The sequence below is a fragment of the Saccopteryx bilineata genome, chromosome 1 (assembly GCF_036850765.1).
Source record: "Saccopteryx bilineata isolate mSacBil1 chromosome 1, mSacBil1_pri_phased_curated, whole genome shotgun sequence".
Lineage (NCBI taxonomy): Eukaryota > Metazoa > Chordata > Mammalia > Chiroptera > Emballonuridae > Saccopteryx > Saccopteryx bilineata.
In genome coordinates, this window is record NC_089490.1 from 150,123,187 (window position 1) to 150,267,365 (window position 144,179).

Below are 144,179 nucleotides of genomic sequence, written 5' to 3' on the forward strand. Positions count from 1 at the left end.
CTGCTTTCATGCCTTCATTCCAGTTGTTCTCTAACTCGCTGATTCGATCCTCTGCTTTATCTATCCTGTTTTTAATTCCTTCCATTGTGGTCTTTATTTCTGATATTGTATTTGTCATCTCCGACTGATTCATTTTTATACTTGCTATTTCTTTATTTAGGTGTTCATAGTGACCATCCATTGTTGTTCTAAGATCCCTAAGCATCCTTACAATCATTATTTTGAACTCCGCATCTGGAAGTTTGATTATTTCCGTATCACTCAGTTCATTTCCTGAAGGTTTCATTTGGATTGTACTTTTTTTTCTTCTCATTGGCTGTATTTTGTTTGTAGAGTTGGTTGAGTCTAGGCTTGGTGTTGTCTGCCTCCAGTTTTCAGTTGTGTTATTTCTAGGTCTTCTTGGGTTGGTATCAGCTATTATTTGTAATCCACTTTTGGATTTGGGCAGCTTTGAAGTCTTGATTTGTTTGTTTTCTTAACAGGTGATAGTCTTGTTAACTGATCTCAGCAGGGGGCTTCCTTGAAACTGTATCCAGGAATGCTGTGGGTGTAACCTGAGACTCTGAAGGTCTCTTCCACCAACTAATCTCACTGGGGGCAGGGTTTTTTCTCAGCTTCAGTAGGGGGAGGTGTATCTCAGATCTCCATGGAGACTTGAGTTACTGCCCCTTCTCCCCACTTCTTGTTTTCAGCTGTGTCTTGTTGTGCTGATTGGAGCTGGATAGATGTCCAGAGATCTCTGATCTGGAAGCACTTCAGCTCTGTTTTGTGAAAGGTTCAGTCCCTCCCCCAGCTATGGCCACCTCCAGCACGAATGAGTCAGCTTTTTTATTTCATTTCCTGCATTCCTTCGCCCCTCACAGTCTGTCCCTTTCCCTGTCCTTTCCACTTGGGAGATAAGCTAGTCTTTTCAACCCACCTTGCTCCCTGGTCGCCAGGTAAGTGGCTGTGAGCAGTAGTTTCTGTTCTTTTTCCTCTGTGAAATCTTCTCTGGGCTCTCAGCCTCACCACCACCACCCCCCTGTTCCTGTAAGCAGAGGAGATTCAGGCACTCCTTACCAGGATTATTGTGGCTTCCTGTTTGCTCCTTGGTTTTTGAGAGCTGTTCTTGCAGTTCAGAGTTGGTTTTTCATGCTGATTTTTCCTAAATTGATTTGTATTCCAGTTTGGTGGTGAGAGCTGGGCGTCTGTGCGTCTGCCTACTCCGCTGCCATCTTGGAGCTCCGCCAAATTTATCATTTTTTGAATGCATCCTTAGAGAACTTTTAAATGTAAGGGCTGTAATATCTCTAAGGCTGTGATTTTCAACATTTTTCATCTCATAGCACATGTAAATTAATTACTAAAACTCTGCAGCACACTAAAAAATGCATTTTTTGCTGATCTGACAAAAAAAAAAGTGTCATTTTGACTCATTCACACCACCCCAGTATTGTATATTAGCTTTTGTCACTTTTTAATTTGACCGTCTAAGGCAGTGGTTCCCCAACCCCCGGGCCACGGACTGATACAGGTCTGTGATCCATTTGGTACCGATCCACATAGAAAGAATAAATAACTTACATTATTTCCGTTTATTTATATTTAAGTCTGAACGATGTTTTATTTTTTAAAAATGTCCAGATTCCCTCTGTTACATCCATCTAAGACTCACTCTTGATGCTTGTCTCAGCCACGTGATACATTTAACCGTACCACCCTAAAGGCCGATCCGTGAAAATATTTTCTGACATTAAACTGGTCCATGGCCCAAAAAAGGTTGGGGACCACTGATCTAAGGAGAAAGACGTTAGTGCGCCTGACCAAGTATCAGGTATGTCATGTTTTAAAGATTCTTGGGACATGCCTGTGTGCCTTTTGCTGCACACCAGGGTGCTGGGGCACATCTGTAGAAAATCACTAACTTAAGGTAATCAATTCCTATATGAACCAATATAACAAAACCACTATTTAATGTTACTATTTTTGTTTTTATGTCATATCAAATAATTCTTTGCCAAGAATTATTACCAAGATCATATTTTCCCCTATGTCCTTTCCTTCCCTTTTTCATAATATTTTATTTATTTTTAAACGAGTTTTAGAGAGAGAGAAGGGAGTGAGATTTGCAATTCCACTTATTCATGCTGTTGTGGGTTGATTTTTGTATGTGCCTTGATGGGGGATTGAACCCTCAACCTAGGCAGTCAGGATCACACTTTACCAATTGAACTACTCAGGCAGGGCCTGTATTTTTTTTTCTATTGATTTGAGAGCAAGAGAGAGAGAAGCATCAATTCATAATTCCACTTAGTTGTTCCATTTAGTTGTGCACTCATTGATTGCTTCTTGTATATACCCTGACCAGGAATGGAAACCGCGACTTTGGTGTGCCAGGACAAAGTTCTATCTACTGAGACACCTAACCAGGGCTTGTCTTCTTTTTGTTTTTATGTTTTTATTTATTGATTTAAATTTATTGTGTTTACATAGATTCAAGTGTCCCACCGAATACATCCCCCCACCTCCATGTTACCCTCAACATCCCCATTGTCCCTCTCCTTCCAATGCCCTTCCCCCTTCCCTCCAGGATTTGCTTTTCTGCTCTCTCTAACACTGTGCTTTGTATATATAATTTCACCAATCTCTTTCCCTTCTCTGATCTCATCTTTTCATCCCCTTTCCCTCTGTTCACTTTCTCTCTGGTCACTTTCATCCCTCCTCTGCCTCTATTCTGTTCCTCAGTTCACATTGTTCCTTGGATTCCTCAAATGAGTGAGGTCGTATGATATTTTTCTTTCTCTGCCTGGCTTATTTCACTTAACATAAGAGTTTCCAGGCCCATCCATGTTCTCACAAAAGGTAAGATTTCCTTCTTCCTCATGGCCGCGTAGTATTCCATTGTGTATATGTACCACAGCTTTTTAATCCACTCGTCCACTGAAGGACACTTGGGCTGTTTCCAGATCTTGTCTACTGTAAACAATACTGCTATAAGCATGGAGGTGCATTTCTTCTTCTGAATCAGTGATTTGGTGTTTTTAGGATATATTCCTAAAAGTGGGATGGCTGTGTCAAAGGCAGTTCGATTTTTAATTTTTTGAGGAATCACCATACTGTTTTCCACAGTGGCTGCACTAGTTGCATTCCCACCAGCATTGCAGGAGGGTTCCCTTTTCTCCACATCCTCGCCAGCACTTATTCTGTGTTGTTTTGTTGATGAGCACCATTCTGACTGGGGTGAGGTGGTAGTATCTCATTGTGGTTTTAATTTGCATTTCTCTGATGATTAGTAATGTTGAACACTTTTTCATCTGCCTATTGGCCATCTGTATGTCCTCTTTGGAGATGTGCCTATTCATTTCTTTTGCCCATTTTTGAATTGGATTGTTTATCTTCCTGGTGTTGAGTTTTACAAGTTCTTTATAAATTTTGGTTATTAACTCCTTATCAGATGTACTGTTGAATATGTTCTCCCATTGTGTGGTTTGTCTTTTTACTTTGTTCATATCGTCTTTAGCTGTGCAAAAGCTTTTTAGTTTGATATGGTCCCATTTGTTTATCCTGTCCTTTACTTCACTTGCCGGTGGAAATAAATTGGCAAATATATCGCTACTAGAGATGTCGGAGAGCTTACTGCCTATGTTTTCTTCTAAGATGCTTATGGTTTCACGACTTACAGTTAAGGCTTTTATCCATTTTGAGTTTATTTTGTGAATGGTGTAAATTGGTGGTCTAGTTTCATTTTTTTGCTGGTAGCTCTCCAATTTTCCCAACACCATTTGTTAAAGAGACTGTCTTTACTCCATTGTATTTTCTTACCTCTTTTGTCAAATATCAATTGCCCATAAAGGTGTGGGTTTATTTCTGGGTTCTCTGTTCTGTTCCATTGATCCATATGCCTGTTCTTTTTTTATTATTATTCATTTTTAGAGAGGAGAGAGAGAGGGAGAGAGAGAGATAGAGGGGGAGCTGAAAGCATCAACTCCCATATGTGCCTTGACCAGGTAAGCCCAGGGTTTCAAACCGGCGACCTCTGTATTTCCAGGTCAATGCTTTATCCACTGGGCCACCACAGGTCAGGCATCCATATGCCTGTTCTTATGCCAGTATCAAACTGTTTTGAGTACAATGGCCTTGTAGTAAAACTTGATATCAGGAAGTGTGATACTTCCCACTTTATTCTTCCTTTTCAAGATTGCTGAGGCTATTCGTGTTCTTTTTTGGTTCAATATAAATTTTTGGAATATGTGTTCTATATCTTTGAAGTATGTCATTGGTATTTTAATTGGTATTGCATTGAATTTATAGATTGCTTTGGGTAATATAGACATTTTAATGATGTTTATATTCTTCCTAACTATGAGCACGGTATATGCTTCCACTTGTTTGTATCTTCTTTGATTTCTTTTATCAATGTTTTATAATATTCCAAGTACAAGTCTTTAGTCTCCTTGGTTAAATTTACTCCTAGGTACTTTATTTTTTTGGTTGTAATAGTGAAGGGGATTGTTTCCTTAATTTCTCTTTCTGACTGTTCATTGCTGGTGTATAAAACTGCCTCTGATTTCTGAGTATTAATTTTATATCCTGCCACTTTGCTGAATTCATTTATAAGGTCCAGTGGTTTTTTGACTGAGACTTTAGGGTTTTCTATATACAATATCATATCATCTGCAAATAATGATAGTTTTACTTCTTTTCCAACTTCAATGCCTTTTATTTCTTCTTGTCTGACTGCTGTGGCTAGGACTTCCAGGACCATATTAAATAAGAGTGGTGAAAGGGGGCACCCCTGCCTTGTTCCTGATCTTAAGGGTATTGCTTTTAATTTTTGCCCATTGAGTATGATGTTGGCTGTGGGTTTCTCATAGATGGCTTTTATAATGTTGAGGTATGTTCCCTGTATTCTCACTTTGCTGAGAGTTTTGATCATGAACGGGTGCTGGATTTTATCAAATGCTTTTTCTGCATCTATTGAAATTATCATGTGATTTTTCTCCTTCCTTTTGTTTATGTGATGAATCACATTGATTGATTTGCAAATATTGTACCAGCCTTGCCTCCCCAGAATAAATCCCACTTGATCATGGTGTATGATTTTTTCCATATATTGTTGGATCTGGTCTGCTAATATTTTGTTGAGGATTTTAGCATCTATATTCATCAGGGATATTGGTCTATAATTTTCTTTCTTTGTGTTGTCTTTGCCTGGTTTTGGAATCAGAATTATGTCTGCCTCATAAAAGGAGCTTGGAAGTCTTCCTTCCTCTTGAATTTTTTGAAATAGCTTGAGAAGGAGAGCAGTTAGTTCTTCTTTGAATATTTGGTAGAATTCAGTTGTGAAGCCATCAGGCCCTGGACTTTTCTTTTTTGGGAGGTTTTTTTTTTGTTTTGTTTTGTTTTTTGTATTTTTCTGAAGCTGGAAATGGGGAGACAGTCAGACAGACTACCGCATGCGCCCGACCAGGATCCACCCGGCATGCCCACCAGGGGCGACACTCTGCCCACCAGGGGCGATGCCCTGCCCCTCCGGGGCGTCACTCTGCCGCGACCAGAGCCACTCTAGCGCCTGGGGCAGAGGCCAAGGAGCCATCTCCAGTGCCCAGGCCATCTTTGCTCCAATGGAGCCTTGGCTGCGGGAGGGGAAGAGAGAGACAGAGAGGAAGGAGAGGGGGAAGGATGGAGAAGCAAATGGGCGCTTCTCCTATGTGCCCTGGCCGGGAATCGAACCCGGGTCCCCTGCACGGCAGGCTGACGCTCTACCGCTGAGCCAACCGGCCAGGGCCGGAAGTTTTTTGATAACTGTTTCGATCTCATTTGTTGTAATTGGTCTGTTTAGGTTTTCTGATTCTTCCAGATTGATTTTTGGAAGATTGTATGTTTCAAGGAATTTGTCCATTTCATCTAGGTTGTCTAGTTTTCTGGCATACAGTTCTTCATAGTATTTTCTTTCTTTCTTTATTTATTTATTTACTTTTTTTTTTTAGAGTTTATTTATTCATTTTTATTAGAAAGAGAGGAAAGAGATAGAACAGGGGGAGGAGCAGGAAGCATCAACTCCCATATGTGCCTTGACCAGGCAAGCACAGGGTTTCGAACCGGCGACCTCAGCATTCCAGGTCGACGCTTTATCCACTGTGCCACCACAGGTCAGGCCCATAGTATTTTCTTACAATATTTTGTATTTCTGTTGTGCAGGTAGTTATTTCTCCACTCTCATTTCTAATTTTATTTATTTGAGTCCTCTCTTTTTTTTTCATGGTGAGTCTAGTTAAAGGTTCATTGATCTTGTTTACTTTTTCAAAGAACCAGTTCCTGGTTTTATTGATCCTCTGTATTGTTTCCTTAGCCTCTATGTCATTTATTTCTGCTCTGATCTTTATTATTTCCTTCCTTCTACTACATTTGGGCTTTACTTGCTGTTCTTTTTCTAGTTCTTTTAGATGCAGTGTTAAGCTGTTTATTTGAGCTTTTTCTAGTTTCTTAAAGTGTGCCTGTAGTGCTATGAACTTCCCTCTCAGTACTGCTTTTGCTGTGTCCCATAGATTTTGAGTTGATGTATGCTCATTGTCATTTGTTTCTGGGAATTTTTTTATTTCTACTTTGATCTCATTCTTAATCCATTCATTATTTAACACCCTGCTATTTAGTTTCCATGTGTTTGAGAGTTTTTGAGCTTTTCTGTTGTAGTTCATTTCTAGATTCATACCATTGTGATCAGAGAAAGTGTTTGATGATTTCAATCTTTTTAAATTTGTTGAGACCACTTTTGTGCCCTAACATGTGGTCTATCCTAGAGAATGTACCATGAGCACTTGAAAAGAATATATATTCTGCTGCTTTAGGGTGAAAGGTTCTGAAGATATCTATTAAATTGAGTTGATTTAGTGTGTCCTTTAAGTCTGTTGTTTCTTTCTTAATTTTCTTTCTTGAGGATCTATCTAGTGTTGTTAGTGGGGTATTGAAATCCCCTACTATTATAGTATTGCTGTTGATCTCACCCTTTAAATCCATCAAAGTCTGCTTTATATAGTTAGGTGCTCTCATATTAGGTGTGTAGATATTTATAACGGTTATATCTTCCTGTTGGACTACTCCCTTTATCATTATGTAGTGACCTTCTTTATCTCTTACTATAGTCTTTGTGTTAAAGTCCATTTTGTCTGATATAAGTATTGCTACTCCAGCTTTTTTTTCATTTCCATTTGCTTTAATTGTTTTTTTCCATACTTTTACCTTCAATCTATGTGCATCTTTTGTTTTAAGTTGTGTCTCCTCTAGACAGTATATATATGGGTCCTATATTCTTTTTTTTTTCTTTTTTTTTTTTTTTCATTTTTCTGAAGCTGGAAACAGGGAGAGACAGTCAGACAGACTCCCGCATGTGCCCGACCGGGATCCACCCGGCACGCCCACCATGGGGCAACGCTCTGCCCACCAGGGGGCGATGCTCTGCTCATCCTGGGCGTCGCCATGTTGCGACCAGAGCCACTCTAGCGCCTGAGGAAGAGGCCACAGAGCTATCCCCAGCACCCGGGCCATCTTTGCTCCAATGGAGCCTTGGCTGCGGGAGGGGAAGAGAGAGACAGAGAGGAAAGCACGGAGGAGGGGTGGAGAAGCAAATGGGCGCTTCTCCTGTGTGCCCTGGCCAGGAATCGAACCTGGGTCCTCCGCACGCTAGGCCGACGCTCTACCGCTGAGCCAACCGGCCAGGGCTGGGTCCTATTTTCTTATCCACGCAGCTACCCTATGTCTTTTGATAAGATCATTTAATCCATTTATATTTAAAGTTATTATTGATATGTAATTGTTTATTGCCATTTTATTCTTTAAAACTGTATTCCTCTTTTGCTATATTCTTTTTCTCCTTTGATCTGTTTACAACAGGCCCCTTAGCATTTCTTGCAGCCTTGGTTTGGTTGTAGTGAATCCTTTGATTTTTTTTTTTTTTTTTTTGTCTAGAAAGCTTTTTATTTCTCCTTCAATTTTAAATGATAGCCTTGCTGGATAAAGCAGTCTTGGTTGTAGGGTCTTGTTCTGCATTACTTGAATATTTCTTGCCATTCCCTTCTGGCCTCGAGTATTTCTGTTGAGAAGTCGGAAGTCATCCTCATGGGGAATCCTTTGTAGGTGATAGTCTTTTTTTCTCTAGCAGCTTTTAATATTTTCTCTTTATCACTTAGCTTTGGTATTTTAATTATGATGTGTGTTGGTTTTCATTTCTTTGGGTTTCTCTTTAATGGAGTTCTCTGTGCTTCTTGAACTTGTGAGATATTTTCCTGACTTAATTGAGGGAAGTTTTCAGCTATGATATGTTTGAACAAAGTCTCTAACCCTTGTTCTTTCTCTTCTTCAGGAACACCTATGATGCGGATGTTATTTCTCTTCATGTTGTCACAGAGCTCTCTTAGAGTTTCCTTAGACTTTTTGAGTCTCTTTTTTTTTTTCTGCTCTGCTTCCATGCCTTTATTTATCGTGTCCTCTAACTCGCTGATTCAATTCTCAGCTTCATTCATCCTGATTTTAATTCCTTCCATTGTGTTCTTCATTTCTGATATTGTATTTGTCATTTCTGACTGATTCTTTTTTATTATTTCAATGTTCGTTTTTATATCTGCTATCTCTTTATTTAGGTGTTCGTAATGATCATCTATTGTTGTTCTAATATCTTTCAGCATCTTAATAATCGTTATTTTAAACTCTGCATCTGGTAATTTGGTTATATCTGACTCATTCAGCTCCTTTTCTGGGGATTTTTCTTGATTCATTTGTGTTGCATTTCTCTTCTTTCTCATTTTCACTATGTAAAGGAAAGTTTTGGCCACTGTAGTCCACTGGGTGTGGCCTCTGTGTTCCGTAGGTGTGGTTTCTCTGCAGGCCTGCTACCCCCTCTGCTGTTGCTGCCTAGGGCGTTCAGGTATGGGCATTGCCGGTGCCTGCCAACTGGGGCTGTTGCTGTGATTTACACCTCTCCTTCATGGGAGTGGCTGTGATCACATGCTCGGGTGTACAAGCCTCGTTGTCCTTGGCCTTCACCCTACCCCTGTGGGTGGCATTATGCTCGGCCCTGAGGGCAGGGGTGAGCACCTTTGCTCAGCTGCAGGTCTCTGCCTGATTGTGGGCTTTTGCCCCGCCCATGCAGGAGGAGCCCACTTGTGGGACTGCTGCAAGCCTTGGCTCCACAGGCCAAGCCGGACTGTTCCCATGCTCAGTAGCAGAACTCTGTCTGTTCTGGGCTTTTGGCTCCAACCCCATGGGAGGAGCTGTCTCCCAAGTCAGGCAACAAGCCTGGGTTCCGCTGGCGGGGGAGGGCTTTGCTCCTGTGCCCTTGCTGAAGGGCAGGTCTCTGCCCCTTCCCCTGCAGGCTGAATTACAGGTGGCCCGCAGCTGGGCTTGACCATTTTTGCACATCCCCTCCTCCCCAGCCAGGGAAGACTGAGCTCACACCTGGGCCTCAGTGGTGGCCAGCTGGCTTTTGCCCTTGCCGACAGAACCATGCTTCCATGTCCCGCCTCCGCCCACCCTCGGTCGAGCCCTCAGCCGTGTGGGTGGGGGTGACGCAGCTCAGACCCTAAGACTCACTACTGTAGTCCGGAAAGCTCCCCCCTTCTAAGTGACTCTGCTCCGAGTGCTGCGGGAGACCTTGTTTGGCTGGTGTCCTGCTTCCCTTTGCTGGTATTGCTGTTTCCAGGGGAAACATTCATTTCAGATTTGGAAAGTGACTCTTCCCAGGGGTTAGGGTGGCTGTCTCTCAAAATGTTTCTCCCTGTGCCTCCTAGATTACACTCTCTTCCCGCTACTCCAGTACTCTACTCTCTCCCCATCCACAGGAGCCCCAGGTGAGTGGTTGTGAGAGAGGTTTCCTGTGCGGTCCCTTTAAGAAGAATCCTGGGTCTAAGAAATTAGTCTCTCACAAACAGTATCCTGTCTTGTTTTCAGCTAAATAATGTCCATACGCCTCTTCTAGGCTCTGGGGCTGCAGGGTGGGGCTTTGCTCCTGGGACTCAGGACCCTCCCCTCTCTGCTAAACTCACTTCCCACCACGCGAGTCTCTCCCGGCTGCCGTTCGCTCCTAGGAGCTGGGCAGCCATTTCCACGTTTCCGGTTTTCCTTCCAGTCTCAGTGTGTCTTCTTCAGTGTTCCTGGGTTGAAGAGTCCTCTTAGTTTAGTCCAAAGTTGGTTTTTCCTGATGATGGTTCTTAAAATTAGTTTGTAATCCACTTTGGTTCTGGGAGGTGGAAGTTGGTACATCTGCCTACTCCATCGCCCTCTTGTCTCCCTCCCGGAAAATGTAGTTTTAACCACATATAGCTAAAAATTGAAATCATTGAGAGATTATGCTCAAGTAACAGGAAACACCCAGAATGTGCCTGAAATGCAGAAAGTACTGATTCTCACATGGAAGGACTGGTTTAGCAAAGTCACTGCACAGTGTGGTGGAAGAACTGTTATGTAGATCTTTTGCACTGCACCATTGTAGTGGTCATAGTGGGATGGGAATCACATAGTCAGCAATGGTATTAACAGGACAAGACACTTACTAGTCAAATTAGACCTAATACAAATACAATATAAAGAAGAGCGGCTGGCATACCCTTCAGAAAACAGTCTCAACCATGAGAGTCTACATTTGTTGCCTGGTGGATACATATAGGCTTGCAGGTAAATCCAACCTATGGACCTATGCTGGATATGTTTCTTTTAGGGAGAGGAGGGGAGGCATAGAGACAGACTCCCCTAACCTCTCAATTGGGATCCACCTGGCAAGTCCCATACTGCTTTATATATTTAGGTGCTCCTATATTAGGTGCATAAATATTTTCAAAGGTTATATCTTCCTTTTGGATTGCTCCCTTTATCATTATATAGTGACTTTCTTTATCCCCTACTATAGCCTTTGTTTTAAAGACTATTTTGTCAGATATAAGTATTGCTATCCCAGCTTTTTTTTCATTTATGTTTTCATAAAATATTTTTTTACATCCCTTCACTTTCAACCTATGTGTATCTTTTGTTCTGAGGTGGGTCTCTTGCAGTAGCATATATATGGATCCTTTTTTATTTATCCATGCAGCTACTGTATGTCTTTTGATTGGAACATTTAATCCATTTACATTTAAGGTTATTATTCTATGCACTTTTTCTTTGTGACAGAGACAGAGGGAGACAGAGAGAGGGAAAGATAAGAACAGATAGACCAGAAGGGAGATGAGAAGCATCAATTCTTCATTTCAGCACCTTAGTTTCTCATTGATTGCTTTCTCATATGTTCCTTGACAAGGGGGCTACAGCAGACTGAGTGCCCCCTTGCTTAAACCAGCGACCTTGGGCTCAATCTGGTGAGCCTTGCTCAGACCAGATGAGCCTGTGCTCAATCTGGCTACCTTGGGGTTTCAAACCTGGGTCCTCTGCATCCCAGTCTGACACTCTATCTACTGTTCCACTGCCTGATAGGCAATATGTACTTATTTATTTTCATTTTATTCTTTAAACCTACAATCCTCTTTTTGCTAACATTTTTTCCTTTGCACTTTTTACAGCAGGCCCCTTAACATTTCTTGCAGTACTGGTTTTGTTGTACCGAATTCCTTGAGTTGTTTTTTTTTTTTTTTTTTTTTTTTTTTTTTTTGTCCTGGAAGCTTTTTATTTCTCCTTCAATTTTAAATGATAGCCTTGCTGGATAAAGTAGTCTTTGTTGTAGGTTCTTGTTTTGCATTACTTTGAATATTTCTTGCCAATCCCTCCTGGTTTTCAGTGCTTCTGTTGAGAAGTCAGATGCCATCCTTATGAGGGCTCCTCTGTAGGTAGTGAACTGCCTTTCTCTTACCGAGAAAGTATTTAGTATTCTTTCTTTATCTTTTAAGTTTGGCATTTTAATTATGATGTGTCTTGGTGTAGGCCTCCTTGGGTTTCTCTTTAATGGGACTCTCTGTGCTTCTTGAACTTGTATGACTTTTTCCTTCATCATTTTTGGGAAATTTTCAGCTATGATTTCTTCAAACAGGTTCTCTATCCCTTGTTTATTCTCCATCAGGAACGTCTATGATGCGGATGTTTTTTCTCTTTATGTTGTCAAAGTTATCTTAGAGTTTTCTCAGTCTTTTTGAGCCCCTTTTTGTTTTGTTGCTCTGCTTCTGTGCTTGTATTTATCTTGACTTCTAAATCGCTGATTCAATTTCTGCTTCATCCAGCCAGCTGTTGTTTCCTTCTAGTGTAGTCTTAATTTCTGATATTGTATTTGTCATTTCTGATTGGTTCTTTTTTATTATTTCAATGTCCTTTTTGATGCTTGCTATCTCTTTATTTAGGTTCATTATTACTATCCATTGTTGCTCTAAGATCCTTGAGCACTCTAAAAATTATTTTAAACTCTGCATCTGGTAGTTTGTTATTTTCCATTGCATTTAGTTCTTTTTGTGGGGATTTCTCTTGTTGATTCATTTGGGTCATGTTTCTTTGTCTTTCCATTTTGTCAGTGTATTAGGTAGTGCTGTCCAACTTTAAACTTTTTGTGGTGTCTATATGAGGAAGATGGGCTTGGTTCTACTGACCTCCAAATCACCTGATTTTCTTGCTCTAGGAATGCTTCTTGAGGGTATTATTTTCCCTCCTGTTGTACATGAGTATTTAATGCAGTTGGTCCTTTTGTGGATATGTTTATCCCTTCAGTCTGGCTGACTCTAAGGGTCAATCTTGATCATATTACACAGTGTACAATGTCTGTCCTGTTGGGTATATTAATTTTCCAGTGTCTGGTGCCTGCTAGACTCCTCTTTGGGTGTGCTGCTTGTGTAGCTAGCTGAGTCTAGGGTTGGTGCTGTCTGCCACCCACTACCGGTTGTGTTGGTTCTAGATGTTCTTGGGTTGGCATCAGGCATTGTTTGTAACATGCTATGGGCTACCTGTCTGCAGCTACTCCTCTTTTCACTGTTTCAGTGTTTTCTGTGCTTTGGTAGTGTGGGAGGTGCCAACCTGTGTATAAGGATCATCTTTCTCCTGCTTAGAGATGACAGCAGCTTTGTAAAAGACCCAAGCTCTGTAAGACTTGCCTCCACTTTTCAGCTGCTCCACCCCCTCTTGCAGCTGCCTGGTCTTCCAACAGAGTCCTCTGTAGAAAGACTGTAGTGTGGGCTCAGACTGGCCTTACCTAACCAACCTCTCTACAGTTTGTAAGCTTGTTGTGTTAGGGCAGCTGAGGTTGGGAATACAACTCCCCCTTACTTCAGGGGTCCCTTGGTCAGGAGTTCAGTACAAAGAATGTGGCCTCTATTCCAGAGCCTAACCATGCAGCCATTGCTGGATACTCAAATTTTATTTCTCCCCAAGGTAAGCAGTAGGTTCAGATCAAGTGAGGCTGACAGTCCTCTGCAGAAGTTCTTACAGCTAGTGAGAAAGACCATAGTCTCAGGGAAGAAGGCTGAGAGAGTCCTCTCCAGGGGCTGACTGTGCCCCCCAAGAAGGTGGCTAAGATCCTTGACCAGACCCAACAATAGACTCACAGGGACCCACACTTTAAATGTCCATGCTCCAAGCCTTTCTCCTTTCACCCTGTGGAATCTAGCCCAGCAGGGCAGGATATCCAGCTCTCAAGCTGGCTGTGAAGCTCCACCCTATCCAATGCACATCAGCTACTTGGTTGGTGCTGATCACAGAGAATGGAACTTGCTTCAGCTGGGCCAGGTGTGAGGAGCCCTTCCTTAGGACACCACTCTAGTAAGGGTTGTTAGGTCCTGAACCAATGCTCTCTGCAGCTGGTCATTGGATATGCCAGCCCTGGACCTCCCGGGAAGGAACCCTGCACAGACCAGTGAGAGACCCTACCTGTGACTGACCCTCTGCAAACTTCTTGGAGCTACAAAGCAATCCAGAGTTTGTGGCTGCCTCAGCTGGGCCCAGGTGCACATGCAAATACCAAGCTACATGCCTAGGCTGGCTTTTATCCACATTGGCTCTGGGGGAAGGTCACTTAAAAGGCCAAGGTTCCCTGAGTCCCACCTCTGTCTGTTGGCTACTTGTTGGGTTTGGCAACTGAAAAAACCTCTAGTAGAGTCTAGAGCCTGCGGCAATTCTGGAATTAGGAAGGGTGGTGAGTGTGGCTCCACCCCTCAGCCCCAGGTGTCAGTCTGTCAGATGTTTTTCACAGACTTCAGTAGGATGTGGCCCCAGGGGTCCACGGGTGTGGCCTCTGAAACTACTAGGTGTAGTCTGCCCGCAGTCTGGACAGTTTCTGCTGAGTCTCCTGTGGGGTGAAAGCATCAGTCTTAGACTTGGGAGTGTGTGGGGAAAGCTCTGGCCTCAATACCAGAAAAATGAGTCACTGATAGTGTCCCCTGATTCTTGGCTTCTCAGCATGATTCAGTCTCCATGCCTGGGGCAGGAGAGACTCCTGAGGGCAGAGCAGTTGCTTTCCCCCAGGCTAATGCCACTGCTCCACCCAAGAAAGATGGCAACTGCAATATTGGAGAATGACTCAGCAGAGGGTTTCCAGTGGCTGTCCCCCACAGTGTCTCTCTCTGGGCCTCCAACTTTACACTCTCCTCATGCAACTCTAGTCCTCTTAGCTCTCCCCCACTGGAGTCCTGGGTAAGTGGCTGTGAATTAGATTTTCTGTGCTGGTCCTTTAAGACAGAGCCTGCATCTCTGAGAGCTCTGTCTCTCATAGACAGAAACCCCAACTCTTTTCACCACCAAATGCTGTCTGGGAGCCTCTTCTAGACTCTGAGGCTATAAGCTGGGGATCCTGACCTGGGGCTGAGGACCCACACCTCTCAGGCCACCCTACCTGCAATGCGAATCCCTCCAGACCCTCAGCCACCACTCACTCCTAGGAGCAGGGCAGCCCTTTCTGCAACTCCACTCTTTCTATCAGTCTCTGTGTGGCTTCTTCTGTGATACTTAGTTATAGATTCCTCCTCATTTAGTCCAAAGTTGGTTACTCAAGATGATGGTTCTTAAATTAAGTTGTAATCCAATTTGGTCCGGGGAGGCGGTAGTTGGAACATCTGCTTATTCCATCGCCATTTTGGACTCTCCCTGTTTCTTCTTTTTTAAGCTATGTGTTTCAGTAGTGGCATTTTTTGGGGTGGTTACCATTAGGTTATTAAAAGAAAAATTATCATATTTATTAGAGTTTGTTATCTCATGAGTGCTTCTGCACTCCATCCTCCTTTGCTACTGCTGATCTTTGTCCTCTCCCCTTTTATGTTATTGTTGTCACAGATTATCTTTATTTTTATTATAGTCTTGTTGGAGCTTTTACTTGTACTTTTGTTTTATTCTTTGTATCTGGTCAGATAACCCCCTTTAGTATTTCCTGTAGTAGGGGAGCAATGTGGGACTTGGGAAGCTGGGGGAGACACAGCCTAGTTCTTTCTCAATACCACTCAAAGTGCAATCCTGGGTAGGGTAGGGGCTGCGTGCTGCAAGCCAGGGCCCTAGCACTCAAGCTTTGGGAGCAGGGTGAGTGGGGCACAGATCACAGATCAAGCGTGTCTCCATGCCACGCACTGGACAAACTTTGTGAGCTGCTGGGACAGATGAGCACAGAACAATCTCCATGGGCTATTTGTGCATGGATCTTGGGAGCGCGATGCAGGCTATGTGTGCACCTAGCGCCTGCCAGTGAGCTGCAGGGACAGATGAGCACGGAACAATCTCCATGGGCTATTTGTGCATGGATCTTGGGAGCGCGATGCAGGCTATGTGTGCACCTAGCGCCTGCCATCACAAACGGAGCCCAGTGATTCAGGCAGACACCAGGAACTGTCTATGTTCCTGCTCTTGGTTGCATGCCCACCTTTTCAGCTCGTTCCCCTCTGCCCTTCAGTATCTCCACTTCTGGCTCCAAAACAAAACCCATACTTAAACTGCCCCCCTCCTTCAGATCACTGAGGAAAGAGAAAAACTCAGTCCTCCAGCTTTTGTCCTTAGGGAGTAGATACTATCTTCTGCCTGCCTTATCACCCAATCAAAACTTTGTCTATCTGGTATGTGGATATTTCAGGTACACCTGGGCACCTTCTGTTTATAGTTGTTGAAGTTGTTTACATTTCAAGGAGAGAGATCCAGAGTATCTCTCACGCTGCCATTTTGAGGTCACTTCAGAATTCATTTCTTTACATCTCTCTTTTACTATAGGTGTGATTTTGTTGATCTTTGGCAAAAGGGTACTAAAAAAAATGAAGTTTTAAATATTATGAGTGAATAAAAAAGTAATCCTGTCAAAAGTTATAATTATAAAAAAAATTAAAAATAAAATTTGCATGAGAAAAAACATACCTGAATAATCACACTGGGATATTTTACTATAGCCTCAAGAAATAAAGAAACGCAATCATAGTCTTAGCATGAGTGCTTGGGAAATAGTTAATATATATTTTTTAAAGTATAGAAGCATTGCCTGACCAGGTAGTGGCACAGTGGACAGAGCATTATCTGGCATGCTGAGAACCCAGGTTTGAAACCCCGAGATTGTCAGCTTGAGAGTGGGCTCATCCAGCTTAAGCACGGGTCACTGGTTTGAGTGCTGGATCATAGACATGACCCCATGGTCACTGGATTGATTCCAAAGGTTGCTGGCTTGAACAAGGGGTCTCTGGCTTGGCTGGAGCCCCTCGGTCAAGGCATGCATGAGAAGCAATCAATAAACAGCTAAAGTGCTGCAACTAAGAGCTGATGCTTCTCATCTCTCTCCCATTCTGTCGCTTTGTCTTGCTTAAAAAAAAAAGTGTAGACGCATTAGAGCAGTGGTCCCCAACCCCCAGGCCGCGGACTGGTACCAGTCCGTGGGCCATTTGGTAACGGTCCACAGAGAAAGAATAAATAACTTACATTATTTCCATTTTATTTATATTTAAGTCTGAACGATGTTTTATTTTTTTAAAATGACCAGATTGCCTCTGTTACATCCGTCTAAGACTCACTCTTGACGCTTGTCTAGGTCACGTGATACATTTATCTGTCCCACACTAAAGGCCGGTCCGTGAAAATATTTTCTGACATTAAACCGGTCCGTGGCCCAAAAAAGGTTGGGGACCACCGCATTAGAGGAAAAATGCAGTTTTAACCACATACAACTAAAAATTGAAATCATTGAGAGATTATGCTCAAGTAACAGGAAACACCCAGAATGTGCCTGAAATGCAGAAAGTACTGATTCTCACATGGAAGGACTGGTTTAGCAAAGTCACTGCACAGTGTGGTGGAAGAACTGTTATGTAGATCTTTTGCACTGCACCATTGTAGTGGTCATATTGGGATGGGAATCACATAGTCAGCAATGGTATTAACAGGACAAGACACTTACTAGTCAAATTAGACCTAATACAAATACAATGTAAAGAAGAGCGGCTGGCATACCCTTCAGAAAACAGTCTCAACCATGAGAGTCTACATTTGTTGCCTGGTGGATATATATGGGCTTGCAGGAAAATCCAACCTATGGACCTATGCTGGATTTTTTTTCTTTATTAAGGGAGAGGAGGGGAGGCATAGAGACAGACTTCCCTATGCACCTCTCAATTGGGATCCATCTGGCAAGCCCCATACTAGGCCATGCTGCCCATCTGGGGCACTGCTCCATTGCTCAGCAACAGGGTGCCACTTTTAGCACCTGAGGTGAAGGCCTCGGAGCCATACTCAGTGTCTGGATCCAACTCACTCAAACCAATCCAGCCATGGCTGTGGGAGGGGAGGGTAAAAAAGAAGGGGGAGAGGGTGGATAAGCAGATGGTCGCTTCTCCTATGTGCCCTGACCAGTAATTGAATCCAGGACATCCACATGCCAGGCCAACACTCTACCACTGAGTCAACAGGTCAGAGCCCTATGCTGGATCTTGATTGTTGAATTCTAAACAACTGTAAAGCTTATATCTGAGATGAATGGGAGTCATAGTGTTGGTTATGAGGATATGTTTGGCTGGCAGGGCAAAGATTGAAGAAAGCAACCTAAAAGGAAGTGTACCCAAAAGCTCTACGCTTCTGTTTCCTTTTACACAAGTGGCTTCAAAACCAGTCTAATCCTATTTTGCTATTGCAGTCATTTCATGTAATTAGGCCTTGGTGATTTCTAACATGGATCCATAAAGGCAACAGACTGTAAAAAAGTAGTTCACAACATTATTCATGTTGCTATAACAGTCAGGAAGGGTCATCTCCAACTCTAGATTTTATTGCCTTATCACAGGTCTCTCTTCTTAATGCAAACTGCATCGTCTAAATCCCAGCGAAAAACAATGACGAACAGCGAAGGATAATAGATTAAAAAAAAAATTCACATGGGATTATTTAAGACCTTGGCATACTTACAAATATATGGTAAATATTTATGAACTAAAATAATATTGAATGTTCAACTGTAATTGAAAAAAACCATTTATTTATTTTTTAACATTTTATTTTTTTAAGACTTTATTCATTTTAGAGAGAGACAGAGACAAAGAGAAAAGGGGGGGGGGAAGAGCAGGAAACATCAACTTCCATATGTGCCTTGACCAAGCAAGACCAGGGTTTCGAACCAGCGATCTCACCATTCCAGGTCAGTGTATTATCTAGTGCGCCACCACAGGTCAGGTAAAAAATCATATTTATTGACAAGATAATGGCGTAAGGCTCTTCAAGCCAATGAAAAGGGTTTTCTGATAACAATATATGGGTAAGGAATATTCATTCAATAGGTACTTGCTCCAGGCCAGTAGAAAAAGAAATGAACAAATATCAAAGTATTATTTTTCAATGTTCCTATCTTTACAGAACAATTAACAAAATTACATAAAATTTAAACCTACTTGCATATTAGTAAAACATTTCAACTCACCCACAGATACAGAAACACAAAATGTTTATTAACTGACTAAAAGGAAAAAAAATACCTTTAAGCTCTTGCTTAAAGAGTACCTACAGATTTATATTACCTCAGTGTTTACTTGGGGAAGTAGAAACCCATACTACAGAGAATCACTTTAAGAATGAGCCAGTGATAATGACCATGTGTTTAATGTTTAAAGCATTTCTCTTTTTAAATTTTTTCTTAAGTGAGAAGCGGGGAGGCAGAGAGACAGGCTCTTTGCATGTATCCTGATGGCATCTGGCAAGCCCCCTACTGGGCAATGCTGTACCCATCTTGGGCTGTTGCTTCACTGTTCAGCAACAAGCTATTTTAGCACCTGAAGCAAGGGCATGGAGCCATCCGCAGTGCCTGGGGCCACCTTGCTCCAACCGAGCCATTGCTGTAGGAGGAGAAGAGAGATGGGGGAGGGGGGGGGAGAAGCAGATGGTCGCTTTTCTTGTGTGCCCTGACTGGGGATCAAACCCGGGACTTCCACACACCAGGCCGACACTCTACCACTGAGCCAAACAGGCAGGGCTAAAGCGCTTCTTTCATGTTGTGAATTTTTAGGAGTATATGAATTAATTTACACCAGGCTTACATATACTAGTTATGATAATATGGTTTCTTTCCAGTGCAGTTTTCAAGCTATGCTGAAAGTGTTAAAATGGAAAAGTTCGTCTTCATTTTCAGTTACACGGTATCTATTCAGTGTCCACTCTCACATGGTATTGCAGGGATGTGAAGTAAAATGAAGTTTTTCCTACACTGTTTACATTCAACAGAATTCTCTTGAGTTTTTTTCATGGCTTTTCAAGAAAATGGGATGGCTGAAGGCTTTTCCACATTCTTTACATTTATATGATTTCTCTGCACTGTGCATTCTTACATGTCTGTGAAAGGTTCTTACACATTCCTTATATTCGTAATTTTCTTTTCTTTCCTTTTTTTGTGACAAAGACAAAGAGAGAGACAGAGAGAGGGACAGATATGGACAGACAGACAGGAAGGGAGAGAGATGAGAAGCATCAGTTCTTCATTGCGGCTCCTTAGTCTCTTTAGTTGTTCATTGATTGCTTTTTCACATGTATCTTGACTGGGGGCTGCAGGAGAGCGAGTGATCCTTTGCTCAAGCCAGTGACCTTTGGGCTCAAGCCAGCGATCATGGGGTCATGTCTATGATCCCATGGTCAAGCCAGCGACCCTGCGCTCAAACTGGTGAGCCCACGCTCAAGCCAGCAGCCTTGGAGTTTCAACCTGGGTTCTCCGGATCCCAGTCCGATGCTCTATCCACTGCATCCCCCCCTGGTCAGGCTGTAGATTTTAAGTGTGAGTTCTTTCATGACTTTGTAAAGAACAGGAATGACTAAAGGCTTTTCTACAATCTTTACAATGATAGGGCTTTTATTCAGTGTGAATTCTTTCATTCTTTCTAATAAATTGGAAAATATGAATGTTTTCTAGCATTCTTTGCATTTATACAGTTATAGGGGACCTCTCCAGTCTGGATTATCAGACATGACAGCATAGCTGAAAGACAAATGATGGCTCTTCCACATCTTTATGTCAGCAGGGTTTCTCTCTGCAATGTGTTTGCACGTGTTTCTGAAAACTGCTTGAGAAACTGAAGCCTTTATCACATTTTGCACATTTGTAGGGTTTTTCTCCACTGTGTGTTCTTTCACATATTTGAGAGTACGTCGGACAACTAAAGGCTTTGCCACATTGCCTACATTGATATGGTATCTCTTCACTATGAGTTTTTTTCATGAAATTGAAAGCAAGTGGGACAACTAAAGGCTTTCTCACAGTGTTTACATTCATAGGGTTTCTCCCCAGTATGAGTTCTTTCATGACTCCTAAGGGAAATGGGATAATAGAAAGTTTTACCACATTTCTTACATTCATGGGGCTTCTTTCCATTATGATTTCTTTGATGTTTTTGAAGATATCTGAGAGAAGTGAAGGCTTTCCCACACTCCTTACACTCATAGGGCTTTTCTCCACTGTGTATCATTTCATGACTTAGAAAGTTTCTTAGATACCTGATTTCTTTCCCACACTCCTTACATTTAAAAGGTCCATCATTAGTGTGCTTTATCATGTGTCTTTGAAATGTGGTGAGAGAACTCAAGGCTTTCCCACACTTCTTACATTCATAGGGTTTCTCCTGAGCATGGGTTCTCTTTCCAGGATGAATACTTTCATGTTTTCCAAGGGAGCTGGAAGAACAGAAGCTCTTACCACATTCCTTACATTCATAGGATTTATCTCCTTTATGCATTCTCCGATGTCTATATAAGTTACTTAAGTAAGTGAAGGCTTTACCGCATTTTGTACATTCAAAGGGCCGTCCTCCACTGTGTGCCCTTTCATGTATTCGACTATACCGGCGATTGTGAAAAGCTTTCCCACACTCCTTACATTTGTAAGGCTTTTCTTCATGTTCCTGACGCTGGTACAGTTGAAGTCCAGTAGAAGATCTCACATGGCTGTTAAAAGATAAAGGATGCACGAAGACTTGGCTACACAGGCTGGATTGAGGCAGTTTTATATCAGCAGGAGCCTCCTTCTTTTCACTATGATTTGGAATCTGGCTGACGGTTTCTCCACACTGACTATCTAACTTCCTTTCACAGAGTGTCTCTGCCACAGGACTGCTGTAAAAATCAGAAGCATATTATTAATACTTTATTAATAATTTTATATTCATTAATAGTATAACAATGACATTTTTACGACTTTTCAAGAAAAGTGTAGGGTTTCTGCACATTCTGATTGTCTGAATGTGGATATACTAAAAGCTATGAAAAACGGCTCGATCATAGATATTATGAAAACAGTAATATTCATTAATGGTGTTTCTGTATACTGTTTCCAAGTATACTTATTTTTATACACTAAATATCTAGGTCATATTAGAGAAAGATACATTGATAAAAGTATTCTAAGAATGAATTAATCGGAAGCTGGGCTGATTAGATTGGTTTGCCTGTTTTTAAAATTTGATGACATAATAAGTTTCTCTTGTGGGACACTGCTTTCTCGTGTAGGTGGCTCACCTAAGATTCATCCCATGATTTTCATACTGATCTTCACTGTCATGCTCTTCCCATTTTTCTTCTAAAACATATGCTAGAAAAAAGCAATATAAACTATTAAAGAATATAGGAAATGGTTAATTTTAGGTCCATGATAAGCTGTGATCATACTTAGTTTAATTATCAATGTATTATTCCTTTTCCACATTTTACTTCTTAAATCAGCATTGATGAGCAAGCAACACTATAATTTTCTCATCAACTAAATAACTAAGAAATTGTCATCCCTACCTATTGAGGCCAGGTTCCTGAAGGTTTCCTGCATCACATCTCTGTAGAGTTTCTTCTGGATTGGATCCAGGAAAGCCCACTCTTCCATGGTGAACTTCACATTAACATCCTCCAAGGCCACTGAGTCCTAAAACATCCCACATATGTATAGGACGATGGGTGAGACAGAGAGCACTGGGGGTCTATACATAATGCATAAGAAGTTCACATATGACACGTGGCCCCCAACATTTATTCTATGACTTGGTTGTCAGACTTGTTTATTGGCCACACTTACTTCCTCATGAGCACACGAAATTTGCTACATTTTTTATTGTGATCACTTTAAATCTTTAGTGCTCTTTAATGGCAGGGTACAGAGCACTCTGGAGAAATTCTATACAAATCTTTTTTTTGTTTGGTTTTCTTTTTGTTTATTCAGTAAGAGGAGGTGAGGTACAGACAGACTCCCACATGTGCTCCAAGAGGGATTCAGCCAGTAAGCCCACTAGGGGGGTAAGGCTCTGCCCATCTGGGGCATTGCTCCATTGCTCAGCAACCGAGCTCTTCTTAGTGCCTAAGGTGGAGGCCATGGTGCCATCCTCAGTGCCCAGGGACAACTCACTCCAACTAAGCCATGGCTGAAGGAGGGGAAGAGAGAGAGACAGAGAGAGAGAAGCGAGACGGGGAGGAGTAGAGAAGCAGATGGGCACCTCTCCTGTGTTCCCTGACTGGGAATCAAACCTGGGACATCTACACATGGGCCAATGCTCTCCCACTGAGCCAGCTAGCCAGGGCCTATTTTAAACACATTAATTCCTTGTAAGAAAACTCATCTCCTTTAATACTACCATATGATGCAGCACGTCATGAAGCACACTGTCACATCCGCATAAAGTTTTAAGGAATATGAATATGAATAAAAAGACCTGGAAGCTTTTTCTTCTAGTTTTATAACCAAGCACAAGAGTCCTGGAGGTCTATGGAAATTCAACTTGTAACAAAATGCAGCTGGCTGTATTGTCCTGAAGTACTCCAGACAATTGGAAGTATACAGATTCAGCTGGCTGAGAATATTATTTTGGAGGAGTACAAATTATAATTTTTTATATAATATTCATTACTGACTCAGTTTGACCTTCTTTTGCCTAATTTCTTGGAGCTAGGAAGTTATCAGTTAGAACTCAGGCATGAGGAAGGCAGGATAACTTGGACCTCTACAAAATTTCTAGACTCATGAGCCTCAGGGTTACTTCATACCAATTTTTAGGACACATACACACATATACTGAAATGACAGGAGCACCAAATGGTCTTTTCAGCAGAACTGTAACAGTGTAACCTGGGCCTTGTCCTTGAGGAACAGATTAAGACTTGGCATTTATAAGGGCCTTCAATGTAACTGGAATACAAATTTTAAGTGGAAGTATATACACTGTTCATGATGTTCATGGGTAGGAAGAATTAGAGCCCTAGCTGGATAGTTTGGTTGGTTACAGTATTGTCCCGAAGCACAGAGGTTGCTGGTTCAATCCCTGGTCAGGGCACATACAGGAACAGATATTACTGACTCTCTCTCCCTTCCTCTCTAAAATCAATAAAATAAACATTAAAAAAAAGGATTAGTATCATTAAAATGTCCATACCTGCCTGGCCTGTGGTGGCATAGTATATAAAGCTTTGACCCAGAACACTGAGGTTGCCGGCCCTGAGAGCCATTCCCATGATCCCTGTGCTTGCCATTTTGAGCCCAAAGGCCACTTGCTGAGCAAGGGAATACTGGCATGGCCCCAGTAACTCATGGCATGCATGAGAAGCTCAACATACAACTAAAGTAAAAGCCACTACGAGTTGACACTTCTCCCCCCATCTTTCCTGTCCCTTCCTGTCTCTCACTCAAAAAAAGTATGCAATTTAAAACTTAAAAAAAAATAAATAAATGTCCATACTACCCAAAGCTATCTATAGATACAATGCAGTTCCTATCAAGATACCAGGGGTTATTTCACAGAACTAGAACAAATATTCCAAAAATTTATATGAAACCACAAAAGACCCCAAATAGCCGCAGCCATCTTGGGAAAGAAAAGCCAAGTTGGAAGAATCACACTACCTGATATCAAACTGTACTACAAGGCCATAGTAATCAAAACATATGGTATTAGTATAAAAACAGACATATAGATTGATGGAACAGATAGAAAACCCAGAAATAAACCCATGCCTTTATGACAAAGGAGGCAAGAACATACAATGGAGAGAAGATAATTTATTCAATAAATGATGTTGGGAAAATTAGACAGCCCATGCATAATAATAAAACTAGACCACCTTCTTACACCATACACAAAAATACATTCAAAATGGATTAAAGACTTAAATGTCAGGCTTGAAGCCATAAAAATCCTAGAAGAAAACATAGGCAGGCCCTGGCTGGCTGGCTCAGTGGATGGAGCATCGGCCCAGCATGTGGACATCCGTGGTTTGATCCTCAGTCTGGGCACACATGAGAAGTGACCATCTGCTTCTCTTCCCCTTTCTCGTCCCTTCTGTCTCTCTTCCCCTCTTGTAGCCAGAGGATCCATTGGTCTGAGCATGGCCCCAGGTGCTGAGGATAGCTCGGCTGATTTGAGCATTGGTCCCAGATGGGTTTGCTGGGTGGATCCCAGTCAGGGCATACGCAGGAGTCTGTCTCTCTATCTTCCCTCCTCTCACTTAAAAAAATTAGGCAGTAAAATCTAGATATTTCTCATAGCAACATTTTTCCTGATATATCTCCTCAGGAAAGGGAAACAAAAGAAAAAAAAGATAAACAAATGGAACTACATCAAACTAGAAAGTCTCCTCACAGCAAAGGAAACCATCAAAGAAAATGAAAAACAACCCTCTGAATGGGAGAACATACTTGTCAATGATACATCTGATAAGGGGTTAATGCCCAAAATTTACAAAGAATTTAAACAACTCAATGTCAAAAAAACAATCCAATTAAAAAATGAGCCTTAAAAGATACTTCTCCAAAGAGGGCATACAGATGGTTGATACATATATGAAAAGATGTTCAATGTCATTAATCGTCATAAAAATTCAAATTAAAACCACAATAAAATATCACCTCACACTTTTCAGAATGGTTGTCATCAATAAACCCACAAATGACAAGTGTCAGTGTGGAGTTTTTCCTCAAAAAATTAAAAGTGGAATTGCCTTATGACCCAACAATTCTATTTCCGGGAATATATCCAAAAAAACCCAAAACAATAATTCAAAAGAATATATGCACTTCTATGTTCATTGTGCCACTATTTAAGATATGGAAGAAGTTCAAGCGCCCATCTGTAGATGAGCAGATCAAAAAGCTGTGGTACATCTACCCAATGGAATACTATTCAGCTGTAAAAGAGGAAATCTTACCTTCTGCAACAGCATGGATGGACCTGGACAGTATTATGCTAAGTGAAATAAGACCAGGCAGAGAAAGACAAATTCCATATGATTTCACTTACATGTGGAATCTAATGAACAAAACAAACTAACAAAGAAAATAGATACAGACTCAGAAAACAGATTGATGGCTGTTAGAGGGGAGCTGGGGTTGGGGGCTGGGCGAAAAGGGAAGGGGTTAAGCACAAAATAAATAAACTCATAGACACAGACAACCGTGTGGTGATCACAAGAGGGAAAGTGAGGTGACAGGAGGTAGAAGAGGGTAAAGGGGGATAAATGGTGATGAAAGGAGACTTGACTTGGGTGGTGAGCACACAGTACAACAGACAGATGATGTGTTAATAGAACTGGACTCTTGAAACCTATATAATTTTATTAATCAATGTCATCATAAATTAAAAAAAATTATTTAACTTAAAAAAATAAAAGTTCAATGGTGGATTTTCTCCAAAAACTAAAATGATATTCTCGTTCTCTACTTTCAGCAGCAAGTGATGTCATTGTGGCGGCTCTCCTCCCAACTCCTCTCATTTCTGAGCTCTCATGTGAGTTAGAGCAGCATGACAGGCACAGGAGTTAGGAAGTCCTCATCAGCATAACATCCCCTAAATGCTGGTCCCAGAAAGAGATCAATAACCCACTGATGTCTATGTGTAGAAAACAGAGGAAAGGTTCCCACTCAACAATTCTGATGCAAAAAAGCACAATTATAGAGCAGCACCAAAATAGAAAAACCTCTGTGTCCTAGGTCCAGGGAGTAAGATAAATTGCTTGGGTCAGCCCTAATTAATCTTTCTATAGAGGATCTATAGTGCTTGTTCATAACAAAATGCTACTACCTAGCATGTAGATACGAGTGAACATTAGCAGACCCAGAATTGCTTATCCTTAAATGCTTGCTCACAAAGTTCATTTTTTGCTGGTATCTGGGTAGTAGGATTTGGGGAATGACACCAGCAACTTAACATATAGAAAAGCCTCAGTTTGCAGTTTGCTTAAAGCACTTATGCAAACAATATGATAAATAGTAAACTTCTGTTTTCCTTTTAGATGCTATAATTTTGTTACATGTTCAGCAGCCCATGCCTATGTGATCAGCCCTCAAAATACTCTGGGAACTGAGTCTCTACTGAGCTTCCCTGGTAGACAATAATTCATACATGTATTCAGAGCTTCTTCCTTGGAGAACTGAGCCCATCCTATGTCATTACACTCAGAGAAACATTTAGAAGCTTGCTCTTGGTTTCCTCCAAATCAAATTTTATTCAATACTAAGTTAAGACTAAGACAGCCTGACCAGGCGGTGGCGCAGTGGATAGAGCGTTGGACTGGGATGCGGGGGGCCCAGGTTCAAGACCCCGAGGTAGCCAGCTTGAGCACGGGCTCATCTGGTTTGAGCAAAAGCTCACCAACTTGAACCCAAGGTCGCTGGCTTGAGCAAGGGGTTACTCGGTCTGCTGAAGGCCCACAGTCAAGGCACATATGAGAAAGCAATCAATGAACAACTAAGGTGTCACAACAAAAAACTGATGGTTGATGCTTTTCATCTCTCTCTGTTCCTGTCTGTCTGTCCCTATCTATCCCTCTCTTTGACTCTCTCTCTGTCTCTGTAAAAAAAAAAGAAAAAAAAGGCTAAGACAGGATATTTAATGAACCTCACAGGAAAATGAAAATGCTTTTATTGGGCAATGTCAAAGTAGAATAAAATAAGATGGCACGTATTCTTAGAAGGAATTCAGTGTCACCCAGATGCCACCTCTCCCAAATATCTGTATTAACTCTCATAAATCCCCCAAACAGACTCTTTCAGAGTCAACAAAAGCTATTTCTTCAAATCTAATAGGAGAAACAAATGTCCACAGGTGAACAAAGTCTTCTACACACCAAGGCAGCGGCCGACCTAACATACATCAAGTATTAAACTTGAAGCTGTAGGATTCCAGGTAGTATAGGATCAGCAGAGAGAAAACAAACAGACCAAGGGGGAAAAGAGTGTCTTCCATGAGTGTGCATTTAAGATGATCAAGAGCAATCCTTTAAGTTGGTCAAGGAGAACAGATATGGTAGAGCAGTGGCAAATATCATGAACACTTTAATACATGGGGCAGGTACAAACTGTCATCTTATTGGAAAAATGCGTTGTATTCTCCTCTATCCCATAGACCAGTGGTCCCCAACCGGTACCGGTCCGTGGGCCATTTGGTACTGGTCCACAGAGAAAGAATAAATAACTTACATTATTTCTGTTTTATTTGTATTTAAGTCTGAACGATATTTTATTTTTAAAAAATGACCAGATTCCCTCTGTTACATCCGTCTAAGACTCACTCTTGACGCTTGTCTTGGTCACGTGATACATTTATCCGTTCCACCCTAAAGGCTGGTCCGTGAAAATATTTTCTGACATTAAACTGGTCCACGGCTCAAAAAAGGTTGGGGACCACTGCCATAGACAATAGCCAATTCATTGTAGATTTCAAAGTGAAAGATAAAACGAAGCCACTTTCAAGAGTAAATGATTTATTGACACACAAATAGGGAGAATATTCTAAGAAAAAATAAGTGATCAAGCTGGAGACTGATAAATTTAAATATATTAAATAGGTAGTAAAAAAAAGGAGAAGAAAAATATCTGTACTACATACAATATAAAAGGGTTAGTTTTCAGAGTAAAAACAAATAGACACATAATTTAAAAACAGAAAAGAAGCGAAACATAATTAACAAGATGAAAGTTCACATAAGAAAAATGCCCACTACTTTGGTATTAAGGTAATAAAAAAATAAAATGTTCAATAGATTCCATGTCACAGTGATAAGAACAAAAATTAATCAATTTGATAAGCCCATGTTGAAAATTATAGTGAACAAATCAATACATCATGCATAATAGGGAAAGTATCAAGGGATACAGTCCACTGCTGTTGCCTGTAGATGTGAACTTGATCACTGTCTACATTCCAGCAACCTTTTTTTAAATGTTTGTCTTATCGATTTTTAGAGAGAAGTAGAAAGAACAAGATCTGGTGTAAAATGATATTTAATTATAATATTGTACACCTGAAACTTCTATGTTATTAACAAATGTTAGCTCAATTTTAAAAAGTGCTATAAAATGATTTTTTAAAAATATGGAGGACTTACCAATAGAAAAATACAGCAAAGATGAGCATGGGATCACAGACACGACCCCACAGTCACTGGCTTGAGCCCAAGGTTGCTGGCTCAGCTGGAGCCCCCTAGTCAAGGCACATATGAGAAAGCAATCAATGAACAACTAAAGTGCCACAACAAAAAATCAATGCTTCTCATCTCTCTCTCTTCCTGTCAGTCCCTGTCTGTCTGTCTGTCTGTCTCTGAAAAAGAAAATGAAAGCAAAGAGTATTGCATAATATGCAGCATTACCTATTCTAGAACTGTTATTATCTCTTGCAGAGGCAGGTGGATACCCATCCAAAATTTGGTTTAGCTGTCTACACTAATGACAACACACACACACACACACACACACACACACACACACACACACACACCTACCTAGAAGATATGAAAGGGTTTATGACTTCCATAATGAAGGTGCCCAGGGAGGGCAGGGCAGGCCTTCAGAGAGCAAGGGGAGGAGCCTGGCCTGGGTTTTGTATTGAGGTTAGGGGGTAGGCTGGGGTGAGAGTTCAATACAGGGCAGGGCTTCCTATGATCTAAATCACTTGCCAGAGCTGAAGGAAGAGCAGGAGGCTTTCCTATCGGTGTGTACAGATGTGAGCATAAGGGGATGGGATGGATCAAGGGTTAAAGCTCTCAGCAGTCCAACATCAAAAAAGGAGTCAGAGATTCTGGTCTCTGGTCTGTGTGAGAGAAGCTTAGAAGCCAACTTCCAGACCTCAGAAGAAACAAAGCGAAGACACTTAAAAGCAACAACTCTTCTATCAGACAACTAGGTTACTGGGTGTCCCAGATTAGAAAGGTGAAAAAGCAGTCATTGCAAAATATGCCCAGAATATATGTAGAGACAAATGTTTCCTGGACTTATATTGAGGTTAACCGAGGCAAAAGATCTCCAGAACTCTTTTACCACAAAGGGACAACTCATAGAGAACCATCCAGAAGTGTTGCACACGTGAAGGTGGTGCCAGTTGGTGGTTGGTGCTGAGATAACTGCTTGATGTGTGATCAGTTATGATGATTCTTGGGTGCGTTCCATTACACTGGGGAACAATTTTCTTTTCATTTTCTGTTGCATGAGGTTTTAGAACTGTTTCTATATATTTCTGCATTGCTGATTCCAATCCTGAAATCTGTTTTTTGGTTACTGCTTTAGTTTTTATGCAATTTTAATTTATTTTTGTTACAATTAATGGCATGCATTGGTTTTTAAATTGGGAATTAAAGGGCAACGACTCTTGGATTGAACATAACCACAGGCAATTAATGTTTTACAAACAACACTTTGACATAATTGTAGTTGTTTTTAAATGTAAAAAATTATTATCTGATAAAAAACACCCTCTTGTTTTGTTTTAAGATTGAATCATGGCTTCTTTGAGTAGGCGTAGATGTAAGAATAGTCCTGACACTTTCTGTTATATATGTGGCTGTTAACACACTTCAACGTCAAAGGTGCAGTATTTCATCATTTGTGACACGTGCATATATTGCCTATTTTCAGCGGTTCCAACTGGTTATTCAACTCATCTGTGAGATTATAATGCCATAACAATTGTCCTTGACTTTCTGAAGTATGAGGAGCATAACTGGATCATTTGTGTGGATCTTAAAATGGTAAATTTCCTGCTAGGACAACAGAGAGGTTTCATGAAGTATCCTTGCTTTCTGTATTTGTGGGACAGCCGAGCTCGGGAGAAACACTGGACAGAGAAGGAGTGGCTGAAATGTGAAGCTCTGGAAGTAGGGATGCAAAATATTGTGAATGAACCTGTAGTTAATCGAGAAAGGATCATTTTCCCCCCCACTTCACATCAAACTTGGCTTAATGAAGCAGTTTGTTCAGGCTTTAAATAGAGAAAGTGAATGCTTTCAACATATTATTTCTGCTTTTCCTGCCTTGTCTTTCGAGAAGATAAAAGCAAGTGTGTGTATTCAGTGGACCTCAAATTCGAACCCGCATACGTGATGAAGAATTTGCCAGGAAGATAAATAAGGAGGAGAAAGCAGCATGGCAGTCTTTTGTGGCAGTTACAAAGAACTTCCTTGGCAACAAAAATCAGAAAACTATGAACTTCTGGTTCAAAGGATGCAGTTGGCTTTCTGAGACATTAGATGTAACATGAGCATTAAGATTCTCTTCCTGAACAGTCATCTTGATAAGTTTCCTGAAAATCTTGGAGCTGTTAGTGATGAGCAGGGAGAGCGCTTTTATCAAGATCTGAAGATAATTGAAGAGTGTTATCAGGGGTGATGGGACAGTAATATGATGGCAGACTACTGCTGGAGCATCAAACGAGATTGTCCTCAACAAGTACACAAACGCAAATTTTGCCTGAATAGAATTTAAGTAAGTTTTGTGCAAATTTTATGATTAAAATAAGTGTTTTAATATGTTCTGTTTTGAAACTGTAGACAAATTCTGATGCAATCAAATCTTTTAGTGTATTAGTGTATTTACTGCATTATATAAATTATTATATTTTCACAGAGATGATGCCCAAGAAGACATTCTACTTCATTATGTTAAACTCAATGTTGAAAATTTTACAATAAGATGAAAACCTAAAATCTTGAATTGCAAAAAAACTGTAGCTTACAGAGAAAAACTAATGTCAGATTTGGGATCAGCACACTTGAATTAGGTAAGAACAAGTGTTTTTGTGGATGCAACAAAAATTTTGTTCCCCAGTGTTATCAGAGCCATTCCAACTAAGGCATGAAAAGCAGCTTCTCTGCTTGAGCTCCATCATATACAAATGAGGTGATCTTGGCTCTAAAGTCTTTGAACTCCCATTTGCTTTTTCATTCAAAATGCTAAGAAACTTCTCAGAGAGCCTAGGGCTTAGAAACTGGGAGACCTCTTCCAGCTCCATGGCATCTCACAGGGGAATGAAGAACATGAAGAAAGCCCCTCCCTGCAGTGAGGCTACTCCAGAGGAAACAGGTTTAGCTCCATCCTGTCTCAAGGGGATCTCGGTAGCTGTCCTGACCTACTAGGATGTTGTTTACAGATCTCAAGGCAAAATGAATTGCTGGATAGGTGGTCCCATGCTCAGGGCTATTTACTTTCAGGACAGCTTTGCACATGGAGGTAGTTGCAGCTCTAATGACATATACTGTGGGGCCTAGGGCAGGTTTCTATGTCAGAAACCTGGGGGGGGGCTGTGAAGGGGGTTAAGGGGGCCAAATATATGGTGATGAAAGATGGTTTGGCTTAGGCTGGTGGGCACACATGCAATATACAGATCATGTACTATAAAAATGTACCATTGAAACCTATATGATTTTATTAACCAATGTCATCCTAATAAGTTTTTAAAAAAAGAAAGAAAAGAAAAAGAAGTCTATGGACACTTTAAAGCCATCATAGGTAACTCCAGGAAGCATGAGAGGAGGTCCCTGAAGCCCCATAATGAAGAATTCTCTGAGGTCACCAACAAAAGTCCCAGTTGTGTGGCAACTGGAAGAGAGTCTTTGGCTTTTGAAATAAGGGTTCCCATTCAAGGTGGGCTAATTTGCAAGTAATTGCATAAATAAGTTCAAGCAAAATCTGGAAACAATTTGGAACAACAGAAGAATCAAGAAGATTTCCTGCGTGCTGATGGGAACAAAAGCTATTTCTTCATGTCAGGGATGGAGGGAGTCTCAAATAATCGAATACTTTACAAAGTATTTAACAAAGTTGACAGGGCCTCTCATATACATCCATCCACTTTTATTTTTTAGAAAGAGGAGGGGAGGCAGACAGACACCTGCATGTGCCCTGACGGGAATTCACCTGGCAAGCCCACTAGGGGGCAATGCTCTGCCTATCTGGGGTCCTCGCTCTGTTGCAACTGGAGCCATTTTTTAGCACCTGAGGCAGAGGCCATGGAACAATACTCAGCTCTGGGGACCAACTCGCTCTAATCAAGCCATGGTTGCAGGAGGGGAGGAGAGGGAAGGAGAGGGAGGGAGAGAGAAAGAGAGAGAGAGAGGAGAGAGAAAAGTGAGAAGGGGAAGGGTGTAGAAGTAGATGGGTGCTTCTCTTGTGTGCCCTGACCAGGAATCAAACCCAGGACATCCACATGCCAGGCTGATGCTCTGCCACTGAGCCAGGGCCCCCCACATTTTAAAAATAAAAAAATGGGGGTTTTTTGTTTACTGATTTTAGAGAGAGGAGGAGGGAGGGAGGGAGAGAGGAGGAGGGAGGGAGGGAAAGAGAGGGAGAGAGAGAGAGAGAGAGACAGAAGGAGATAGAGAAAGAGAGATAGAGAAAGAGAAAAAGAAATTGATTTCTTGTTCACTATTTATGCATTCACTGGTTGATTTTTGTATGTGCCTTCACTGGAAATCAAACTGGCAAGTTTGGCTTATCTAGATCAGTGTTTTTCAACCAGTGTGCTGCGACACACTAGTGTGCCGTGAGACATGGTCAGGTGTGCTATGGGGAAATTAAACATGGGTCCCCAAACTACGGCCTGTGTGCGCGGTGGCTATTTATCTGGCCCACTGCCAGCCGCCTCCATCCGAACATAAACATTCCCCTCACAGTCCCTCCAGCTATCAGCAACAGGAAGAGTGGAGGCACAGGGAACGCTCACTGACCAATCATCTTCTAGGATTCATCCCGACCACTAGCGATGAACCAATAGTAGGCCGCCTCTCATCCACACTCAGGAAGGTCCCCACTCGGGCTGCCACGCACTTGTCATTGTGTGGCTGCAGCGAGCAGTTGAAGCTGCTACTCCTCCCCATGGTTCCCATTTCTAATCCTGGTCAGGACTGGAGGTAAATGTTGCCACCACTAGATGAAGCCTCAGCCTCAGCTGGTTATGTCTATCCTGATAGTGTATAAAGATATTAGACCTTTTCCTTTTTAAAAGAGGCCCCCCCGCAGAAGGTGATATACAATGTATCACAATGTTATCTATATTGTATATGGCCTCCTGAAGGGTCATCTTCTTAAATCTCAAATCTCTATATACACCATCAAAACAGATAGAACCAAGGCCCCTGCACCCAGCTGACCATGGGATTTGAATCCACAACCTCAGGGAGAACTCTGGTATTTATCAGAATCCTTACCTAGAAAGCAAACTTCTCAATCTGACAGTAGAGATGCTCTGAGGAATTATGATGTTACACAAGTACCCAACGTTTACTAAAATTGATTTTGTCCAATCTCTATATAGAGAGAGTATTTGCCAAATTGATTTGAACACACAACCTTGATTAAAGCTCCAGTATCTATTAGCGGGACTGTATATATGAGGGGATACATGGGACTGTATATATGAGGGGTTACATGGGACTGTATTTATGAGGTTACATGGGACTGTATATGAGGGGATGTTATGTGGGACTGTATTTATAAGGGGATGCTACGTGGGACTGTATATATGAGGGATGTTACATGGGACTGTATATATGAGGGGGTTATCCTTTTTTATTTAACTTTTTTTTTTTTCCGTATTTTTCCGAAGCTGGAAACGGGGAGAGACAGTCAGACAGACTCCTGCATGCGCCCGACCGGGATCCACCCGGCACGCCCACCAGGGGCGATGCTCTGCCCACCAGGGGGCGATGCTTTGCCCCTCCGGGGCATCGCTCTGCCGCAACCAGAGCCGCTCTAGCACCTGGTGCAGAGGCCAAGGAGCCATCCCCAGCGCCTGGGCCATCTTTGCTCCAATGGAGCCTTGGCTGCAGGAGGGGAAGAGAGAGACAGAGAGGAAGGAGGGGGGGTGGAGAAGCAGATGGGCGCTTCTGTGTGCCCTGGCCGGGAATCGAACCCTGGTCCCCCACACGCCAGGCGGACGCTCTACCGCTGAGCCAACCAGCCAGGGCCTTTATTTAACTTTTTAAAAAAATAAATGTAATTTATTTAAAGGACCTCTGCCAGGCATATTTCACTCTTGTGACAGTTTGGGATCTCAGCAAGACGAGCAAGTGACAGTGATGGAGAAGTTTTTGAGAAGGGAAAATGCAAATGCCAAACAGGGCCCTGAACAAAATTCTGACCCAGATGAAGGCCCTAGTATGAGTGGTCAACAAAAGAAAAAAAGACAAGATGGTGAGCTCGAGGCAATACAGCGAAAGCTATCTTTCATTTGGATTTACTTTCACCAGGGATGAGACAGCACCGATTCCGCTGTGCTTGGTGTGTGGTGAGAAGCTTAATAGTGCCATGGTGCCAAGAAAGCTTAAACGCCATCTCCAAATGAAACACCCTTTCGTTCAAAACAAGCCGATGGACTATTTTGTACGTTTACATATAAACAATGAGAAACGTTCAACTTTTTTTTTATTTATTTATTTTTATTCATTTTTTAGAGAGGAGAGAGAGAGGGAGAGAGAAGACAGAGAGGGAGAGAGAGGAGAGACAGAGAGAGAGAGAGAAGGGGGAGGAGCAGGAAGCATCAACTCCCATATGTGCCTTGACCAGGCAAGCCCAGGGTTTCGAGCCGGCAACCTCAGCATTTCCAGGTTGACACTTTATCCACTGCGCCACCACAGGTCAGGCCACAGGCAACTTTTTTGAGAAAAACCACAAAGGTAAACGAGAGAGCCCTCAAAGCTAGCTACCTTGTTGCTGAACTCGTAGCTAAATCAAAAAAGTCCCACACTGTGGCAGAAACATTAATACTGCCAGCTTGTAAAGCCATTATAAATGAGATGCTTGGCCCTACCATGGCCAAAGAGATAGCTAAAGTGCCTCTCTCAGATAACACAATTGCCAGACGTATTGATGACATGTCTGCGGACATTGAAACTGTTGTTTTGGAAAAGGTGCGCATCAGTAAGAAATTTGCCTTGCAACTTGATGAGTCGACGAATATTAGTGGACATTGTCAGCTCTTGGCCAACGTGTGTTTTGTGGATGGAGAAGCCACTAGAGAAAACTTCCTATTTTGCAAAGCACTGCCAGAAAAATCAACAAGAGAGGAAATATTTCGGGTCACGTCGGAATATCTTGATAAAGGTGGGCTTACATGGGAAAACTGCACAGGTGTCTGCACTGATGGAGCTGCAGCCATGGTCGGGCGCATCAAAGGCTTTGTAAGTAGGGCCAAAGAAAGAAACCCAGATGTTATTGTTACGCACTGTTTTTTTTGCACCGTGAGGCCCTCGTTGCAAAGACCTTACCAGCAGATCTAGCTCCTGTATTGGATGATGTTGTGAGCATAGTGAACTTTGTGAAGACGCAACCTTTGAGATGTCACTTATTTGCATCTTTGTGTAAAGAAATGGGAGTGGAACATAAAATCTTATTGCTCCACATGGAGGTCCAGTAGCTGTCACGCGGCAAAGTGCTGGCCCATGTGTATGAGTTGCGAGAGGAACTTAAAGTATTTCTGACAAACGAGAGGTCCAACTACTCAAAGCTGCTTGCAAGTGATGAGTGGTGTGCAAAGCTGGCATACCTGGCTGTATATTTCATTATCTGAATGAACTGAACACACAGATGCAAGGCCGAAATGAAAACCTGCTTACAAGCACTGATAAAATGAACGGATTCTGTTTAAAGGTGCAGCTCTGGCAACAACATGCACAGCGTGGCAACCTTGAGATGTTCCCGCTCACCGAGAAGCAGCATGATGGCAACACTGCTGCAATGTGCGAGGTGACTGGCAGACATTTGAAAACTCTTGAGAAGATGTTGTCATTTTATTTCTCTTCAGCCTCCACAGAATGCCTTGACTGGGTTAGGGACCCATATAGCTCAGTATCGTTGCTGGAAAGGACATGACTTTAAAGGAGCAAGAGGAACTCACTGAACTGAAACAAGATCGTGGTTTAAAGCTAAAGTTTGCTGATCTTCCTTTGGACAGTTTTTGGTTATCTGTTGCGAAGGAGTTCCCATTCTGGCCAATAAAGCTATTTTGACATTGCTCCCGTTTTCAACCACATATCTATGTGAGCTGAGCTTCTCAAGCTTGACTGCGATAGAAACTAAAAACAGAGAGACTGAGAACTGTTGAGGAAGAACTTCATGTGTGTCTTTCTACCATTCCTGCCAGGATATCCCTTTTGTGTTCATCAAAACAGGCCCAGGTTTCACACTAAGTGAGTATAAATATATTTAGAAACTATATTATCTATATTATTAACTATACGTATAATATGTACTATGTTACAAGAGTGTCATTTTGGTAGGTGGTGTGCCCCAGGATTTTGTAAATGTAAAAACTGTGCCGCGGCTCAAAAAAGGTTGAAAATCACTGATCTAGACGATGCTTTAACCTGTTAGGTTCAAACCCAGGGCTCTTTATCAAAACCTCAGTTACCCTGTTTCCCTGAAAATAAGACCTAGTGCAATTTTTTTCAAGCTTAGAAATATAAGGCCTCCACTGGAAATAAGACCTAGAGCATCTTTTTTTTTTTTTTTTTTTGTACTTTTCTGAAGCTGGAAATGGGGAGAGACAGTCAGACAGACTCCCACATGCGCCCGACCGGGATCCACCCGGCACACCCACCAGGGGCGACGCTCTGCCCACCAGGGGGCGATGCTCTGCCCATCCGGGGCATTGCTCTGCCGCGACCAGAGCCACTCTAGCACCTGGGGCAGAGGCCAAGGAGCCATCCCCAGCGCCCGGGCCATCTTTGCTCCAATGGAGCCTCGGCTGCGGGAGGGGAAGAGAGAGACAGAGAGGAAGGAGGAGGGGGTGGAGAAGCAAATGGGCACTTCTCCTATGTGCCCTAGCCGGGAATCGAACCCGGTTCCCCCGCACGCCAGGCCGATGCTCTACCACTGAGCCAACTGGCCAGGGCGACCTAGCGCATCTTTAGGAGCAAAAATTAATATACTAATATTTTGGGGGAAACATGGTAGCCCAGAGAAACAAGAAGTAATTTGGCTCCAGGGTAGTTCCTGTAGCTCTCCTCCCATCAATTATCTAAACAGTGTTGCTTAGTGATCAGCCATTGCCCTGCTCCCAGTCAAGGCAACCCCTGCCCCGTTCCTTGTCAATGCTAAGCTCCTTGCTCCCCATCAAGGCTAGCCACCTGGCTAACACGGTGCACTAACCCTATAAAGGCTTGAATCCCCAAACACTCAGCCTGAAACCACTAGGGTCTCAGCTCCTCTGGGTTTTTTTTTTAATCTTATTTTTATTAATTTTAATGCAGTGACATTGATAAATCAGGGTACATATGTTCCGAGAAAACATCTCCAGATTATTTTGACATTTGATTATGCTGCATTCCCCTCACCCAAAGTCAAATTGTCTTCTATCACCTTCTATCTGTTTTTCTTTGTACCCCTCCCCTCCCCCTCCCCCTCCCTCTCCTTCTCAGCTCGTCTGTTTGTTTGTTCTTTCTTAACCGTAGCTTGTTTCTAGTTTTATCTTCTCTTTTTTTGATTAATTTTAATGAGGTGACATTGATAAATCAGGGAACATATGTTCAGAGAAAACAGCTCTAGGTTATTTTGCCATTTGCTTATGCTGCATTACCATCACCCAAAGTCCAACTGTCTTTCATCACCTTCTAACTGGTTTTCTTTGTGCCCCTCCCCTCCCCCATCACCTTCCATCTCCTCCCCCCCATCCCGTAACCCCCACACTCTTGTCCATGTCTCTGAGTCTCATTTTTATGTCCCACCTATGTATGGAATCATATACTTCTTAGTTTTTTCTGATTTACTTATTTCGCTCAGTATAATGTTATCAAGGTCCAGCCATGTTGTTGTAAATGATCTGATGTCATCATTTCTTATGGCTGAGTAGTAGTCCATAGTATATATGTACCAAAGCTTTTTAATCCACTCGTCCCCTGATGGACACTTAGGCTGTTTCCAGATCTTCGCTATTGTGAACAATGCCGCTATAAACATGGGGGTGCATTTCTTCTTTTCATACACTGCTATGGTGTTCTTAGGTATATTCCTAATAGTGGGATAGCTGGGTCAAAAGGAAGTTCGATTTTTAATTTTTTGAAGAATCTCCACACTGTTTTCCACAGTGGCTGCACTAGTCTGCATTCTCACCAGCAGTGCAGGAGAGTTTCCTTTTGTCCAAATCCTCGCCAGCACTTATTCTGTGTTGTTTTGTTGATGAGCGCCATTCTGACTGGTGTGAGGTGATATCTCATTGTGGTTTTAATTTGCATTTCTCTAATGATTAGTGATGTTGAGCATTTTTTCATATGCCTATTGACCATCTGTATGTCCTCTTTGGAGAAATGTCTATTCATTTCTTTTGCCCATTTTTGGATTGGATTGTCTGTCTTCCTGGTATTAAGTTTTACAAGTTCTTTATAAATTTTGGTTATTAACCCCTTATCAGATGCATTGTCAAATATATTCTCCCATTGAGTAGTTTGGCTTTTTATTCTGTTCTTATTGTCTTTAGCTGTGCAGAAGCTTTTTTGTTTGATATAGTCCCATTTAAGTCTTTTATCCATTTTGAGTTGATTTTTGTGAATGGTGTTAAGTTGGTGGTCTAGTTTCATTTTTTTGCAGGCAACTTTCCAATTTTCCCAACACCATTTGTTGAAGAGGCTGTCTTTACTCCAAAGTATGCTATTACCTCCTTTGTCAAATATCAGTTGTCCATAAAGGTGTGGGTTTATATCTGGGTTCTGAGTTCTGTTCCATTGATCTATATGCCTGTTCTTTTGCCAGTACCAGGCTGTTTAGAGTACAATGGCCTTATAGTATAACTTGATATCCAGAAGTGTGATACCTCCCACTCTTTCTTCCTTTTCATGATTGCTGAGGTTATCCGTGTTCTCTTTTGGTTCCATATAAATTTTTGGAATATTTGTTCTATATCTTTGAAGTAAGTCATTGGTATTTTAATCGGTATTGCATTGAATTTATAAATTGCTTTGGGTAATATAGACATTTTAATGATGTTTATTCTTCCTAACCATGAGCACGGTATATGCTTCCACTTGTTTGTATCTTCCTTGATTTCTTTTATCAATGTTTTATAATTTTCCGAGTACAAGTCTTTAATCTCCCTGGTTAAAATTATTCCTAGGTACTTTATTTTTTTTTGTTGCAATGGTAAAGGGGATTGATTCCTTAATTTCTCTTTCTGACAGTTCATTGTTAGTGTATAAAAATGCCTCTGATTTCTGAGTATTAATTTTATATCCTGCCACCCTGCTGAATTCATTTATCAGGTCTAGAAGTTTTTTGACTGCAACTTTAGGGTTTTCTATATACAATATCATCTGCAAATAATGATAGTTTTACTTTTTCTTTTCCAACTTGAATGCCTTTTATTTCTTTTTCTTGTCTGATTGCTGTGGCTAGGACTTCCAGAACTATGTTGAATAAGAGTGGTGAAAGGTGGCACTCCTGCTTTGTTCCTGATCTTAAGGAGATTGCTTTTAATTTTTGCCCATTGAGTATGATGTTGGCTGTGGGTTTGTCATAGATGGCCTTTATCATGTTGACGTATGTTCCCTGTATTACCACTTGGCTGAGAGTTTTGATCATGAATGGGTGCTGGATTTTATCAAATGTTTTTTCTGCATCTATTGAAATTATCATGTGGTTTTTCTCCTTCCTTTTGTTTATGTGATGAATCACATTGATTGATTTGCGAATATTGTACCAGCCTTGCCTACCAAGAATAAGTCCCACTTGATCATGCTGTATGATTTTTTTCATATATTGCTGGATCCGGTTTGCTAATATTTTGTTGAGGATTTTAGCATCTAAATTCAACAGGGATATTGGCCTATAATTTTCTTTCTTTGTGTTGTCTTTGCCTGGTTTTGGAATCAGAAAAATGCTTGCCTCATAAAAGGAAGTCTTCCTTCCTCTTGAATTTTTTGAAATGGCTTGAGAAGGATAGGAGTTAGTTTTTCTTTGAATATTTGGTAGAATTCACTTGTGAAGCCATCAGGCCCAGGGCTTTTCTTTTTTGGGTGCTTTTTGAAAACTGTTTCAATCTCATTTGATGTAATCGGTCTGTTTAGGTTTTCTGATTCTTCCAGATTAATTTTTGGAAGATTATATGTTTCAAGGAATTTGTCCATTTCATCTAGGCTGTCTAGTTTTTTGGCGTACAGTTCTTCATAGTATTTTCTTACATTATTTTGTATTTCTGTTGTCAGTTGTTATTTCTCCACTATTGTTTCTAATTTAATTTATTTGAGTCCTCTCTCTTTTTTTTTCTTGGTGAGTCTGTTTACAGGTTCATCAAACTTGTTTACCTTTTCAAGAACCAGCTCCTGGTTTCATTGATCCTCTGTATTGTTTCTTTAGCCTCTATGTCATTTATTTCTGCTCTGATCTTTACTATTTCCTTCCTTCTACTACCTCTGGGCTTTACTTGGTGTTCTTTTTCTAGTTCTTTTAGATGTAGGGTCAAGTTGTTTACTTGAGCTTTTTCTAGCTTCTTGAGGTATGCCTGTAATGCTATGAACTTCCCTCTCAGACTGCTTTTACTGTGTCCCATAAATTTTGAGTTCGTGTATACTCATTATCGTTCGTTTCTAGGAATTTTTTAATTTCTTCTTTGATCTCATTGTTTACCCATTCGTTATTTAATAACGTGCTATTTAGTTTCAAAGTGTTTGAGTATTTTTGAGTTTTTCTGTTGTTGAGATTTCTAGTTTTATGCCATTGTGGTCAGAGAAAGTGCTCGATATGATTGCAATCTTCTTAAATTTGTTGAGACCCCTTTTGTGCCCTAACATGTGGTCTATTCTAGAGAATGTACCATGAGCATTTGAAAAGAATGTATATTCTGCTGCTTTAGGGTGAAAGGTTCTGAAGATATCTATTAAACCCAGTTGATCTAGTGTGTCCTTTAAGTCTGCTGTTTCTTTGTTAATTTTTTTTTCTTGAGGATCTATCTAGTGATGCTAGTGGGGTATTGAAATCCCCTACTATTATAGTATTGCTGTTGTTCTCGCCCTTTAGATCCATCAAAGTCTGCTTTATATATTTAGGTGCTCCTATATTAGGTGCGTAGGTATTTATAATGGTTATATCTTCCTGTTGGATTGCTCCCTTTATCATTATGTAGAGACCTTCTTTATATCTTACTATAGTCTTTGTTTTAAAGTCCATTTTGTCTGATATAAGTATTACTACCCCAGGTTCTTTTTTCATTTCCATTTGCATGAAAAAATTTTTTCCATTCATTTATCTTCAGTCTATGTGCATCTTTTGTTTTAAGGCGTGTAGACAGCATATGTATGGGTCCTGTTTCTTATCCACGCAGCTACCCTCTGTCTTTTGATCAGATCATTTAATCCACTTACATTTAAGGTTATTATTGATAAGTAATTGTTTATTGCCATTTTATTCTTTAAAACTGTATTCCTCTTTTGCTATATTCTTTTTCTCCTTTGATCTGTTTACAACAGGCCCCTTAGCATTTCTTGCAGCCTTGGTTTGGTTGTAGTGAATTCCTTGATTTTTTTTTTATTTGGTCTGGAAAGCTTTTTATTTTCCCTTCAATTTTAAATGATAGCCTTGCTGGATAAAGCAGTCTTGGTTGTAGGGTCTTGTTCTGCCTTACTTTGAATATTTCTTGCCATCCCCTTCTGGCCTCCAGTGTTTCTGTTGAGAAGTCAGAAGTCATCCTTATGGGGAATCCTTTGTAGGTGATAGTCTTTTTTTCTCTAGCAGCTTTTAATATTTTCTCTTTATCACTTAGCTTTGGTATTTTAATTATGATGTGTGTTGGTTTTCATTTCTTTGGGTTTCTCTTTAATGGAGTTCTCTGTGCTTCTTGAACTTGTGAGATATTTTCCTGACTTAATTGAGGGAAGTTTTCAGCTATGATATGTTTGAACAAAGTCTCTAACCCTTGTTCTTTCTCTTCTTCAGGAACACCTATGATGCGGATGTTATTTCTCTTCATGTTGTCACAGAGCTCTCTTAGAGTTTCCTTAGACTTTTTGAGTCTCTTTTCTTTTTTCTGCTCTGCTTCCATGCCTTTATTTATCGTGTCCTCTAACTCGCTGATTCAATTCTCAGCTTCATTCATCCTGATTTTAATTCCTTCCATTGTGTTCTTCATTTCTGATATTGTATTTGTCATTTCTGACTGATTCTTTTTTATTATTTCAATGTTCGTTTTTATATCTGCTATCTCTTTATTTAGGTGTTCGTAATGATCATCTATTGTTGTTCTAATATCTTTCAGCATCTTAATAATCGTTATTTTAAACTCTGCATCTGGTAATTTGGTTATATCTGATTCATTCAGCTCCTTTTCTGGGGATTTCTCTTGATTCATTTGTGTTGCATTTCTCTGCCTTCTCATCTTTTCCGTGTAAAAGAAGGTCTTGGCCAGTGGAGTCCACTGGGTGTGGCCTCTGTACCTTAGGTATGGTCTGTCTGCAGGCCCACCACCCCCTCTGCTGTTGCTGCCTAGGGCGTTTGGGTATGGGCGTTGCCGGTGCCTGCCCACTGGGGCTGTTGCTGTGGTTTCCACCTTTCCTTCACGGAGTGGCTGTGATCACGTGCTCGGGTGTACAAGCCTTGGTGGCCTTGGCCTTCGCCCAGCCCCCATGGGTGGCATTATGCTCAGCCCTGAGGTCAGTGGCAGCACCTTTGCTCAGCTGCAGGTCTCCACCTGTTTCCGGGCTTCTGTCTCGCCCTTGCAGGAGGAGCCCACTCGTGGGAGGGTTGTAAGCCTTGGCTCCACAGGCCAGGTGGGACTGCATGCCCACGCTCAGTAGTGGGACTCCACCTGTTCTGGGTTTTGGCTTCACCCCCGCAGGAGGAGCTGGCTCCCAAGTCAGGCCACAAGCCTAGGTTTTGCGGGTGGGGCAAGGCTGTGCTCCTTCGCCCTTGCTCAAGGGCTGGTCTGCACCCCTTCCAGGGTTCCCACCCTTCTCCCGCAGGCTGGATTGCAGACGGCCGGCAGCTGGGCTTGACCACTTTTGTACGCCCCCTTCTCCTCAGCCGGGCAAGACTGAGCTCACAACTGGGCCCAGTGGTGGCCAGCCCGCTTCCACCCTTGCCGACAGAACTGCGCTTCCGCGTCCCGCCGCCGCCCGCCCTCGGGCGAGCCCTCAGCCATGTGGGTGCAGGCGCTGCAGCTCAGACCCTAACACTCACTACTCTCTTTCTGCTACTCCGGTCCTCCACTCTCTTCCCATTCCCCGGCGCCCCAGGTGAGTGGTTGTGAGAGAGGTGTTCTGTGCAGTCCCTTTTAAGAAGAATCCTGGGTCTGTTAAATCAGTCTCTTCTCACAAACAGTATCCTGACTTGTTTCCAGCTAAATGCTGTCCATACGCCTCTTCTAGGCTCTGGGGCTGCAGGCTGGAGCTTAGTTCCTGGGGCTCAGAACCCTCCTCTCTCTGCTAAACTCACTTCCCGCCACGCAAGTCTCTCCCGGCTGCTGTTCGCTCCGGAGAGCTGGGCAGCCCTCTCTGCGTTTCCACTTTTCCTACCAGTCTCGGTGTGGCTTCTTCAGTTTTCCTGGATTGAAGAGTCCTCTTAGTTTAGTATAAAGTTGGTTTTTCCAGATGATAGTTCTTAAAATTAGTTTGTAATCCACTTTGGTTCTGGGAGGTGGGAGTTGGTACATCCACCTACTCCATCGCCATCTTGTCTCAGCTCGTCTGTTTTTTACAGAACTTATCAGGCCTTGTGCATCTCTCCTTTGGTGCCATAACATAATCAACTGAGCTACTGAACTACCTGGCCAGGGCTGCTTCTACCCACCTTTTATTTTAATGTTTTATTTTTAGTGATTTTATAGAGAGAAATAAAGAGACAGGGACACTGATCTGTTCCTGTATGTCCCAACCAGGGATTGAACTGGCAATCTCTATGCTTTGAGCCGATGCTCTAAACCAGGGGTCTCCAAACTTTTTACACAGGGGGCCAGTTCACTGTCCCTCAGACCACTGGAGGGCTGCCAAATACAGTGGTCTTCTCACTGACCACCAATGAAAGAGGTGCCCCTTCCAGAAGTGCAGTGGGGGCTGGATAAATGGCCTCAGGGGGCCGCAGTTTGGGGACGCCTGCTCTAAACCAACTGAGCTATCCAACAGGGCTCCATTCACTTTTGCTAGCTCCTTTTTTCAATATTTGCATGTCCTGTGTGTCCTCAGAGGAGGATGTATTAAATGTTATGTATCTGTGTTCCTGGAGAAACCAAGATACAGTTAAGATCTTGCCTGCAGTGATTGTGTGGGAAGGCAAAACTGTTGACCCATGAGAAAAACCAGTAATGGTCTATAATCTCACCCTTCAGAGGTGAAGGCTAAGTGCAGCTGAGAGGCTGTTAAAATAGGCAATGAATAGAGTCATTAATTTCCATAATGTTGGGGACTGGGAATAGAGGTCTGTTTGGTGGGATCACAGCCTCTGTGGCTGTAGTAATCCACATTCACGTGTCATCCATTCTATTCTGGTTTAAGAACAAGCTGTTCAGAGGAGAAGCACTGGGGATAATCTACCCGTCACTAAGTAGGCTTTGGGTACATTTCTCATTCCTTCACATACTTGTGTCATTTACATTGGCTATATACCAACTAATTTATTTGTGGGGCTAGGCCTACGGGGCCCCATTTTGTCAAGCCAATTGGTATGCAAAAAATACTTCATTGAATTTTTTTTTAATTTTATTTTTAGATTTTATTGATTGATTTTTAGGAAGAGGAAAGAGAGAGATAGGGAGAAACAGACAGACAGAGAGTAAGGTGGGAAAAGCAGGAAATATCAACTCGTAGTAGTTGCTCATAGTAGTTCCTTCCTGTATGTGCTTTGATAGAACAAGCCCAGGTTTTCCATCCAGCGACCTCAGTGTTCCAGGTCAACACTTTATCCACTGCACCACCACAGGTGAGGTATAAACTGCGTGTTTTTAAATACAGCAACACTAACAGGAGGCTCAAGAAATGATCAGGAGATCAAAGATGGCATCAGAGTAGGTGGATGTTACGCTCACTTTCTCCCAGGACCAAACTTGAATTACAACTGAAACATAGAGCAACCAACCTGAATAACCAACTGAAGACTAGCTGATGAGAAGTCTTATAACTGCCTAACCAGCCTGGCCAGGCAGTGGTGCACTGGATAAAGCATCAGTGCAGTGGGGACTCTGAGGACTCAGATTTGAAACACCAAGGTTGCCAGCTTGAGCATGAGCTCATCAGCTTGAGTGTGGAATCATAGACATGACCCCATGGTCAATGGCTTGAAGCCCAAGATTGCTGGCTTGAGCAAGGGGTTAATGACTCAGCTGGAGCACCCAGCCATCAAGGCATGTATGAGAATCAGTCAGTGAACAACTAAAGTATCACAACTAGGAGTTGTTTCTTTTCATCCCTCTCCCTTCCACCCTCTTCCTGTCTTGCAAAAAAAAAAATTCAATTATATTAGCAGTTTAAATTTCAATATTCTCTAGAGATGTTGTAAAGCCAGTAGCTGCGGCCGCCATCACAGCCACCTGGTTTTTTCAGGTTTGCATTTAATTCAGGCAGATGGTAATGAAACTGTGGAGCCGAGAACTGGTGGGCCATTACCTTTATTCCTAGCTAGCACTCAGCAAGCGAGTCAACACAAACACACAGGGCTCCAAAACCCACTCATTCAGTGTGCACAAAGCTACTGACACATCCGAGTTTTCCTAGAATCAAAGGCCCCCACCAGTCTTATCCTCTCTGGTTCCCCATCTCCCTTCTCCTCTCTGCACAAACTGGCTTCTCCTTCAGCACCCGGCCATCTTGATTGCCTGCCTCCTCCGCGTGGCCTTTCTCCCCTGCTACAACATGTTCTCTCCCCTCTCTACACCAATGTGGTCTCTCTCCCAAAATGGTCTCCTAGCTCCTCCTTTTAAAACTTTTTGGCGTGAAAGTCCTCCCCCAGCACACATTAGCATGACCAAGCCCCTTCCCAAGCATGAAAGCAATCAGCTATATCACGTGAGAACATCATCGCATGAGAAGTGGCCATTTTTAACAATAAGAGTGAGCAAAACCAGAAAATACAGATTTTATAACTCATTTGCTGAACAGTTCATACAAAAACTGATCTAAAAATAAAAAATATGCCTGAGAATGTAAATGCATTCATCTCACATCTTGAGTTTCTCTTGCTTAAAAGGAAACAACTACACTCTATTTGCTTTCCCTATTTTCTTGTTTTCTTTCACCATGTATCTCTCAATCTACTGACATTTTCACAACCTACGTGCTCAGGGAAACTAGAGACAAAGGGCTGCACTAGACTCAGTTGATTAAGGGTCCAAAGGAAAGAAACACAGTATTGGAATCAGCTCAGATGAGCAGCCTGCTCCCCACAGGACAGAAGGAAAGATACTTTCAAAAGGTTCCAAATCTAGGCTCTCCAGGTTGAGACTGAACCCCTGGGGTGGGCTGGTCCCTGGGGAAGGAGGGAGGGACACCTGAGCAGCCTCAGGAATGAACTCTGGGAGCTCCCACCACCCTCCTGTCACCAGGAGGAAACACTCCCCCCTTTCAAGCTTCATCTCACAGTGAGGAAACCGTCAGCTGGATTCAATGTGAAGTTCGACCCAAATGAACTCCCAAATTCATGGACCCAACCCAGGACACAGACTCCTGACTTTCACAGACTTTTGCAATGTGCACAAATTACACTTTTGAGTGCAGATACTGTCAATGCAAAACTCCACCCTAGAAACAGGCCCAGGGAACCACAACTAAAACTTCAGAAGGGGTGTCTCCCCTTCCCCATGTGCACCTGCATCCCCAGCTTTCCAGAGCTGGAGCTTTTCAGTTTAAAGGCAATTTAAATAGTGGGTATGAGCAGGGAGGACACCTGCAGGAGGCGGCCCCCAGGAAGAATCCAGTGGGCCCTCAACCACTATTGGTGGTTTGGCTTCCCTTTGAACCACTATTGATATTTTGAATGACAGAAAGCCAGTGTTTGAACAGTCTGCAAAGTCACTTAAATCCAGTATTTATGTGTAAAGGAGGGAATAAAATTGTAAGAAACTTCAACAAGAAAATCCACAAGTATCAACTTCAAAAAGTAAAAATACAAGTTAATTATTGTTTCCATGGCAAGATTTTGTTTTGTAAACTATTAATCATACTTCAACACCTCTGGTATAAGATCTGAAAAGCTATCTGACTCACCAAAAATAAAAGAATAGACTTTTAATATTCCTACCCACACTGGGAGGAAAAAGAAAAACAAGAGTTTAATACATGCAATGTAACCGTGGAATTTTAATTTTTCTGGAAGTCACCTCTCTCTTGCATCTTTGGAAATATTTTATACTGTGCTTCAAGTTGTAGTGACTAAATAAATTTTTATTCACACAAACCTTGGGACTAAAATAAAATGAATAAATGTTTAAAGGTCACAAACTCAGGGAGAAGCAGTGCTGATCCAGAACACCCAGGAAAGTTACCCAAGAGGAACCTCCACCCAGAGGATTTCCCATATAGGATGTCTGTGCCCAGGGAGGACCCTAGAAGGAGAGGCACAAAGAGTTTATGCAAAGGACCTACTGTTCTCTCATGTAAATTATCCACAGACACAAAACAAACCTTTTAAAAACAGCCATCCATTGACTATGGGAAAATAATAAACAACTAAAATATTGAATGTGTTTTATTAAAAAAGGAGATTAAGAGGCCCATAATGGATTCACTTGTGCTAAATTATATCATCAAAGCCAAATCTCAATACAGTCATGAGCCACATAACCTATGTTCAACAAGAGACCACATATGGTGGTCCTGGAAGATTATAATGAATTTAAAAAATTCCTATTACCCAGTGCACTCACACCCGTGACAACATCGCATGTTTATGGTGATGCTGGTGTGAACAAGCTCATTGTGCTGCCAGTCCTATGAAAGTACAACACATACAATTATACTTGATGATAAATGGCTATGTTACTAGTTTATGTTTTTATTATACTATATTTTTAATCTTTACTATTTAAAAAAATTTTTTATCAAGCGAGAGGCAGGGAGGCAGAGAGACAGACTCCTGCATGCGCCCAACCTGGATCCACCTGGCAAGCCCCTTCTGAGGCTGATGCTCTGCCCATCCAGAACCATGCTTATAACCGAGCTACTGTTAGCACCTGAGGTGAGGCCATGCAGCCACCCTCAGCACCTGGAGCCAACTTGTTCATTCCAGCCATGGCTGTGAGAGGGCACGAGAGAAAGAGAGAGGGAGGGATGAAGGAAGAGAGAGAGAGAGAGAGAGAGAGAGAAGAGGAGGGGGAGGCGTGGAGAAGCAGATGGTTGCTTCTCCTGTGTACCCTGACTGGAATTGAACCCATGCTCTACTGCTGAGACAACCAGCCAGGACCATTTCTTATCTTTAGAGTGTACTCTTTCTACTTATTAAAAAAAGTCTGCTATAAGGGTATGCTGTTTTATGCAGGCAGCAGCCTCAAAGATCTGGTATTTACTGTCTTTTGATTGCATCAATTTCTCCTGTGCTTGATTTAATCTGTTATTTTATAAATGTAGTGGCCTAAGTGTACAATGTTATGAAATCTACAGTAGTGCACAGTAACATCCCAGACCCTCGCATTCACTCTCCACTCACTGACGCGTGCACAGCAACCTCGAGTGGCAAGCTCCATTCACCGTACCCGATATAGCTGTACTGTTGTTTAAATCTTGTATGCCCTATTTTTACTGTACTTCTATGTTTAGATTCACAGGTACTTACTACCATTACATTACAAATGCCTACAGTATTCAGTACAGTAACATGTTGTACAGGTTTGTAATAGGCTATACATATAAACTAGGTGTGCAGGCAGGCTATACCATGCAGGTCTGTGTCAGAAGTCTAAACAGCAAAATTGCCTAAGGAGGTAGTATTCTCTGTGATAGGGGCCTAGTGTTGTGTATGGCAGTGGTTCCCCAACCCCGGAGCCACGGACTAGTACCGGTCTGCAGAGAAAGAATAAATAACTTACATTATTTCTGTTTTATTTATATTTAAGTCTGAACAATGTTTTATTTTTAAAAAATGACCAGATTCCCTCTGTTACATCCGTCTAAGACTCTTGACTCTTGTCTCGTAAGTTCAACAATTATATTTAAAAATACCAGTTTTTACGCCGGTCGCATAATTTTATTTTGTGCATTAATCCGTCCCACCCTAAAGGCCGATCTGTGAAAATATTTTCTGACATTAAACTGGTCCGTGTCCCAAAAAAGGTTGGGGACCACTGGTGTATGGGACCTCAGTATTGTGTATAGAGAGTTGGACATAAAGAGGAACTTTAAACTTGCTTTTGGTAGCTGCTTAGAGTAGAAAATCCCCAATAGTCTGTACAAGGAAGTTAAGCATTAAACGGAGCTTGCCTGTGGCAGTAACTTTGAATGAAAAATTCTTACAAGCCCAACTAGTTAGATATCTTGATTTAAATCTTGCCTACAGAAGCAGGATAGTTTTATGCTTTAGCCTTGCAGCAATTACAGGAAGAACTGTAATCAGCTTTAGAACAAATAATGCTTTCTAACGGAAATGTCAAGAATGTTGTGTATACCTGCTGTAATAGCTATGACTTTGTGGTTTATCCCCTTAAATCAGGGGTCGGGAACCTTTTTGGCTGAGAGAGCCATAACCGCCACATATTTTAAAATGTAATTCCATGAGAGCCATACAAAGGCTGATGTACGTTTGGTATTATCCAATAAAAATTTGGTGTTGTCCCAGAGGACAGCTGTGATTGGCTCCAGCCCACCCGCATGAACATGAGTGGTAGGAAATGAATGGATTGTAATACATGAGAATGTTTTATATTTTTAACATTTTTTTATTATTAAAGATTTGTCTGCGAGCCAGATGCAACCATCAAAAGCCACATCTAGCTCGGGAGCCATAGGTTCCCGACCCCTGCCTTAAATACTGCTCTCTCCTTAGGCTTGGGGCTGTTAGCTGTTTTTCAGCTAGCAGTCGCCCCCTGGCTAATAAACGCTCTTTAAATTTCTAACCAATTTGGGCTCCAGTCAATAATTACTTGCGTTCGGTCCATAACATTCCCCAGCTTAAGGGGTGCTTAACAGTACTAAACTGCACTTTTAACCTCTCTCAGGTATAAATTTTTAAACCAACTAGTTTGGAATTTCCTGATCAACACTAATCTGCCTAATAAGGCTCCTGCTGTTCCTTTCCCAAGGAAAAGTGACCTTGCCTGAAACAATCTTTTCTTTTGCTAATAATCTTGATCCCACTACATTTTTTGTCTATAAATTTCCATTTTGTGCAGCTCCTCTGAGATTCTATTTACTAGATAGGATGCTGCCGGATTCATGAATGGAGAATAAAGCCAATCAGATCTTCAGATTTATTCAGTCGAGTTTATTTAAAAAAAACCCACAAAATAGTTTGAAATGCACCACACACACACACACACACACTAATTGATTATGATGTTGTGACTCAGAGAAGGGAAGATGGCGTTTGAGATTCGGTGGGAGGGGGGCGGGGAGACTGGAAATGCAGGCATCTGTAGCAGAGCTAGGCCTGGGAGACAGGTAGTGGATTTGCGACCCTGCTCCCCAAACATGGAAGACTCAGAAGAAAACGGGTTCCCTCTGGTTAGAAAGAAGGGATAGGGGACCCTAGAGACCACAGCCCCTCCCACGCAAACCCGGCAGCGTCGAGATTGTCCCCAATAACCCTCCCCGTGGTCACCGTACCACCTGGGGAAACGCGGAAATGCGGGTGCAGAGCTGCCCAGAAACGCTCTGGCGAAGTCGCCCGAAGTCATCGCTCGCAGTGACAGAGTGAACACTCGGGGTCAGGGTTGGCGGCCCAGGCCCCACACTGCGAGCCCGAGGGGACTGAGTTTGAGCGGAGCCCCCAGAGCGCAGACGCCAGGCCGGATGGTGGGGAGACCCGGCCGCCTTGGCGGCGGCGGGTGAGGGACACACCAGCCTCTCCTCCCGCCTCCTGGCCCGGCCCCGCACTCACCATGTCCAGGTTTCCCGGGTCTGCCGGAGTCCTGCCTACGACTCCCCGAACCAGTGCAGCTCGCAGCTCGACTGATAGTGCCTGAGCAACGTGGTGTTTTAAGGGCAACGGAACGTGATCCCCAGCGCAACCGGAGCGAGAAGGACATCCGGACAGTAGCCGAACGGAGCCCCACCCACCTGCACCCACAGCTCCTGAGACAACAGACAGTCCGCAAGACATCGCCCCCTAGTGCCTGAGTTAGGACGCTTGATTCCGAAGCAGCCAGAAATCCCTGTCCAGGGACATATGCATGGAAGCGTCTTGCCGAAAGTCCATCAGGAAACTATGATCCTTCCTTGCAAAAACAGATACCAAAAGGGCACCTCACCAGCCTTGGCCGGGTAGCTCAGTTGGTTAGAGCGTCCTTGATACACCAAGGTTGCAGTTTTCATTCCCGGTCACAGACAAGAATCAACCGAAGAGTGCATAAGTAAGTGGAACAACAAATTGATTTTTCTCTCCCCTTCCTCTCTCTAAAATTAAAAGAAAAAAAAAAGATATGTGACATAGTAGCAAGACTCGAGTGTGTATACATCTTTTCTAAGAGTGTAATAGCCTGTGGAGGTTCAGAATGAGCCACCTCAAGTTGTGCCTCAATGGTATGCAGATTATTTTGTGCTAAAGGCAATTTTACCAGCAGGCTTAATAGAAACTTCTGCCCCTCCCTTTGACTTGAATTCGGGGGCTTGGCCATAATAAAAGATTTTCAGTGATAACTGTTATATCTGGACAGCGAGGAAACAAACGTTTTGACACACAATTAAGTAGCCAAATTAAAGTCTTTATTTCAAAGCCAGCGACCGACCGCAGGTGGACTATCGGTAGTCACCTAAATCATGCAGCCCCTAACGAACTCAGGGGTTTGCTTTAAAGGCAGAAAAAGAAGCGAAGGGAGAGGTGAGCACCTAGACAAAGCAGTTTTACAGAAGCAAAACAGGCTTTCGGTTATTGCTGGAACAATCTAGGGAGAGAGTGCTCAGCAAAGCATTTTACAAAAAGCAAAAGAATGTGCTCGGTTATCTTGGCCTTTTACAGAGGTTGTTAAGGCAGCATCCTGAGGGCTTTTCCAGGATCCACAGACATCAGGAAACATTTATGGCCTTTACAGAACTAACATAATGGCTTGACACAATTCTTTTCATTTACTCATTTGCAAAGCTTGCAAAATTTGTTCTATGGTCAGGGTATGGTTATTTCAATAACCTCTTTTGGTCTACCTATATGGCAGGGCTAACTTCTATTGTTTTTGCTTTTTTTTTTAGCGAGAGAGACAGGAAGGGGGAGAGATGAGAAGCATCAATTCATAGTTGTGGAACCTTAGATGTTCATTGCTTTCTCATTTGTGTCTTTACTGCATGGCTCTAGCCGAGCCAGTGACTCCTTGCTCAAGCCAGTGACCTTAGGCTCAAGCCAGTGACTATGGGGTCATGTCTATGACCCCATGCTCAAGCTGGTGAGCCAACTCTCAAGCCCACAACCTCAGGATTTCTACCCTGAGTACTCAGCATCCCAGGTTGATGCCCTATCTGTTGCAGGAAACAAAGGAGGACAAAGACGCCCAGATAAGTGCTGGAGGAAGATGGGTTTATTTTAGCTGGTGGAGCAGCCCGACCCCAAAAAGGCAACAAAACATGAGCTCCCTGAAGTTAGTTTTTCTGAGTCTTACATACCTTTGCAGTGTTTGCTTTCACGTGAAATGTGCCTGATTTTTTTTACCTCTTTGTGTGTAGACCTATGTGACTTTCGAGTCTCCCGGAGGGGTGGGGGTATGAGGGAAGGTTTGGACTGTCTGTCCTTGACTATTCACATATCTCATTTTCCTTGCTGGTGCTGCAAGTTCATTTCAGGGAGCTGATAAAGGGGCTACAGCTGTGGTTTGTTACTTTGCAAACTTACTCAGTCAGCCCTTCCTCCCTTATATCCACTGCACCACCACCTGGTAAGGCAACATTTGCTCTTCTTATTATTCTGCAATAACCCATTTGAAGCCCCCAAGGTGCATGATCTCTTTGTTAGCTGAGGGTGTCTTATATACCTCAGTTCCCCTTTCTATCTCTGAACATCTCTGGCATGTGGGGTCTCTGGCTTTCTCATGTATAGTATGTGGAGTTTCCATGTGTGTGTATATACTAAACTTGGTTATTTTCTCTTGCTAACCTGTCTAATGCCTATTTAACTATTAGACCACACAGAAGAACCTTGAAAGCGGAGGAAAGTTTCTGCAGTTGACACTGCAGAAACTTATAGTGCAGTTGGCACTATAACTTAATGACATCCCAGGTTGACCTACCTATCTAATTGTATAATCCCTAATTTGCTTCTTTCCAGCTGGGTATATGGTTTTATATTAGCTTAGGGAGGGGGCTAAAAAAAATTCCTATCAGGCTCTAAATCTTCTGCTTCTATTTTTGCCAAATATCTGACCAAAAAATTATTAATTAAATTCTTTCAAATATCTTCTCATGTTTTAGCTGGGACAAAGTGTTTTCTTGTTTGTTTGTTTTTTAATTATTTTTTATTAAGTGCGAGGCAGGAGGCAGAGAGACAAACTCCTGCATGTGCCCTGACTGGAATCCACCCTGCAAGCCCCCAACTGAGCAATGGTCTGCCCTTCTGGGGCTGCTGCTCCACTGCTAAGCAAACGAGCTATTTTAGTGCCTGAGGTGAGGCCATGAAGCCATCCTCAGCACCTGGGGCTAACTTTGCTTGAACCATTTGAGCCATGTCTGCAGGAGGGGAAGAGAGAGAAGGGTGGTGGGTGGAGAAGCAGATGGTTGCTGCTTCTGTGTGCCCTGACCGGGAATCGAACCTGGGACTTACACATGCCAGGCTGACATTCTACCGCTGAGCCAACCAGCCAGGAACAAACAATGTATTTCTTTTTCTTTTCTTTTCTTTTTTTCCCCCATCTGGTGGTATTAAACAATCCCATGGACCCAAGAGGATGTCTGGTAAGATAGCCAAAAGAAAGAACTGACAGCCATCATGTCCCAGTTCCCTACTGAGACACAATGTCTACCAAAATATAACCCAGTAAAAGAGATGCAATCAAAGTTGACATACTATTTTTTAAATTATTTATTTATTTATTTATTTATTTATTTATTTTTAGAGAGAGGAGAAAGAGAGAGAAAGGGAAGAGAAAGCATCAACTCATAGTTGCCTGTTATATGTGCCTTGACTGGGCAAGCACAGGGTTTTGAACCTCAGCATTCCAGGTCAACACTTTACTGGGCCACGACAGGTCAGGCTTGGCATAACTTTTTTAACATAAGTCTTGTTTAAACATTCCAATTTTCAGAATCTTATCAATCCTTACCTTTCCACATTCTTTTAATATAACTGTAGCTTGAGTCAGGGCTTCACCTATGGGTTTTGGTACCAGTTTTGAAATTCCCATATTAAGGAGTTCTGGAAATTTTTCTATCTCCTGACCATTTTACCTACCTTTAGGTAAAAAAGCTCTGAGTCTTCAGCGAGAGATATCAAGCCAAGGCACCCAACTGTTATCAATCTTCAACTTGTTTTAACTGGCCTGAATGCTGCCCCAAGTTACTGCTGGTTATGTTTCTCATTGTAATCACTCCCTTCCAGTCTTTTAGATTTGTCCACATTTTTAGGGGTAGGTAGATTCAGCAGACTTGTTTGGGGCACTTTAATGCTGGGAGACTAACAGGGGGTCAAATTGGCCCATTCAGCCTCTGGTAGCACTGTACTAAAACTTTTGTTTAAACCTGTCAATGTCTGTTTTATTTTGCCCATTTCTTTTTCTTTCTAATTGGCACATTCCTCATAATAGCCAATGAAACTTTAGATTATAATTTTTCTCAGAGTTGGTAGCAATTTGGTAGGACCCTAGCTATACATGGAGTTTAGCCCACATTTCTGTCTGGCCATAATTTGGAGCCCCCAACCTAACAGTTACCAGGCCAAATTCTTAGGATGTAAGATTTTATGTTGCCACTCCTTTTCTTTTTTAAAAAAGGATTTGTTGATTTTAGAGAAAAGAGAGAGAGAGAATGGGGTGGGAGAAGCGGGAAGCATCAACTCATAGTAGTTGCTTCCTGTATGTGCCTTGACCAGGCAAGCCCAGGGTTCCAAACCGGTGACCTCAGCATTCCAGGTCGATGCTCCATCCACTGCGCCACCACAGGTCAGGCTCCTTTTCTTTCATTTACCTGTTTTTGTTTTCTTTTGTTTCTTTGAAGTTTTATTACAAATTTGCATGTCATCCTTACACAGGGGCTATGCTAATCTTCTCTATATTGTTCCAATTTTAGTGTACAGGTATGTGCTGCCGATGTGAGACACACACACACACACACACACAATTTTTGTAACGAATAATCTGGGGTCCATGTGTTTGGTGTTTGACCCCTGAATACAAGCTTCACCCCTCCCTTTCCCCCGTCCTTCTTACCCGTCAGGCTGCTGAGAGCCTGGGTGCTCCTGCTCTGTGAGCTGCTGCTTGCTGGGGAGCCCCTCCCCTGGGCCGTATTATTGACATCACAGAGCCTGGGTTCTACATACAAAGGACCCTGGGTTCATAGACAATTCCTGTCCTTTGGGAGCAGAAGTTTTGGAATGGAGCCCTCCTTACAGTGATCCTGGGTTGATGTCTAGGGTGGAACCTATCCATGTGTTTACAGTGAAGATGAAATTGAGGCTGGGTTTGCCAAACTTTAGTGGGAGTCTCGGGGCTATGAGGATGACTATGCTATTATTGCCCATAAGATAGTCACTCCTTAAAAGCAGTTATATAAGAGAACAAGAAATGAACAAGCTCGTAGACAAGACCTGGGTAATGTCCAAGCCCCAATTATTTTGTTCCAAATACACACTGTAATACAATTTTTATGGCATGGAGTACTTCTCTCTGAAGTATATACAATCTTGAGTATCTTACAGCACATTTAAAAGAGGGTAAACCAAACATTGCCTTCATATCTAATTTTCATTCTGGAACACAAACCTCTTTTCATTAAAAAAAAAAATTAGAGACAGAGGAAGGGAGAGAAACACCAATTTTTTATTATACTTATTTATACATTCATTAATTGATTCTTGCATGTACCCTGACCAGGGATCAAACCCACAACCTTGGTGTATCAGGATGATGCTCTAACCAACTGAGCTGCCTGGCCAGGACCTGTAATCTTTTTTTTTTTTTTTTTTAAGTAAGAGAGTGAGATTGAGAGAGAGAGAAAGAGAGGCAGACAGACAGACCAGAAGGGAGATGATGAGAAGCATCAACTCATAGTTGTGGCACCTTAGTTGTTCATTGATTGCTTTCTCATACATGCCTTGACTGGGGGGCTCCAGCCAAGCCAATGACCCCTTTCTCAGGCCGGCGACCTTGGGCTCAAGCCAGCAACCTTGGGTTCTAAGCCAGTGACCTTTGGGCTCAAGCCAGTGATCATGGGGTCATGTCTATGATCCCACGTTCAAGTTGGTGACTCCATGCTCAAGCCAGATGAGCCCACACTCAAGCCAGATGAGCCTGTGCTCAAGCCTGTGACCTCAGGGTTTTGAACATGGGTTCTCAGCATCCCAGGCAGATGCTCTATCCACTGTGCCATTGCCCAGTCAGGAAAAGCTCTTCTTAATTAAAATTGACATACAATATTACATTATTTTTAGATGTGTAATGTGGTGAGATTTCACATTTATACACCTTACAAAGTGATCACCACAAAAAGTCCACTATCCATCTGTCAAAGTTATTGGGTTATTATTGACTGTATTCCCTACACTTGAAATCACTCCCAAACTTCCCAAGGAAAAAAATGAAGAGACTTCAGAGGAAAATGAAAAATAAGGAGTTTACACACATTCGATGTAATACTGGAATATTTTGGTGGGGTTTTTTTCTGAAATTTATCTCATGCGTCTTTGCAAATACTATTTGATTAAATACATTCTACATGTAATGAAAAATGGAGACCATAAAAATAGTAAAGTCTTTTTAAGCTGACAAACGCAGGGAAGAGGCTGTGGTAGCAGGAGAGAACACCCAGGAAAGTGTCCAGAGAGGAACCTCCACCCAAAGGACTCCCCACAGGGTGTCTGGGCCCAAGGAAGGTCCTGGGGAAGAGGAACAGGGATCTCATACAGCGTTTCCAGGCCGTTATCCTCAGCTTTCCTCTCATGTAAAACAACTACACGCGAAAAATCTTTAAAATGAGCCATTCGTTGAATGTAGAAAAAGGATAAACATTCAAAATACATCTGTTAGAAAGGCACGCTGGAAGAGTAACAGCTGATGCTTTGAATTGGGGACCAAAAGGTGGCATTTGAGAATGAGGGCAGAAGTATGAAAATCTATGACTTTATTGCCAGTCTCAGGAAGAGTTAGGCTGGAGGGCCAGGGTCGTGGATTTGAGTCCCCGCTCCCTAAACATTTCAAAAATTTCAGGGCCTGGGCACCAAACAGCACAGCTTCTCCTATGCAGGACCCCGAAGACGGCGTCACAGTTATCCCCGAGGGTCTTCCCCGTGGCCACGGAACATTCTGGGGGGCCGCGGGGCTGCGGGCGCAGAGCTGCTCAAAGAGGTCCGGGCCGAAGTCACCGCGCAGTGACGTGCAGGACGCCCGGGGTCCCCGCTGCCAGCTCCGCCCCCACGCGGACAGCCGGAGGGGACTGAGATCCAGCATAACCCTCGCCACACTCGGGTCCGCAGACTCAAACCGAGGGCCGGATGTCTCCACCGTTCGTTGCGACCAGTTCCTAGTCCAGTTTAAGGATACACAGCCACGCACACTCACCATTTCCAGGCTGGGGACCCACGCATTTCCCCTATGGCTCTCGGAGCCAGTACCGGGTCGCGCTAGCATGAGACACCACACCTGTTTAAGCACAGAGGTGACGAGATCGCCAGCGCAACCAGGAGGGTCCACGCGGTTTGCTGAAGTAGCCCCACCCACCTGTTATCACGCGCGCTTGATTGGACAGTTCTGACTCCCTTATTCCTGAGTAACAAGGGAATAGCTCCTAACTCAGCTATCTTTCCTGCCTGAGGAGGATCCTCCACTAAGGTGACCAACTTTTATACAATGAAAAGGACAAAAATAAATTGAAAAAATAATCATAAATAAAAGAAACATTTTATTCATTGCAACAATAATACACTAAGATAAATGCATAAGAAAAACATTTGTAATATTTTATATTGTAATTATGCTTACATGCCTATTAATTTGTAATAATAATTGTAAGAAAAAAGTAATCATTTAGTAAAACTAAATATTAAACAAAACCACTAATTTGGAGTGATATTCGGGTGTATTTATCATTTCCTAATTTAAAAAGTCTGTTTTATGCAACTATTTAATCAAAATGTGTTATTAATAGATACAGTTTGAAGTTAGATTTCCACTTTAAAACTCGAATTTCGGGAAAATACTTGTAAATAAATAAAATTATACATATTTGGAAATTATTAAATAGATAATGAATTAATAAAACGTGAATTATGCTTACCCGTCTATGATTGAATATTCACTGAGAAAGAAATAATCGTGAGTTTACAACGTTGTATGTGCCGTGTTGTGTTTCAGTAAGAAGTACACAAAGCCATTTGCGCGCTTGGTATATCGTGCACTCTCTCAAGCTCTCCCGTGTGGAGCACATGCATCTCATAATCGTGTCTCGCCACACTGTACTGATCCTTGATGAATCGTCATGTCAAATACAAATACGTCACATCACACACAATGGATTGACTCTGCATCAATCGAATACGGACATTTACAGATTAGTATTCCAATATCAGAAAAGAGGACATGTAGGAGGACACTTTTTGAGGGAGGGGGAACTTACAAAAGAAGCACCATCACCTTAGCCTCCACAAAGCCAACCTTTGTGCTGGGGGGCCAAGAGCTCTCCAACCGATGGAGTCATGGCTGCAGGAGGGGGGTAGAGAGAGAGAGAAGGCAGGGCGGAGTGGGGAGGAAAAGCAGATGGTCGCCTCTGGGTGCTCTGACCTGAATTGAACCTAGGATAGTCACAGGCTGGTTTGATGCTCTACCACTGAGCCAGCCAGCGGGGCCTATATATTTTTTTGATACAAATACCTTATCAGTTCTAATAGGTTTTTAGTGGATTCCTTAGATTTTTCTATACATAAGTTATATTATCTGTAAGAGATAGTTTTATATTTTCCTATCTAATGTGGTTTCATTTTCTTTCTTTTACTGCATAATTGTTCTGGCTAAAACTTGTAAAATTGTCGATATCCTTTTCTATGAGGGTCAGAGCCTCAGTGAGTGAGGATTGTCATTATTAATCACTTGTATTTTCACATGAAATATATCTTCCCAGTTTTTCCAAGAACTGCTTGGGTATGGAAATGAATAGAGGGTGGCAATACAGAATTTCTGATTTTTTTTTTATAAACAATGATTCCCCCAAAAGATGAAGATATAACCATGACCTATCTTCATTTTTGTCACATTACAAATTTTATGTATATAACATGTGGCGCAGCTGTGTTAGGCTTGCTCACGGGGTTACCAGGTATAAGCACTTTGCCTGATTAGTGCTTGAGCACATGGCTTTGCCACGTGTGTATGGCCTATACAAGGCTATGGGTGTTTGCCCTCAGGGGGTTTGTGAATGGCAGATTGCCTGCCCGCCACTGTGAGGGGTTATTTTGCTGTTTGCCTGAACAGTGGTTTTCCCTGCCTGTGTGCTTGTCCATGTGCTTGTCTGCCGTTGTGAGACTTTATTAAACAGAATGGCCCAATGCTTTCTAGCTCTGCAGTTTTTTTACCATCTGCCCGAATCCAATGTGAACCTGCGTGGCCTTGGCCACCAGCATTACATATGTGGTTATGAGTTTGGACATAGTTATCCGGAACTTGAGACTTCCTATTGATTTTGGCCACAGATATCTGTGGTGTCCTTTTCTGTGTTTTACAATGTAATTTAAGAGAGTTTTTATTTATCTTTAAACATTAAAATGTTACAGTATCTGTCATTTTCATTTTGCTGCTGTACACACCGAGTGACACAACATATACCCCATTACACCGTGGAGTCCTCTCAGTTGGATAAAGTTACATTAATCTGCACCATTACAGCCCATCCCTGGTTTACTTTATGTGTAGGGTGATATCGGTGTGAGTTTATTGTGATTCCTCAGTGGATGTGTGTCAATCCTCCCAGCTCACATTGGTGAAGACTCCACTGCAGATGACTGCAGCCTAGAGCACATGGCACCCTGTCAACTCAGCTCCCACTATGAGGCCTTTCTTCCCTGGGAGATCAGGACTTGGAAGTTTGGAACTTTACCCTCAGCTACCTGTTGCTAAGGATAAGTAAATTCTTTGTGAGTGTGACTGACCATTAGGTTCATGACTGTTGCAGTCGCTGCACATGGAACTGAGCTGCTATCTTAGGAGTGGTGTGGTGACAATACTTGGGCACAGATCGCTGCTGTTCCAGCTCATGAGGTGGCTAATATAAGCCATTCTTGAGGAAACAGAGGACACAATCTAGAGGACCTCTGGCTGCTGTCTCTTCTCCAGTGAGTACTAAGCTCCATAAATGGAACTGTCACTCAGAGAGAGGCTTCCCATTGTCTTCAAGACAGCCCCAGGGGGAGTGGTGGGATTCAAATAATTAAACAACCAGTTCTCTGCCCTAATGACTATTTTAAGTAAAAAAAAAAATACTGAAAGGTAGTTTATTTCATGCATTTAATACTTAAATAAGAATAATAAAAGAGGTACACAAAACTAGATTGTTATGAGTTTTAAAATATTAATGAAAAAATATTAAATAATATCTGATAAAAAATAAAACTGTTAAGATATTTCCATATTGCTTCTTGATTGGCATCTTCACCTGCAATTTTTTTCACCTGTGGATGGACAGCCCCACCACTCCCCCTGGGGCTGTCTTGAAGACAATGGGAAGCCTCTCTCTGAGTGACAGTTCCATTTATGGAGCTTAGTACTCACTGGAGAAGAGACAGCAGCCAGAGGTCCTCTAGATTGTGTCCTCTGTTTCCTCAAGAATGGCTTATATTAACATTATTACAGGTGCTTAGAATACACTGTTGCGCAGATGAACGGTAAAAAAAGAGTAAGGAATGTAAATTTGTGATTTCCACATTGGGCGGCTGTCCAGGTGCCCACCTTAGCGAGAACCCTGATTACAAGTGCCATGTTAACAACTGGTTCACCAAACTCAACAGAAAATTAAGTATTGGTTCTGCCATCCTGCAGGTCACTGGCAAGAGGACACTAAAAAAACCCTATGATTTAAGGTTTTAGTATTAAAAGTGAATGAAAATTAGTGTCACAACAAGAACTCTAACAATAAAAAAGTAAAACAAAATATGCCTGAGGAAAAATTAAAACCTCTAATTATAATGAGATATAATGAGATATTTTACCATATCCTCTCAGGAAATGAAAAACATAGTACTTATGAGCACATGGCTTATAAAAACAGTTAATATTTTTATGACAAACTTACAGAAGTGTTCATTTAACATAAGTGCTCATAGTTTTAATCACACACAGTCAAACATAAGTGAAAACATGCTGAGGGATTCCATTCCGCTGCAAGTAACAGCCTCCTCCAGTCTCCCTGACAGGAGGAGGCTGCTTATTCTCACATGGAAGGACCGGTCAAAGCAGCCCATGCACATGGAGCAGAGGAACACGTCCTGTGTCCTTCTGTTTGATGGCACCATTGTAGATGTCATAGTGAATCGTGAAAGCAAACTCACTAGCACTGCTGACAGCACAAGGTGTTTTCTACACAAATTAGACCTTATACAGATATAATCTAGAGTTGAGGAGAGTCAGATATAAAAGCCTGAAAGTCTGAATCAGTTTCTTGATGGACACAAGAGGGCTTATAGAAAATTCCACACTCTGATGAATCTCTGAGGTGCATCTTGTGAAAACATTAGTTGAAAGCTACACCTCTCAGAAAATGGCTATTAGCTGGTGAAGGTTTTGATGATAGTATTGATAGACAAATCAAAGAATCCAAAAATATAGGCTGGAAGATGGTGTCCTTGAAGCTCCTATGTATCTATCTGTCCAAACGGTGGCTCCACAATCTGACTAATGCCATTGTCATTTTTCCCTTCCAAATCTAATGCATGTGAGGCTACTGACAAGCTCTCACATGACATCATAAAGGAGATGGATTCTGGAAAATCTAGCTCCTAACATTACCCACAAGGGGAACATCTCCAACTCTAGATTTTTTTGCCCTATTAAAGGTCTCTCTTCTTTAATTAAAGTCAATTCACCAAATACCAGTCAGAAGGAAAAAAAGCAAAGTCACAGTGTAAAAATAATATTCACATGAAACTACATTCTTTCATAAAATTGCCACACAAATTTATTCTAAATATTTGTATAAAAATGGAAAAGTTTCTTATGTCCATCAACCCCCAAAAGGAGCTTTGTCAGAGGAAAAGGTAGAATATATATAATAACCTAGGAATAAAAGGATTGCCACAAGGCCACTAAGAAAATCAAACTACCGAACTTTTTTTTAAATGGCCCCTTAACACAGAACAATGAAACACTGTAAAAAAAATTAACCTAACTTTATGTAAGAAATATAATTCAAATACCTGTGGATCTAACAGGCTTCAAAATGGAGGACAATATTAAACATTTTAAGGGAAAAGCATTATTAATATTATGCACTATTATTGAAAGACAACTCTCAGAATTATCTCACCTGAATATTCATTTCTGAAAGTAATTAGTAGAAATACAAGGTCCAATAATGCACTTTAAGAAAGAGGTTTAAAAAACACAACATATTTACAACGTCAAGAACTTTTTCATGTTGAAAATTTTTCTGGTACTTTATAAGTAATCTTCTATCAAGCTTTCTCATGTTACATGTTTCTTTCTCTTCCATGGGAATTTTCACTTGGAAGGATGAGGGCCAATTCAAGTCTTTTCCATGCTGTTTATATTCAACAGGTTTTATCCAGTGAGCCCGATCATGTGTTTGAAAGGAACTGGGATAACTGAAGCCTTTTCCACATGCTATACTTCTATATGGTTTCTCTGCAATGTGCATTGTCAGGTGTCTTCGCAAGTTGGTGTGATAACTGAAGGCCTTTCCACATTCTTTACATTTATAGGGTTTCTCTCCAGTATGAGTTCTTTCATGTATCTGAAGATAACTGAGATACCTGAATGCTTTACTACATATTTTACACACATAGGGTTTCTCTCCATTGTGAATTCTTTCATGTGTTTGAAGATAACTAGGACATCTAAATGTTTTACAACATATTTTACATTCATAGGGTTTCTCTGTAGTGTGAGTTCTTTCATGTATTTGAAGATAACTGGGATACCTAAATGATTTACTACATATTTGACATTCATAAGGTTTCTCTGCTATGTGAGTTCTTTCATGTCTTTGGAGATCACTGAGACACTTGAATGCTTTACTACATATTTTACATTCATAGGGTTTCTCTCCAGTGTGACTTCTTTCATGTGTTTGAAGACTTTGATAACATCTGAAGGCTTTTCCACACTCCTTACATCCATATGGTTTCTCTCCAATATGGTTTCTCTCCAGTATGAGTTCTTTTATGTTTTTGAAGATAACTGAGATAACTAAATGCTTTACTACATTGTTACATTCATAGGGTTTCTCTGCAGTGTGAGTTCTTTCATGTATTTGAAGATAACTGGGATACCTGAATGCTTTATTACATATTTTACATTCATAGGGTTTTTCTACAATGTGAATTCTTTCATGTTTTTGAAGATACCTGAGACAACTAAATGCTTTAGTACATTTTTTACATTCATAGGGTTTCTGTCCAGTGTGATTTCTTTCATGTGTTTGAAAACTTTGATAATATCTGAAGGCTTTCCTACATTCCTTACATTCATAAAATTTCTGTCCACTGTGAGTTATTTCATACATTGGAAGAGAACTAAAAATACTGAAGGCTTTCCCACATTGTTTACACTCAACAGGGCTTCCCTCCAGTGTGTGATCTTTCATGTAATTGAAGTGAACTTGAACAACTGAAGACTCTTCCACATTCCTTATATTTATAAGGAGAATCTTGAGTGTGTGTTATCATGTGTTTTTGAATGTTTCTGAGGCATATAAAGACTTTCCCACATTCCTTACATGTATAGGTTTTCTCTTCATTGTGATTTCTTTCATGTTGCTCAAAGTACTGTAGATAGCTAATGGCTCTCCCACATATCTTACATTTATATGGCTTCTCTCTGTATTTCAGATACTCATATTGTCCAGTGTGATATCTAATGAGTCTATCAGGGGATGAACAAGACACAAAGAATTTCCCACATGGACTGTGCTCAGAAGGTTTTACTTCAGTAGTTTTCTTCTTTGGATTAAAATTTGAAATAAGGTTGAAGTTTTCTTCACATTGACTATTCTTACTTTCACAGACCTTCTCTCCCATATGACTTCTACAAAAAACAAGAAGCACGCTGTTAATGATTTATTAAGAATTTTATATTCATTATATTTATTATGATTTATAGAAAAAAGTATGGGTTTTATGTCTTGTTTAAATTGTCTGAAATTAAATGTACTAAATGCTTTCCAAGACTTCATCTCTGCAAACAAACAAATTGCAAACATTGAACATGTATGTTACATTTAAGAAAGCTTTTTTAGTAAAAGTTTTCTAATATATTTTAAGGATGGTTTATTTGTTTTGTTTGCTTCTTTAAAAAATTTTATATAAGTGAGAATTCTCACATGAGACACTGCTTTCTATTGTGCAAGTCACCTTCGTTTTCTCCCCTGGTTTTTGTACTGAACTTCAATGACAGGATTTTCCCATTTTTTCCCTAAAATTCAGAACCAGAAAAATGATCACAAAGCATTAGAATTATAAAAAAAATTATTAGCTTCTAGATCTATGATGAGTTGTGATCATGCCTGGTTTATGCACCAGCATCCTCCCTTTCCACATTACACATCACAGAACAATGTTGATGAGCAAGAAACACTTGTTCTTTACTTGACAACTGAAGGAATGTCCTCATCCTCACCTACTGATGCCAGGTTCCTGAGGGTTTCCCACATCACTTCTTTGTAGAGTTTCTTCTGTGCAGGATCCAGTAAGGCCCACTCCTCCAGACTGAAGTTCACAGCCACATCCTCAAAGGCCACTGAGTTCTAAAACGTCCCAATAGGCATACAGTAGGATGAGTGAGAATGATAGAATTGGACATCTAGACTCTACTTACAGGAAGATTACATATGATTCTCTTGTCTCCAAACATCTCATCTATGACTTGATCATCAAAAACGTATTCTCTGTTCACACTTACTTTCTCATAAATTTAACACCATCATTAACACATGGAAATTACACAGTTTTGTTGTGATCACTTTACATCTTATTCCTCTCCAATGTCAGGGTCCTGAGCATGTAGGAAAGTAACTAAAATGCTATACAGATGAAACATATACTATCATTTTAAGAGCATTGATTCCTTGTGAAAAAAATTTTTTTCATTTTCTTTCTTATTACCCACCATTTATATTCTTCCAGGAGGCATAGGGTAAAATGTGTATAAATTTTTAAAGAATAAGATATAGTGAAAAACTGGGAGCTTTTCCTCCTCATTCTGTCATCAAACATGAGAGTCGAGGAGGCCTGCAGAAATCAAACTTTCAGTAAAACCAGCTGACCATGTCCTCCAGGCCTTTACCAGTAATCAGGTGCAGCTAGCTCAATGTGAATATGCTTGAGGGGAAATACTGCGTGTCACTTGTGTTTTATTTATCACAGACTCAATTCTTCCTTTCTCTCTCTGTCCAACTTAACGAGATGGGTCAGTTATTTAGAACTTACAGCTCAGACACAAGAAAGAAGGCATGACAAGTTGGACTGTACTCATGTGCTCAGAGCTGCTTCCAGCAAAATTTTAGAACCCACAGTGAGATAATGGACCAGGAGAAATCTTTATGATTAAACTTCAACAGGGAACCCTGGGCTTCACTGCCCTTGAGGAACAAGTTAAGAGCTGCAGATTGCAACAGAGTAAAGTCCACATGGATTGTTGGTGAGTTTGCCCATAATTATAAAACACATAAAGGATTCACTAGTTCTTTCCTCCAAAAGAACACATAATTTCCATTTCCCAATTTCAGCTGGAAGAATTTAGCAACAAGTCACTCTAGAGCAGGCGTAGTCAACCTTTTTATACCTACCACCCACTTTTGTATCTCTGTTAGTAGTAAAATTTTCTAACCACCCACCAGTTCCACAGTAATGGTGATTTATAAAGTAGGGAAGTAACTTTACTTTATAAAATTTATAAAGCAGAGTTACAGCAAGTTAAAGCATATAATAATAATTACTTACCAAGTACTTTATGTTGGATTTTTGCTAAGTTAGGCAGAATAAATCTTTATAAAACAACTTACTATAGTTAAATCTATCTTTTTATTTATACTTTGGTTGCTCTGCTACCACCCACCATGAAAGCTGGAATGCCCACTAGTGGGCGGTAGGGACCAGGTTGACTACCACTGGGTTAGAGTATTGTCCCAATAGGCCAAGGTTGCTGGTTCAATCTCCAGTCAGGACACATCAGAATCAACCAATGAATGCATAAATAAGCGGAAGATAAAACTGATGTTTCTCTCTCTCTCTCTCCCTCTTCCTCTCTCTAAAATCAATAATAAAAAGAAACAAACTCCATGTTATGTTATCTGCAGCAATAGAAGTGTCTTCCTTCTATTGATGTAATTGTTTCCCTTTCCTTTCTCATAAATACCTCTTGCCGTTACCTCCTAAGTGGAACATTATTTGGGCTTCCACCTGAATCAGTGCTTCCCACAAAGCTATTCTACTGATCTTAAATAAATGCTTGTTCCTCTCACTTTGAAAAATGTTGCTTTCCCCCCCGCCCCACCTCTAGGTTAGCACTTACAGGCTCAAAAAAACCCTGGCTTGAGTCGCTGACCATAGGCCTCTCATTCACACTGTAGTTGCTTTGGACCACCATTGATTTTATTTATTTATTTATTTATTTATTTATTTATTTATTTATTTATGTGAGAGGAGGGGAGGTAGTGAGGCAGACTCCTGCATGCACACTGACAGGGATCCACCTGGCAACCCCATCTGGGGCTGATACTCAAGTACTTTTAGCACCTGAGGTTGACACGCTGGGACCAACTGAGCTATCCTCAGTGCCTGGCCAAGGCTTGAACCAATCAAGCCACTGGCTGCAGGAAATGGGAGAGAAAGGACAGAGGGAAGGGAGTGGAGAAGCAGATGGTCGCTTCTCCTGTGTGTTCTGACTGGGAATTGAACCCGGGATGTTGATATTCCAGGCCCATGCTTTATCCACTGAGCCACAGGCCAGGGCCCACCATTGATATTTTAAATGACACAAACACAGAGTTTGAACAACCCACCAAAATCACTTAAATTCAGTATTTATGTAGAAAGGAAGGAAGAAATTTGTAAAGGTCTTTTACTAGTTCAACTAGAAAATCTTAAGTATCTATTAAAAAAAGATGTCAGTTAATTATATTTCCATGGAAAGAAAATGATTTGTAAATAGTCATAATTGAACAATTCTCTGCAAGGCTAAGCCCTGGAATTGTAAAGCACCCAAAAGGAAAACAAACCTGTGAATCTTAATACACATGCTCAGGAAGAGTGAACAAATTCTATGAAAATAGAATCTAATGCTGGAATATATATATGTAGATTTGGTGACAGAGAAAGGGACAGATAGGGACAGACAGATGGGAAGGGAGAGAGATGAGAAGCATCAATTCTTTGTTTCATCTCCTTAGTTCAAGGGTCGGGAAACTTTTTGGCTGAGAGAGCCATGAATGCCACATATTTTAAAATGTAATTCTGTGAGAGCCATACAACGACCCATGTACATTACGCATTATCCAATAAAAATCTGGTGTTGTCCCAGAGGACAGCTGTGATTGGCTCCAGCCACCCGCAACCATGAACATGAGCAGTAGGAAATGAATTGATTGTAATACATGAGAATGTTTTATATTTTTAACCTTATTATTTTTTTTATTAAAGATTTGTCTGCGAGCCAGATGCAGCCATCCATCAAAAAGAGCCACATCTGACTTGCAAGCCATAGGTTCCCGACCCCTGCCTTAGTTGTTCATTGATTGCTTTCTCATATGTGCCTTGATGAGGAGGGGGAGGGGTTATAGCAGAGCGAATGGCCCCTTGCTCAAGCCAGTGACCTTGGGCTTCAAGCCAGAGACCTTTGGGCTCAAGCCAGCAACCATGGCATTATATCTGTGATCCCACACTCAAGCTGGTGAGCCTGCACTCAAGCAGAATGAGCCCCCGTTCAAGCCAGCGACCTCAGGGTTTTGAACCTGGGTCCTCTGCATCCCCGTCCACACTCTATCCACTGCACCACTGCCTGGTCTGACTGGAATATGTACATATTTAAATTCACGTCTTTTCTCTGACCTGTGGTGGTGCAGTGGATAAACTGTGGACCTGGAACACTGACTTGCCCTCACAAGGCACATACGATAAACATCTACGAGTTGATGCTTCCCAGCTCCTTTCCCCTGCCTTTTTCTCTCTCTCCTCTCTCTAAAATCAATCAATTAAAAAAAAAAATCTTAAAAGACATTCACGTCTCTCATGCTTGTTTGGACCTACAATATTTTATACTGTTTCAAGCTGTTGATTAAATCAATAAATGTTTTTGAGGTGACAAATCCAGAGTGGGGGCAGTGCTGACAGGACACATCACCCAGGAAAGTCTCTGAAGATGAACCTCTCTACTCAAAGGACTTCCTATAGGATGTCTGTGCCACTTTTTTATTTTATTTTTATTTTTTGTATTTTTCTGAAGCTGGAAACGGGGAGAGACAGTCAGACAGACTCCCGCATGCGCCCAACCGGGATCCACCTGGCACGCCCACCAGGGGCGAAGCTCTGCCCACCAGGAGGCGATGCTCTGCCCCTCCGGGGCGTCGCTCTGCCGCGACCAGAGCCACTCTAGCGCCTGGGGCAGAGGCCAAGGAGCCATCCCCAGCGCCCGGGCCATCTTTGCTCCAATGGAACCTTGCCTGCGGGGGAGGGGGGGGGGAGATACAGAAAGGAAGTGGGGGGTGGAGAAGCAAATGGGTGCTTCTCCTATGTGCCCTGGCCGGGAATCGAACCCGGGTCCCCCACACGCCAGGCCGAAGCTCTACCGCTGAGCCAACCGGCCAGGGCCTGTGCCACATATTTTAAAATGTAATTCCGTGAGAGCCATACAGGGAAGAACCTGGGGGAGAGGAACAGGATTTCATACAACGTCCTCAAGGTGGTTCTTGTAGGCTTTCTTCTCATGCCAAATATCTACAAATATAAGTCTTTTAATAAGATCATTTGCAAAGCTCTGAGGGGAAAGAATGACAATTAAAATGTCATAGGACAAATAGTTGATGATAATGCTGTGATTCGGCGGAGGAAAGTTGGCTTAGGGAATGCCTGGATGAAACTAGAAATTCAGGGACTTGTTGCCCCCCCCCCCCCCGAAAGACTGGGGTAGGAATAGGGTCATGGATTTCAGATCCTGCTTCCCAAACATTTGGAAAACTCAGGAGAAACGAGGTCGGAGACAGAAAGGACTGAGGACCTCACACACCACAGCTGCTCCCACGCATCAGCCCCAGAGCCTAGTCACTACTGTCCTCTTATGACCCTCCCGGTGGTCACCGCACCACCTGGGGAGACGGGGTTGCGGGCGCAGAGCTGCCCAGAGAAGATTCGGGGCCGAAGTTGCCGCGCAGTGACCGGACAGGACTCCCCGGATCCCGGCTGCCGGCCAGCCGCCGGAGGGGACCGAGGACCAAGCGGTGCCCGGGGCAGAGGCGGAGTCCGGTGGCGGACTCCGGACTTGACCGCGGGGAGGCCGGGGTTCCGCCACAGCGGATTCCAACCAGCCCCTTTTCCCTCAGAGTAGCACACTCACCATTTCTAGGTTTCCTGGGCCTCCCTGAATCCTTCCTACGATCCCCACGGCTAGTGTAGATCAAAACGCGACAAAGGCTGTGACAGAGCCACCAGAGACCATCTAACGCAAGCGACACCAAACCCAGAACACTGCGGATGGAGTAGAAACGCTCAGGCCTGGGCAGAACAGAACCCTACCCACCTGCCTCAGCGGCGCCCATGATTGGGCAGTTCCTAAGGCCACGCCCCTTTGTGCCTAGTGACAGTTTGCGGGAGGAACGTGGTTTCTCTGGAAGTGCTTTCGCCTGTGTGCAGAACCAGACCTAGCATAGATTTTTTTCAAGTTTTGGGGCTGTGTTGTTTTTCCCCAGCGCTTTGTGAAGGCGAGGGCACAAGTGTGCACAGGTAGTCGTGACTCAGTTTCCAGATGCAGCAAGTAGGTACAGACCAGAGGTGGCCCAGGCCAGGCCACGCTGGATTAAAACGGCCTTATTTTTCCAGGGAACAAGGGCTTGGTGTAAGGCTGAGTCCATTCATGGAACTCTGACCCTTGTTTATAAATGCAGACACTGAAACATGACTTCATCATCTCTAATTGAGTCTGGATCTATTTTCGTCTTCGATCCCTGCAAGCCTGGAACTTTCTACCCATCCCTCCCCAACCCCTCTCATTTCATCCTTAAGAGAAAGAATCCCAGAGCTCTTTTGGCTCTGGTGGGAAGTTTGAACCCCAAGCCCAGCCTGGGTGCAAGGACTCTTCTCAGTGTAACCACAGGGTGTGAGATGTGTTCGGTACATTCTTAGGTGTACATTTCACACCATAAGGAAATTTAATTTAGACCAGTTTTTGCCTATGTACCTAGAGAACAGTGAAATGCAAATGATTGTGATATTTCTAAGATAATTAATTTTATTTTTAATATTATTTTAAGTAATATAAGTAAAATATTATTTTTAATAATATAAGAAAAAGGATCCTGGCCGGGTTGGTTACAGATGGTTTTCCATAGTGGCTGCATCATTTTATATTGCACCACCTGTGTATGAGGTGCGAGTCTCTCTACATGTCCCTGACAATGTTTTTTACTATCTCACTTTTAGTGAGAGAGAGAGGGACAGACAGGGATAGACAGACAGAGAGGGAGAGAGACAAGAATCATCAACTTGTTGTTATGGCACTTAAGTTGTTCATGGATTGCTTTCCTCATATGTGCCTTGATGGGGTGGGTGGTGGTGAGAGGGCAGACAGCCAAACCAGTGACCCCTTGCTCAAGCCAACAATCTTAGGCTCAAGCCAGCCACCATGGGGTCATGTCTATGAACGCATGCTCAAGCTGGTGACCTGTTCTCAAGACCTCTGGGTTTCAAACCTGGGTTCTCAGCATCCCAGGCCAACGTTCTATCCACTGTACCACCAGACCAGGCACTTTGGGGTTTTGCTTGATGACTTCGTTTCACTTTAGCATTTTGTAGATGAGCAGTTTTCATGTGCAATCTTGATCATTTGTCTATCTTCCTTGGGGAAAGTTGTATTTAATCCTTTGTCATTTTTAAATTGAATTTTTTTACTTTCTATAATTAACTTATAAGAGGTCTTTAGATATTTTGATACAAGTTTCTTATCAGATTTATTTTCAAAATTCTTTCATTCTGTGGATTGTGTTTTCACTCTCTTTATTAATTTACTTGTAATTGTGGTGATGTACACATACCATGAAATTTCTATTTTCAACATTTTGTAAGTATGTCATTCAGTAGGGAGAAAAACATTGACATTGCAAAACCAATCTTCAGGACTACTTTTATCTTGCAGAAATGAAGCTCTGTCCCATTAGATACAACTCCTCATTCTCCTCTCACTGGAGCTCCTGGAAACAACCATTCTACTTTTTGTCTCTATGGATCTGACAACATTGCCCTAAAACCTCGCATGAGAAAGGACAAGAATTTAACACCCCACAGTTTTTACGAATCATGAATCTGGGCACAGCTTAGCTGGGTATGCCTAGTTAACTTAAGGTGTCTCACAAACTGAGGTTGTGGTCTCAACTGAGCCTCTGCTGGGGGTAATTAGCTTCCACACTCACACATGGGTGTTGTCAGGATTCAGTCTGGACTGTGAGACCTTGGTTTCTGTCAGTGGCTGGTCACACCCTCAGCTCTGTCCTGCGGGGCATCTACATGGAGCACAAAACACTAGTGCCTTCTCTCCCAATTCCAGAGGGGATAGAGACAGAGACAGACAGACAGACAGACAAAGAGACAGAGAGAGAGAAACACCAATTTGTTGTTCCATTTATTCATGCCATCATGGGTTGATTCTTGTATGTGCTCTGACCAGGGATCAAACCTGCAACCTTGGCATGTCAGGACGACACTCCAACCAACTGAGCTACTGGGCCAGGGCTAACATCTGAGTTTCCTTCATTTCAACCCCTTAAAGGTGCAGACCTTAAAATATGACTTAGAGGAGTGTGTTTTCCCCCAGAGCAGAGAGCTGAAACCCAGGCCTTTTTAAGTGATATTCCCTGCTCCATCCCACCCCTTCTTGTGAACTTTTACATCAGACACATGTGACAACACATGTTCACAAGAATAAAAAGAGATCCAAATGAAATAAAGCAAAAGGCTCTTAGTATAAGGAACTTTATTTAGCTTCTCCCTCCATCTTGAACTCTAAGTGACCCCAGAACTTACTTTTTCTAAAACACACTACCCGCCCCCCACCCCCGGCCTTGGAGATAGTTTTGCAAGGTTGCAGATGTGTCTGGGGTCCTTGAGCCCCAGAATATTTCTCCCTAAAATTGATCCTATAGATAAACATTGTAACAAGTCAGTAAGATTTAATGAGCTTGTTAGCAAGATTAATAGGTTTGTTTTTTCTTTTTTTTTAATTTTTTTTTATTCATTATAGAGAGGAGAGAGAAAGGGAGAGAGAAAAATAGAGAGGGAGAGAGAGAGGAGAGAGAGACAGAGAGAGAAGGTGAGGAGAAGCTGGAAGCATCAACTCCCATATGTGCCTTGACCAGGCAAGCCCAGGGTTTCGAACCAAATAGGTTTGTTTTATTGCTTTGTTTTACTGCTTTTGTACCATGCTTCGCTAAGACCCCCCTCCTTCCTCTACCCCAATTAGTATGTGATTTTGTCTTGAAAAGCTAGCCCTGAACTGTGTGAGGGGCGGTGAGTTCTATGGAATGCTAGTTCCCTTGCTGGTCACCAGCATTTTGTAATAAAGACTCCTTAATTGATTACTTAATTATGTGGCAAACATCTGTTTTTTGCTGTTCCAATATAACACAAACTTAGCTCCGCTCAAAAGCGGAACGCTGGTTACACTCCCAGGAAGCTGTGGGGAGGGCTGTGTTGGCTAGCTATGTGCAGTTATGAAGAGGACATGGGCAAGGAGGGTGTGTAGTCACCAGCCTAGAGGGTACTTGAGTGGGTCTGATTGAGGAAGAGGCCCAGGTGATGGAACCTTGAAGAAGTGACCTCACATCCTTGGTGACAGAACAAAACAGAAGTTAGAATTCTGGTAACCAGGCACCCACATTCTAGACACAGGCCCCTGTCCAGCTCACTTGATTACAGAATGTTTTCTGGTTGTCTCCAGACTTTCTGAGGCTGTGGGTTCTGGAAAACTAATACGGAAAGTTGTTTCACTGTAGACATCGACTCAGGTCTCCAGTGTCTGATCATTCGTTCTGCAGGGGATATGATTTTTTTTTTACAGTTCAGACTCACAAGGAAATCGCTTCTCGGCCTTTTGGCTAAGATCAAGTGCAGACTCGCAAGGAATAAGACACATCAGGTGAAAGTAGTACAAGCAGAGGCTGAAACTCAGAAGCGGAATCAGCCCTGAGAAACTGTAATAATTATAGACCATTTTTCTGGAATCATGCTTGGTTGAGGAAGATCTGGTTGTAAGGATCCCATGGGTTGAATTACTGAATTAACTTGACAAAGATCACTAAGCATTCTCCATTTTCCAGATTTTTTATTTATTACATAGACTGGAGAATTCCAAGGACTTTGTGATTCTCTATATGTTCTAATTCTAATTGAGTCTGTACCAATTGCTGTAAAGCTTCAAGCTTCTCTCCTTTTAGTGGCCACTGCTCAACCCATATTGGTTTTTTACTTAACCATCCCAATGGAAGGGCAAAGCTTGTCTGAGTGGCCACTACTTGAAATTTGAAAATCCTAATCCTTTTTGATCTGATTGTCCTGTAGGAAGAACATTGGTGTATACCCCTTGCTCTTCCTTTCCTATTCCTGCTAAGAATATATAATGCATGTTGGCCATTATATTTTTAGCTTGAGGTGAAATAGTAGGAATGTTCAAGGTAGCTCCCCATTGTGTCAACAAGTCACATCCCCATAATACAATATTAATGTCAGCTATATATGGTTGGATAATTCCTTGTTGACCTTCAGGTCCTATGCATTCAAGAGGCAAGGCACTTTGCCAAACTTCAGTCAAAGAACCTATTCCAGTAAAAATAACTGGAACTTCAAGGCCCTGGCCGGTTGTCTCAGCTGTAGAGCGTCGGCCTGGCATGTGGAACTTGTGGGTTCGGTTCCCAGTCAGGGCACACAGGAGAAGTGCCCATCTGCTTCTTCACCCTTCCCCCTTTCCCTCTCTATCTCTCTCTTCCCCTCCTATAGCCAAGGCTCCATTGGAGCAAAGTTGGCCTGGGCTCTGAGGATGGCTCCATGGGCTCTGCCTCAGACACTAGAATGGCTCCAGTTGCAACAGAGCAACACCCCAGATGGGCGGAGCATCACACCCTAGCAGGCATGCCGGGTGGATCTTGGTCGGGCGCATGTGGGAGTCTGTCTCTCTGCCTCCCCACTTCTCACTCCAGAAAAGTGCGCGCGCGCGCACACACACACACACACACAGACAAAGTAACCAGAACTTCCATCATCTCCCATCTTTATGGCCATTTAGATTTTGGTATAATAGAAACATCTGCTCCAGTATCTACTAAACCTTGAAATTCCACATCCTGAATTTTTAATGTCAATTGAGGTCTATTTTTTCTAATTTCAGTTTGCCAAAATATAGATTTATCTGTGCTCCCAAATCCTCCCATTCTCCAAACTAGAGCACTGTTTCCTTTAACGTAAGGTAAAAGTAAGAGTTGTGCAATATGCTGTCCAGCTTCAAGCTGAACAAGTGTTTTATTTTAGCACTCATCATTACCAATATCTCTCCAGTATAACCACAATCAATCACCCCTAAATGGACAAAAATCCCTTTAGATGTTAAACTACTTCTACCAATTATTAGTTCTACTGTTCCAAAAGGAATGAGACCATAAATTCAAGTGGGCACTTTGGTAACAGCTTCATGGGGTAAAAGTTGAATATTATTTAATACGGTTATGTTTAAGGCTGCACCACCTGAGGTGGCGTGAAGGAGGTTGCTGATATACAGGCGTATTCCTGCCCATCGCTCACCGGGTATTGTTAGTAACTAGAATTGTTTGTCATAGGGCCCCAAGTTACTGGACCTTACTTCCCATTTCCCGACCTATTAATAGGTCGGCCTTCTTTTGATCACAGCATTCATTAGACCAATATTTTCCTTTATTATAGATAAGGCATAGTTCGGGAGGAGTTGGTTTATTTTTAGAAGTTATGTTCTGGTTATAACCTTTTTACCCTTTTTACAATCTTTCCTCACATGGCCTAATTTGCCACAATTAAAAACATTTAGTTGTGCTTCGATTTAAAGTTCCTTTTAATGCCGCAGCTAATAAATTAGCCTTATATGATTCTGAACCTATATCCATACAAGCTTTAATATACTAATCAATGGGAGCTCCCTGTGCTTCTAAAGGTCTTATTGCTCTCTGGCACTCTGGATTAGCATTTTCAAAAGAAAGAGTCTGCATTAACATGTCCCTTAATTCTGGTTGAGCCACAGTCTTGCTAATAGCATCAGTCAGTTGAGCAATGAAATCCACATATGGTTCATTTGGAGACTGAAGAATCTTAATAAAGGAAGCAGTGCTTTTACCTGGTGGCTCAACTTTTTCCCAAGCTCATATGCAACAAATACGAGTTTGTTCAATAGCAGTATTATCATATTGTAATTGTTTTTGTATTCCAAACCATTGTCTGGATCCTTGTAAGTGAGCACTAGTTATCAAAACATTATTAGCCTGATTCCTCCTTTCAACTTGGGCTGCTTCATCTTTCCACCAGGTTAGAAATTGTAAAAAGGCAGCAGCATCTAATACAGGTCTAGCTAACACTTCCCAGTCCTATGGTATGAGTCTATGCTCATTAGCCAATCATTGTAAAAGTCCTTTAACATAAGTAGATTGCATCCCATATTGTACTGTCGCTTGTTTCAAATCTTTAATACTTTAAAAGGGATGAGCCGATGGTCAAATTGAATATATCCTTGAGGATATTGAGCATCCAGAGGATGCTGTATTACATAACAGGGTATGCGGGAGCCCCAATAGGAACACCATAAGCATCAGGATCCCCAGCATTTCGCCTTTCTACAATAGCCTGCATCATAGAGGTTAAAGCAGTGGTAGTCAACCTGGTCCCTACCGCCCACTAGTGGGCGTTCCAGCTTTCATGGTGGGCGTTAGCAGAGCAACCAAAGTATAAATAAAAAAATAGATTTAACTATAGTAAGTTGTTTTATAAAGATTTATTCTGCCAAACAGTGAAAATCTGACATAAAGTACTTGGTAAGTAATTATTATTATATGCTTTAACTTGCTGTAACTCTGCTTTATAAATTTTATAAAGTAAAGTTACTTCCCTACTTTATAAATCACTATTACTGTGGAACTGGTGGGTGGTTAGAAAATTTTACTACTAACAGAGATACAAAAGTGGGCGGTAGATATAAAAAGGTTGACTACCCCTGGGTTAAAGGAACCCGAAGTGTCTTTTGAAATGATCCTGTACAGTCTTCTCCTTTAAGTTGATAAGCAAGTGCCATAGGTTCAGCTGCCTTTATACATTTACATGGATCTTCTTTTAGGAACTTGATTTCTTGAACTTCTACAATTAACTTCTTAAGTCTCTTATCTATTTTGTTGATCTGTTCATGTAAGGACAGATTAGCCATTTTAGACGCTGGAATTTGATCTAAATTTCCTGCCTCATCAGCTCATCTTGACTATTACCTTGTGATTCAGTAGAAGATTCTGAAGATTCAATTTTTGAATGGTCATGACATTTCCCTTTTTTATCAATGTGAAAAGAAAGAAGAGGTCTTCCTAAAATCTCATCAGCAGATTCATAAGTATGTGACTCAACATCTATGACCTCAACTTTATCAATATCAGACATTACTTCAGGAGCTGGAGGCCGTGAGGATTCAGAATCAGACAGTAATGGTTGCAAGGCCAAGGAAATTAAATTACAAAGAGACCAAAGAGAAAGGGGAATAGTATCTCCCTGTTGATAAGCTTGCCGTAAAGCTCTCATTATTTGTTTCCATGTTTTCAAACTTAAAACAACTTTTCCTTGTGGTTGGAACCAATAACAATGCTTCCTAACATTTTCAAAAAGTGCAGTGGTACTCTGAGATACGAGATTAATTTGTTCTGTAACCGAGCTCGTAAGTCAGTCAACTTGTATATCAAACAAATTTCTCCCATTTAAAATAACAAATAGATTTAATCCATTCCAGCCCTGTGAAACATCCTCAAACCATCCTAAATTATGAAAAAGACATGTTTTTAATTAAGAAACACACATGTATACTTTACCAATGCATAACAAAATATATGAAATAAAAGAAAAAAGTGTTATTTAAATAGTATTCTTACCTTGGAGACAGACGAGTGCGGCTAACGAAGGTGAATGGTGGAGGAGGAGGGAGGGAGGAAGGGATGCAGGCACTGTAGACACGTAAACTAAAACTGCACTTTATTAACACTAAATGTAAACTAAAACTGCATTTTCCTTACTTTAAACAAAACTAAAACTGTACTTTCTTTACTCAAAATGAAACCACAAAAAATTGTAAAAAAAAAAAGCACTTTCTTAACTTTAAACTTAACCTAAGCTTAACATTACGTATTTTTCATTTAATCATCACCTGTTTTTGCCTTTTTGACTGCACTTTTGGCACTTTCACTTGTAGGACTTTTGAATAAAAATCTATCCAAAGAGGTTTGCTTTTGCCTGCCTTTTAAAATGTTATGGGAATGTGACAAACAAGTGTCATTAAAAAGTGATGAAGCACGACCAGCTGAAACTTTTTCTGGGTGTTTCTTTTCAATGAAACTTGAAAGCTTCTCCCACATTGCCAGCATGTCTTTAATTTCACTTGTAGAAATCACTTCCTCCAACTCACCTCCTCCTCACTACTAATCTCTTGCAGAAGCTCCATATGTTGTATGTTGTAGCTCCTTCAAGTCCTCAGTTGAGAGTTCCTCCTCATGTTCCTCAACGAGCTCGTTTACATCACCCTCATCTACCTCCAGATCCATCTACTTTCTGAGGGACACAATCTCCTCCAATGCTTCTACCTTGGTCTCTGGTTTGAATCCTTCAAAGTCCTTGTCTGCAACAACATTAGGCCATAACTTTTTCCATGCTGAGTTCAAGGTTCTTCTTGTAACCTCTTGCCATGCCATGTCAATAATGCATAAACAAATCACGATGTTGTAGTGATCTTTCCAAAATTCTCAGAGGGTTAGATTTGTATTCTCAGTCACCTCAAAGCTGCGGCGGAACAAGTGCTTTGTGTAAAGCTTTTTAAAGTTGGAAATGACCTGCTGATCCATAGGTTGCAAGATTGAAATCGTGTTGGGTGGGAGGTAGAGGACTTTCATGAATTTGAACTCATAGAATGTCATCTTCAAGACCAGGTGGGTGGGCTGGAGTATTTTCAAGGAGTAGTAATGCTTTCATCAGGAGTTTATTTTCTTGAAGATATTTCTTCACTACAGGACTGAAGACAAGATTTACCCATTCAATAAAAAACTGCCACGTAACCCATGCCCTAGCATTGGTGCACCACATAACCTGAAGTTTTTCTTTAAGAATCTTGTGAGTCTTAAAGGCTTGAGGATTTTCGGAATGATACACTAGCAGTGGCTTTACTTTACAGTCACCACTAACATTTGCACACAATGCAAGGGTCAGACGGTCCTTCATGAGTTTATGGCCTGGCAGCTTCTTCTCTCTGTGGTGATGAAAGTCCTCCGGGGCATTTTATTCCAAAATGATCCTGTTTCATCACAGTTGAACACTTGTTGGTGGGTGTAGCCTTCCTTTGCGATAAGCACAGCAAAACGTGTGATGTACTCCTCAGCTGCCTTAACGTCAGCACTCACAGCTGTACCATGCCTCACCACTGAGTGGATGCCAGATCTCTTCTTGAAATTTTCAAACCAGCCGTGACTTGCCTTAAACGTATCTTCTGCTGCCTCTTTTGAGGTTGATGGTTCTTTCTTCTTCAAGTCACTGTAAATAATATGTGCCTTTTCACATACTACAGTCTCCGTTACTGTATCTCCTGCCAGTTCTTTCTCTTTCACCCACACCAGCAGAAGTTTCTCCATTTATTCAAGGATATTTGTCCTTAATTGGGACAGAATTATAGTTTCTTTCACTGGATTTGTGCTTTTGATGTCATCCTTTTGTTTAAGAATGGTACAAATTGTAGATGTATTGCAGTCATACAGCCTTGCCAGTTCAATCACTCGTACAAAACGCTCATGTTTTTCTATTATTTCTTGCTTTACTTCTATTGACATCATTCTCTTCTTCTTCTCACCATTGTCCTTTACTGTAGGTAGATCGCAGAGCATTTACCTAGCAGCTGTGGCTGACGCAATGCTGTGAGAATACTCCAGCTCCTGAAACCCTCCTGGGCACACCCAGGAAGGGAGCTCGCCCGCTATATGGAAATGACTCAGCGCTAACCACGTAGCTCCCTGACCTTTTCAGCCATCGGCTTTGAAGAACACACTGTAACACCCTATAGGCTGAACCTGTGTATATAAGCAGCTTACTTCCTGAAAAAAGTGGATTTGCATCGCTGAACCTGGTCCCCAGAATCGGGTCTCTGCATCTCTGTCGTCCTCACCCCTGGTGGGCCTTGTCCACATACTGGCGCCCGAACAGGGACCTAACTTGCATCCAAGGGACGGGTGAGTGACCCTCTGCAATGGGAAACCTTCTCCCTTACTCCCGAGCCCCGCAAGCTTGAGCCCTCTATGCCCTATTGCAGAGTAGGCAAGTTAAAGTTAGTGAAAAGGATCTTTGTACCTACTGGGAAATTTCTCAGGTTCCAACCCTTAGCTCTGGGACATGCCTCTTTGGGACCCTGATACTTGGACCCGAGCTTTCTGGTGCATCCATTTGGCCAAAGTACATGAAGGACAAACCTTCCCTCTTGGCCTCATTCCTGCCCTGTTGGTGATACATGCCTGCCTGACCAGTGCTCCTGGACCCTCTGCTGGTGCCAAAAATATTACAGGCTACTCCTCTCTCTGGGGAGCCCCTACCTTCCTATTTGCTCCCCTCCACTGAGGAGGAAAGTAGTTTAGCCACCAAGTTTGATGGGTTTGCAGCTGAGCATGCAGAAATGAAACTAGATACATTAGAAACCATGCCATCAGCTTGGCCACCCGAAGAAGTGGAAGTCGCTACTTCCGCATTCCCTGCCGGGGCTCAATGCCCCACCCCAGCCTCTCAGACGCCATTTTCTACCCCAGCTTTAACTCCAACACGTGTTCCTGCTGTAGACCCATGGGCCAGCCTATATGCCCCCGTGTCTTTTTTCTCCCCCCCCCTCGTTTGTCTATCTGTCTTGTCTATTTTTTGTATCTCTTGCTCTCTCTCTCCCCCACCCCTCTCTCTGAAATGACACTGGAAGGACCCAGCCATGGCACAGTGGGGGGGATCACACTCTCTTCTAACACAAGGGAGAGGTTATGCTTGTGTTTTTCAGCCAATATGGATCCCAGGAACCCCCCCAACCTGCTTGACAGGGTTTCTTGGGCACCCACTAAGTGGTCAGTCTTCACCCATCCAAAGCCACAGTCCTGGCCTCCTCCACACTGACTACACCTGAGGGGAGGAGGTCCTCAGTGCTCCAGAAGAAGACCTCGCCGCCAGCATGCACATCCCATCACCTGAGGGGATGTGGAGGCTTTGGCGGGCAGGCCCAGAGAATGGCCTCTGATGGGCCCCCAGGCCCTGGTACTCTGTTCCTCCTCATGTGTGCCATTATCACAGTGAACTCCCAGGCATGAGGAGATCCTCACATCTGGGCGGCTGTTCCCCACCTTGGCATAATTATGCCTGTTGAAGTTAATAGCCCACAGTTTCCAGCAGTATATTCCAGTAACTGCTCCCTTAGTCTCCCTTGTGACAATGGTGGCCGGGAATCCCAATAGTGGAACGGCACTATATGGGGTAACCTTAGTGACCTAATGCTACTTAAGTTTACTCTGAATAATAACATCGTCCCCTTGGAGGGGTGGGTCCTTCTTCAAAATCATACTACGGGGGACTTTGCTGAAAATGGTACTACCAACCAAGGCTCAGTACTTGGCCTACAAGCCCTCCTCCCCCTAGCTACCAACAGCTGGGCCTGCCCCACTAACCTTGCCTTCCCAGGGTCGCCTCTTTGCCTGTTCCTGTATGATGAACATCTAAGAACACTCCTGAGAGAAGGAATTCCCTGGAGAGACTGACGCATTGCCTCTGGCCTGGATGCACAGACCATCAACCTCGGAGTTTTGTATCAGAAGCTGAGAGGCGGAATGCAACCATATGCAGTACACAGCCTGCAGCAAGCCATACGTTCTGTGTTTGGACGCTGGGACCTTTATGGGAAGGGGGCGTGCATGGACCTACATCCATTTTTTACAATCAAAATGGAACTGTGTTTAATGGCACCTAGAAGGTCTCTGTAACACAATGGGAGGGAAATGACATCCCGACCCCTAGGAGGAATCCCCTGTTTAAGACCCCCGTTCTATTTCCTAACTAGTCAAACATTACAGAAGCTTGCCTCATTGTTTAATCTAGCTAATCTATTATCATATAGTATAATAGGTATTATAGTTGTTTTAGTTCTACTAGGGTTCCATCGCATAGTGCATAGCATTCAGAAGCTACAACAGCAACAAACAGTCATCAAGCAGGTTCAACTGGCCTTAATTAAAAGAAAAGGGGGAGATGTAAATAGAGCGCAGAGCATTTACCTAGCAGCTGTGGCTGATGCAATGCTGTGAGAATACTCCAGCTCCCAGAACCCTCCTGGGTACACCCAGGAAGGGAGCTTGCCCGCTATACAGAAATGACTCAGCACTAACCCGGCAGCTCCCTGACCTTTTCAGCCATTGGCTTTAAAGAACATACTGTAACACCCTATAGCAGGGGTCCCCAAACTTTTTACACAGGGGGCCAGTTCACTGTCCCTCAGACCACTGGAGGACTGGACTATAAAAAAAACTATGAACAAATCCCTATGCACACTGCACATATCTTATTTTAAAGTAAAAAAAAAAGGGGGCACAAATACAATATTTAAAATAAAGAACAAGTAAATTTAAATCAACCAACTGACCAGTATTTCAATGGGAACTATGCTCCTCTCACTGACCACCAATAAAAGAGGTGCCCCTTCTGGAAGTGTGGCCGGGGCCGCATAAATGGCCTCAGGGGGCCATGTGCGGCCCACAGGCTGTAGTTTGGGGACCCTTGCTCTATAGGCTGAACCTGTGTATATAAGCTAGTTTACTTCCTGAATAAAGCAGCTCTGCGTTGCTGAACCTGGTCCCTGGAGTCAGGTCTCTGCATCTCCATCGTCCTCACTCCTGGTTGGCCTTGTCCACACTTTACATTTTTACTTTTTTTGGCTACATGATAGCACACAAAAAAGTTAGTAAAAAATGCAAAAATGATGCAAGAACAAGTACAGTGCACGAGATTCAACTTGATTCTGCGGGTAACCCATGAGAAATAATGAGATGCTGGTGTTGTGCTGCCGATACTGGACCCATGCACCAACGCTCCAACTAGTGGCAGCTTCCCGAGTCACGACTCGTATCTCGAAATTTCTCTTGGATCTTGAACAAAAGTACAGACTGAGTTGCAGCTTGCATCTTAAAAAAAAAACCATATGTTGGTCTGCTCGTATCTCAAGGTACCACTGTAACTTAAAATTCTTATCTTTAATAGTTATGTCAGACCCCTGGGTCTCAACAGATGGGGAATTCCCCATGACTCTGCCTAAAATATCCCGAAGGTTTCACTTACCACCGAGTGGACTTTTTTCCCCTTTGGTCTGATGATCTCGAGACTGCAACTCACTCCTTTTGGAGCCCCACATTGGGCGCCAGATGTTACGATTTTTTTACTGTTCAGACTCACAAGGAATAAGACACATCAGATGAAAGTAGTACAGGCAGAGGGCTGAAACTTAGAAGTGAATCAGCCCCGAGAAACTTTGCCACTGCATATTTATTGAGTTCCAAAAGCCACAGCTCAGCAGATAAAACCAGAAAGCTACAAAAGCCTTTTTTCCCAACTAAACTATCCTTAATCCTGCAAGTCTACTGTTTCCTTCATGATCAAGGTCACGAGAAGAATCCAAGTTCCTCAAAATTGTCTGCACACTAATCCAATCATCCTTTATCAGCATCCACTGCAATGGAGGTCTGAGCCAGATTACTGAGTAGGCAAGTCCTTCTTCCTCCTCCAGGCCTACATTGTTCTTAAGAAAGATGGTGGCTGAGCAGCTATTTTTTCTATCACTCTTGACCCTGACAAGTGGTGTAGCGAGCAGGGTGTTCAAAATGAGGTGAATGGTGCGAGAGAATGCCCCGCCCCCGTGGAGGCACAGGCCTGGGGGGAAAGGGTGGAACTTTGGACTCCAGGCTCATTATGGTATCCAGTAGCAACATATCTGGCAAACTGAATTCTGGTTATGGGTATGAGTGATGGAGACAGTGGTGAGAGGGCACATGCTTTCCTGTTCCTCTCCCAGGCAACCCAAGTATCGCCTGCCAGAGAGGCATGAGAAAATTGGCTGGACCATTTTAAAGCTGCAGGAAGCTAGGATCATTCGGCTGACACACAGCCCGTACAACTCCCCCATGTGACCTGTCCTGAAGCCTGATGGTTCCTGGTATATGATGGTGAACTACCAAGAGCTGAACAAGGTCACCTTGCCTCTCTGCACACTGCTGTCCTGGACATCAGAGCTGAGGTTCTGATGTCAGTGGAACTGAGCCAATACCACTATGTAGTTGATTTGGTTAATGTTGTAATTTTTATTGACATTGATGCTGCTAGTCAAGAGCAGTTTGCCCTCACGTGGGAAGGCCGGCAGTGGACATTTCAAGTATTGCCGCAGGGATATTTGCATAGCCCTACTCTGTGTCATGGCCTGGTGGCCCAAGGTTTGGCCACATGGAACCACCCTGAGTTGGTACGATTGTTCCATTACATTGATGATATAATATTAACCTCTGATTCTCTTACAGATCTCAAAATGGCAGTCTTCGAAAGACCCTGATGGGCTAGGGTTAGGCTGTCAATGAAGACAAGGTCTAAGGACCTGGTTACTCTGTCAAGTTCTTGGGTGTTGTTTGGACAGGTAAGACAAAGGCTATGCTTGAGGTGGTGATTGAAAAAATTCAAGCATACCCCCAACCGGAAACTATGAAACAGTTGCAGACCTATGTAGGCCTGCTAGGGTTCTGGTGAACCTTCATACCCTACTTGGCCTTGTTGGCCAAACTGTTGTATCGGTTGACCTGAAAGGGTGAGTCCTGGGGCTGGACCCCCGAGGCAGAGCATGCCCTCAGGGCCACCATGAGGGTGGTGGCACAAGCCCAGACATTATGGATAGTAGACCTGGCCCTGCCATTCCTACTGATGTTCTAAGTTGAGGAGACAGGGTTTGGCTGGCATCTTTGGTTGGAAGATGCCCACTAGCTTTTGGCCCCAATGTAGAAGGGAGCTGCTGTATGGCTTATTGAGAAGCAGTTGGCAGCAATGTACGCTGCCTTGCAGGACTGTGAAAGTATCAGAGGGCCACAGCCAGTCATGGTGCAGACCACGTATCTGGTCAAAGGCTGGCTTCATTCTTGGGCTACATGCCCTCGAGTTGGGTAGTACAGACTCCCACCTTGACCAAGTGGGTGTGTATCTGGAACAACAGGCCCAGTTCTCATCTGGTCCCCCGATGCAGGAGCTCCACTCCTTACTGGGACCGATACAGTTTGTAACAGAGAAACAGGGGGTAGAACCAGCCCTAGATAAAGTGCGGGAGAGTCCGTACCAAGAGTGGAAGCAGCCTCCCTCCAGCGGAAGCGTGGTACATGGATGGCTCCTACAAGGAGCAGCTACCAACGTGGATGGCTGCTGCCTTGCTGCCTCTAACAGAGATCTTTTGGTTTGAGGCAGGTGCAGGACGATCTAGTCAGTGAGCCAAGCTATGAGAAGTATAGCTGGTCGTGATGAGAAATGGGACATCTGCACATCTGCACACATAGCTGGGCTATGTATGTACAGTGGCCTGACACTGTGGTTGCCCTGTTGGGCTGCTCAGGAATGGCTTGTTGGCCAACACCCTGTGTGGGGGAAAGAGGTATGGCAGGACCTGTGGAAGTGTGGCTTACAGGAACAAGCCACCATTTACCATGTTTCTGGGCATAGACCCTTCCAGGCCTCTGGTAATGGTGCTGCAGATTCCTTGGCACAGATCCGAGGGACCATGCAGACCCAGAGCCAGCCGCGATCACTGCATGGTTGCACAAGAAGCTGGGGCATGTACGGGCTCATACAATGGGGCTTGGTGCACAGCTCTGGGGACTAGCCATGACCCGGGAAAAGGCCAAAGAGGCCATGAGGCAGTGCCCATGGTGTGCACAGCAATATCCATGGAGGAGGCGCCTGGCTACCACCCCAGGACAGATACCTAGTGGGGAGAAGCCACTGCAATTATGTCAGGTAGATTACATAGGCCCCATGCCAGAAGACCCGGGAATCCGGTATGTCTTCATAGCAGTAGATACTAACACTGGCTTGGGATATGCCTACCCTGTAGTCAGGGCTTTAGGAGCACATCATACAGGCTTTAGAGAGCCTTTCAGTGGCCTATGGCCACCCACTAGCAGTTGCTAGTGACCGAAGGACCCCTTTTACTGGGCAAGGTACCCAGAGGTGGCCTAAGGACAATGATGTGCGCTGGCAATTGCACGTGTCATATCGCCCTCAGGCTGCTGGCATGATAGAATGTTTCAACGGGCTGTTGAAGGAGAAGCTAAAAGCACTGGTGGTGCCTTCAGGAAAGCGGTGAAAGTGGCAGCTTCCCATCACAGTGCAGCTGCTGAATGAGCAGTCTCTGCGAACAGGAAAGAGCCCTCTAGATCGGGTGCTGGAAGGGGCAACTCACTGCCTTCATGTGACCCCTTCTGGATCCACAGACCTGCACATACAGGTACAGGACGGAGCCCTAGTGCTATTGTCTCTGTCCATAGTGGCCCCATAATGGGAGGAAAAAAGGAGCTGGCCATGGAAACTAGAAGCAGAGGGGTCTCCGTGGGTAGTGGTACTGGAACCCTGGGGAGCAGGCCCTAGCTCACCAAGTGGCCTGTGGAGGTGCTGGAAGTGCGCGCAGCTGTGCCTGCTACAGCTCCCTCCTCCCTTGAGAGGCACGGTTGCCAGGAGACTGAGGCCCATGCCCTTGTACAGTCACTCTGAGTGAGGGCCCCCTTCCTGACTGCAGGTGTAGAAGTCTGGAATCACCGATCGGGAGGCCCTTCAATACCAGCCATCATTCTCTCACAGGACGAGACGGTGGCTTGCATTCTCCCTGAGGGACAGGACTTGCCTATGATGGTTTCACATCTGCTCTGTCTTATTGTCCAGGTTGACTGCTGGCAATTGTCTCATGTCATGGGCCCACACTTTTCTTTTTTTACAGAGACAGTGAGAGAGTCAGAGAGAGGGATAGGTAGGGACAGACAGACAGGAAGGGAGAGAGATGAGAAGCAGCAATCATCAGTTTTTCATTGCGACACCTTAGTTGTTCATTGATTGCTTTCTCATATGTGCCTTGACCGTGAGCCTTCAGCAGACAGAGTAACCCCTTGCTCGAGCCAGCGACCTTGGGTCCAAGCTGGTGAGCTTTGCTCAAACCAGATGAGCCTGCACTCAAGCTGGCGACCTTGGGGTCTCAAACCTGGGTCCTCCGCATCCCAGTAAGACGCTCTATCCACTGCGCCACCGCCTGGTCAGGCATGGGTCCACACTTTGGAGTGGGTGCATCAGGTGTCCTATTGTTGGATTTACACCGAGCTGCCTGCAAAGATGGCAAAAGGGCTACCCTGGCATATTGCCCCTGCCTCCCTCCAGAGCTGCCCACCTGGAACGCCCACAGCATGAGTCCGAAGTGGAACATGTATCAGCGGACTATTGAGATGCTTCTCCAGAACTCTCGCCACAATGAACCACCCTTGCTGGGGAAAGCTGTGTGTAACAGTTAAGGGTGGTTAGCAGGCATTCATGTGGAGCTTTTGTAGGTAGCCCCTATTTGTATAGAGCAGCACAATGACAGTATGCTTGACAGTGTGCAGCACTGGCTGCCCACAGACTTGTGTGCCAACCTGACCGTGTCTCCCACCATGAATCACAGGTGGGATCAGAGAAAGCTTGTAAGTACAAAGCCTACAGATTTTCTGCCAGGAGATTTTCTGTTGTGGGTCTGTGGCAGGTATGGCTGGCCCTATCTGCCAGCTCACTGGACTGGCCGCTGTGCTTGGGTTGCCTGTTTATCTGTGGCAAGCTGGTACAGACACTGCCACATAAGCCCCAGAATTGGGACCCTGTGTATCACCGCTGGCATAGGGACAAGAGAGCTGCTTGGTTGTTTTACCCTTTGGCTCTCTTTGTGGGGGGGGGGGGTATGGGGGGCGAGGCACTGTTGATAAAGAGTTGCAGGTTGAGGCACTGGCCCAACACATTGCCCAAACCTTGAATGTCACTCGCCACTCCCTGAGTCTTCTCCTAGATGAGACTACCCAGATGCAGACAGCAGTCTTGCAGAACCGCGTGGCCTTAGGTTTGCTCACTGCAGCGCAGGGTGGTACTTGTGCCCTTGCGCATGCAGACTGCTGTGTGTATATCCCCGATAAGCAGCAGCAGGTCCGAGAGGCTTTGCAGGAGATGGATGCTGAAGTATCAGCCGTCCGGGCCCTGTCAGAGGACCCTCTCTCTGACCTCCTGGTGAGATAGCCTGGGAACATCCTGAAGATGGGCCTTGCTTACTCTAGCAGGCACAGCTGGGGGACTAGTAGTAGTCTGTTGTTCCCTCTACTGCTGTTGTGGCCTCTGGGCCCAAGGGAGTGCCCTGAGGGAGAACACCAGGTGCCTGAACTCTAGGGGGTGGAGTGTGAGAGCCCAGCTATGAGCCAGAGCCCGGAGTGCCTGCGCAGTAGCTATGCCAAAGGACATGACCCGGAAGTGGGACGGTTATATAACCTGTTGCCTTATCTATAGTTGACTTCAGCAGAAGAGGGGTTGCACATGCATGAATTCTTCTGCATGGTATAAAACTGGCCTTGAGAAATAAAGTGCGTAGCAGCTTCTGTATCTTTCTCTCCCCCACATCGACTCCTTGTGCATTCTTTTCACTTGGCACCACCTTACCTCCCAAAAAACCTCTTGACCCTAAAAACGCTCTAGGATAAGGTCTTTCTCCGTGACAATTGTTGCCACAGTAGAGTGGCTACAGCTTAGCACATGGCCAACGTTTGTCACTGATTTTTCTTTTTCTGATCTCTTTACAATGTCTAATTTCCCTTCCATCTTGATGTCTTTCCTCTTCTTTGAAGCACTACCATCCGAAGACTCTGACTTTCGTTTAGAAGCCATGATAAGAGCCAAAAAGTTGCCAAACAAAGCAACACAAATGGAACACTCACACTTTTAACAGTCCAAAATGGCGTAGTAAGCGCACCGGGGGACGCCAGCTCCCTCACTCATACGCTGTGTTACTGCGCACTCTTCCACCATGGGCAAACAAACTACTTTGCCCACTTAGTCTGCAAGTATGATGCTAATGGTGTAAGCTGAGACACTCATGTCTCAATTTTTTAAAGTTTTTATGGGAGTGAGCATTGTAAACTCAAAACAGCATATGTCGAGACTGTTTAACCCGAGGACCTCCTGTATACATCCAGGAAGGTCTGTTATTCCTCAGCTACCAAAATGCCCTGAAGGTAATGGTTATATAATCCTCCACCCCCTAAAAACTCAGATTATATTTTCAGTGTGAACACTCCTGTCCCTCTGCACACGTTTCTGAGAGGCTGGGAAATCCTGGGTGAGCTCCAGACCTCGATCCTTCTAGTGGTTTATGGTAATGCTGTGACGTTATGCCCCACCCACTGTGAAGATGCCAGTAGCCTGTCTGGGTGAGGCCTGCACCTTGAGGGCCCTCAGGACAGGCACAGTGGAGACACTGGGAAACCATGGTACTGCCTTTAACACTCAGCATGTCCTAGACAGCTGTTTACTGGGGAAGCACTGGCCCCTCATTGGCACAAGTGACTCTGGCCAGTGCCAGCTGTGTGTCTTGGGAATATTCCCACATCTCTCCAGACCTGTTTGCTTCTCTGAAAAGTGTGTGGTAGAAAATAAGTCTTGTGTAGTTTTGGTGGGGTTCTTTGGATCAGCCATGGCAGGTGCTTACTGGGTGCCTGACCTGCAGAGTTTACGGCTGGACCTGCTGTTGTGGTTCATGTTGATTCCCCCCATGGAAAGCCCTCTGCCTCCCTCCTCACTGGCCTGTGGCCATTCTGAATTTGGAAAAGCACATGGAAAGCAACCTGTCAAGGAGTCTGTGACTCCATCTAGCTGGTTCTGGTTCTTGTCCTTGGTGTGGCCAGGTTAGGGATCTCTCAGGGTAGCAGAGGGGACCCAGGCCTACTCCGATATCTGGGATGGTTCTGGTAGGAGTTCATTTATTCAATAACATATGTAACACCTGCAACATGCAGGCACTTCCTGAAATACTTAGCATAACTCAGTGAAGAAGCAGACACAATTGCTGGGCCTCAGTTGTAGTCAGGAGAGTCAGACAGTTACACTAGGTCCCATTGCCATGTGTCCCAGACGATGCCCTCATGGCCTTCTCTGCATCTGCAGGCACCTACACAAATGCTGAGCAGGATGATGAATTTCAGGACCATATGGAAAAGTGAGGGGTATCTGAGTCCAGCAACAGGCCTGGGCCCAGCCTGGGGAAAAGACTTGCTGGGGCTGGGTCAGGCAGGAGCCTCCTGACCAGGTCCTTGAGCCACTCATCCTCTCCCTCCAGGCTCCAGCTTGGTGGGAGCCTGCACTCCCACGGAGATCACAGAGAACAGGACTGTGGTCAGTGGTGGAGCTGGGGGAGGGAGGCAGAAGGGAGTAGGAGCAGTCACTCCTCCACAGGCCCCTGTGGGCCTTCTGTCTCCTCATCTGTGAAGTGGAGGGAGATGACCCTGTGCTCAGTCCTCACAAGGTGTGATGAGATTCAAGTGAGGGCAAAACGTGTGGAGCCTTATGCCAGCTTTGCCTGGAGGGGTGAGGTTTGGAAATAGAGATTCCTGCACTGAACTCTGAGCTCTCAGAACTGGAAAAACCTCAGTCTCAGTCTGCCCCTCTGTCATCAGAGAGGGCTGAGCTGGAAGGTCGCTAGCCTCAGCTCCTGTCTCTGCTTCTCCAGAGCCCAGAACCTGGCCCAGGTCCAAGCGCTGTTGCTGGACATGCCACCTGGTGGACACTGAAGGTAGTGCATCAACGGGAAGGGGTGGACTAAGGGGGCTGTTAGCGACTGACTTGTCTGCATTTCAGAGTAAAATGGAGAAATTCTAGGACTGTCGTGAGGTGAGCATCTGTGGTCTCACTGCTGGAGGGGAGGGTGGGGAAGTCAGAGACTCCCTGGGCAAAACGTTTCTGACCCCATCACTTAGGTTGTATATTTAATGGGAGATTTGATACACAGAGCTGGAGAAACCCATTGAATTGGAAGGTGGTGAGGAGGATGGCATCAAGGACAACTTCCTGGAGGAGGCAGAGGTTCTATTTACACTCAGGTAGTTGCACAGGAATACAACATGGGGTCAGAGGAGCAATTTAGAGTTTGGTTTCAGGGATGGAGCCCCTGAGCTAGAATGAGAGGTGAGGTGGGAGGAGTTAGGTGAGGGCGGGGCCAATTCTCTGACGGGCAGCTTCCGAGAGCCTGTGCGTAGGGCTCCCTGGACAGTCCCAGGCCTTGTTGAATGGTGAACTCGGGAGCACTGGGACTACAGTTGCTGGCAGGCGCAGGAAGGACACCTGAGGGGTAGCTCCTAGAGCAGGGGTCCCCAAACTTTTTACACAGGGGGCCAGTTCACTGTCCCTCAGACCATTGGAGGGCCAGACTATAAAAAAAACTATGAACAAATCCCTATGCACACTGCACAGATCTTATTTTAAAGTAAAAAAAAAAAAAAAAAAAAAAAAAAACGGGAACAAATACAATATTTAAAATAAAGAACAAGTAAATTTAAATCAACCAACTGACCAGTATTTCAATGGGAACTATGCTCCTCTCACTGACCACCAATGAAAGAGGTGCCCCTTCCGGAAGTGCGGCGGGGGCTGGATAAATGGCCTCAGGGGGCTGCATGTGGCCCGCGGGCCATAGTTTGGGGACGCCTGTCCTAGAGGCTCCTGTGGCCCCTGTCCTGTAGCTATGCTTGTCCTGCTAGCTGGAGCCCCAAACCATTGGGTTAGCAAGATGTGGATGTTCTTCAAGGCCCAGAAGGACCGGTCACCATCAAGCTCAGGGTTGAGTGCCTGGACCAGCTATGACTGGACCCATGGTCTCAGTAGAGCTTCAAGCTGAGTGTGGGCCTGGGGAGTTGCCCCTTCTTTGAAACAGGTGATGCTAATGACTGCTCCATAGCAGGGACAAATGAGGTGCTGCTGATTGACAGAGCCCTCAGCACAGGTCCTGGTCACAGAGTCCAGTGAGGTGGAGGGGGCATGGGCTGTCATTCTGGGGAAGGATCCCCAAGATAACTAGACTGTTCAGCCTTTGGGTCCCAGAATGTGAGCCTATTTCCTGTGGTTGAAAACAATCTCGGGACCACTCAGGTGGGGCCCCTTCATCAGGTGTGGAGCGTGGCTGGGACCTTCCAAGGCCCTGAGCCAGCTGCTTCCATCTGATGGTAAGGAGAACATGATGAGCCTTTCTGGGTCCCTGAAGGCCAGGAGGGAAAGGACAGCCCCATCCAACTGTCTGATGTGTCACCCCCTACTTTCCTATTAGGAAGGAGTCATATTGACTTGTTGTAAATAGAGTGCTAGGTTTGAATATTAAAGTTCTGCTCCTCTCACAGCCTGAAAGTTGTGGTGTGGCTCTTTTCTTTCTGTGCTCATTTAAATGACATACAGACTCTCACATTCCTCATTGCATTAAGAAAACTTGCAGGGTCACATCTTATACCTGGGAGAAGGAAGGGCCAGCCCCCCTTCCTGGCTCCTGAAGAACACTCCAAGTTCCCCGTACTCAGAGGACAGGTTCATTTCTGTCATTCACTTGGGCTGGGGCAGGAACAGCCCCTCAGGACTTCCAGGATTTAGAGGTTGGAGGCACTTTCACAGACAGAGCAACAAACCCTGAAATGTGGGTTTTCAAAATAGCACCTACCCAAGACAGTGGCTGCCTCTCTACAGCTTTGGAGGCAGAGGGAACATTTTTGCCTCTCCTGTTGAGGTTTCTTTTGACCAATTAGGAACTTGTGGTTTTCCAGTTCAATCTGTGAATTACATCAGCACCGAATGGAGAAAACGCTGCAGAAAGATTACACCTGCATGTGGAGAGGACACGGCCAGACAGAGACAGGTACTTTGCAGGACTGAGGGCAGGCAGGACTTCCCATCCTCAGGCCCCTGCAGGGGCTCTGTGCTCATCCCTTCACCTAGATTGCAGTCTCCCTGGGATGATCTTTCAGTTTCTTCTCCTTATGGATTCCTACCCAGGGAAAAGCTTTTAAGTCTATAGCTGGGTCTCATTCCATAAACATCACTGATCCCTGAGAACTAAAATTTCCAGGCTCCCTAAACTCTCTCTTTTTTTAAAAAAACTGATTTTAGTGTGAGAGGCAGGGAGAGAGAAAAAGAGAGAATCAATCTGTTCCTGTATGTGCTCTGACAGGGATTGAACCAGCAACCTCTGTGCTTTGGGATGACACTCTTAACTAACTCAGCTATCTGGTCAGGGCTCCCTACACTCTTTTATACAAAATTTTTAAAGGAAGGTATTCCCTAGAGGCCCCCAGCCTTGCTGTCAGGAGCACTGTGGCTCCTCCTTCCTGGCTGAGTCACAGCTGAGCTCTGGTTTGCCAGGATAACTGACTAAAATCCTGGCTAGTGAATGACCCTCTGCTCTCTCTTTCGCTGCCCAAATGACTTCTGGGCCCATGTGGCTCTGAGGTCCATGGTCTCAGACAATCATCACTTTATACACTCAGGTGTGTTGTTACTGACCCGTCCTAAAAGGGCAGTTGGACCTGGCTTGCGGAGCACGTAGCCCCTGGAATGGCTTGTTCTTTTTCACAGTCTCCTTCTGAGGTTATGTCATGGCTTGCAAACCTTTTCTGTTTGGAGCTTTGGAAGATGAGAAGATGCGGGTGGGTTCCGCAGCAGAATGCTACCTAACTGATGACCCACAGAAGTGCATGGATACAGGCTTAGAAATCAAAATACTGAAAGGTTTCCGATCTGGATAGTAAACAGTTAGGGCTCTGAGCTCACCCCGAGTAACCACCCCATGATAGGAGCTAAAGGGTTACCACCTGGCATTTTGAACATCACCCCTGGAAACACCTTGCAAGAGCAAGGGCCAGATGAATTGCTTGGCACTTCTGTGATAATGCCTTTCTGATGACTGCAGCTGTCATGCTGGAGAAGTCTTTTCAGGAGAATGAGAAGCTGAATATAAACCCTGGTTCCCAGCAGCTGGGCCCCTTCTGACAGGGCCTGTAGTCAGGAAAGCGAGTTACTAAGGGAAAGACAGATGAAGCTGTACTTTCCTTCTAAAGAGAGAGAAGTGCCAGGTCCCAGGGCTCATCCAGGGCCAGGAGGGAGGCACTGGTGTCTGAGGGTTTCTCCAGTGGGACTGCAAGACCAAGAGCAGACCCGATATGTAGCAACCTTTAAGGAGTCTTGTGGGAACCACCATGGCAGAGGAAGGACCATGTATGGTAACACTGGATTCCCAATAGAAGAATGTGCAATCATTGAGAAGGGGCCACATTTGAAGATGAGTCCATCTCACCAGTCTTTCTGTTCACTCTGATGTAAATTCAAACTTATTTAAAACAGAATGAAGACTACTCATAACAAATCCATGTGTTTGCAGCTGGTTCTTTCTCACAGCTGGTATGTATAACTACCTTCATCCATTACCATTTCACATTCAGGGACAGTCTTAACTTCAGTTCACTTAAGTCCAAGTGTCTCCTGGTTAAAGCCCAAACTCCCTTAGGAATCAAGACCTCTATCTCAGGGGTAGTCAACCTTTTTATACCTACCGCCCACTCTGTTAGTGTAAAATTTTGTATCTCTGTTAGTAGTAAAATTTTCTAACCGCCCACTGGTTCCACAGTAATGGTGATTTATAAAGTAGGGAAGTAACTTTACTTTATAAAATTTATAAAGCAGAGTTACAGCAAGTTAAAGCATATAATAATTACTTACCACGTACTTTATGTTGGATTTTCACTAAGTTTGGCAGAATAAATCTTTATAAAACAACTTACTATAGTTAAATCTATCTTTTTATTCATACTTTGGTTGCTCCGCTACTGCTCACCATAGAAGCTGGAACGCCCCCTAGTGGGCGAGGGACCAGGTTGACTACCACTGATTTAGACCAACAAAGCATAAGAGTCACATAGACATGCAACCAAGATTTTGCTAGGAGATCACTAGGAGTCGCAGTGATAACAGTGAGTGGTGGCACTCCCATTTCCACCCTCTATTCCTGGCTGTGGGAAAATCAGTGCCATCAAATGGGTGCTGTCTTCGAGCATACCCAGCCTCCTGGAGAACACTGCCCCAGCCCTGCAAGGTATTGTCACCTAGGGGACACTATCTTCAAAAGCCAAGTAAACTGCTGTGTCAGGACAGCTGCTTCAGGACAGTGGAAAGCATGGAGACCAGTGAATCCCATGAGCATTTTTTCATTGCCACTCTCATTTTCTGTGCAATGAGTTCATTAGAAGCAATGCTGTGTGGATAAGGCATCGCAGTCCATGTGTGACAGGGTTGACAGAAGCATTGCATGCAGGGAAGGCAAATCCACATCTAGGGTGTCTATCCCAGAAAAAAAAATGCCACTTTCATGTCCAAATTATTCCAAAGGGGGAATGGTGCCTTCTCCAGGACTCTGCCTTGGCCTCCTTAAGTTTGCCATTTCCTATTCTTGAAAATCACCTGACCATGTGAGAGTTTGTTTCTGGGTTCTAGATTCTGTTTAAACTGGTCTGTATGCCAGAACCAGTTTGAATCACTGTACCTTCACAATAAGTTTGTAGATTACGAAGTGTGACACCTCCAAGTTAGATCTTTTCATTGAAGACGGTAACAAAAACTTGAGAGGGGCCTATGTCAGACATGTAGAATTGTCTTTTTTTTTCAGTGAGAAGAGGGGAGATAGAGACATAGACTCCCGTATGTGTCCCAACCAGGGATCCACCCAGCTACCCCCATCTAGGGCCAATGCTTGAATCCACTTAGCTATCTCAGCGCCAGGCCAATGCTTGAATCAACCAAGCTACCTCAGTGCTTGGCCGATGCTCAAACCAATCGAGCCACTGGCTGCAAGAGGGGAAGAGGGAGAGAAGGAGGGGAAGAGAAGCAGATGGTTTATCCACTGAGCAAACCGACCAGGGCCTAGATTTTCTAATGACCTGAAGAACAGACACAGTTTTGTTTTTTCAGCATCACACAATCACGACCAGAGCACAATTTACTTGTCAATGTGGTGTTTCTCCCTCCAAACACCACCTCTTTACTCAACCAATGAATCAATGTTACAGCAGCTTCTAAGGCCTTCCACTGAGGACCATGATTGGCCAGGCAACTGCTGCAGCTGAAGGCACACACTAAGAAAACACATGCATTTCTGAAAGCATTACAACACCTATGCTGCATCAACAGCCTTGCTTAGGCTTGGGGTGATGTCACCTAGAAGTGTATGAATGGCACCTGGAATAAGACACTTAAGCCTGACCAGGCGATGGCTCAGTGGACAGTGTTGGACTGGAATGCGGGGGACCCAGGTTCGAGGCCCTAAGGTCGCCAGCTTGAGCGCAGGCTCATCTGGTTTGAGCAAAGCTCACCAGCTTGGACCCAAGGTCGCTGGCTCGAGCAAGGGGTTATTCGGTCTGCTGAAGGCCTGCGGTCAAGGCACATATGAGAAAGCAATCAATGAACTAAGGTGTCGCAATGAAAAACTTATGATTGATGCTTCTCATCTCTCCGTTCCTGTCTGTCTGTCTATCCCCCCCCCCCTCTCTCTGGGGGAAAAAAAAACCACTCAAGAGCTTATGACTCCAGTCTGACCAGGCAGTGGCGCAGTGGATAGAGCGTTGGACTGGGATGCAGAGGACTCAGGTCAAAACCCCAAGGTCACCACCTTTTTGAGTCTGGGATCATACATGACCGCATGGTTGTTGGCTTGAGCAAGGGCTCACTGGCTTGGGTGGTGCCCCCCCCCGTCCTGTCAATACATGTACAAGAAAGCAATCAATGAACCAAGGTGCCGCAACTACGAATTGATGCTTCTCATCTCTCTTCTCTCTCATACTAAAAAAAAAAAAAAAAAAAGTTTGACTCTAGATGATTTGCCAAGGGTGAGGAGACTGTAAAAGTCAAGACTGGCTGAGGTGGCCAACTGTAACATGGGTGTGGGTGAGGATGGCATCAAAGAACTAGATAGTTCCTCAGGCATTTATTGAATGGTTGTAACTGGGACAGGCATACACAGCTGAAAACAGGCAAGAGAAAACTGCAAAAGGCAAAGAACCCCCATGAATAATCAGTGAAGGCTTTTTTATGTTTGTTTTTTAGTGGGGGGGGGGAGAGAGAAAAAAAGACAGGGACAGAGAGGGAGATGAGAAGCATTAACTCAGTTATGGCTTTTTAGCTGTTCATTGCTTTCTCATATGTGCCTTGACAGGGGAGGAGGGCTCTAGCCCAGCCAGTGAGTGATTCCCTGCTCAAGCCAGTGACCATGGATAGGGTCATGTCTATGATACCATGCTCAAGCCAGATGAGCCCATGCTAAAAGTGGTGACCTCGTGGTTTCGAACCTGGGTCCTTGGTGTCCCAGATTAATGCTCTCTATCCACCATACCACTGCCTGGCCAGGCTATCAGTGAAGGGTTTAGCACAAGCTTTTGCGTACCTGGACAAGCTTCTTAATAACAAAGGAATCTTTACGGTATCTGCTCCTAAGCAAATTTGTGGTGAAAAACCAAGCAAACCAGCACAGGCATCTTTCTGAAGAGCGGCAGCTCCCAGGGAGCCTCAGTGTTCCAGCAGTTACCACAAGGGATGACATCTCCATGTTACTGCCCCTAAAGCCCTTCCAGTGGAGCAAGGTATGGAGTGGAAGACAGTGCCATTGATGATCCTGACCCTGACCCCATGTAGGTCTAGGCGAACATGTCTTTTTTTTTAAAGCTTAGAGTAAATATATAAATAAAACATTTTTATACAGCTGTATACAGGAGGCTGAGTTATGAGTCTCAACATGAGTGTTCGAGTTTACAATGCTCACTCCCGTAAAAACTTAAAAAAAATGAGACATGAGTATTTTGGTTTATGCCGTTTGCATCATACTTATGGACATGGGTGAACTGGTTTACCTGAGCACAGCAGAATACATAGTAACATGGCGTATGAGTGAGGGAGTTGGCATTCCCCAGGATGCTTACCTATGCCGTTTTGAACTGTTAAAAGCACAAATGTTCAGTTTGTGTGAGGTTAGCGCATTTCGACTTACACCAAAATTCGGGTTACATCACCGTTGCAGAAACGGAACTGTCGTAACCCGAGGACTCCCTGTAACGTGTTTCTCTGTTAAGCTAAGTGTTATTAAGAGTCAAATGTGCCTGACCAGGTGGTGGCGCAATGGATAGGGCATCGGACTGGGACACGGAGGACCCATGTTCGAAACCCTGAGATTGCCAGCTTGAGCGTGGGCTCACTTGGTCTGCTTTAGCTCCTCCCCCCCATCAAGGCACATGAAAAAACAATGAACTAAGGTGCTACAACAAAGAATTGATGCTTCTCATCTCTCTCCCTTCCTGTCTGTCCCTGTCACAAACGTTAAGAAATAAAGTTGATAAAGTAAAAAGGGTTACTGTAAATGTAGTTTACTTTATTGAAGAAATTTTTTTTTTTTTCATTTTTTACAGAGTCAGAGAGAGGGATAGATAGGGACAGACAGACAGGAAGGGCGAGAGATGAGGAGCATCAATTTTTTGCTGCGGCACTCCAGTTGTTCATTAATTGCTTTCTCATGTGCCTTGACCCGGGGGGCTACAGCAGACCAAGTGACCCCGCGCTCAAGCTGGCAACCTCGGGGTCTCGTACCTGGGTGCTCTACATCCCAGTCTGATGCTCTATCCACTGCGCCACCACTTGGTCAGGCAAGAAAATATTTTTAATAAATTTATTGGCCTAAGTGTAGTGTTACAAAGTCTACAGTGTGTACAGTCATGCCCTAGTCCTTGACATCCCTTCAATACTCTAAATACAGTAACAAACCACATGCTTTTGTAGCCTGGGAGCAATAGACTATCATATAGTATAGGTATGCAGTAGGCACAATGACAAAATCACATTTCTCACAGTGTATCTCCATCGTTAAGTGGTTCATGTCTGTCATATTTGTTAGCATTTGATGACTTAGAAACAGTAATAGATTATTTCTGGAATAGAACGACAAGCAAAAAAACTATACATACTTTTAATCACATTAACAACGTACTTAAAAACTTTGAAAGAATACATTCAGCTACAAGTAACAGGAAACCTCCAGTCTTCCATATAGGAAAAACGTGCTTATCCTCACAGAAAAGGACCAGGCCAAGGCAGCCAGTGTACAGTGCAGAGGAGAAACACACTCCCGTGTCCTTCTTTGTGATGGTACAACTGCAGATACCATGGTGAATCAGGAACACATACTTATTAGCACTGCTGACAGCATAAGGTGTTTCCTATACAAATTAGATCTTATATGGATACAATCCAGAGAAGAGGGGAATCTGACAATATTCCCAAGGACAGAACTCTGAATCAGTTTCCTGGTGGACAAGAGGCCTGATAGAAAAAGCCACACTGATGAATCTTTGATGTGGATCTTCTAAAAATAATAGTGGAAGCCCTGGGCAGGCAGCTCAGGTGGTTAGTGTCATTCCAGGGGTACTTAGTTCAATCTCCAGTCAGGGCACATACAAGAATCAACCAATGAATGAATGCATGAATGAGTGGCACAAATTGATGTTTCTCTCCCTCTAACCCAAAGTCAATGAAATAAAATAAATATGTCAGTGGAAATCTGCATCTTTTAGAAAATGAATATGAAAGAGTTGTTGATGGTTTTGAGGATACTCTGGATTGGAAGTGAAAAAAATCTAAATAGGATAAAAGATAGAATCTTTGAAATTCCTATATTTCTCTCTTCCTGAATGATGGCTACAAAATCTAATACCTTCTTTGCTGCTCCCTCTAAAATCTCATGGAGGTAAAGCTACTAGTGAATTCTGAGATGGAAACATAAAGGGATGGATCCTGGGAAACCGAGTTAATAATAATGGCCACAGGGGAACACCTCTAAATTTTTGTCCTATCACAGGTCTCTCTTCTTAAATCAAGGTCTATTCAACAAATAGTCAGAAAAAAGAACAAAAAGTTAAAAGTCCAAATAGGAAAATAATAATTCACATGAAACTATATTTTCATAAACTTTGCCATACACAAAAACTATCCCAATTGTTTATAGGTATGGAAAATGAAGAAAGGCTCTTATACTTTTCATGCAAAGAAGCAACTTTGTCACTAAGGTAGTGTGTGTATATATGTATATAGATATATATATAAATATATAAATTGACTAGAGATTTTTTTTTTTTGAGACAGGAAGGGAGACATGAGAAGCATTGACTTGTAGTTGCGTCACTTTAGTTGTTCACTGACTGCTTCTCACATGTGCCTTGACCTGGGGCTCAAGCTGAGCCAGTGACCTTGGAATCATGTTGATAATCTCACGTTCAAGCTGGCGACCTTAGGGTTTCAAACCTGGGACCTCAGCTACCCACTGGGCCACAATCAGGCAATGAACTAGGTAGGGATTTATAGGAACTGCCACAAGGGCAGTAGGAAAATCCCAACAAATACTGTCAAATTTCAATGGCTTCTTAGCACAAATTATAAAAAATTAAACCTAACTGCATATTAGAAATACACTTCAACTCACCCATCAATCCAATGGGCTTCAAAATGAAAAGAAAATAGCCCTGGCTGGGTAGCTCAGTTGGTTAGAGCATTATCCTCATATACCAAGGTTGTGGGTTCAACCCTTGGTCAGGGCACATACAAGAATCAACCAATAAATGCATAAATAAATAGAACAAATCGATGTTTCTATCTTCTCCTCACTCTAAAAATCAATAAATACAACTTAAAAAAAAACTAAAAGAAAATATTGATTTCAGAAAAGAACTTATTAATATTATGTACTATTGCTGAAGATGACATACAATTGTCACCTTAGTGTCCATTTCTGAAATAGAGACCCATATTTCAGTGATTCACATTAAAAGAGTGGCTTGATAAATGCAATATATTTACAACTTGACTAATAACTCCAGTGTTGTGGTCCAGAACATTATACTTGGATTAATCTCCTTTAAGCTTTCTCATGTCACTTATATTGATTTCTACTTAGTGAAAGTTGTCAGATGTTAAGGATTGAAAACCTTTCCTACAGTTTATCTTCAATATATTTTACCCAGTGAGCTCTTTCATGACTTTATAAGGAACTGGGATGGCTAAAGTCTTTCCATATTCTTCACATTTATATCTCTCAAGTGTGCACTCACACATATCTTTGAATGGCTGTGTGACAAAGGCTTTACCACATTTAAATTCACAGGCTTTCTCTTCAGTGTGAGTTCATACATTTAAAAACCTCCACGAGAAGTGAATGCTAAGCCACAGTTCACATTCACAGGGTCTCTCTCCTGTGATTGCTTTCACGTCATGAAAAACTTCAGTAACACGTGAAGCTTTTCAAACTTTCTTCCATTCATAGGGCTTCTCTCTTGAGTTCTTCCGTGTGTTCTAAGGAACTGTAGTATCTGTAGGCTCTACCACGCTGCTTACACTCATAGGATCTCTCTCATGACTCCTTGTATGAACTTTAAGGGAAGAGGAGTACCTCAGGGCTTTCCCACACTGGTGACACTCATAGGGCTTCTCTCCGGTGTGCAGTCTCATGTGTACTTTTAAGGTGTGGTGAGCAGAGAAGGCTTTCCCACATTCCTTGCATTCATTAGGTTTCCCTTCAGTGTGACTGCTTTCATGTTTCTGGAACCAAAGTAAGTATCTAAAGGCTTTACTACATAGTTTACATTTATAAGGTTTCTCTCCAGTGTGAGTTCTCTTGTGTATTTGTAAGGAACTGTAATCCCTGTAGGTTTCACCGCATAGCTTACATTCGTACGTTTTCTCTACAGAATGACTTCTTTCGTGTTTTTGGAAGGGAAAGTAATACCTAAAGGCTTTACCACACTGTTTACAGTGATAGGGTTTCTCTCCACTCTGCTGTCTCATGTGTAGTTTTAAGTTATATTGACGAAGAAAGCTTTTCCCACAGTCCTTGCACTCATAGGGTTTCTCTCCGGTGTGATTTCTTTCATGTAACCGAAAGGAAGAGTAATAACTGAAGGCTTTCCCACATTGTTTACACTCATAGGGCTTCTCTCCAGTGTGAGTCCTTTGATGCAGACGAAATGAACTGGGCGAAATAAATGCTTTGTCACAGTCCTTACATTTATAAGGCCCTTCTCCAGTGTGAATGATCATGTGTACCCGAAAGCTGGAGAGGCCACTGAAGGCCTTCCCACACGCCTTACATTCATAAGGCTTCTCTCCAGTGTGAACTCTTCCATGTTTTCTGAAAGAACTAGGAGAATTGAAGGCTTTATCACACTGCTTACACTCATAGGGTTTCTCGCCTGTGTGAGTCCTTTCATGTATTTTCAAGGCACTGTGAGATCTGCAGACTTTTCCACACTGGTTACAAAGCCGGGATCTCTTTCCTGTGTGAACTCTTTCATGATTCCTCAACGAAGTGGAACAACTGAAGTCTCTCGCACACACCTTACATTTATAAGGAGAGTCGCTGGTGTGTATTATCATGTGTCTTCGGATTCCTGTGTGCCACATGAAGGTTTGCCCACATTCCCGACATTTGTAGGGTTTCTCTCCCGTGTGAATCCGTCTATGTGACTCAAGGGATGTACGGACCCGGAACGTTTTTCCACATTCCTGACATTTGTAGTTGTCTACATAGTGACTTCTCTCATGTTTTTCCGACCACTGGCGATAACTGAAGGCTCTCCCACATACCTTACATTTATATGGCTTCTCCCCGTGTTTTTGATAGTTGTAACATTTGTGTCCAGTGTGACATCTGATGTGCATTTTAAGTAATGAATGATATGTGAAGACTTTTCCACACACACTGCACTCATGTGGTTCTACTCCAGTAGTTTTCTTACTCAGATTCCTATTTGGGGTAAGACTGAGGTTTTCTCCACATTGACTACCCTCTTTACTTTCACAAAGTCTCTCCACCATATGACTTCTGCAAAAAATGAGAATTCAGTATTAATGAGATCTTTATTAACAATTTTATAGTTATGATTATCAAAGGTGTAGGTATTCTGCTTTGTCTGAATTGTTTGAAGTTGAATATAAGAAATGTTCTGCAAGCCTGACCAGGAGGTGGCACAGTTGGACTGGGACAGGGAGGACCCAGGTTCGAAACCTTGACGTCCCTGGCTTGAGCACAGGCTCATTCAGCTTGAGTGCAGGGTTGCTGGCTTGAGCCCAAAGGTCACTGGCTTGAAGCCCAAGGTCGCTCTGTTGTAGCCCCCTGGTCAAGGCATGTATGAGGAAGCAATAAATGAATAACTAATGTGCTGCAACTACTAGTCGATCCTTCTCAACTCTCTAAAGAAAAAAAATGTTTTGCAGGAGTACTTTACCCTTCCAATGATTAAAACAGTAATATAGGGTGTCCTCAGGTTATGACAGTCTTGTCATACGACGTTTTGAGTTTATGACACTCACTCCCATAAAAACTTAAAATAATCGAGACGTGAGTGTTTCAGCTTATGCCGTTAGCAGCAAACTTATGGACTATGTAGGTGAACTGTGTAGTTTGGTTGCACACAGTGGAAGGACATACAGTAACGTGGCATCAGTACCAGTGAGGAAGCTGGCACCCCAGTCAGCTTACCTATGCCATTTTGGACGGTTAAAAGTGCAAGTGTTCAATTTGTGTTAGGCTAGGTTGTGTTTTGACTTACACCAAAGTTCAGGTTATGTCACTGTTGTAGGAAAAGAACTGTCGTAACCCAAGGACTCCCTGTAATCAATCATTTATAAAATAATACTCTTTAGAAGTAAGCAATCTAGCAAGTACTGATGAACTATGTCATATATAAAAAACTAGTTTTGGTGGAAATGTTCTAATAACTAAATTTGAAGCAGGGATTGTTTTCTTTTGAAAATTTTTTTTTAACATAATTGGATTTTCAAATCAGTCACTATTTTCTACCGTGAATGTGACTCACCTTAGAGTTCTCGCCTGATTTTTATACAGTTCTTCAATGTCGTGATCATTCCATTTTTTCCCTAAAATGCAACCCCCCCAAAATTCAAAATATTAAAATTAGAGAGAAATATTGATTCTAGGTTCATTTTTAACTGTGACCAAGCCTGGTTTATTTACCACTGTCCCACCTTTCTGCAACCCAACTCTTGGGAAAAAACATCAATGAGCAAGAAACACTTGTTTTCCAATTGATGAAGTAAAGGTAACTGGTCATCCTTACCCACTGAGGCCAAGTTCTTGAAAGTTTTTCGCATCACATCTCTGTAGAGTTTCTTCTGTGAAGGATCGAGTAAAGCCCACTCTTCCAGGGTAAAAGTCACAACCACATCCTCAATGGCCACCGAGTCCTAAAACATCCCAAGAATGTACTGAGTAGAATGAGTGAGAGAGACAGCACTGGACACCCAGACTCTATTTATATGAAAGTCACATATGATTCTGTCATCTCCAAATATTTATTCTAAAACTGATCATCATAAACTTCCACATTGCCCTCCCTTACTTCCTCATAAATTAACAGCATCATGAACATATTGAAATTATTTGTGTACTTTTACTGTGATCACATTATATGTTATTTCTCTCTAATGGCACAGCCTACAGCATTTCGGAAATACCAGAGTGCTATAAAAATTAAACAAATGTTACCATTTTAAGACCTTCAATACCTTGTGAGAAAACTCCTTTCATCTCCTTCCTTACTACTCACCACATACATCCCTCCATTGAGCAGAGTCAAATCTAAATGTATTTAATCAGTAAAAACAGAGTGACGAAACCCTGGCTGGTTGGCTCAATGGTAGAGTGTTGGCCCAGCGTGTGGAGCCTAGGTTCGATTCCAGGCCAGGGCACACAGGAGAAATGCCCATCTACTTCTCCACCCTTTCCCCTCTCCTTCCTCTGTCTCTCTCTTCCCCTCCTGCAGCCAAGGCTCCATTGGAGCAAAGTTGGCCCAGGGCTGAGGAAAGCTCTATGACCTCCACCTAAAGCGCTAGAATGGCTTCGGCCACAACAGAGCAATGCCCCAAAGTGGCAGAGCATCGCCCCCTAGTGGTCATGCCGGGTAGATCTCAGTAGGGCGCATGCGGGAGTCAGTCTGACTACCTCCCCACTTCGGGAGTCAGTCTTACTACCTCCCCACTTCTAACTTCGGAAACAACAACAACAAAAAACCAGAGTGATGAACTAAACAAGCTTTTTCTTTCCCATCATCACTCATGAGAGTCCAGAAAAGTTGTAGAAATCAAAGTTTTAAGGTCCAGTTGGCTATATGACCCCTAAAGTCCTCCAGGCTTTTAGTAGTCAATGAAGCTAGCAGAATGAAAATATTCTTGTCAGAAAGTATTGCCTAATATTTATCACAGAACTCTATGATCACCTTTTCTGTAAATCTAAAATTGCTCTTTAAAAAAGTACATTGGAAAAAAAAATAAAGACAGACTCATTACAATTTAACCCCCATGACTGACTGATGCTGAAACAGGACATCATTCATTCATCTACTTTGAACTTACTTCAATAAGTCAGCATGATGCTCTATGAGCCTCCCACAGAATGCCTTGTTGAAGAGCACAGCACACTGTCTTCTGAGAAGCTCCATGGTTACTACCAAGTAGAGTCTCGAACTCCAACATGGATCAGCAGTTTCCTGGTAAGTCCTTATATTGTGGACTTAGTAATATACAGACAAGTTTTACCTAGATTTATATTTCGGGTATCTGATTCAAGGCATTCCTGAAGTTCTTTTACCAAAAGGGGCAACTCTTATCAACAGTTGTCCTAGGGCAACGGTTCTCAACCTATGGGTCGCGACCCCAGCGGGGTCGCCTAAAGCCATTGGAAAATACATAATGTATATCAGGTATTTACATTCCGAATCATAACTGTAGCAAAATTACAGTTATGAAGTAGCCACCAAAATTATTTTTTGGTTTGGGGTCACTGCAACATGAGGAACTGTATTGCGGGGTCACGGCATTAGAAAGGTTGAGAACCACTGTCCTAGAGTCTGTAAATATATGCTGATGCAGGCAACTGTTGGGCAGTAGTAAAATGATTGCCTGATGTTTGGTTGCTGTGTGACCCTGAAGCTTGGTCCTTTATCAGGAATGTCCTCATTAGGAGATGAAGAGCAGCAACTCTCCCCTGAGTGCCATCATTTCTATATGTGTGCTGTCTGTCTGTTCTCTTGAAAGTCTGTGCACTCCCCAGGGTTCACTGAATAGTGATTCCCAAAGAATTCCCGAGGAAACTCTAGGGGAATGGCAGCTTTCTCTAACACTACAGAATCTTTCAATAGACTAAACAGAGAAAGGGCCATGATCCTGAAGGTTTGGCTCTGTTATATCACATAGAAGTATCAGTAGGAGTCCTTACTTGGTGGGGTATTACTTTCTGGGCTAAAGGCATAATGGTCAGTTCAGCGAGGGTCACAAGCTGTGTTTAAGAGTGTGCCTATTTTCAAGAGATCCCAGTGCACGATGATGATTGCAGTTCTAATGGCAGACAGTGTGGGGACTAGCGCAGGTTTTATATCAGAAGCCTATGGACAACTTAACAGAGAATTGAACGTCTCTGCAAAGAATATATCTAATAACAGACTTGTATCCTGGACATAAAATCTTACAGTTCAGTAATAAAAAGACAAATAACCCAATTTAAAAAGACAAGCCAATTTTTAAAAGGGAAAAGGATCGAAGACGACATTTCTGCAAAGGAGATACACAAATGGCCAACAAGCATATGAAAAGAAGCTCAACACCATTAGGGAAATGCAAAACCACAATGAGATACCACTTCATACCCACTGAGATAGCTAAAATCAAAAAGAAAACAACAAGTGCTGATGAGGATGTGGAGAAATAACTATCACACATTGCTGACAGGAATGTCAAATAGTGCAGCGCCTGTGAAAAACTGTGGCAACTCCTCCAGGTGTTAAACATACAGTTACAACATGACCCAGCAATTCTACCCTTTGGTATAAAGAAAAAAGAAGAAAAAAAGAAGCCTATGGACAACTTAAGGCCATCATTGAGTAACTCCAGGAGGCCTGAGAGGTGAACAAAACCTCTATAGCAGGAGTCCCCAAACTGCGGCCCCGAGGCCATTTAGCCAGCCCCTGCGCACTTCCGGAAGGGGCACCTCTTTCATTGGTGGTCAGTGAGAGGAGCATAGTTCCCATTGAAACACTGGTCAGTTTGTTGATTTAAATTTATTTGTTCTTTATTTTAAATATTGTATTTGTTCCCGTTTTGTTTTTTTACTTTAAAATAAGATATGTGCAGTATGCATAGAGATTTGTTCATAGTTTTTTTTATAGTCCGGCCCTCCAAAGGTCTGAGGGACAGTGAACTGGTCCCCTGTGTAAAAAGTTTGGGGACCCCTGCTCTATAGTAAGGGGGACTCCAGGGCACTAATAGGAATACCTATTGTACGGCAATTTAAACAGTCTGGAGCCTTCTGTGGGAGGGGTGCCCAAAAACCATGTTGCCTGCCAACATGCCCAAAAGAATTGAGCTGATGCTGTGGGTGCTGAGGGACTGTTGCTATTTTTTTCAGTTAGGTAGCAGAAAATAATTTTCAGGAACTTCACCAAGGTATTAGGGCCTTACATTATGTGTGGGTTACTGGCCCATTTACTTTTTGCAAGTTCCTTTTTTCAATATTTATATGTATTGAATGAATGTAAAATAAATGTCCTCAGAGGAGGACACCATTAGAGTTATGTCATTTCTGTGCTCCTGGAGCAAAGCTGATATAGTTTTCAATCCTGCTTACACAGCCTATGGGATGGCAAGGCTACCAAAGCTCCCTGAGAATAACCAGGTCAAGGCCAACTGAAGCTGGGAGGCTGAGATAGGCACTAAACAGACCAGACTTAGCCAAATCTGTGAAAGCAGGATATTTACCAGTTGCTGAGTGGAAGAAGTCAGTAATATCCATAATGTTGGGGACTGGTTATCTACTGCTACTATAGCCTCAAGGTTGTGGTAATCTACTGTGAGATGTCATTCATTCTTCCCAGGTTCAAGAACAGACCAAATAAGGCTGCTAAAAAGAGAAGCATTGGGGATAAACACTTCTTCCTAAATAGGTTTCTTATAATGCTTATCAATAATTCAAGGCCCTGTTCAATTTACAATGGGCCATATAACTAATTAATATTCATTGGATCACAAAATAAACAAACAACGTAGAAACAGACAGACTGTTGTCAGAGGGAAGGGAGGTTGGAGGGCTAAGTGAGTAAGGTGAAAGGATTAAACAGTATAAATTGGTAGTTACAGAATAGTTATGTATACTGCTCACAAAAATTAGGGGATCGGGGAACGTGCAGCTACTCCAGTACTTTCAGCCTTTTGTACAGTGCATTTTCACCAATGAAATAAAAGTTGGTTTTGCATCTCATTTGCACAATCGAACAACTTTCTTTGACTTGTCTTTTGCTTTTCTGATATTCTAGTTTAATAAAAAAAAATCAAATGCTTTTTTTATCGCTTCATATTCATTTTGACATATCTCCTAATTTTTGTGAGCAGTATAGATTATAGCATAGGCGATATAATCAATGATATTGCAACAACTGTGTATGAGGCCAGGTGGATACTTGAAGCATGGGAGCTGGGAAACCAAGTATATGATTTCTAACCGCTTTGCTACACAGCTGAAACTAATTCAGAATAATGCTGAATATAAACTGTAATTGAAAAAAAACTTTAAATTAAAAAATACGAGTTGAGAGGATAAGGTCTGTGGGGGGGTCTTACTTTTTTCAAGCCAAGTTGAAAGTTGTAGAGGCTTAGAGTTCAGAGCTTTCCCGATGGATATTTTAGGACAATGGAGGAAATGACTATGAGGGATTCAGGCAAGGTGCAAGTTCCGTGGGTTAAGGTAAAGTATACCTATCTCAAAATGAATATGAAGCAATAGAATATCCCCTAATTTTTGTGAGCAGTATATTTGTCCTCTGTATTGCATTAAGAAATTCCCCTAACATGATGAGGTAAATTGCTTCAATTTAGTCAGAGCCTCAGGTATACCTGTAAATAGACATCTAGTTTGATTAATTACATCAAGTTTCATGAATTAGTGCATGAGAGATGTTAAGTCAAACCTATGCTGCAGAGAACCAAAAGCCAGAGATCTTCCTTCTTTTCTGTTATGTTAAATTCTTCCAGTATGTTTTGAATTTGCAATAAGGTCATATTGTGAACCTTAGTTTAAGTACCTTATTTTGTATTGTTCCCCATCTCCCACTCTTCCCATTTTGTATTTTAGGTCACTGGATATACACTGAGGGAAGGTATCCTGTGTACACTGGATTTCATAAAATTCACTGTTCCAGAGGGCCTCACATCACTGCCATCAGGGTTACAAGCCTCCTCCATGACCACTGGTTATTTAATAGAGTATAAGTACCCCAGGCTTAAAGTGGTTTAAACTAATCCCTTTGTGTTACAGTGAGGTTATTATGGGTGTTGTTTCTCTTAACTCAGAGGGTCAGGAACTGTGTTACAGCAAAGACAGAAACAGCAGTAGCACAGTTACTTAGGGGCCCCAGGGAGCCCTCTGGTATTAGGAGAGTGGAACCAGCCCACTCTCCGATGCGCTCACCTCATTCAGAGGTATACTTTTCCTCACTTCCCTAACTCCCCCTTTAATTTTGGGAGGACCCCAGACTCAGTCAAATCTTCACTCTAAACACAGATAGTTTCCACCCAAGACATCAGCCCAAGACCACCATAAGAAAAGCTCCATTCCCATACTCCTGCTCCCAAAGGGGGAGGAGTTACCACAACTGTCACCCCAGAGTCCTCCGTATACAGAACACAGGCTCAGTGGGTTCAAACACCAAACACGTGGAGCCTGACTGCTCATTACAAGAAAAAACATGGGCAAGAAAAAACTGGCATTTACAATGGCCTGTTTTTACATAAAGAAACATTAAAAAACAAACATACAGCCTGACCTGTGGTGGCGCAGTGGATAAAGCGTCGACCTGGAAATGCTGAGGTCGCCGGTTCGAAACCCTGGGCTTGCCTGGTCAAGGCACATATGGGAGTTGATGCTTCCAGCTCCTCCCCTCTGTCTCTCTCTCCTCTCTTTCTCTGTCTCTCTCTCTCCCTCTCTCTCCTCTCTAAAATGAATAAATAAATAAATAAATAAATAAACAAACAAACATACAAACAAAACCCCACTAATAGGATGATCAAGAGGTGATCAAAGCTGGTGATCTGAGGGTGGATGAGTTCGAGCACAGGACCGGGACAGGGTATGTGAGCAGGGCGTTTTCTGAAGTTAGCTTCCTAGCTTATGAATTTTTAAACCTTGTCATGCATTATTTCCTTAAAATAAGGCAGGAAATTTATACACACCATATTTTCCTATACTTAATATTTGTAATTCACTTTTGCTTTTCAAAATTCGCTTTAACTTTCCTGCATAGGAAACCACTCTAAGATTGAAGCCTTTAAAATGCTAACAGATATAAAATCAGACACCATAAAATATTTTACAAGTCTCTAACTAAAAGGACAAAGGGCCTACGTGTTTGTCCCTCTACTATGTATCACACAGGGGACATTTTCAGAAATGAGTAACATATTATGATGCATTAGGGGATTGCAATTGAGTCCTGAAAATGACTAGGAGTTAGCAGATTACATAAACTTTGAGATGGTTTCCTCATATCAGTAAAAATAGAAATTTAATTGTTTTTTTCCTCCCATCAATTAAAATAAATTAGAAACAGTATAGCCTTTTAAATGTCAAAGTATTCTAGGGACAGGCACAAAGAATCATGACCTAAAAACAGAAAAAGCACTTAAGAACTTAAAAACATCCATCTCACATCTTGAAATTCTTTTGCCTAATGAAACAAAAAATCTGTTTGGTTTTGCTTTATATCATCTCTCTCAATCAACTTACATTTCATTTTACTTTCTTAAAGTAAGTCCATTCAGGATTCAAAGGCAGAATGGCCTCTATGGAAGCCATTCAGACCAATACAGTGGAGAGCTTAAACAAGGTGGTGGCTGGGACAGGACCACGCTAGCTTTCCAGGGGAAACTCTATGGTAGAGCAGACTGACAGTGTAGAAAAGTGAAGCTCAGGGGTGGTAACCCCACAGCGAACGCTCCAGAAAGAGGGGACAGGAAAGAGCACTTGTGCGTGTGTGCCTATCAGGGGTTTGCCACAAGGGGCCCACCTCCCAGTTCAAGTTTTCTGAGCCGTGGAGTCCTATAAGTCCAGTTAAAGTCAAGGTGGGGAGTTTCCTATACCATGCATGAAATCCAAAAAGAATCAATTACATGTTATACCCCAAGTGCCCAGGAAAACTAGAATCAAGAGGCTAAAATATTCAATGGAAAAAAAATCCAAGAAAACAAACAGAAATAATTGGAATTAAAACACTGCTTTCTTACAGGTCAAAGGAAACCCATATTCAGAATGTTTAACATACTCCTAGACTTAAGGTCTAAATATTCCCAGCTGACACAGAACCTCTGGAGTGGGCCAGTCTCTGAGGAAGGAGGGAGGGACATCTGAGCAACCCAGGAGTGAACTCTGGGAGCTCCAACACCCTCCCCCAGGCTTCTATTCCCATAGCAAGGAAACTCGGCCTGATTCAGATTCTGACCCAAATGAACCCCTAAATTCAGAAATATTTTGTAGACAAGACAGAACCCCTGATCTTTATAGACTTCACGTGCACAAATTACACTCTCAGTGCACCTACTGTGGATGCAAAACTCAAACATAAGATCTAAAAATGTCTAGGCCTGGCCTGGCCTGACCTGTGGTGGCACAGTGGATAAAGTGTCAACCTGGGACACTGAGGTTGCTGGCGAATCCTGGGCTTGCCTGGTTAAGGCACATATGGGAGTAGATGCTTCCTGCATCTTCTGCCCTTCTCTCTCCTCTTTAAAATGAATAAATAAAAAATAATAAAACATTAAAATGTCTCAGCCTAAAAAAACTACAACCACAGCATCAGAAAGGGCATCATCACCCCCCACCTCCTTGTGCACCTGCACCCCTGCTCCCCAGGGTGGCTGCTCTCTGGGTGCAGGCTCCTCCACGCTGGGTGCGAGCAGGGAGGATTCCTGCACCGGGATGGTTCCCCGGAAGAAACAGCTGGGCCTTCAATTACTTCCCTTTGCAGGCTCAAGGGGGCCTTAGCTTGGTGCCAGTTTCAGAACAGGCCTTTCTGTTCTGCACTGGAGGTGATACTTTAAATGACACTGTGGACAAAAAAGGGGCCACATACTAAACCTGACAAGCTCAGAGGAGGGCCTGCATGGAAGCCTCACAAACTCAGAGATCCAAAGTAACCATATGGACCGTCTGAAATGAACATTCTAACAAAAAACGAGTGGTGGTGGGTAGTCCTGTCCTAGACTAGTACCTTCCCTGATAAAAGGTCAAGCTTTACCTTAACTGAGCTTGTCCATTGTTGTTTTGCTACTATGACAACATACTTTGGAATGTTGAAGTAATTTCCTTTGTTCCAGACCCCTCACTGCACCAGAGCAGAGCTGGTAAAACCCCTAATTGTTACTGTTATCATGTTAATTATTGTATTAATTATCCTAAATCCACCTATGCATGTAAAAGAGATTTGTGTCCAGTCATTTTACTTTTTATCCAATCCCAGCGTTTTCCCCCACTTTGCTTTCTCCCACCCTCTAATCTACCACCCAAGAACCCATGTAACCCCCTTAAGCCTCCTCCTTGATTGTAAGGTATAAAATAAGGTGCAAAACTACCATTCTCTGGGGCATTTTCTCAATCTGTTGAGATTCGCTTCCTGGCATTTATCAGTTTAGCTCAAATAAACACATAAAAATTCTCTACGGATTTAAATGTTTCTTACATTGACAGCACAAATCAAGTGTACAAGCCAGCAAAATTCCTTAAACCCAACATTTGTGTAAAAAGAAGGGGAGAAAAGTGTAAAACATTTTTATTAGTTCTACCAGAAAACCCTAAATATTTATTACTTTTAGAAAAATAGATGTCAACCCCCCCCCAAAAAAAAAAACACCAACAACCACCCTAACACAAAAACAGAACAAATAACCAGGAGAAAAGTAGTATTCAGTTAGTTATTATTTGCACAAAAAGAAACTGGTTTTAATCACACTTGAACACTTTGGTCTGCAAGTCTGACCCCTGGAATTCCATTTGAACATAACCAGAAGTAAGGAAGAAGCCTCAGAAACTTACCACAACAGCTCAGGGAAATAGAGTGAAAATCAGAATTCTTTTTTTTTTTTTTTACAGAGACAGAGAGAGAGATAGACAGGGACAGAGAGAGATGAGAAGCAACAATCATCAGTTTTTCTTTGTGACACCTTAGTTGTTCATTGATTGCTTTCTCATGTGCCTTGACCGCGGGCCTTCAGCAGACCGAGTAACCCCTTGCTCATCCAGCGACCTAAGGGTCTTGAACCTCGGTCCTTCTGCATCCCAGTCCGACGCTTTATCCACTTCGCCACCGCCTGGTCAGGCAAAAATCAGAATTCGTGTGTGGTGTGTGTGTGTGAGAGAGAGAGAGAGAGAGAGAGAGAGAGAGACAGAAACAGAGAGAGACACAGACAGACTGGAAGGGAGAGAGATGAAAGGCATCAATTCTTTGTGACCCCTTAGTCGTTTATTGATTGCTTTCTCATATGTGCCCTGACCTGGGGTCTACATCAGACTGAGTGACCCCTTGCTCAAACCAGATGAGCCGGCGCTCAAACTGGCAACCTTGGAGTTTCGAACCTGGGTCCTCCGCATTCCGGTCCGCGCTCTATCCACTGCACCACAGCCTGGGCAGGAGAAAATCAGAATTCTTAACAAATAGGATGGCATACAGGAATCTTTCTTTTTTTTTTTCTCCTAGTCACACCTTTATTGCCTGTTTGGGAACATTTTAAGCTGTCTTTAAAGCTCTACCGATTAAATACACTTCACCCTTACTAAAAACCGTAAACTTAAATAAATGAATAAATCTTTTTAAGCTGATAAACGCAGGGAAGGGGCAGTACTGACAGGAGAGAACACCCAGTTAAGTTTCCAAAAAGGAACCCCCCACCCAAAGGCCTTCCTATAGGACGTCTGTGCCCAGGGAAGGTCCTGGGTTGTTAGGCACAAGGATTTCATGAAAAGTAGTCCCAGGGAGTTATTTTCTGTTTCCTCTCATGTAAAATATCCACAGGCAAAATAATCTTTAAAAATGAGTCATTCATGCCGCTGGGGAAAATGATTAAGTTAAAATATTGAGTCTGTTTGAAATGCACCACGGAGAACAAATAGTTGACAGTGATGTGAATCGCAGAGGGGAAAGCGGCGTTTGGGAATGAAGGGCTCCCAGTTTAGGGATTGACTGCCAGCCCCCAGAAGAGACCGGCTGGGGGTCGGGGAAAGGTAGGGTCGTGAATGTCAGACCCCACTTCTCAAACATTTGGAAAACTCAGGAGAAAATAAGTACTCCAGCCGTGAAAGTTGGGCCTGGGGACATGCCCAGAGTTCCACGCACGTAGGTATTCGCGGAGACCGTGACACTATTGTCCCGATAGCCTTCCACGCGGTTACCTCACAATCTGGGGGCGCGGGGGGGGGGGCGCAGAGCTGCCCAGAGTGGCGCCGGGATCTAAGTCGCCGCTCAGTGACGCGACAAGACGCCCGGGGTTCCCGCTGCCGGCCCAGTCCCCTCGCTGCCATCCAGAGGGGACTGAGGTCCTATCGGCAGCCCCGGGGGTACTCGGGTCCGCGGACTCCGTACCGCGGACTCCGTACCGCAGACTCCGCACGCGACCGCGGGAGGCCGTCCGGACAACGGTTCCAACCAGCCCCTCCTCCCGGTCTCGACCCGGTCTCCGCACACTCACCATGTCTGGGTTTCCTGGGTCTCCCTGAGTCCCTCCGACGACTCCCACGACCAGTGAGGACACAGCTGGACAGAGGTTGAGGCAGAGCCACCAAGGGGCCGTTAAAGACGTGGACTAAAAAAATCCAGCACCGCTGGAGCTAAATGAACGTACTGAACGCTTAGGCGCCTCACCCCACCCACCTTCCCAGAGGCATTCTTGATTGGACATTTCCAGCGGCCCCGCCCCCTCGTACCTGAGTGACAGCCGGCGGGAGGAAGCTAGGTTCATCCAAACTAGCCTGAGCTCATCCAAACCTTACCAGGCCTGGTACATTTGCTTGTAAATAGAATACTTTTCTGCTTTAGAGCTGCTGGTGCCCAGCTTTTTGTGAACACGTGGGCACCAGCGTGCACAGGGAATTTCTGATTGAATTTCCAAATAGAGCAATAAGTACAGAACAGGGGGGTGACTCAGCAGGCCTGGCCACACTAGTATAACAAGGTCTTATGCCCTCTAGGGCTGTGGTCCCCAACCTTTTTTGGGCCACGGACCGGTTTAATGTCAGAAAATATTTTCACGGACCGGCCTTTAGGGTGGGATGGATAAATGCACAAAATAAAATTACGCGACCAGCGTAAAAACTGTGGTATTTGTATATATAATTGTCGAACTTACAAGACAAGCGTCAGGAGAGAGTCTTAGATGGACGTAACAGAGGGAATCTGGTCATTTTTTAAAAATAAAACATCGTTCAGACTTAAATATAAATAAAACAGAAATAATGTAAGTTATTCTTTCTCTGCAGACCAGTACCAAATGGCCCACGGACCGGTACCGGTCCACGGTCCGGGGGTTGGGGACCACTGCTCTAGGGGTCAAGATCTTAAACTAAGACTGGAAGTCCACTTATGAAACTGTGACTCTTGTTTAGAAACACAGACAATGAGGTGAGACTGCACCATCTTTAATAGAGTCTGCCTCCATTTCAATCTTTGTTGTGTCTCAGCCCTGAACTTTCTACCCATCCATTCCCCAACCCTACTCATTTTATCCTTAAGAGAAAGAATCCTAGAGCACTTGGCTTTGGTGGGAAGTTGGAATCTCCAAGTCCTAGCCTGACACAGAGACTCTTCTCAGTCTAATCACAGGATGTGAGATGTGTTCATTAAATTAGGTGCATGTTTTACACCGATTTAGACCTCACTTCAGCAACCTTGGTACTTGAGTTCTGGCTAGGAAAGAATTCAGGGGCAACACTGAAACTATAAGAGAAAGTTTATTTAGAAAGTCACAGAGGTAGAAGAAATGAGTGGTAGAAGAAATAGGCTCAGGAAACAGTTACAGAAAGGCTGATGGAGCTTTGGAGAAAGAGAGAGGCGAGGGAAACGCCCCTGGGGGGAAGGGAGTGGGGAAAGGTATGGGCGTGCTCCCTAGGGTCCTCATCTGGAGGTCTCTGGGGAAGATCCCAATATAATAATCCTCAGCTTTCCAGATGTGTCCTTTCAGGGGTTCATTAGTCAATGAAGCTGATCTTGATGTCAGAACCATGGTCTTGCTTATCTGGTTTTGCTGCTTTCTTGAGTCTGGAGCTGAAAGGCAACTGAGACCTAGATGTTATCCCTAGACGTTAATGCTTAAGGCAAGGGGTGGTATGGGAGTTGCATGAAGCCACTCTTTGGCCCCTTGTTTCTTCTCAAAGGAGGTCTACTGCCTGACTAGCAACATGTCAGGGGAGGAAAGGTCAGGGGAGAGTTCCAACTGTATGGCCAGCGATGTGTAAGGGGAGGAAAGATTACCCTGGGGGACGAGTTCCTTTTTTTTCCTGTTGCTGGGTTGTCTCAGTAGAGCCCAAGTTCTATGTCAATAAAGCGTCCCTGATTCGACTTTTCTGTGCAGTGGGACACTCCTGCTTATCAGATTAGCAGGGCTGGCAGACTCTTCGAGACTACTCTTGAGGCAGTTATGAGGATGCCACTGATCAGTGCTGACACTAACTGCCACTGGGGAAAAAACACAACCGACACAAGTTAGTTGCAAGAATCACACATGTAATTTATTACTCACAAATCCTTTTGGTGTGCCTGGGTACAGCTTAAGGGGGCCCTGTGTGCGTGCTTCTCTCGGCTGTCTTTGGTCAGAGCTCAGAGCAGCATAGAGACAGTCTGGGTGACTACCTCAGCAGGGGGCCCCTCAGCTTTAGTACCTTTTCTGGCCAGGGCCTTCTAACAGATGTCAATCTACAGGATTATCACCTCAAACCACCTTTTTGGGAGTTCCTCACAGGGAGACCTTTTTCTGTTAATTTACTGAAATGTCACATCAATCCACTTTTAAGATGTTTCTAGGGAAGCTTCTTGTTTAGATTAACTTACAGAGTTATGACATCAAGCCACTTCTTTCCTATGTATAACTCACACACACTAACTGGGCCCTGCTCGAAAGTCAGAGTCTGTTTATCACATCTGCACACACTATATTAATTCCTATCCAGATAGCATAACTTTATTTAATTTCCTTAATTAATTTTAATATTATATCTTAATAACTTTTATATATCTTCCATATTTTTTATATTTCTACATATTTAATTACTATAACATTATATTACTATAACATTGGTGCCTGGGCTTTCAGCCCTGGTGACCTTCTATACCTGGCCCATAGTCCTTGCTCTGCTCAGGTCCGTTTAATTGCCTACCACAGATCTGTTTTTACCTGTTTCCCTAGAGTACTTTGAAATGTAAATAACCATAGTATTCCTAAGAAAGTCGATTATTATTTTTACTGATAGAAGAAAAACAATAAATTATTATGTACACTTGGGATGCATCTGGAAACTTTCTTTCCTCCCAGGTTTATTTAGGTGGGTGAAAAAACAAAATTTAACCAAGCAAATGTGAAGATCTGATTGGTTTTATTAAGCAATTTATGAATCAGGCAACATTTCATCTAACAACTAGAAAAGCTCTATAGGGCTTGTACAAAAGAAAAAGTTTTGTTAGAAGGTTAAGGCAAGGAAGCTATTAACAAAAGAAAAGAAAGGATCTTGGCCAGAACATCTTATTTTGGGGAGAAGGAAATGAGAAGTGTTTTTCATGCAAATTTCCTTTTCTCTCAGTGTGTGGAGGGGTGATGAATGGAGAGGGCCCATGTGACAGGTTAAATCATTAGTGTTGACCAGAAAATTTCAGACTGGTTAATTAGGATTATGTTTCTGAAAGAGATTGAAACAGCAGGTTAGTTCACATGTTAAATCTACGTTTGGCCTGACCTGTGGCGGTCCAGTGGATAAAGAGTCAACCTGGAACACCGAGGTTTTCGGTTCGAAACCCTGGCCTTGCCTGGTCAAGGCACATGTGGGAGTTGATGCTTCCTGCTTCTTTCCCCCTTCTCTTTCTCTCTTTTTCTCCTCTCTAAAATGAATAAATAAAATCATTTAAAAAAATTTTTAAAAATCTATGTTTGGTATCTTGGGCTTTAGCACAAGTGAAGGCCTTTGAGGCCTTTGATTTTTTTCTTTAATAGATATAACTAATAAAATTGCCCATATTTAAAGATTATTAAATGACTTTGATATATGTACACTATATTGTATACTACAACAGTGGATTAAGTATTCTTAATCCATACCCACATAAAATAACTATATGAGATGATGGATGTATTAATTAACCTGGAAACTCGATTATGTCTAAGAGACTGAAACACAAAACTCTTGTATTGCAAAGCTCTTAATGCATTTATTTGTTTCAACAGCTTTATTGAGATATAAGGCACATATTACATGCTGTACTTCATTAAAGTATACAATTTGTTGGTTCTCAGTAATTCGCAGATACATACAATTAATTTTGAACATTTTCATCACTTCAAAAAGAAATCCCTCTCCCCTTTGCGGTCCCTCTCAATCTTCTAGTCTGCCTCCTCCAGTCCCCAGCCCTCGGCAGCCCTCATTTAGTTTCTGTATCTATAGATTTCCCTTTTTGTGACTTTTGTCAATGAAAAGAACCTGAATCTTTGAAATATTAGAAGGGTTTTTATTTAGGGCTTTTCTGAGGACTCTAGCCTTAGAGTGGAGCTTCAAGAGCCCTTGAAACAGGGCTCTAGTTTCAGAAAAGTGGGCGTCAAGGTGCTCTCAAAAGGTAAAATTAAAAAAAAAGGTAAAATTACTTTGGAATTTGACAGTAGCAGTGACATTTGAAGAATTCAAATAAGTGATGCGAATGATCCTTCAACACTCTTCCTTTTTGTCTTGTTTTTGACACTACTGAAGCTGACAACATTTAAGCTGGTCAGTTATCCTTATTAGATCAGCTACTGATTTCCTTATGGGCAAAATCCTCCATTGATACTGGCAGAATTCATACTGTACCAACCATTAAGATGCAAGTAGATCCATCCAAACCTTTACCAAGAACAAATCAAAACCCCTAATAGAAGGAGGCACTATACCATAAGACCTATGACAGAAGAGTATAAGAAAAGAGGCCTATTACTCCCTGCACCAGTCCCTATAATACCCTCATTTTGCCTGAGGAAACCCAATAGTCAAGGCTGGAGGTCTGTCCAGGACCCACAGCAATAAACAACATAGTAATGCCCTGCTATCTAGTGGTTCCGAATCCTCACACTTTATTACTTTCATACCAACTGGAAGTAAATATTTTACTGTTACTGACTTATGTAGTGCTTTCTTTAGCATGCCTGTGGACACAGGAAGTCAGTACCTGTTTGCCTTTACCTGGGAAGGGCAATGATATTACCTGGACCATTATGCCCCAATGTTACATAGAAAGTCCTTCCTATTTTTGTAATTTTCAGTATTATTCTTATTCAGAATTGTGTTAATTTCAATTCTACACTAGGTCAGTGACTTACCACCATTTGAGATTGTGATGAAAGCTGTAGAGAACACCCCGAGGTAAACTTCAACAGGTGAAGTGTGTACAGAGGTCCAGGGATGTGACCAGCATTCCAGCCTGGACTTAGGGGCTGGCCTCATTTTTATTTATTTATTTATTTATTTATTTATCTTTCTATCTATCTATCTATCTATCTATCTATTTATATTTAGTGAGAGGAGCAGAGACAGAGACAGACTCCTCATTTGCCCTGACTGGGACCCACCCAGCAAGCCCACTGCAGGGGTAATGCTCCACTTATCTGGGGCGTTGCTTCATTGCTCAGCAACCAAGCTCTTCTTAGCACCTGAGGTGGTGGCCATGGAGCCACCCTCAATGCCTGAGGCTAACTCCCTCCAATGGAACCATGGCTGCAGGAGAGGAGGGGAAAAGAGAGAGAGAGAGAGAGAGAGAGAAATGAGAAGGGGAGGGGTGGAGAGGCAGATGGGTGCTTCTTTTGTTTGCCCTGACTGGGAATCAAACTTGGGACATCCAAATGCTGGGCCGATGCTCTACTACTAAGCCAACTGTCCAGGGCCTTTAAAAAAATTAATAAATAAATTAATGAGTACTGGCTTTATTGGTTTGACTTTTAAAGGGCAAGTTAGAGTTGATGGGTCAAGAGGTGAAGTAAGTGGCCAAGTGAAAGGAATTTCAGAGAGAGGGTTAAATATAGGAAGACAAAGATATGGAGAGGGTGGTGGAGCACAAGGAGGAGGGCAAGAAATTGTAACCTATTCCATAGATCTACAGGTCTGTCTTTGTGTTAGCACCACACTCTCATGATTACCATTGCATATTACAAAAATTTTGAAATCAAGAAATGTTAGTATTTTCATTTGTTTTTCCTTTTTCAAGATTGCTTTGGTTATTCTGGTTCCCTTTCAAGTCCATATAATTTTATAAAACAACTTGAAAAATTGTATGAAGGAGTAAACTGAAGGTATGATAAGTATTGTGTTGAATCTCTAGATAATTTGGGAAATAGTGCCATTTTGTAACCGAAAACCCAGGATTGGCTGCCTGCCCCAATGAAAGCCAAGCTCATGAGACAGGTGCTGGTGCAAAAGGAAAGAGGTTCACTCAGGTGCCACAACCTGAGAGAATTGGTGGACTTCTGTCTTAAGGATCATCTCCCTTTCCTGCTCAAGCCTGAGGTTTATTCTTATAGGGATAGGAAGGGGATGGTTTTTTTCTATCCAATTATGTTGCTAGCTTTGGTGTGCTTGGGCCCCATCCATCCATCTTTCCAGCTTTTGGTTCTGTGTAAGGACCGTGAGCTGTTTTGGCCAATGGCTCTCTGTCAGCGGTAACAATTTCAACAATGTTAAGGTTTCTGACCCATAAAATGAGATGTTTCTTCATTTATTTATTTATTAATTTCTTTACTATATGTTTTGTAGTTTTCAGAGTATTTATTTAGTATTTCTTCTGTTAAATTTATTACTAAGGATTTTATTCCCTTTGATTCTGTTGTAAATACCTTTTCTTTCCTTATCATTTGTTCATTAAAAGTGTAAATTCTTTTTCTTTTTTTTTTTTAGTGAGAGAAAGGAGAACGAGAGAGAGAGACAGACAGGGACAGACAGACAAGAAGAGAGAGAGATGAGAAGCATCAACTCGTATTTGCAGAACCTTAGTTGTTCATTGATTGCTTTCTCATATGTGCCTTGACTGGGGGGATATAGTAGAGCCAAGCCCTTGCTCAAGCCAATGACTTTGGTTGGGCTCAAGTCAGCGACCATGGGGTCATGTTTATGATCCCATGCTCAAGCTGGTGACCCCACACCCAAGTGGAGACATCGGCGGTTCAAACCTGGGTCCTCAGTGTCCCAGGCCAACACTCTATGCATTGCGCCACCTCCTGACTCTTACTTTCAATCTATGGCATGTTATGCACTGCAAATATTTAGATCATGGTTTATTAATCTGGGTGGCAATCACATTCTCCTGTTTGGATTATGTAATCCATTCACATTTAGCAGTATTGACTTGTTGCCATTATACCTGCCATTTTATTTTTGTTGTTGTTGCTCCTTGAGGGATTTATTTCTTTATTTTATTATTCAATTATAGTTGACACTTGTTATTATTTTATATTTGTTTCAGGTGTATGTATAGTGGTTAGACATTCATATAACTTACAAAGTGGTTCTTTGGTAAGTTTAGTACCCACCTGACATCATACATAGTTATTAAAATATTATTGCCGATATTCCCTAAGCTGTACTTGACATCCTGTGACTATTTGTTGGCTAGCAATTTGTCCTTCTTAATCCCTTCACCTTTTTCACTCAGCCCCTCAACCCCCTCCCATCTGGCAAACATCAGTTTGCTCTGTGTACCTGAGAGTCTATTTCTGTTTTATTATTTTCCCTGAATGGGTAGCTTGAAAAAGAAATTACTTTTATTAATGTATACTTTACATCCAGTAAAATGCACACATTTTATTTATTTATTTATTTATTGACAGAGACAGAGAGAGTCAGAGAGAGGAACAGACAGGACAGACCAACAGGAAGAGAGAGAGATGAGAAGCATCAATTCTTATTGATTCTTCGTTGAGGTTCCTTAGTCTCCTTTGTTGTTCATTGATTGCTTTCTCATATGTACCTTGACCAGGGGCCTACAGCAGAACGAGTGACCCCTTGCTCAAGGCCAACTACCTTGGGCTCAAGCCAGTGACCTTGGGTTTCAAGCCAGCAACCATGGGGTCATGTCTATGATCCCACGCTCAAGCCGGCGACCTTGGGGTTTTGAATCTGGGTCCTCTGCATCCCAGCCTGATGCTTTATCCACTGTGCCACCACCTGGTCAGGCTAAAATGTATACATTTTAAATGTATAATTTGAGTTTTAACAACTATTGTATATGCAAGCATGTAACCATCAGTGCGACAAAGATATGGAAATTTCTGTCACTCCAAAAGGTTTATTCCTTCTCAGTCAACCTTCACAGCTTCCCCAAGGCAACCACTAACCTGCTTCTGTCACTATAAATTCTATTTTCTTTTCTAGAGTTTCATATAAACGGAATATACTGCCTCACGGTCCAAGGTGCTAAACTGGAATTTGGCCCTTCGAATAGTTTTCCTTTGCGGGCTGACGTGATGTTAACTTTTTCCAGTAGAGGAAGTCAGAGAGATATTGCAGGGGAGGCAAGGGTTTTGCTCCCAGACTTGGTTCCCTCTAGAACAGGTATTCGCCCAGCGCCTGCAGTGTGCAGGCTTCTCCAGTGGCTGGCAGTCAGCAGTACCTGCAGCCAGCACCTTCCTCTGTCACCCACCTCAGCTGGTTTTCTTACCAAATGCCTCTGGTGAAACACTTGGTTGTGAACTGCACTCTCAAGAATGGACTTCTGGCAAGTTCCAGAGGGTGGATTTCCAGCAAGTTCCATAGTTGCTGCACCATAGGGACTCCTTTCTACCCTTTAGCAAATGAGGGCCGAGTGTTCTCCCATGAGATTAGGGTCCCTGGCTGTCAAGAACAGCATGGGACTGTTGTCTTTCTTGAGCTATCTTAGATCTTAGGGGTAGTGGCTGCTCCTTCTACCTGCTGTTTCCATATTCTTTAGCATTCTCTTTATTTTGTCAGAGCAACCCCCTCTTACTCCAATCCCCTGCTATATTTCATAATCCTGTATATTAAGCATTCTCCCTTCAAATTACTGTGGGTTCAGTCTCCTGATTGGACCCTAATGGATACTACATGCTCCCTTTGTCTTCTTCTGCACTGCTCCGTCTGCACTGTTACAGGGACCATCCAGCAGTCCATTCCTTTTCATTGCTGAATATATCATATTTCATTGAACATAAACCATAGTCTGTTTATCCACAAACAACTATAGACATTTGGGTTGTTTCCAGTTGGAGGCGATTATGAATAAAGCTGTTACAAGCATTCATGTACAAGTATTTATAATGTGGACATATGTTTTCATGTCTTATGAGAATATATAAAGGAGTGGAATTCTTGGATTTCATGGTAAGTGTGTATTTCACTTTACAAAAAATGTCCAATAGTTTTCTTCAGTCTGATTGTGCCATTTGCATTCTCATCAACAATGTATGAGAGTTGCCATTGTCAGCACCTGGTATTGTCAATCTTTTACATTTTAGACAGAATGGCTTCCTTTTCATGATATTGTGAGGTTTTCCTCTACCTGACAGTCTTCCTTATTCAATTTGACCCTTAGTCCTTGAACTGCAGTCATGTGGAGTTTGAATCTGGGCAATCTGCTCTACCTCTCAAAAAGGCAGCGAGCTAAGATCTTCTTTCCCACTGAACTCTGAGAGGCAGTTGGGAGTCTCCCGGGGGCTGACTCTGCCCAGGAAGCTCCAGGATCGTGGTGTAGACAGTCAGCACTCTTTGGAAGTGGGGTGTATATATATGGCTGAAAGAAGTCTGTTACCGTTTATTTTATTTTGTTCTTTAGATTCCACATATAAGTGAAATCAGGTGGTACTTGTCTGTCTTTGCCTGACTTAGCTCCTTCAACATAATACCCTCTAGGTCCATCTATGTTGTCACAAATGGTAAGATTTTATTTTTTATGGCCAAGTAATAGTACATTGTATAAATGTACCACTTCTTCTTCTTTTTTTAAAAATGTACCACTTCTTTACAAATTATCAATGATAGGCACCTAGGTTGCTTTTATGTCATGGCTATTGTAAATAATGCTGCAATGAACATAGCAGTGCATGTATATCTTTTCAAATTAGTGTTTTGATTTCTTTAGATAAATATCCAGAAGTAGGATTGTTGAGTCATAAGATAGTTCTATTTTCAGTTTTTTGAAGAACTGCCCTACTGTTTTCCAGAGTGGCTGCCCCAATTACTCCAACAATGCACAAGGGTTCCTTTTTCTCCACATTCTCACCAACACTTGTTTTTTGTTGATTCATTGATGACAGCCATTCTGACAAGTGTGAGGTGATATCTCATTGTATTGTTTGTTTGTTTTTTAAAGATTTTATTTATTGATTTTAGAGAGAGGAGAAAGAGAAGGGGGGAGGAGCTGGAAACCTCAAATCGTAGTAGTTGCTTCTCATATGTGCCTTGACCAAGCAAGCCTGGGGTTTCGAACTAGCGACCTCAGCGTTCTAGGTTGACACCTTATCCACTGAACCACCACAGGTTAGAATCTCATTGTGGTTTTAATTTGCATTTCTCTGATGATTAGTGATGTTGAGCATTTTTCATACGTCTTTGGTAATCTGTATGTCCTCTTTGAAGAAATGTTTATTCAAGTCCTCTGTTCATTTTTAATCAAATTGTGAGGGTGTTTTTGTTTTGTTTTGTGTGTGTGTGTGTGTGTGTGTGTTGAGTTGCATAAAGTTTTTCTGAAAATAAATTTTGAATATTAACCCAGATGAATTATTGGTGAATATCTTCTCCCAGTAAGTAGGTTGTCTTTTTATTCTGTTGATGGTCTTTTTTTTCTGTGCAAAAACTTCTAAACGTATTGTAGGCTCACTTGTTAATTTTGTCTTTTGTTTTCTTTATTGAAGAGATATATCAGAAAAATATTGCTTAGAGCAATATCAGAAAGTTTACTGCCTATATTTTCTTCTAGGAGTTTTATGATTTGGGGTCTTACATTTAAGTGTTTATTTTGTTTATTCTTTCTTTTTTAAAAAAATTATTTATTTATTTATTTATTTATTTTGAAGAGAGATATCAACCCATTGTTCCACTTATTCATGCCATCATTGGTTGATGCTAGTACAGTATGTGCCCTGACCGGGAATCAAACCTGCAACCTTGCATGTTGGGACGATGCTCTAACAAGCTGAGCCACTTCACCAGGGCAGTTTATTCTTAAATGTGATGCAAAAAAAGTAGTCTAGTTTAATTTTTAGCATGTTCAGCTTTTCCAACAGCATTTATTTAATAGATTGTCTTTATCCCATTGTATATACTTGCCTTCTTTGTCATAAATTAATTAGCCGTATAGACATTTTTTCTTTCTTTCTTTCTTTCTTTCTTTCTTTCTTTCTTTCTTTCTTTCTTTCTTTCTTCCTTTCCTTAAGGCTTTATTGGCCCTGGCCAGTGGCTCAGTGAATAGAGCACCACCCTGGCATATGGATGTCCTGGGTTTGATCTCCGGTCAGGGCACATAGGAGAAGTGACTATCTGCTTCTCTTCCTCTCCCTCTCTCCTATCTTTCCTTCTTCCCCTCCTGCAGCCAGTCACTCAGTTGGTTCAAGCATGGGTCCAGATGCTAAGGATAGTTTGGTTGCGCCAAGTGTCTGCCTCAGGTGCCCCTGATGGGGTTGCCAGGTGGATCCTGGTTAGGGCTTATGCAAGAGTCTGCCTCACTATGTCCCCTCCTCTCACTTAAAAAAAATATATATATATATAAATAATGTGTATATATATATATATATATGTGTGTGTGTGTGTGTGTTAAAAAAATAGAAAGGGAAAGAGAAGAAGCCCAGTAACTAGTATTATAGTTGCAATGTATTTTTCAAAGGAAGGATTCTTAAAATACATTGTAGAATCAACAATTAATAAAGTGAACCTGGCCTGGCCGGGTGGCTCAGCTAGTTGGAGCATCATCCCAATGAGCTTAGGTTACAGATTTGGTCCTGGTCTCAGGGCACATGCAGGAATCAACTAATGAATGCATAAATAAGGGAAATAATAAATTGGCATTTCTATCTGTCTGTCTCTCTCTAAAATCAATCATTAAATAAATGTAAAACAACAGGATGGTGCTGACATGAAAACAGATATATAAATTAATGGAGCAGAATAGAGAACCCAGAAATAAATCCTCACTTATATGGTCAATTAACCTATGACAAAAGTGGCAAGACAGTCTCTTCAATAAGAATCAACCAATGAATGCATGGATGGGTGGAACAGCAAAATCGATGTTCCTCTCCCTATCCCCTTCTTCTCTCTCTAAAAATCAATAAATAAAAGAAAAAAACCAAAGTGAGCCTGTTTAGTAGGGTGATTAACATGAGAAAGGCAATTAGGAGTAGTGATATTTCAAAAATATTGTGTAAGGTAGGCACTTTAATCTCAATACACAATGCAAAAGAGTTTTGTCATTCAGGCTTTTAGACATAAAAGAGTTTCCAGGTTAATTAACAGATCCATCAACTTTATTAGTGTGTGTATTTGTGTGTGTGTGTGTGGTGAGGATGCTTAAGATCCACTCTCAGCAAATTTTAGTTATATAATGTAATGTAATATATATATATATCAAGTTGGAATTTTTAAATATAATTTTATTACTCAATTAATACCTCCATAAAGTTGGGGTACTAAGAGTTTCTGGGTGCATCTCAAATTTATATAATAATTTATTATTTTTCTTATGTTATTAAAAATAGGGATTTAAATACCTTAGGAATATCATAGCAATTTACATTTTCTTTTTTTTTTTATTGTATTTATTTTTAATGGGGTGACATCAGTAAATCAAGATACATATATTCAAAGATAATATGTCCAGGTTATCTTAAAGTTCAATTATGTTGCATACCCATCACCCAAAGTCAGATTGTCCTGTCATCCTCTATCTAGTTCTCTTTGTGCCCCTCCCCCTCCCCCTTCCCTCTCCCTCTCCCCCCTCCCCCCGTAACCACCACACTCTTATCAATGTCTCTTGGTCTCACTTTTATGTCCCATCTACGTATGGAAAAATGCAGTTCCTGGTTTTTTCTGATTTACTTATTTCACTCGGTATAATGTTGTCAAGATCCCACCATTTTGCTATAAATGATCCGATGTCATCATTTCTTATGGCTGAGTAGTATTCCATAGTGTATATGTGCCACATCTTCTTTATCCAGTCATCTATTGATGGGCTTTTTGGTTGTTTCCATGTCCTGGCCACTGTGAACAATGCTGCAATGAACATGGGGCTGCATGTGTCTTTACAAGTCAATGTTTCTGAGTTTTGGGGGTATATACCCAGTAGAGGGATTGCTGGGTCATAAGGTAGTTCTATTTTCAGTTTTTTGAGGAACCACCATACTTTTTTCCATAATGGTTGTACTACTTTACATTCCCACCAACAGTGTATGAGGGTTCCTTTTTCTCCACAACCTCTCCAACATTTGCTATTACCTGTCTTGTTAATAATAGCTAGTCTAACAGGTGTGAGGTGGTATCTCATTGCAGTTTTGATTTGCATTTCTCTAATAACTAAAGAAGATGAGCATCTTTTCATATATCTGTTGGCCATTTGTATTTCTTCCTGGGAGAAGTGTCTGTTCATATCCTCTTCCCATTTTTTTTATTGGATTGTTTGTTTGTTTGTCGTTGAGTTTTATGAGTTCTTTGTATATTTTGGATATTAGGCCCTTATCTGAGCAGGTGTTTTAAAATATCATTTCCCAATTAGTTGGCTGTCTGTTTATCTTGTTATCAATTTCTCTTGCTGAACAAAAACTTCTTAGTCTGATGTAGTCCCATTCATTAATTTTTGCTTTCACTTCTCTTGCCTGTGGAGTCAAATTCATAAAATGCTCTTTAAAGCCCAGGTCCATGAGTTTGGTACCTATGTCTTCTTCTATGTACTTTATTGTTTCAGGTCTTATGTTTAGATCTTTGATCCATTTTGAGTTAATTTTAGTACAGGGGGACAAACTGTAGTCCAGCTTCATTCTTTTGCATGTGGCTTTCCAGTTTTCCCAGCACCATTTGTTGAAGAGGCTTTCTTTTCTCCATTGAGTGTTGTTGGCCCCTTTATCAAAAATTATTTGACTATATATATGTGGTTTTATTTCTGGGCTTTCTATTCTGTTCCATTGGTCTGAGTGTCTATTTTTCTGCCAATACCATGTTGTTTTGATTGTCGTGGCCCTATAATAGAGTTTGAAGTCAGGTATTGTAATGCCCCCAGCTTCATTCCTTTTCTTTAGGATTGCTTTGGCTATTCGGGGCTTTTTATAGTTCCATATAAATCTGATTATTTTTTGCTCCATTTCTTTAAAAAATGTCATTGGAATTTTGATGGGAATTGCATTAAATTTGTATATAGCTTTGGGTAATATGGCCATCTTGATTATATTTATTCTACCTAACCAAGAACAAGGTATATTCTTCCATCTCATAATGTCTTTTTCGATTTCCCTTAACAATGGTTTATAGTTTTCATTGTATAAGTCCTTTACATTCTTTGTTATGTTTATTCCTAGGTATTTTATTTTTTTTGTTGCAATCGTGAAGGGGATTATTCTTTTGAGTTCATTCTCAGATGTTTCATTGTTGGCATATAGAAAGGCTATTGACTTCTGTATGTTAATTTTGTATCCTGCAACCTTACTGTATTGGCTTATTGTTTCTAGAAGTCTTTTTGTGGATTCTTTGGGGTTTTCGATGTATAGGATCATATCATCTGCAAAAAATGATACCTTTACTTCTTCTTTTCCGATATGGATGCCTTTTATTTCTTTGTCTTGTCTGATTGCTCTGGCTAGAACCTCTAGTACCACATTAAATAAGAGTGGAGAGAGTGGACAACCCTGTCTTGTTCCTGATTTAAGGGGGAAAGCCTTCAGTTTTGTGCCATTTAGTATGATGTTAGCTGATGGTTTATCATATATGGCCTTTATCATGTTGAGATATTTTCCTTCTATACCCATTTTGTTGAGAGTCTTAAACATAAAATTGTGTTGTATTTTATCAAAAGCCTTTTCTGCATCTATTGATAATATCATGTGGTTCTTTTTCTTTGTTTTGTTGATATGGTGTATTACGTTAACCATTTTTACGTATGTTGAACCATCCTTGAGATTCTGGGATGAATCCCACTTGATCATGATGTATTATTTTTTTAATATGTTGTTGTATTCGATTTGCTAGTATTTTGTTTAGTATTTTAGCATCTGTATTCATTAGAGATATTGGTCTGTAGTTTTCTTTTTTTGTGCCATCCTTGCCTGGTTTTGGTATAAGGGTTATGTTTGCCTCATAAAATGTGTTTGGAAGTATTGCTTCTTCTTCAATTTTTTGGAAGACTTTCTGTAGAATACGAACCAAGTCTTCTTTGAAGGTTTGATAAAATTCGCTGGTATAGCCGTCTGGGCCTGGACTTTTATTTTTGGGGAGGTTTTTAATAGTTTTTTCTATTTCTTCTCTACTAATAGGTCTGTTTAGGCTTTCTGCTTCTTCTTGACTCAGTCTAGGAAGGTTGTATTGTTCTAGGAATTTATCCATTTCTTCTAGGTTGTTGAATTTAGTGGCATAAAGTTTTTCATAGTATTCTACAATAATTCTTTGTATATTTATGATGTCCGTGGTGATTTCTCCTCTTTCATTTTGGATTTTGTTTATATGAGTTCTTTCTCTTTTTTCCTTGGTAAGTCTTGCCAAGGGTTTGTCAATTTTGTTGATTTTTTCAAAGAACCAGCTCCTTGTTCTATTAATTTTTTCTATAGTTTTTCTGTTCTCTATTTCATTTATTTCTGCTCTGATTTTTATTATTTCCTTTCTTCGGCTGGTTTTGGGTTGTCTTTGTTCTTCTTTTTCTAGTTCCTTAAGGTGTGAAGTTAAGTGGTTCACTTGGGCTCTCTCTTGTTTGTTCATATATGCCTGAAGTGATATGAACTTCCCTCTTATCACTGCTTTTGCTGCATCCCATAGATTCTGATATGTCGTATTATCATTTTCATTTGTCTGTATATATCTTTTGATCTCTGCACTTATTTCTTCTTTGACCCATTCATTCTTTAAAAGTATGTTGTTTAGTTTCCACATTTTTGTGGGGTTTTCCCCCTCTTTTTTGCTGTTGAATTCTAGTTTCAAGGCTTTATGATCAGAAAATATGCTTGGTACAACTTCAATTTTTCTGAATTTGCTGATGTTGTTTTTGTGGCCCAGCATATGGTCAATTATTGAGAATGATCCATGTACACTGGAGAAAAATGTATACTCAGTCACTTTGGGATGAAATGTCCTGTAGATGTCTATCATATCCAGGTGCTCTAGTGTTTTGTTTAAGGTCACTATGTCTTTGTTGATTCTCTGTTTGGATGACCGATCTAGAGCCGTCAGCGGTGTATTGAGGTCTCCAAGTATGATTGTATTTTTGTCAGTTTTTGTTTTAAGGTCAATAAGTAGCTGTCTTATATATTTTGGTGCTCCTTGGTTTGGTGCATATATATTAAGAATTGTTATGTCTTCTTGATTCAGTGTCCCCTTAGCCATTATGAAATGGCCATTTTTGTCTCTGAGTACTTTTGCTGTCTTGTAGTCAGCATCATCAGATATGAGTATTGCTACGCCTGCTTTTTTGTGGATGTTATTTGCTTGGAGTATTGTTTTCCAGTCTTTCACTTTGAATTTGTTTTTATCCTTGTTACTTAGATGAGTTTCTTGTAGGCAGCATACAGTTGGATTTTCTTTTTTGATCCATTCGGCTACTCTGTGCCTTTTTATTGGTGAGTTTAATCCGTTTACATTTAGTGTAATTATTGACACTTGTGAGTTCCTCATTGCCATTTTATAGATTGCTTTCTGTTAGTTTTGTGCCTTGTTTGATTCTTCTCTTTCGTTTTTCTATCTTTTGTTTTTATTTGGTTGTGTTCCATACATCTTTCCTCTGTTGCTATCTTTTTTAAATCATGTGCTTCTGTGGTGGTTTTTTCAATGGTGGTTACCATTGAGTAATGAAAAGGGTCCCTACCCTGTTCATTGTAGGAAACTATTTTGTGAGTACTTTTGCCCTCCATCGCCCTTTGCTACTGTTAATCTTCATCCTCTCCCCCCCTTTCTTATTGTTGTCACAGTTTAAAGTTGGTTTTGTTATGTTCTTCTTGGAGCTTTTACTTGTGGCTTTGTTGTTGTTGTTTTTTTATTCTTTGTATCTGATTGGAGAATCCCCTTTAGTATTTCCTGGAGTGGGGGTTTTCTGGTGATAAATTCTCTCATCTTTTCTGTATCTGTGAATGTTTTTATTTCTCCTTCATATTTGAAGGTTAGCTTTGATGGGTATAGTATTCGTGGCTGAAAGTTCCTCTCTTTCAAGACTTTAAATATTGGGGTCCACTCTCTTCTAGCTTGTAGAGTTTCTGTTGAGAAATCTGATGATAATCTAATGGGCCTTCCTTTATATGTTGTATTCTTCTTTTCCCTGGCTGCCTTGAGAATTTTTTCTTTGCAGTTGGTTTGTGCCAATTTTATTATGATGTGCCTTGAAGTAGGTTTGTTGGGGTTAAGAAAACTTGGAGTTCTGTTTGCTTCTAGAATTTGAGGTTTTAGTTCTTTCCAGAGGCTTGGGAAGTTCTCATCTATTATTTGTTTGAGTATGTTCTCCATTCCATTTTCTCTCTCTTCTCCCTCTGATATACCTATTATTCTTATGTTATTCTTTTTGATGGAGTCAGATAATTCCTGTAGGGCTATTTCATTTTTTTTAATTTTTGAATCTTTTTCTTCTTCTCTTTGTTGAGCCTCAAGTTGCTTGTCTTCTATTTCGCTGATCCTCTCTTCTATCTGGCCTGTTCTATTAGCTAAGCTTGTTACCTCATTTTTCAGCTCATGAATTGAGTTTTTCATCTCTGTTTGATTTGTTTTTATAGTTTCAATTTCCTTGGAGATATACTCTTTGTGTTCATCTAGTTGTTTTCTGAGCTCCCTAAATTGCCTTTCTGTGTTTTCTTGTATATCTCTGAGTACTTTTAGAATTCTATTTTAAATTCTCTGTCGTTTAACTCCAAGGTTTCCAATATCTTAAATTTTTTCTCCATAGATTTTCCTCATCTCTCTGTGTTACCTCTCTTTCTTTTGTATCCATGATATTCGATTTTCTCTTCTTTAATGGCATCTGAGGGTGGTTTTCTTGATAGTATTAGTGAGATTTTATAAGAAATAAAAGGATAAAAAAATAAAAATAAAAATAAAAAATTGCGTGTTTTTTTTAAAAAAATTAATCATTAAATAAAGAAAAATAAAATAAGATAAAAATTTGAGGAAAAAAAGGGAATAATTCCTTCCCCTCATTTTTTCCTCTCCTCTCCTCTCCCCTCTTTTTTGAGAAAATCTTGTGATGAACTGTGAATTATATTGTACTAAATAGAACAAACAATACCTGTAGTGGAGGGCCTGAGTTGGGGAGAAGTAATATAGGGGTAAAGGAAAAAGAAAAAAAAGAAAAAAAATACAAGAAAAAAAAATTTTTATATATAAAAAAGGGGGGAGCAGTATAGACCCACAAAAAGCAAATTAGGAAAAAATTTGGGTCAAGAATAAAATGATTTGCTTTTAGGTGTTGGCTGACTCAGAGTTATGATGAGAGGAATAAGAGGGAAACAGGAAAAAGGGGTGGAAAATTAAAAAATTACTATTGTATTTAGTGGAACAAGAACTAGATAAAATGGAGAGCCAGGGATGGGAGCACTGCTAATGTGTTAAAAAGGTGAAGTAAAAACCCTCCAAAATGCCACAAACTTAAGTTTGAGTCCCAGATAAGATAATTTGTTCGTTATTGAAGTTTGAATGAGAGAAGACGTAAAGGAGAGAGGAAGAGACTAATATAGAGGGAGAAAAGAGAGAGAGAGAGAGAGAAAAGATGGAACAACTTAAAGAAGAAAAAAGAAAAAGGAGGAGAGAGAAAGAGAGAGTTAGGGGTTTTGGATTGCAACCCTCAAAGAGAGAAAGGAGGAGGAAAGAAAAGATAATGGGAGATGTAACACTTATGGGTAGTGTAGTTCAAAGAGAGGCGAGAGTAAGACTGAGAGAGAATTAAATGACCAAATTGGAGTAGAAAAAAAAATCAAGAATGAAGAAAAGAGACACAGACGAACAAATATAATACAATGGGATAGGTTATAAAATCTGCAGATTATTCTTGATTTTGAGAGGTTGTCGTCTTGCTTTTTCTTTTCTGTCTTTCTGGTCGGTGACTTTGTACCCCGGGTTCTGCCCCTGTGGCACGCTCTGGAAGAGGTTTGCAGTTGATAATTCTCTATGGTAATGTCATGTATTGGGCTTCAGTCTCATTGGCAGTCGAGGTTCATTAGTGTTTATAGGCTCCAACAGTGAGAGGATCTCTCACTGTGAGAGTGTTCCTGGAGCCTCTCTCCTAGTCTTTCCTTCCACAATTAGAAGCCTGATAATCCAGCTATGGGGTTGCTGCTGCCTCTGCCTGGATAGTAAGAGTCTCAAAGAGCTGGCAACTCCCCACTCTATTCCCACTAAGCACAGGGCTCTGAGTAAGGCTCAGTCAGTCAGACCTGCCAGCATAATCAAGCGTGGCTTCCTCTCACTCAAAGACCTCTGGCTCTGCCCCTCTGTGGGATAACTCGAGTGCCCACTCCTGAGGCGTTCGGAGGAATCTCTTGCCCACTCTCCGTGCGCACCCACCAGGATGTCAGACCAGACAGGTCACACTTCGAGTGAAATCCCTACCCACACGGAAAAGATCGAGCTTTGGAATTGGCTTTCACTCTATCCTCGTGCGGCTTTCCCAAGGGGCTAGGGCTGCCTGAGATTCCGCTCCTGGCCCGCTCACAGACCTGCTCCTCTGTGGGAAAAACACGGGCGCCCACCTCTGAGGAGTTTGGAGGAATCTCCTGTCCACTCTTCCTGTGTGCGCACTGACCAGATTATGAGTTTCAGGCGGGACGCCTCTCACTCTGAGAAAGCCCTCTGCCCACACGGAAAAGTTACTGGGTTGGAATTGGCTTTTGCTCTGTCCCCGTGTGGCTTTCCCAGGGTGCTGGGGCTTCCGCTCCTGGCCCGCTCACAGGCCTCTGACTCTGCTCCTCTGAGGGAAAACACGGGCGCCCACCTCTGAGGAGTTTGGAGGAATCTCCTGCCCACTCTGCGTGCGTGCGCACTGAACAGATTATGAGGATCGGGCGGGCCGCCTCTCGCTCCGCGAAAGCCCTCCTCCCGCACAGAAAAGTTCCGCCGTTGGAGTTGGCTCCAGCTCCCTCCCTGTGCCCGGTCCCCTCAGGGCGCTGGGGCTCCTAGGAGATGCTGCTTTTTGCCCACACAGAGGCCTCTGACTCTGCCTCTCTGTGGGTTAGCACGGGCGGCGCCCACCCCTGAAGTGTTCGTAGGAATCTCTTGCCCACTAACCACGCCAACCAGGAGATGCGGAAAATGGCTGCCCCACTTGTCTTTCTTTGTCTGGGTTTGGCGCGCGCCTGTTAGCTTGAATTGCCCAGGTTTTTCCACGGCTTGGATCTCCGTGCCACAGCCTGGTTTAGCTGTTTGTACCGCAGCCTGGAACTATCCACTCCCTATGCCCGCCTTAGTTTCTATATTCTCAGTTCTCAGTGAAAGCCATCCTGTTTGGATTAGAGAGGAAGGCGGAGCATTTCTTACTCCTTATTTCCCCCGGAGTTTGACCATATATTTAGCCAATCTTTCGCTCGATCCTACCTTCGGGTGTGTTGTGAAGCATCTGAAGACTCCAAGGATAGGTTTTTCTGTTTCTGGTTGAAGAACTTGTTGAGTTTATGGGGAGATTTTCGGTATCGCTTCCTACCACGCCATCACTGTGACGTCTCTCTCGCAATTTACATTTTCAAAGTTCTCTAGGGACATGGGCATAACTGATTTAACTTTAATTTTCTTCTAGTGTGAAATGTACATCTGAGGATATAATGAACATATCTCATACCCTGTGGTTAGACTGAGAAGAGTCCCTGAGCCAAGGCTAGTACTGCGGAGTTCCAACTCCCACCGGGGCCAAGAGTTCTGGGATTCTTACTAAAAGGACCAAATAAGAGTTTCCTCAGCCTCAATCCTGACTGGCAAATGGTTGAAAGATGGTGGTGTATACTGTATGTGTTATTTGTTGCTCATATCTATGCTAAATTCTTTGGTAACAGGGTTGATAACAAAAGATTTATCTTACCTAAGGTGATTGGTGAAAGACGTGTTAGTAACAGAAGAATCTTTTTATTCCAAGTTTTATGTTGCACACAGTTGATTCTATAAGCAGGTTTTAGTGCCAAAGAACTGCCCATTCATGGGGAAAATGATAGAAGCAGACCTTTATGAATCAGGAAAACATTTTAAGAAAAGGCAGCCAGCCTGACCTGTGGTGGTGCAGTGGATAAAGCACCAACCTGGAATGCTGAGGTCGCCTGTTCAAAACCCTGGGCTTACCTGGTCAAGGTACATACACATAGGGGAGTTGATGCTTCCTGTTCCTCCCCTCTTTCTCTCTCTCTCCCCTCTCTCTCTCTCTCTCTCCTCTCTAAAATGAATAAATAAAATCTTAAAAAAAAAAAAAAGAAAAAGAAAGAAAGGGCAGCCAATAGCAGATGCCAAAGTATACAGCCACCTATCAGCAAACCATTAGCAGAGGAGAAGTCTCGGGTGTGACAGAGGAGTTCAGAAATAGGCTTGGGGATCCCCTAAGCTTGCTATCCCACACCTCTGCTGCAACTCAGGGAGACTCAGCAAGACTCAGCGAGTTCCAGAATGGCGCTGCAAGAGGTGCATCAAGTCTATGCCCTGGTGATTCTGTGGGCCTGGCCCTGTTTGCTCTTCTTTTTGCTGTTTTGGTCAAGTCTATAATTAAAACACAACTAAATGAAGCAGCTGTGAAGAATAAATTTCTAATTAAAATCTTCAGTGAACAGGAAAGTGACCACATCAGTTCTCAAAGGGCAGTCGTTTATACTGTTCTTGCCGCCTCTTGAGCTGTACTTTTTCATGAGGCTCACCCTGTCTCACATGGAGATGGACCCACCGGTTATTTGATATAGGACCTAGTAACAATTGCCATAGCATGTTTTTTAAATTAAGCTTCTTTTAGTTTGTTTTCAGCAAGAATTGCAAGTGGTTTCATCTTCTTTAAATCTTCAGTCTTCAAGTCAGAACCTAATGTACAGTGAAGTGAGTCAGGTCACCTTTTCCTTATGTGGGAAGACTTTTCTATCTTTAATAAACATTTTTAAATACATCTCCATCTTTATACTTTGTTTGGAATCCCAATGCTACAAAAATATTCTTTTCCACAGTAGATGTGTTCCTGAAAAGTTTATATCAAAACCTAATTTTGGACTTGAATCCTTTTGGATTCACAGGGGAGTCTGCCAGTTAAAGGACTCTTGGCAACAGCTAGAGAAGTATGAAGGTCACCCACTTCTCTAGTGTTCATACACTCTCAAAAACTGGATTCGAACCCTGGCCGGTTGGCTCAGCGGTAGAGTGTTGGCCTGGCGTGCAGGGGACCCAGGTTCGATTCCCGGCCAGGGCACATAGGAGAAGCGCCCATTTGCTTCTCCACCCTCCCCTCCTTCTTCTCTGTCTCTCTCTTCCCCTCCCGCAGCCAAGGCTCTATTGGAGCAAAGATGGCCCGGGCGCTGGGGATGGCTCCTTGGCCTCTGCCCCAGGCGCTAGAGTGGCTCTGGTCGGCAGAGCGTTGCCCCCTGGTGGGCAGAGCATCGCCCCCTGGTGGGCGTGCCGGGTGGATCCCAGTCGGGCGCATGCGGGAGTCTGTCTGACTGTCTCTCCCCGTTTCCAGCTTCAGAAAAATACAAAAAAAAAAAAAAAAACCAACCCCCCCCAATAAAAACTGGATTTGTTTGAAACAAGTGGTGCCCCTTCTCTGACATTTTTGACTAAGTGAAATGTTTATTTTTACCTGTCATCACTAAATGAAATGACTTCTTTCACAACAAAAGGAATTGGTGTAATAAGCAAATTATCAGAATTTAAAGAAGTTACTTGGATTGTATCAGCAAAGGGAAATCTGGTACCCTGTGGTTACCATAGATTACATTTTTCATCTTTAAGTCCACATCCCTGTTCAGCTCTTCCTTATATCTCAAAATATTACAAACTTTTGTGTATTTTATAAGAAATCCAAGTTAAAATTTAATTGTCTTATCAGTTGGTAAGTTAAAAAAGAAAGAAAGAAAGGATTGAATAAGAGGAGATAAGGAAGAAATGGGTAGAAGGCTCAGTGCTGTGAAGGATCAAAGATTAAAATGGAGACAGACTCTGTTAAGGATGGTGAGGTCACGCTTCAGTGCCTATGTTTCTAAACAGGTGTCACAGTTCCAGGAATGACTCTGCAGCTTTATACCAAGCTTTTGACTCCCAGAAGACATAGGATACTCTTACTCTGTCAACCAAGTGTAAATGAAAAAGGTGGCTTTGTCTATAAATAAATTGTTGGAATCCATGGGAGTCCAAAAGACCAGAGTAACAGGCTTTATTGAAAGGAAGAAAGGAACCCTGCCGGGCACTTCTCCTGGGGAGAAGAGCGCTGGTTACAGACTAGGGGCGAGTTATGTAGTGTTTGGGAGAGCCTGAGGGGATACTGAGGCAAAAGTCCTAGTATGTCCGGAATGCTCCTCCTTGGGGGACTTCAAGAGTGTGGGTGTTGAATCAAGTGCTATAATGTCCAGAGCCTCTCCTTGGGGCGGCTTGTCAGCTTTTTGGAATTCCTCTTTCTCAGGGGCGATAGTCCAGTAAGGGTGAGGTCTGACAGATAAGCGGAACATCAAGAGGGCAGTTTGGAATACACATATCTATCATAAATAACAAAGATTTATTCAGAAATTTTATAGTTTGCAAACTGGAAACACAGCTAGGCAAAATCCCAGAAGTGTTCTAAAGAAGAAATAAAAGTTCAGAGTACTTAAAGTCATAAAGTCATAAAGTCAAGTCTTGAAAGGGTAAAATCTGTATAACCACCATAATCTAAAAGTAAGTATGAAATAATTCCAAACATACTAGAAAGAGGTGAATTTCAGAAAAAAAACAAAATGTTCCAACATGACATTTCATTTTTATAGACTTTTTCTTTTCCTCTTTCTTCATGAGCATGTGTAGCAAGTTTCTGAGGTCTGTTTTTTACTCATGTGTTTTCAATTATAATCCAAGGTCTTGGGTTGAAGAGCAGAAATGTTCTAGTATGATTAATTATTTATGAACCAAGTTCTGTTCCTGAAAATAATTATTTACCGACTTCCTGTTTTCTGAAAGAAATATATATTTGTGGTTTTTTGTTTGAACTGGTAAAAGTGCCTTACAGTTTTCTTATTTTCCACATATAATAAATGCTGGTTTTAAATGATTTATCAATACTGGCCCTAAGGAACTCCAGTGACTCAAGGTTGTTGTAAAATACTGTACCTTACTTCCATGGGTTTACGTAGAGACACCAAGTCCAAATGAATTTTTTAGGAGTTTTATTAATAGGATGAGATTTATTAATAAGCCGGCTGCATATGACAAACACAGGGTGTAGCTGACCCAAATCGTGCAGGCTGGTTATATACACTTGATCACATACAGGTTAGCAGGAAAAGGAGGAGGAGGAGAGCATGACACAATCATTAACAAGCTTATAACATTTGTCTATAGGATCTATAAAAAACATTCCTACATATTAAAACTTATAAGGTAACACAATAGAGAAAAATGTTTTTTACATATTAAAAGACATTCCCAAATCTTTATTGTCCATCTGCCATCCCTTTGTCTAGAGGTACATACATCAATCACATGTTTTCAAGATGGGGGGGGCTTACATGGTGTCAGAGGATAAGCGTTCGTAAATTGCTCATTAAGGAGAAAGAAAGAGGAAAGGAAAAGTTCACTTAATCTTTCTTCCCTTCCCCCACACCTGGCTAGCTGTTTACCTTTTTCCTCACAGGTGTGGGGAAGGAAGGGAGTCCAAGTCCCCTTACTCCTTTCATTCAAAACTTAGTATAAGGCCCTGGCCGGTTGGCTCAGCGGTAGAGCGTCGGCCTAGCGTGCGGAGGACCTGGGTTTGATTCCCGGCCAGGGCACATAGGAGAAGCGCCCATTTGCTTCTCCACCCCTCCGCCGCGCCTTCCTCTCTGTCTCTCTCTTCCCCTCCCGCAGCCGAGGCTCCATTGGAGCAAAGATGGCCCAGGCGCTGGGGATGGCTCTGTGGCCTCTGCCCCAGGCGCTAGAGTGGCTCTGGTCGCAACATGGCGACACCCAGGAGGGTCGCAACATGGCGACGCCCAGGATGGGCAGAGCATCGCCCCCTGGTGGACAGAGCGTCGCCCCTGGTGGGCGTGCCGGGTGGATCCCGGTCGGGCGCATGCGGGAGTCTGTCTGACTGTCTCTCCCTGTTTCCAGCTTCAGAAAAATGCAAAAAAAAAAATTAAAAAACAAAAACAAAAAAAAAACTTAGTATAAAAACCTCTCTATTTACAATACAATAGCCCTTCCTAAGCATGAACACAAGTATAAAATCATATTTACAAAATCTCTCTGAATGCTTGGCCTAAATTATAAAATGCCTTTTAAGCTTCTTAGTAAAAGGGGGTTTCTTATCTCAGTACATAGTATGTCCAGGAAACTCCCACATTCCTCTCCCTTCATTCTCCACAGAAAGGAGGGGGCAAGAAACCTGACTCTTTCTCCTAAAATATTAGTATTTCAATTCTTTGGTATCTTACCACAAGGTAAAGCTGCTTTGGACCTTCCAAGCAAGGGGAAGCACTTGAAAGCCCAGTGCTTTTTCTGGGGATCCTTCCCTTGCAGGTATCCTACCTGCTCAAACCCACCAGGGAAGGACCTGTAACCTGAAGAACTACAGCCCTGGAAAACTGGGGGTGCAGCTGCACAAGGAGGTATTTAGGGAGGTGATGATGTCCTTCCTGAGGGTGTGGTTGTGGTTTTTTTACACCTAGACATTTTATTTATTTATTTATTTATTTATTTATTTATTTATTTATTTCACGCCTCTGATTTTAATTTATTGTGTTTACATAGATTTTGGTGTCACCCCAAATGCATCCCCCCTCCCCGTATTCCCCTCAACATCTCTCTTTTCCCCCTCCTGATAGCACCCTCCTCCCTTCCCTTCAGCTTTATCCCATTCTATTATCCCCTTTCCCTCTGTCCTCTTTTCCTCTGGTCCCTTTGATCTTTCCTCTGTCTCAATTTTGTTCCTCAGTTCACATTGTCCATTGTATTCCTCAAATGAGTGAGGTCATATGATGTTTTTCTTTTTCTGCTTGGCTTATTAAACTTAACATAATGATAGAATTAACTGAAGTCTGAAAGACCAGTGTAACAGGCTTTAATGAAAGGAAACTGTTGGAATCCATGGGAGTCCGAAAAGACCAGAGTAACATGCTTTATTGAAAGGAAGAAAGGAACCCTGCCGGACACTTCTCCCGGAGAGAAGAGCACCCGTTACATATTAGGAGGATGAATTTATAGGGCAAAAGGAGAGTCTTGAGCAAGTGGGTGTTGAATCAAAAGTCCTGGTATGTCCAGAATGCTTGTCCTTGGGGCAGCTTGCCAGCTTCTTGGAATTCCTCTGTCTCAGGGGTGATAGTCCAGTAAGTAAGGGTGAGGTCTGACAGATAAGCAGAACATCAAGAGGGCAGTTTGGAATTCACATATCTATCATTCCTCAACTCTGTGGTTACATATAAAAGAAAGGCAGCTATTGATTTTATAACACATGGTGAGGGGTGAACGAGGAGAAAGAGGAGAAAAAATTGAAAAACTATTGCTTCTTCTGGAGAGAACTCAAGAAGGGAACCTTGCCAAGCCAAGTCCCTCATCCAGTTAAGGAGGTTGTCAATTTCCATTCTGTAAGGTCTGAACCATGTGATATCTTCAAAAACCTGAGTGAGGAAGTAAAAAAATTTTGCGAGGTAATAATTGTTAGTTGCTTGCTGTGAGTGCCAATTGAACAGGGTGACATGGTGATACATGGTCTCCTGGATGAGCCTCATGAGACGTGCTGGTCTGGTTCCTCTTGAATGGGAGGACGTGGAGATTTTTAGAGACAGGGAACCTGTTGGTGTAAGGTTTTAAAAGTACTGAATATGTGTGGTTTAAAAGGAAGGGGGTTTGGAGAACATTCAGGAGGGAACTTCTTGGCCTAAGGGGCGGCTTCTTCCTGCTGTCATCCCTACCTATTTGATATTTCCCTCGTGAAGTTCTCTTTGGGGTATTGGGGAAGAGGAGTGTAGGAGCATTTGATTGTAGGTAATCCTAGAGATTTCTCTCATCTGGGCCTGTAGGAACTAGAAAAGAAGGGGGCAAGTATTTAGAGATCAGGAATGCAGAGATAAGGAGGGCTGTATAGCAGGGGGTGAAAGTTCTTTCATGGTAAATTTAGAGATATTCTTTCCTGGCAGCCCTGTAGAGACCAGTTAGCTTGAGCTAAAAAAAAAATGTTTCACATCCATTTGTAGGCTCTTCTTCAGCCAAGAAAACTCAGTGATTTTGTCCCCTTACTATGTGAAGGGTAAAAACACTGAGAAGCGTTAAGAGGTGAATGCTATTCATTTTCCTATTTCTTCAGGGATACGGGAGAGCTTTAGGGTTAGGGGACCTGTAGGGGTTGAAAGATAGGATTTAGGAGGTTTGCTGATATAGGGTTTCAGATTTTTCTGTTTTGCAAGGGCAGGTTTCAGGGTTGGTGTGTAGGGTTAGGTAGATTTTTCATTTTCTGACTGGCGAAGGTCTGCATGTGGTTCTGTAAGAAACTAGTAAACAAACGTAAGAGGCAAGGTCCAAAAGTTAGAAAAATAAATAGGAGAGTGAGTAGATCAATGAAAGGCATTAGTCAAGACACCCAGTTTGTGTGAAACCACTGATTTCATGTATATGAATTCACTGAGCTTCAGAGAGAGAGAGAGAAAGAGAGAGAGTAGGAATAAGACAGGGAAGTGGCCAGTCCCCCTGCCCTTAGACTTATTTTTATAGAAATTTTTAAAGCAACAAGAAGAGAAATTACTAGTATAGCTCATTTGGTCCTTAGATTGACAGGTAGTGTACTAGAAACTGAAAGAGGTTCATGGAGTGGGATTAGGTTGATATTTGGGGTGAGATAGATTAGGGTATAGGTTTTTGTCCAATTAGTAGGGAGACATATATAGGTGTTGGTTCCACATGAGTAGAAAGCCCCTGATTTTGTGATACAGGATGAGAGGTGGATAGAGAATTGATGGATAAGGGGTTGGTTTTGTTTCTCTGTTTCTGAGCTCCAGATGGTCAGGGTGGAGGAAAGAGTTGCCCTTAGCAGCAGTGGGAGTTGTCAGGATCACAATGTGTGGACCTGTCCATGTGAAAGTCAGTCCTTGGGTGATGTAATGCTGGAAGCGCCTCTTGGACAGTCTTTGAACAGTTTGCTGAGTAACCTGTAAATCCTGCAAGTACTTAGGGAAAGGGTGGTTACATTTGTACACTTTGCAGTTAGAGTTTAAGTTCTAGTGACCACTGCTTCTAGCTGGAATTAGCAGCATTTCTCAGCCTACAATAGGCATGGGCATTGAGATAAGAGGAATAAAGGAGATACTATACATTAAATAAAGCAATAAAATCAGACTGTCAATACCCACAGTAGAGATCTTCGAGGGATAAATAAAACTCAAATATTCAGGCAAGGCATAGTAGATGGCCCTTGTGTTTACAAGAAATGAGATTAGCTTATCTGCTATTTGGAAGGAATACCTTAGGCTTGTGAACGATGTCCTTGGGCCTTTAGTGGCAATTCCCAGTAAGCTGGGCAAGGTCAGGTCACAGGTAGCTGGAGCAGGGCTAGAAGAGACTGAAACCTCCCTCCATGGAGCAAGGGGGCAGCTTACCTTCTCGTGTCCCTCTTTCCGCAGCACAGACGTGTCAACCGGTGGGGGCGGGTATCCTGGCAGGACTCAGTTCAATGACCTTTCTTTCCACTCTGGAGCAAGGCCCTGATGGAATCCTATGAAGCCCTTTAGGGCGCTGGAGCCTTTAAAAGCGTATGCCAAAAGCTGATATTTCCTGACTTCTTTTGGGCCTTATTTGCCTTTTCTGTTACTTCCTTGGTCATTATAAACCTTAAAAGCCATGCTCAGAAGATCTCACTGAGGGGCTTGACTAAGAGAGCAAAATTGGGAATCCAGTGTCTAAAGAAGCCTATTATTAGACTGAGGAAAGAAAAGATTTTGA

The 144,179-nt window shown here is 42.5% G+C and overlaps 2 protein-coding genes and 2 non-coding genes across 4 annotated transcripts; all 4 read right to left on the bottom strand.

The window, feature by feature from the left end:
- Positions 1-5,691: 5,691 nt before the first annotated feature.
- TRNAG-GCC (transfer RNA glycine (anticodon GCC)) lies at positions 5,692-5,767 on the bottom strand. Its single transcript has one exon. It is a non-coding gene; the product is annotated as a tRNA-Gly (tRNA).
- Positions 5,768-18,548: 12,781 nt separating this feature from the next.
- On the bottom strand, positions 18,549-70,721 carry LOC136319372 (zinc finger protein 721-like). Its single transcript, XM_066252655.1, is given in 13 exon segments — positions 18,549-20,575; positions 20,577-21,468; positions 21,871-21,943; positions 22,141-22,267; positions 51,584-51,811; positions 57,852-58,353; positions 63,377-64,186; positions 64,188-64,260; positions 64,263-64,618; positions 64,620-65,078; positions 65,405-65,465; positions 65,670-65,796; positions 70,599-70,721. Coding segments are annotated over 13 exon segments (3,912 nt in total). The 5' UTR covers positions 70,602-70,721; the 3' UTR covers positions 18,549-20,374.
- On the bottom strand, positions 55,823-55,925 carry LOC136321695 (U6 spliceosomal RNA). The gene has a single exon (XR_010728825.1). It is a non-coding gene; the product is annotated as a U6 spliceosomal RNA (small nuclear RNA).
- A 28,873-nt stretch (positions 70,722-99,594) lies between the features above and the next one.
- LOC136334200 (zinc finger protein 709-like) lies at positions 99,595-115,583 on the bottom strand. Its single transcript, XM_066274141.1, is given in 6 exon segments — positions 99,595-101,978; positions 101,980-102,043; positions 102,046-103,511; positions 104,506-104,566; positions 104,767-104,893; positions 115,427-115,583. Coding segments are annotated over 6 exon segments (1,767 nt in total). The 5' UTR covers positions 115,430-115,583; the 3' UTR covers positions 99,595-101,932.
- Positions 115,584-144,179: the final 28,596 nt, after the last annotated feature.